This window comes from Ovis canadensis, chromosome 1 (assembly GCF_042477335.2).
Source record: "Ovis canadensis isolate MfBH-ARS-UI-01 breed Bighorn chromosome 1, ARS-UI_OviCan_v2, whole genome shotgun sequence".
In the NCBI taxonomy this organism is placed as follows: Eukaryota; Metazoa; Chordata; class Mammalia; order Artiodactyla; family Bovidae; genus Ovis; species Ovis canadensis.
In genome coordinates this window covers 35760864-35905042 of record NC_091245.1, presented here as the reverse complement: position 1 = coordinate 35905042, position 144179 = coordinate 35760864, and the positions used below count along the sequence as shown (strand labels likewise).

Here is a 144179-nt window from a genome sequence, read left to right as displayed (position 1 = left end):
GGACTCTCAAACTGCTGGTCTTCCTGTCTATGTCTCTGGAAGACAGTATAACATAACTATAAGGAACATAGGCCCAGAGACTGGTTATAAAAGCTACTAATCATAACTGTCACTAACTTGTGTTGTGACCTTGAACAAATCATTTTCCTTTTCTAGGTCACAATTTTCTCATCTGTCAAATGAAGGCACTCAATGAATAATTTGCAAGCACAATTTACAGCTTAATCATTCTTTAATTCCAGAGAAGGCAATGGCAACCCACTCCAGTACTCTTGCCTGGAAAATCCCATGGGCAGAGGAGCCTGGTGGGCTGCAGTTCATGGGGTCGCAAAGAGTCGGATACGACTGAGTGACTTAGCAGCAGCAGCAGCATTCCTTAATTCAAAGCAGAATTTGGGGTCTAGATTTCCCTACTACTTTTAGGCATTTCATTTACTCCAACAAAGATTAGACTTCCTGGACGTTAAGTACATTAGTATATTTGATGTCATGAATGTGGAAAAAGTCATTGTTAACTTTGTTAAAATTTGCGAACTTTTCCAAGTTTACTTTTGGCAACTTTGAGGAATTCTGAAAGAACTTATTTGCATATCCAACCTTAGTGGCCTGAGTGATTTGAAACATGTCTCTGAGGTGGACAAATCAATTCATTCTCATAAATAGGTCAGTCCCTTCTGGTTCTCTTTGGGAATAGCCTTTCTGCTTAAGAATATTTTAAGAAGGAAATGGGAGCTATTCAACACCTTGTGTCTTTCACATTCTGCCTCCTAGGTCCAATGGACCTTTAACAAGTACCCAATCTAAGAGAGAATTAGGGGGTAACTAAGGCATTTGCAAAAGAGTATCCATTTTGACTCAGTAATTAGTAATTCTCAATCTTTTATTATCCTCACTATGGCTGATTGAATGTGAATTCTTCACATATATAGTTACCTATTGGTTTTTCTTTTTTGTTCTACAGACCCTAAGATATAAAACATAGAGCTATATGAAAGGATCCCTCAGGATGTTTAACTATTCCTGTATTGAGGAAAATGCTTTGAAGTTGGCAAAAGACCAAATTCTACAATCCTTTAGAATATTGTTTAAAGGAGAGAACTTACATGATATCAGACACAGCAAACTCTCAGTTCATATCTACAACTCAGTATGTTGTCAATAAATATTTTCTCTTATTAGTAGTAGTATTATATTATTCTCCTAAATAATATCAATACCCCAGAACTGGCATTCTACTTGATGTAACCCTTTTCTCCAGACATTCTCACTAGTACTCTAAAGGTGGAACTGAATATGTATGATGTATTGAATATCATCTGTGTCTCCTCCATATCCACAATTCTGTACCACATGATCCAGGAGACCAGTCCATATGAATAAATGAATGGAATAACCTGCTTTCTAACTTCCACCTGAGTTTGATCAATGGGTAATACTAACAAGAAGTCAGAAGACAAGAGTAAGGAGGCTGTTTATTGCCCTGCTCCCTGCCATTGTGATTGATTAGTTGTCATCAACTAAAGGCTTCATCCCCTATCTGGCAGTTGTCTTCACACAGTTATGTCTGTCCCTAATTAGTAACTGTTGTCCCTCAAGCTAGTGCTTTCTTGTTACAAATCAGAGAACACTGTACCATTCTTTCTGGTATACTGAAACCAACCACATCTTGGTAAATAGTCTCTTTGTCACATTTTCTTCAAATTATCCAGTTAAAGTGGGGCATGCCTTTCCTGGCAGGACTCTACAGTACATACTGTCTGTAGGCTATCAGTTGCATGAGGACAGGGATCTCTGTTTGGGGTTATTCATTGTTGTATAGTCAGAAACTTAGCACAGTGCCTGGCATGTATTATACATTCAGTATAACAATATTTGTTGAATGAATGACTGTTCTCTAAATAAGGCAAAGGCTTTTTGGGTGGACTCCAGCAGTTGGTGATGGACAGGGAGGCCTGGAGTGCTGTGGTTCATGAGGTTGCAAAGAGTCAGACACGACTGAGCGACTGAACTGAACTGAAGGCTTTCACAATTTTGGAGGCTCACTTTAAGAAAAAGAATATATAAATATGCCAGTGTTGCAATGCTTACAAAAATATATGTCCTTATTGCTAAGGCCCCTCAAGACCTTGAATTAGCCCTATGCAAATTAAGGGCCCTGAAACTTATGTTTCTCTAGCTTCTCTAGCTTCAACCTGCCTCTTCTTGAATCTCAACTCAGAGTTGCAATTCATAGAAATGTGAAAGAACAGCATGATGTAATGGAAAGTGCATAGTATTAGGAGTCAGGATATGCAGATGGGAATTCCAACTCCAATGTTTATGTTACCTTCCAAGAGGCTTGGTCTACTCCATCTGTAATAGAGGGATAATATTCTTTCAGAGAACTGTTGCGAGGATTTTCTGATACAACTATGTAAAGGTTCTGGCTTACAAGAAGTGCTTAAAGACTGATCAGCCTTGCCCTGAGCAAGGTATTTTCCCAGCAGCCTCTGTTCAAGCCTTCCCTGGGCCTCAGTTCAGTTGTTCAGTTGTGTCTGACTCTTTGTACCCCATGGACTGCAGCATGCCAGGCTTCCCTGTCCATCCCCAACTCCCAGAGCTTGCTCAAACTCATGTCCATCAAGTTGGTGATGTCATCCAACCATCTCATCCTCTGTTGCCCACTTCTCCTCCTGTCTTCAGTCTTTCCCAGCATCAGGGTTTTTTTCAATGAGTCAGTTCTCTGCATCAGGTGGCCAAAGTATTGTAGCTTCAGCTTCAGCATCAGTCCTTCCAATGACTATTCAAGACTGATTTCCTTTAGAATTGACTGGTTTGATCCCTGGGCCTGCTTCCTGTCTATTATGATATAATTGGATCTTCCTGGTGAGTCCTCTGAGAGTTAATACAAGCAGATGCTTCTTCAGGACCAGACTATGACCCTATTCACACTATGCTCTGGAGTCAATATTTGCACAATGGAAAGTCTAACATCTAGCACAGTTCGCCTGCAGCCAAACACATAGCCCTGTTTGCCAGGGATTCCTTCATGTCACTGGCTATAACTCAGCCAGATCTCTAAGGAGCCATTTAAATGCTCTAAGCAAATTTTTCCATTGCTTTCTCAGAGGGAAAATTCTCCCCATATTTAATTTTCTAAGTGAACCTCGAAGGCATGTCAGCTGCCTTCTACATAAACATTTTATTATAGGTTTCAGCATGCTACATTTTAAAGCCTGGATTATCTTTTTTTTTAATTCTATGTGCTCTGTTACTAATGTTCTCCTCTTTCAGTTACTCAAATATGGATTACACCCAAATCCTTGCTTAAACAATGTAAAATTCATGAAGATAGGGATGGTATCATTTTACTTATCACTGTATTCTCAGAATATAGTGCTTGGCATGTAACAGATACTCCATAAATATGTTTGAATTAATAAATGAATTATTGAGTATGTCATGGGGAACAGAAAGTCAGAGTATGACCTAGGGGATGTGAGTTATAAGGGTAAACCTAAGAAATCAAGTATTAACAATACTCTACATTGTATATCTACAGGATATCTTATGAGACACTGAGTTATTTATTACCAGAGGTGCTAAAGTAGAAACTGGTGATCATTTTTCAAGAATTCTATAAAGAAAAATTTTGCCTTAAATTGAAGGTGGATATCAATTACTTCTATTTTCAGTAGCAACTCAGAACTTATGATTTTCCTAAATTTATACTTCCTAAGTGTGAAGTAGAAGTTTGTGATAATGTAGGGGCCTAATTGACGTTGGAGCTAATTCTAGTTCCAATATAGTAACTTTGGTACCTTGACCAAGTCAACTTCCCTGAGCCTTAGTCTCTGTATCTATAGGGTGAATATCATACTGATATTTCACAGGATTCAGTTCAGTTCAGTCACTCAGTCATGTCTGACTCTTTGCGACCCCATGAATAGCAGCACATCAGGCCTCCCTGTCTATCACCAACTCCAGGAGTTTACCCAAATTCATGTCCATCAAGTTGGTGATGCCATCCAGCCATCACATCCTCTGCCATCCTGTTCTCCTCCTGTCCCTAATCCCTCCCAGCATCAGGGTTGTACCAATGAGTCAACTCTTCTCATGAGGTGGCCAAAGTATTGGAGTTTCAGCTTTAGCATCATTCCTTCCAATGAACACCCAGGACTGATCTCCTTTAGGATGGAATGGTTGGATCTCCTTGCAGTCCAAGGGACTCTCAAGAGTCTTCTCCAACACCACACTTCAAGCATCAATTCTTCAGTGCTCAGCTTTCTTCACAGTCCAACTCTCACATCCATACATGACCACAGGAAAAACCATAGCCTTGACTAGATGGACCTTGTTGACAAAGTAATGTCTCTGCTTTTGAATATGCTGTCTAGGTTGGTCATAACTTTCCTTCCAAGGAGTAAGCATTTTTTAATTTCATGGCTGCAATCACCATCTTCAGTCATTTTGGAGCCCCCCAAAATAAAGTCTGACATTGTTTCCACAGTTTCCCCATCTATTTCCCATGAAGTGATGGGACCAGATGCCCATGTTTTCTGAATGTTGAGCTTAAGCCAACTTTTTCACTCTCCTCTTTCACTTTCATCAAGAGGCTTTTTAATTCCTCTTCACTTTCTGCCATAAGGGTGGTGTTATCTGCATATCTGAGGTGATTGATATTTCTCCCAGCAATCTTGATTCCAGCTTGTGCTTCGTCCAGCCCAGCGTTTCTCATGATGTACTCTGCATATAATTAAATAAGCAGAGTGACAATATACAGCCTTGATGTACTCCTTTTTCTACTCGGAACCAGTCTGTTGTTCCACGTCCAGTTCTAACTGTTGCTTCCTGACCTGCATGTAGGTTTCTCAAGAGGCAGGTCAGGTGGTCTGGTATTCCCATCTCTTTCAGAATTTTCCACAGTTTATTGTGATCCACACAGTCAAAGGCTTTGGCATAGTCAATAAAGCAGATAGATGTTTTTCTGGAATTCTCTTGCTTTATGGATGATCCAGCAGATGTTGGCAATTTGATCTCTGGTTCCTCTGTGTTTTCTAAAACCAGCTTGAACATCTGGAAGTTCATGGTTCACATATTGCTGAAGCCTGTATTGGAGAATTTTGAGCATTACCCTACTAGCGTGTGAGATGAGTGCAATTGTGTGGTAGTTTGAGCATTCTTTGGCATTGCCTTTCTTTGGGATTGGTATGAAAACTGACTTTTTCCAGTCCTGTGGCCACTGCTGAGTTTTCCAAATTTGCTGGCACATGGAGTGCAGCACCTTCACAGCATCATCTTTCAGGATTTGAAATAGCTCAACTGGAATTCCATCACCTCCACTAGCTTTGTTCCTAGTGATGCTTTCTAAGGCCCACATGACTTCACATTCCAGCATGTCTGGCTCTAGGTGAGTGATCACACCATCCTGGTTATCTGGGTCATGAAGATCATTTTTGTACAGTTCTTCTGTGTATTCTTGCCACCTCTTCTTAATAACTTCTGCTTCTGTTGGGTCCATACAATTTCTGTCCTTTATCAAGCCCATCTTTGCATGAAATGTTCCCTTGGTATCTCTAATTTTCTTGAAGAGATCTCTAGTCTTTCCCATTCAGCTGCTTTCCTCTATTTCTTTGCATTGATTGCTGAGGAAGGCTTTCTTATCTCTCCTTGCTATTCTTTGGAACTCTGCATTCAGATGCTTATAGCTTTCCTTTTCTCCTTTGCTTTTGCTTTTCTTTTTTTCAAAGCTATTTGTAAGGCCTCCCCAGATAGCCATTTTGCTTTTTTGCATTTCTGGCGATGGTCTTGATCCTTGTCTCCTGTACAATGTCACAAACCTCCATCCATAGTTCATCAGGCACTCTATCAGATCTAGTCCTTTAAATCTATTTCTCAGTTCCACTGTATAATCATAAGGGATTTGATTTAGGTCATACCTAAATGGTCTAGTGGTTTTCCCTACTTCCTTCAATTTGAGTCTGAATTTGGCAATAAGGAGTTCACGATCTGAGCCATAGTCAGCTCCTGGTCTTGTTTTTGCTGACTGTATAGAGCTTCTCCATCTTTGGCTGCAGAGAATATAATCAATCTGATTTTGGTGTTGACCATCTGGTGATGTCCATGTGTAGAGTCTTCTCTTGTGTTATTGGAAGAGGGTGTTTGCTATGACCAGTGCTTTCTCTTGGCAAAACTCTATTGGCCTTTGCCATGCTTCATTCTGTACTCTACAGCCAAGTTTGCCTGTTACTCCAGGTGTTTCTTGACTTCTTACTTTTGCATTCCAGTCCCCTATAATGAAAAGGTCATCTTTTGGGGGTGTTAGTTCTAAAAGGTCTTGTAGGTCTTCATAAAACCATTCAACTTCAGCTTCTTCAGCGTTACTGGTTGTGGCATAGGCTTGGATTACAGTGATATTGAATGGTTTGCCTTTGAAACGAACAGAGATCATTCACAGGATTACTGTAGACTAAGTGAAATATTAAATTTAACAGTCCTCAAGCACCACTCTAAACATCTAATAACTGCTCATAGGTATTAGATGTCTTTTCAACCCCCAAGTTTATGCTCTTAATAAAACTAAACTAGTTAAAGAATTCCTCAAGAATGCAATGTAAAAAAGAGGCTGGTAGTGCATTTCATAAGACCTGCTCTCTTGGTCTATCAGTGGTCCTAATTACCTCTGTGACTTTCAACAAATCCAGCACCTCTGATGCTTTAGTTATAAAATGAAGGCTCTAGATTAAATTCTGCCTTCAGTTCAGTTCAGTTCAGTCGCTCAGTCATGTCCAACTCTTTGCGACCCCATGAATCGCAGCACGCCAGGCCTCCCTGTCCATCACCAACTCCTGGAGTTAGATTCTCTCAAATCCTGAAGCTATGGTATGTCTTCAGAAAGCTCAGTTTACCTACAGAAATGCTCAGAACAATATTAGATAGAAACAAACATACTTCCTTGTTGATTTTTCTTACCCTGATGGGTAGAATCCAATTTGGTCTCATGGGTATATTATTGTGTACTTTTTGAGCTTTGTGAAATACAGGGAGCCTCATGTAATTTATTAGCCATAATCAACCTATCTTGACAGAGAAGAAGGCATCCTTTCTAGGGCAAACCTCTTCTACAATAAATTCATTTCTTCCTGAAGTGAGACTGAAGAACTAATATGTGGCAGCTATTAGGATAATATTTCAATTTTTCAAAAGGAAATGTTCTTAACACGGTCTGGTATCCCTCCTGCTGTTACACAATAGAGCCCTCCACCACCTTCTATAAGCCCTCACTATAAAGCCCAGAAAACTCATTCTCTGCTAAAAGAATACTTACATAACCCCAGTTAGGAAAAGATCATTTTAGCTTCCTGCCCAGAAACTCTACAGCACACTGGTGTGTTTTCCTAAAATTTGATTAGTTCTTCAGATAAAAAGCCTGATGCCTTTTCATTATATTCTTCTCCCTCTAGGGAATAATTTTGCAATAATAAAAATAATAATAATATGAATAATAAAACATTAAAATGGGGTATGCTATTCAATGGAGATAAATAACAGGGGTCAAGAAAAGACTCTTTTGCCTCTAACAGGGAAATTAAACTGCCCTCTCAATTTTGGTTATAAAGGAAAGAAAAAGATCTCACTCAACTGTGAAGGCAAAAGAATTGATTGATAGAGCTGTTATCCTTGGTTAGCTGCATAATGACTTACTTTAGATGGGTTGATTTTTAAGAAAAATTGATTTCAAAAATATGCCTCTGCCTCCCTGTCTTTATTTAAGTCACAGCCAACCCCCTCGCCACCCCCATAGTATGTATTCATAGCACGTTCATCATTAATGAGCAGTGTTAAGTTCCAGATGATTTCAGGCCTAGATCCACTGATGCACTGAAAGATCCTGGCTGTGTTAAATTTTGAAATGTTCTTATCTAGAGGTTTCAATGAGAACCACATGTTTCTGCCACTTGCTGTAATTCCAGTAACTCACAAGATCTGCTACTCTAAGAATTCTCAGGAACTCTCTACAGACCCAAGTTGCCCTGGCTCAGAGGATGAGTTTGGAGATGACTGGAGCTTAAGTCCAGAGAAGGCAATGGCAACCCACTCCAGTACTCTTGCCTGGAAAATCCCAGGGACAGGGGAGCCTGTAGGCTGCCGTCTATGGGGTCGCACAGAGTTGGACACGACTGAAGCGACTTAGCAGCAGCAGCAGGAGCTTAAGTCCACAAAGCCCAGGAATATTGTGAACTAAAGAAAGAGCAGAGAGAGGGTCACAGTATAGACACCACACTGAAAAAGTTCCCAGGAAAACCACCTCAAGGTGGAAATCAGAACAGCTAGTTTCAAAACAAATGAATACTGACTTAAGCACCCTGTAAAAACTGGGGCTGTTTCATATTATTTCAATATCACATCTATATTTTAAGGGGTTATTATTAACTCTACTTATAATGAGAGCGTTGAAGCTCTGAAAAATTACATGACTATCTTAAGGTCTCAGAATTATGGTGGAGTTGAGATTTGAACTCATATCTCTGGAGTCTGTTACTAACTGCCTCTCAGAATCAAAAGAACAGAATTAAAATCCCTCTTTGACCAAGATTAAAACCACTAATCATTAAAGTGAAAGTATTTTCTAAGTACTATGATCTCATTTTTCTGAGGACCATGGTTGTCCACAGCTTTCAGGATAGAGTTCAATGTTCTTACCATAACCCATAAAACTCATGAGGTTCTCCATCACCTTTCTTCCTAGCTGTTTGCTTCCTCTCTCCTTAATCCCTGGAAGAATATCTTACTCTACAGCACTGCCCTCCACACCTGACAGTAATTGCAATTTCCCAGTACATGTCGCTCCTCCACACAGGGGGACTTCTCCCCCTTATTTATCCAATTAACTCAAATATATCTTTAAAAATCAACTCTACGGTCTCCTCTGATGCTAGTCTTTCCTGATGCTGGGAAAGATTGAAGGCAGGAGGAAAAGGGGATAACAGAGGATGAGATGGCTGGATGGCGTCACCAACTCAACGGACAAGAGTCTGAGCAAACTCTGGGAGATAGTGAAGGACAGGGAAGCCTGGCGTGGTCACAAAGAGTTGGACATGACTTAGCGACTGAACAACAACATGGCCTCCTCTTCTGAAAAGCATATCTTAATCCCAGCTTAATTTAGATGCCTCTCCTCTGTGTCCCCAAACACACCATGGGAACCGCATTTCTAGCAATTCTCCATAATAACTTGCTTTTCTCCTTTATCAGATTCAGAACTCCCTAAGAACCAGACTATGTTGAATTTATCTTGTATCCTCAGCATCTATCACAGCAACTGAGGCATAAAAAGTGACTAATGATTCTGAGTGAGTAAATGATTAAAAACAAGATTGATCAGAAAATGACTAAAAAGATATATGGGAGACAATTTCTGAGAAGCCAAATTCTTTCAACCACAGTATAACTTTACCTATCTATACAATTTTACATATCCCTCCCAGTTAGTCCCTTCCAACTCCCCACATCTTATACTGGAAGAGATGTTTTCCAGTATAAAAATTTTCTTATAAGTATATACTATAATTTCTGTTGACCTAAAACAATTATACTGTCAGTTATTTCCCAGGATCAGCACAGAATTGCTATTTCAGGTCTGAAACCATGATAAGCCATGTGTAAGTTCCCAGCAAAAATACAGAGAACTCCTTTACAGAGGGGAAAGGGAAGTTGAGAGGGCTAGAGTGAACAAAGAGCCCACAGATTTTTCACTGGCTGAATTCTGACAGCACTGGGAGCTCTTGCCAAGAAGAGAAGCGGAAGTCCTTTTCTTACCTATTGGGCTCTGCCTTTGTCACAGGGCATGAGAACCCATTCTGGTCCCCCAACTCTATTTAACTGAAGATTCTGTTTACTCACTTTTTAACCACCCATTCATGATTATCTTTGATATGTCAAAGTTCAGCATTATGCTTTCAACCTTCATTGACATTTGGTATGAAAAATAACCCCCAAAACTCAGTGCTGATTCTTATGGATTTCTATTTTGGGGGATTCTTAGAAAATTTAGCCCTGGAAGAGCTTAGTTCCCCCTTAATGAATTTGGTTTCCTTCTTACAATGTAAGCTATGTAATCAAGTATGATTTTATATTCACTTTAGCTTCTAGGAAACTTAAGAGTCAAATTTCTTATCTAATTATACCAACTATACAGGCCCTCTGATTTGCAAGTTCCTATTTTTATTTTACTTTCTGGTCTCTACTTCAATTCAGCAATATTTTTGAGAGCTTATTGCATGCATGGAAGTGTTCTGGGGGCTTAGTTGCATATCAATTAACAAAACAGAATTAAAATTCTCCCCTCATCCATCAAGCTTACCCAATTTTGAGGTATATTATTTTTTTACGTACATCATACAAATCAAGTCCAAAACTGATCTAAAGTTGATGCTTATATTTATTCAGTACCTGTTTCCTTATTTTATAATATATTTATTATAATTCTATCTCTCAGTTAAATTTTGTAAATGCTGACATTCACAGATTTGAAACCTCTAAGAAAAACATAAAATGCTGCTGGAATTAGAATCAGCTCATTTCAGACTTTCTTAAATAATGGTAATAGAAAGTTTATAGGCAGCTTCAGTAATCCCTAATCAGCACTTTCTAACACATTAGCAGTTGGTGTCTAGAGTCTGACATTTGCTGTGAATGAGGGCCTGACAGTTTTTGTCTAAGTTTGGGCTTCTTTTGCCTAGTAATTTACTCCCTGCTGTCTAAGGGGAGGGAACTTTACTTTCCAAGATGTCCTACAAAGTGTCAGTGTGAATCACCCAACCCACCCTAGAGCTCACCACTTCCCACCAACACCAGTGACCCTGACCTGAAGGTTTCCTAGCTACATGTCAGATATGATTTGTCCTGGGATTAGGAGGGCTTCGCCAGAGATGCACCTGCAGCTTTTCAGAATATCTGGAGAGTTTCTTAGTATGCAAGACCTTACAGAGACAACCAGAGCATCAGCTGAGAGCTGAATCTCCTTCATGGACTAATAACATTCAGTTTGTAATACAGTTAACAAAAAAACACACTTCGCATTGGATTGTACATACGGTGTATGATGGGAACATGATATCTATGTCCTACTCAACTTCCCCAAAGGGTCAGAGAAAACCTTTAAAGTGAAATGGCTAAGCAAATGGGATATACTATATCTGCCACCTGCCCTGTCATTGTTGAAATTCTTCTCCTGGGCTTCATACTGTTTTTGTCCAACATTGGTGTTCTGTCAGAGGATCTGACGAATGGGAGCCTGAGCTGAAAATCTATTCCTCAATGGGAAGAAAACTGAAACTCCATTCACTAAACCTGGTTCCACTCACCCCGTCTTCATCTGACTACTCCACATTCTGAGTAACATTTAGCTACACATACAACCATGCTATATAATCCAGCCTATAACCAATAATTTAACGAATAATGACTAAATATGCAAAATAGACAAGAACGACTATGGCAGGGACTTGGATCTTCTACAAGGTCACTCCTGCTTGTGTGCTTGAAGGATGTTGTCACCTGTTGGCCCAGAATTCACAATTTTTTCTTTGTTTTTCATATATTGAGAAATGTGACCTTTATACTACAGCAAAGCAAATCATAGCCTCCCTACTTTACCACATATGTCTGTGATTCCATTTTCTTTTAATAAATATACCACATTCCCAACAGCTTATAATCGTTTCCTTTGAAGGAAATGATTATTTTACTTTGCAGGAAAATGAGCTCTCAAGCTATGGAAACACAAAACATCATCAACAAATCATAAATGCATTTTACTGGACAAAAGAAGTCCCTCCCCAAAGATGGCATATTGTATAAATCCATGCATACAATATTCCGGAAAATGTGAAACTGTACAAATTGAGAACAAATCAATAGTTTTAAAGGTTGAGAGGTGGGTGCTGGACTTACCTAGAAAGAAAACAACATAAGGGAATTTTGGCATAGAGAGATGAATCGGTGTCATGATTTTAGAAATTACATGACTCTGAGTATTTATCAAAACCTACAGAGTTGTATAGACAGGAATAATTCTACTTTAGATAAAATAAAAAATATCAAAGTGTGTTCAATGAAAAGGACTTCAGTTACGTGTCCAATAAGTATAAATTTGCTACCCTACCTAAGATATATACTTATATCATATTTTAACCTTTAGACTTACAATGTCCAAAACAACACTAGACTTTTTATAAGATAGATCCAAGTATTTAAATATCCTATAATCATAGGTATATGTAAAGAATCTTGCAGGTAAGTTACCATTAAATTAACAGATTAACAAGAAAAACATGTAATAATCTCAGTAGATTCAGAAAACTCCTTCGATGATACTCAACATTCAATACTGACTAGGAAAAAAAGACAAAAACAAACAAACAAAACTCTCTTGGGACTAAAAGCATAGAAGAAAACAACCACAATTTAATGAACCACAGCTACCAAAAATGGTAAAGCAAACATCCTACTTAACAGGAGGGGATTGAATACTTTCCCCGAAGATGAGGAGCAAATGAAAGGACCACTTTAGACCACTTCTTTTTAATATTACTCACTGTTATACCCAGAGGCACAAGGGAAAATTTTTTTCAAGGCTTTTTTTTTTTTACCAAATTACACATTTCAAATACGTGTGGATTTTTCGTATATAAGATATACCACAATAAAATATAAAAAGTTATGTGATTTAAGCATGGTCACCTACCACTAACCAAAGCCTAATCAAGTTCTTGGTCTCTTCATAATCTGACAATATTGGATCTTATAAATAGTCAGGAAGTCACTAGGTAGAGACAGGTTTGATGTTTGGGAGATGGCTAAACATTATCTTCTGAAAAAAATGGAGTAAAATATATGACTTCCAGAAATCTTGTTCACTAGGAGCATACACTGTGAGTTCTAACCTGACTGAGAAATGGAAAAGATAGTATAAAAGACCTAGAGTTTTGGAATCACACAGATTTCAAATCAAATTCTGATTTACCAAAACTTGGTTGTATGACTTTGATATGTTTATTACAATTTATGAGCTTCAGTTCCTGCTCTGTCAAATGAGGACAATAATACTTTTTTTCTTAAAAGATCCTGTGAGGAACAAATAAGTTATTCTATGTTAAGTGACATATATTAGACATTTAATAAAGATCATGTAAGTTCCCTTTCTCTTCTCCAAAATCCTTTATCTTTTCTGCCTTTATCTTTCTTTCCAAAACCTTGCAAATAATTGTCCCATTATTTAAGTATTTCCTCATAAGAATCCCAGTGCGGTGTAGTGAGTTATCCTAGAAGAACCAGGCATGGCATTTATTTAGAAACAACTCATAGTCTATTCAGGAAGACCAATGTATGCCCTGCAATCAAAGTGGGTTCTACAGAGCAGAATAAGTTCCACAACAAGTAGAGTGAATAATTTTGCTCAGATGGCTCAGGTAAAGTTTTTCCAGGGCAAAAAGCATGTTTTGAAATCTGGATGGGAGCTAACTAGGTTCATGTAAATTTGCATGTGAGGAAATGCATTTCAAGCTGAGACAAAACAAGGTATATAGTACCTTGTACATTCATAGGCTTTACTAACAAAGTGCTTGTTGTAGCTTGTACTTCGTGACATAAGTCTGAATCCATACACATTGAGACCAACTTCAAGTGTCACTAAGCAAAAAGCCAATTAACATTTCTCCAGCACAAGCTCACACATCTCTATTTGATCATCCTTTGTTTCTGAAACAAAGTCCATCTCATTCTATTGGCACGAGCCACACCCAGCAGAAAGACCCCTGTTGGGGCCAGACTTGGGAGGGTCAGTAACATAGGGTCCTCAGTAGCAAGTGTTTAGATGCATGGCAATCTGCCCAGAAATTCCACGGCCCACCCATTCTAAATGTCCTTCAAGAACTTGGTCCAGCCCAGGCTTTGGGAAAGTAAACAGAAGAGGCCCAGAGGATCAACAGTCTATAACTTGGAAAAAGATGTTGTGCTTTCAAACTATAAGTTCCTCATCAAGTTTGTCTTTATTACAACATTTGCAACTTTTAAATGTTTCTCCCGCTTAGGCTATAGGAAGTAGAGAAATTGCAGACCCCTTAGGCATATCAGATATAGACATAAATACTGGATGTTGGTTTTCCAAACTAATTGAGGGAATGAAATAAATTATCTGCATCTTAAGAAATTACTGAGTACCTTAGAGAAAAGGCACCAAATAACCATATCACAACCAGCAAATCTAAAACATCTGGAATCAGATCCTTTGTAATACATATCAGAAGTTATATATTGAGTAGATCAAGGGAATATTCTCCTGAGCTAGATGAGTTAATTTGATTCAGAATCACAAACAGTAAACTGTTCTATTTCCCTTGCCATACCATTCGATCTATTCTCATGAAGAGTATTTTAATATGCTGCCTTGATTTGAAGTTGCCCAGGTGAGACACATCATGAAATCCTTCAGGTGCCAAATTCTTGTTTTCAAGATTTGTGATCATTCAATATGCTGCTTCTGGAAGAATAAGTATGCCATTCTCCTCTCCCCTACCATACCTTTTAGAAGGATCTTGAATAAATGAAACTCATTCAGGATTATTCAGTTTTCATTGGAGTTCAGGTATATGATGAGTCCAAGGATAGCCAAGCTTCGAATGTCCTACAAAGAAAGAACAGTAATTCAGTACAGTTCAGTTGCTCAGTTGTGTCTGACTCTTTGCAACCCCATAACCTGCAGCATGCCAGGCCTCCCTGTCATCACCAACTCCCGGAGTCTACCCAAACCCATATCCATCAAGTCGGTGATGCCATCCAACCATCTCATCCTCTGTTGTCCCCTTCTCCTCCTGCCCTCAATCTTTCCCAGCATCAGGGCCTTTTCAAATGAGTCAGCTCTTCGCATCAGGTGGCCAAAGTATTGGAGTTTCAGCTTCAACATCAGTCCTTCCAAAGAACACACAGGACTGATCTCCTTTAGAATGGACTGGTTCCATTTCCTTGCAGTCCAAGGGACTCTCAAGAGTCTTCTCCAACACCACAGTTCAAAAGCAACAATTCTTCAGTGCTCAGCTTTCTTCACAGTCCAACTCTCACATCCATACATGACCACTGGAAAAACTATAGCCTTGATTAGATGGACCTTTGTTGGCAAAGTAATGTCTCTGCTTTTTACTATGCTGTTTAGGCTGGTTATAACTTTCCTTTCAAGGAATAAGCATCTTTTAATTTCATGGCTGCAGTCACCATCTGCAGCAATCTTGGAGCCCAGAAAAGTAAAGTCAGCCACTGTTTCCACTGTTTCCTCATCTATTTCCCATGAAGTGATGGGACCAGATGCCATGATCTTAGTTTTCTGAATGTTGAGTTTTAAGCCAGCTTTTTCACTCTCTACTTTCACTTTCATCAAGAGGCTCTTTAGTTCCTCTTCACCTCCTGCCATAAGGGTGGTGTCATCTGCATATCTGAGGTTATTGATATTTCTCCTGGCAATCTTGATTCCAGCTTATGCTTCCTCCAGCCAACGTTTCTCATGATGTACTCTGCATATAAGTTAAATAAGCAAGGTGACAATATTCAGCCTTGACGTACTCCTTTTCCTATTTAGAACCAGTCTGTTGTTCCATGTCCAGTTCTAACTGTTGCCTCCTGACCTGCATGCAGGTTTCTCAAGAGGCAGGTCAGGTGGTCTGGTATTCCCATCTCTTTCAGAATTTTCCAAGGAGAAGCTAGAAAGAAGTAAAGTTAAAGGAACTACTTATGTGCTTTGAGCTGTGCTAAGGGCCTGATGTTGAAGCTGAAACTCCAATACGTTGGCCACCTGATGCGAAGAGCTGACTCATTTGAAAAGACCCTGATGCTGGGAAAGATTGAGGGCAGGAGGAGAAGGGGACAACAGAGGATGAGATGGCTGGATGGTATCACCGACACAATGGACATGGGTTTGGGTGGCTTCTGAGAGTTGGTGATAGACAGGGAGGCCTGGTGTGCTGCGGTTCATGAGGTCACAGAGTTGGACACAACTGAGCGACTGAGCTGAACTGACTGAAGGACTTAGTCTGGCAACAGATTAAGTGACTCAGTGGCAATGAAACCGCTACTAATGCAGGAGACATAGGTTTGATCCCTGGACCTGGAAGATTCCCTGGAGAAAAAAATGGCAACTCACTTCAGTATTCTTACCTGGGAAATTCCACAGACAGAGGAGCCTAGCATGCTACAGTTCATGGGGTCACAAAAGAGACAGACATGATTTAGTGACTAAACAACAACAAAAACAATAAGAACTTCATCACAGGCTGTGATAGCTATTAACGTATCTATTGTAAAGATAAAGAAACTGAGGCTTAGTGAAGTAGTGAAGGTGGTCACAAAGCCACCAGTTTTTATTCTCATCAAAATAAACCTATTCAAATAGTACTTGGTATTTTTCAGTATGTTGCTTAATTCATTCTTTCATTTGCTCCCATTTTCATATGTATGAAAAATCCATCTGTTCTGATTTCTATTTTATACATGATCAAAATGAGGCACAGAACTTTAAATTCTTTGTCTAATTTACTGCTGGAGAAAACAAACCCACCAACCCAAAGCTTACAATAATAACAATTTATTGTATCTCATGATTCTTCAGATAAGTATCTGAGCAGGGCTTAGCTGTATGACTCTTCTCTTCCATGTAGCATTAAAATCCCTCAGTAGTATTCACCTGGTATATGGGCTTGTTTGGAGGTTTGAAGATGGCTTCACTCTTGGCTAGGGCCTTGGCAGGGATATTTGGTAGAATGGACACAGCTAGGACCTTTTTTTTTTCAATTATATTGAGATATAATTGATTAATATCATTGCTTAGATTAAAAGTATACAATGTGATAAGTTGACATACAAGTACATTGTGGAATTGTTACCAAGATCAAGTGGACTTTTGACCATATGGCCTCCCCAGCATGATGGTCCTAAGTTAGCTCTGGAAGAGGGTGTTTCAGTGAACAAGGCAGAAGCTGTGTGACATTTATAATCTAATTTTGAAAGTCACATAGCCACTTATCTCAGATTTTATTTATCAAAGCAGTCATTAACACACAATTCAAGAAGAAGGAATGTAAACTCCATCTCTACATGGAAGGACATGGCAAAGACCTGTAATGATTATTTAAGACTACCATAAGTGCACAGGTATTATAGGAAAGGCAATTTAAACCCTCAACTTTCATGTGATATTCCATTCCTTTGGTGCTCTGCCTGAAGAACCAACAATAAGTCACAAGCCTACAGGGCTGTCAGGGAAGAGAAAAGGGGCAGTCAGGGCAACCCAGAAGGCACAGAATCAGGGTCAAAAATCCATTGCCAGTTGTATTGATCTATCTGTGGAAATCTAGAAATTTCTAGGTTTTGTGTGAAATCTCCCATTTTTTAATTATTAAGAAATAATTCTGGGCTTCCCTGGTGGTCCAGTGATAAAGAAAGCACCTACCCATGCAGGGGAAATGTGTCCAATCCCTGGTCTGGAAAGATCCCACGTACCACAGAGCAACTAAACCCATGCACCACAAGAACAGCCTGTGTTCTAGAACCACTGAAACCCTCATGCCTAGCGCTCATGTTCAGCAACAAGAGATACCACCACAATGAGAAGCCCAAGTACCACAACAAAGAATAGCCCCTGCTTACCACAACTAGAGAAAGTCCTCACACAGCAATGAAGGCCCAGTGCAGCCAAAATAAATTAAAACAACTTAAAAATTTAATATACTACCCAAATTAATTTTTATCTCTATATCACACAAGTTGAACTTTTCTGTTTTGTTTTCTTGTCTGAAGGGAAATGAGGTAATTATTTGTTTCTTTTGCAAACTCAAAACTGGCACTTGCCATCTACCTCTATAAGGATTAAATCATGAGCCGCTTCAGATGCTGACTGCCAATACCCGCTAAAAGGAGTTTAGGGTAGAGAACAAGAATGCAGTACTCTGTACTCTGAGAAAGTCTTCTGATAGCTCAGGAGATTTTGAGTTCAATTATTGCATCTCATGTCTAGAGAATCACTAAAATTATTAATGGGGAAAAGTGTTCCTCATGACTGGCAGCAAACCGCTGCCAACATGTGTGCTTGACTGTGCATACCCCTGCTTCACTACAATCATCTATAACACTGACCGTCCACCTACCTCTTTGGAGCAGTTTCTCAGAGTTAACTGAAATGCTGTCTCCTGGGCTATAGTCCTTATTTTTGTCCCAAACACTCTTGTGCATTTTTTTCATTCAAAACTTCCAAAGTAAGATGTATAGGTTATAAATACAGGTCAGGAATCAGAAAGCCTCAAGTTCTAATTCCAGCTTTTCCACCGGCTAATTCTGTCCCTTATGCAGTCACCTGTGCTCTCTGAGCCTGTGTCCTCATCTGTAAAATAGGGATAATAATAAGTTATCACATAGGACTGCTCAGAGTAAAAATGAGGCAATGTATGTAGGAAGGCTAGCATAGTTCATGGTACATAGTAGGTGTTCAGTCAGTGGTACTTATCATTCTGGAAGGGAAAACATCCTCCCAACTGTAAAAGGAGAGAGTAAGGAGAACTTTTATCAGGAGTTGAAAGACCTGAGTTTCATTCTTGTTCCACCTTTGACTTTTGAGTTTCTGATTTTATCATTCCAGAATCTCCTGATCTTATCTATAAAATTGGAATATTAATATCAGCCCCACACACCTCAATATGCTAAAAAGATCAATAGTCTATACATGTGGAAGAGCATCATAAATCAGGCATGATCAGAGATACCACCACAGGTCACACTGGACACTCTGATCCTCAGTCAGATGTCAGAATCACAAAAGCAAAGGGCACTGTTCAGAAGTGATTCTAGGCTATGGATCAGTAGTCAGGAGGCAGGAAGGTGGGAGGTCCCTGCAAAGTTGAGGTCTGATTCAGGCCATGAACTGAACAAAGTACATGAAAACAGAGGCCATGGTCTATATAGAAGCTGAAGGACCAGGAGAGCAGCAGAGAGAGCCCTGGCCTTAGAATCAGGCTGTTACTTATATGACCTTAGGGATATCACTAGATTTCTTTGGAGTATGCTTGAATTCCTCATAGGCAAAATGAATAACATAGTCTCTTCTTAAAATAGTTGATGTACAGATCAGCCAAACAAGCTTGTATGAATTATTTGTCAGTGTCTCATAAATAGCCTTAATGAATGTTTACTGAATCTGACTCTGAGCCATTCGGAAGTCAGGCAGTAGACCAAAGATGTTTTCTCTTTAAAACTCAGAACACACAAGAGACACACACACAAGTTCACCTAAAACTATTGAAACCTGAATAAAATAAAGTTCAGTCACTCGGTAGTGTCCAACTCTTTGTGACCTTATGGCCTGCAACATGCCAGGCTTCCTTGTCCATCACCAATTCCTGGAGCTTGCTCAAACTCATGTCCCAGGAGTAGGTGATGCCATCCAACTGTCTTATCCTCTGTCGTCATCTTCTCCTGCCTTCATTCTTTCCCAGCATCAGGGTCTTTTCCAATGAGCCAGTTCTTCACATCAGGTGGCCAAATTATTGGAGTTTCAGCTTCAGCATCAGTCTTTCCAATGAATATTCAGGACTGATTTCCTTTAGGATTGACTCGTTTGATCTCCTTACAGACCAAGGGACTCTCAAGAGTCTTCTCCAATACCACAGTTCAACAGCATCAATTCTTTGGCACTCAGCTTTCTTTAGAGTCTAACTCTCACATCCATACATGACTACTGCAAAAACCATAGCTTTGACTAGACAGACCTTTGTCAGCAAAGTAATGTCTCTGCTTTTTAATCAGCTGTCTAGGTTGGTCATAACTTTTCTTCCAAGCAGCAAGTGTCTTTTAATTTCATGGCTGCAGTCACCATCTGCAGTGAATTTGGAGCCTAAGAAAATAAATCTATTGCTGTTTCCATTATTTCCGCATCTATTTGCCATGAAGTAATGGGACCAAATGCCATGATCTTCCTCTTTTAAATGTTGCATTTTAAGCCAGCTTTTCACTCTCCTCTTTCTATTTCATCAAGAGGCTCTTTAGTTCCTCTTCACTTTCTGCCATAAGGGTGGTGTCATCTGCATATTTGAGGTTATTGATATTTCTCCCAGCAATTTTGATTCCAGTTTGTGCTTCATCCAGCCTGGCATTTCTCATGGTACACTCTGCATATAAGTTAAATAAGCAGGGTGACAAATACACATCCTTGATGTACTCCTTTCCCAATTTGAAACCAGTCTGTTGTTTTATGTCTATTTCTAACTGTTGCTTCTTGACCTGCACACAGATTTCTCAGGAGGCAGGTGAAGTGGTCAGGTATTCCTATCTCTTGAAGAATTTTCCACAGTTTTTTGTGAACTATATAGTCAAAGGCTTTGGTGCAATCAATAAAGCAGAAGTAGATATTTTTCTGGAATTCTCTTGCTTTTTCTATAATCCAACAAATGTTGACAATTTGATCTCTGGTTCCTCTGCCTTTTCTAAAACCAGCTTGAACATCTGGAAGTTAATAGTTCACATCAGTCACCTAGAGTCAGACATCCTTGAGTGTGAACTCAAGCGGGCCTTAGGAAGCATCACTACAAGCAAAGCTAGTGGAGGTGATGGAATTCCAGTTGAGCTATTTCAAATCCTAAAAGATGATGCTGTGAAAGTACTGCACTAAATATGCCAGCAAATTTGGAAAACTCAGCAGTGGCCACAGGACTGGAAAAGGTGAGTTTTCATTCCAATCACAGAGAAAGGCAATGCCAAAGAATGTTCAAACTACTGCACAATTGCATTCATCTCACACATTTAGTAAAGTAATTCTCAAAATTCTCCAAGCCAGGCTTTAACAGTACACGGACCGTGAAACCTGAATACACCCTGTGGATTGTACAGTGTCAATTTCCTGGTTTGAATGTTGTAAGTAATATATTTATGGGAGATGTAACCATTAGGGAAAAGTAATAAAAAGGTATACATGGGATCTCTGCACATTCTGTTTGTTTGTTGTTACCTCCTATGAATCTATAATTGTTTCAAAGTAAAAAGATTTTTTACAAAGTCAGGGGAAACAGTGGAATATAAACCAAAGAGACAGCAAGAGAGAAATTAGGAAGACACTCATGACAGAAAACAAAGCAAAGACCAGGAAGGTGGGGAAGGTGGGAGCAGTGACAGGAAACCTCCAGGTATTGAAAAAGGCTGAATGAAACCTGGTGGGAAACAAACACCTGTGAAACACTGATCCTAAAGCCTCAAATCTGAGGCCATTTTCTCTCACAGCCTAGAAATTTCTTGCCTGGTTATCACTCTATTCAGAAGACTGTCTCAAGACTCAGCCAGATCAATGGCTGCTCATAGAAATCAGTAAATAGGAACACAGGATCAGAACCAGTGGGTGCACTGTGGAATGGAGAAGAAGCAGAGGAAAGAATAGTGGTCACCAGAAAACGTCCCCAAAGTGAATTATTCATCATGCTGCATGTGGTTTTATGTGCGTCCCAGAGCTTGCTCTGAGGCAAATCTTGAACGGTGCATTTGGCTCTCAGGCAGATTGGTGATAGTTTTCTTGTTTATTCAATCCACAGAAAGGTTAATTATGCTAGTGACAGTGGCTGGGAAACAATTCTTAGAAAATGCTTTGGTAACAACAGGTTGGCAGTGTATGAAAACCATCTGCTTCCCACAAATGTTAAGGTAAACTTTCAAAGTTGTGGGGTTAGCAATTACAGATTGTATAGTAGTTTAGCACAGGGAAAATACATGCTGTGTTGATGTAGACTTTCTGGATCTTCTTGACACCCAGCCGAAAAGGAACACCCTGTTATAAGAAGGATGGTCTTTGAGCATATAAAAACTTTGAGTAAGCCATCTTTGTTTGCACTTATTAACGCTAACCGAACAAGAACATCACACAGGGGAATATAGTATTTATACTGAATGTCTCCTAAGTAAATTAAGCCTCTCTGGTTTGCTCTCGCCTTGACCCACTAATGGGAGCAGGATCATAGATGGAAGATTTGTTTCTTATAAAAATATTCAGTTTATTCTACAAAGGAGCATAAAATGTTGCTCCTCTGACCCCATGGCAGGAGCTGCTCTCAAGGGCCGCAGTTGTGGTTGTTTCAGCTGCTTTGTCATGAAGAGGTCCACTCTCCAACTCTTCCAATGGCAGGGTTTCATGGCTCCCCACCTCCACTCTGAAGGAGAGAAATGGAAAGGGCTAATGGGCTCCCAACTTAGCAAATGTTGTCAGGGCTTCTAATCCATCATTCTAAGGGTACTTCTCAAAGAGACATATTCTTGTGAAAATCATTCAGCTGAAGCTGAGAGGGAATATTTTAAGTAGAGTGGAGTTCAAAATTATGAATGGCAGTAGAGACTGGACACAAATCATACTTGCTAATGGAAGTGAAAAATCCAATTGGTCCCTTGTGGTTTCATGTTGAATAGCAACACCTTATAATGCTTTAGGCCCTAGGTGGTTTGTGTCCATTACTTATTGAGGAATGGCCACATAAATATACGAATTAAAGTTTTAGGCACACTTAGATCTATAGATGATTAACACTCTCCCCACAGCATTCTTGTCCTAATTGAACATTTGTGATGTTTCTACTAAGATCTGAAAAGGCAGGGTGAAGAAAATGATGATATCTCCCTCAATCTGTATATGTGAACATCTTATAAAAGAAGGAAACTTCAGTCTTTGTCAGAAGACTGCAGGGCATTAAATAGAGCAAAGAATCTGGAATGAGAAGGTATTCATTTTAATAGACTCTACCACTAAATAACTGACCTGGTGCTAGGTAGTTGAACTCTGTAAATCACATAATTTTCATAATTAAAACTAGATCAATAACAATAATATGCTTCTCATGTATGCATACTAAGTCACATTAGTCGTGTCCAACTCTGCAACACTATGGGCTGCAGCCCACCAGGCTCCTCTGTCCATGGGACTCTCCAGGCAAAAATACTAGAGTGGGTTGCCATGCCCTCCTCTATGGGATCGTCCCAAACTGAGGATCGAATCTATGTCTCTTAAGTCTCCTGCATTGGCAAGCAGGTTCTTTACCACTAGCACCAACTGGGAAGCTCATGCTTCCCATAGGACTGCTATATGAGACACAGCTATTGCTCCAAGTGATCTATTATTTCTTTCTTCTTTGTTAATCAGGTCACAGTTTTGCTTAGGTGTTCACTCTCCCTGCCTCTAGGCTCAGAGAAAGGACCCCTCCCCAGGCCTAAGTGGGGCTTGACTAACCTTAAATCAAACATGGTCATCCTGTTACCCCTAACAAAATCTGGTTTAGGCATAGGCAGGTGACAAAGTTCTTGCCAAAGAGACATGAAGGCAAGGCTTTGGGAGAAGGAGGCCTCTCCCAAATAATAGAAATGGATTATTTACCCTTACACAGAGCCCTATAAAGACAACTTCACTTTCCTATCTGAAGATAGTGTCAGCTACATATACTCATAACCACAGTAGCCATATAAATCATGAGAATAAAGCTAAGAGAATTTTAAACATCTAAGCTAGATCCAGGATACATTTATGAGTTAGCAGAGAGCCATCCTATCTGTGAACTTTTCATTATGTAAAATGCTAAATTTATTCTGTTTAAGCTTTTTGTTTTATTTGCAGCATCCCAGGGAATCCTAGCTTATAGAATTTAAGAATCAAATAAATGTCTATGGAGGGCTATTGAAGAAGGCAATGGCACCCCACTCCAGTACTCTTGCCTGGAAAATCCCATGGATGGAGGAGTCTGGTAGGCTACAGTCCATGGGGTTGCTAAGAGTCGGACATGACTGAGCGACTTCATTTTCACTTTTCACTTTCATTCATTGGAGAAGAAAATGGCAACCCACTCCAGTGTTCTTGCCTAGAGAATCCCAGGGATGGGGGAGCCTGGTGGGCTGCAGTCTATGGGCTTCCCAGGTGGTGCTAGTGGTAAAAAACCCACCTGTCAATGCAGGAGATACAGGTTCGATCCCTGGGTCCAGAAGATCCCCTGGAGGAGGGCATGGCAACCCACTCCAGTATTCTTGCCTTGAGAATCCCATGGACAGACAGGAGCCTGGTGGGCTATAGCCCATGGGGTCACACAGAGTCAGACACGACTGAGCACACACGCATGGAGGGCTACCCTCAAGGTATGGGATGCGTCATCTGTGCTTACTCGCTCAGTCGTGTCAAGCTCTTTGTCAGCCACTGAACTGTAGCCACCAGGCTCCTCCATCCAAGGGGGTCTCCAAGTAAGAATACTGAAGTGGGTAGTCATTCCCTTCTCCAATCCATGGATCGAAACTAAGTCTCCTGCATTGCAGGTGGATTCTTTACCATCTGAGCCATCAGCAAAGCCCAGATATACACAAATCCAGCTTCAATACAGTCTCAGACTGTATTCATGTGATCTGTCCTCTATTGACCACATGGAGAACTCACTCCAGAGGGAAACGACATCACCAAGAGCTTCCACAAATTCCCATAAGCAATGTCTCACATTCAAATTAAACATTCTGAACATATCAACAAGCAACACTAAGAGGAAAAACACAGACAGTAGAAAAAGACTTGATTTGGGAATCCATCAAACATGAGCTTTAAAATAACTGTCAGTAAAATATTTTTAAAATAGATTAGCTGGCACTTACCAAAAAAAAATTTAGAACTAAAAAATATAATCATCTAAATTAAGAATTCAATATGGACATAACAGTGACCCAGGAGTTAAGTTGATGGAAATTATTCAAGCTAACACAAGGAGAGCAAGAAAAGACAAAAATTTTAGAAAGTATCATGAAAGACACATAAGAGAAGATACAAAGTTCTACCCTGTATACAGTGGAATTGTGTAAGAGAAAGGGCCAAGGGAAATATTTGAAAGTCAATAGCTGGAAATTATCAAAAATTGACAGTAGACATTAAGTCACAGATTAAAGCAGGACATATAAAAAGAAAACCACACCTAGATATATCATAGTAAGACTATTAAGAACCAAAACCAAAATCATTTTAAAAGTAACCAGAGGAAAAAACACATTTACCTTCAAAGGAGCAATAGTAAGATTTAATGCCTGACTTTTCAATAGAAACGTTAGAAGCTATAAAACTATAAAAATGCTTTTTAAAGTGCTTAGAGGAAATAACCATTAACTCTTCAGACAGAAACCAATTAAAAATGGTATTATACCCAATAGAAATAAGTGCTTCTGTCCTACAAAGAGAAAACCTGTACAATAGTGTTCATCACAGCCTTATTATTAATAGCCCAAAATGAAAAGCAACCCAAGTGCTCATCGATAAAACAAGACGTAAATGAATTGTGACATAGTCAATGAGATACTACATGACAATTAAAAAACAAAACTACTATTACACATAAATGATGATTCCACAGACCTAACACTGAGTGAAAGAAGCTAGAAACAAAAGTACATATTGTATGATCCCAAAACTAACTCATGGTTGGAGAACATAGAATTGTAATCACTTCTATAGGAAAGGTGATGTTTGTGAGGGAGAAGGGGAGACATTTCTGGAGGGCTCCGTTAATTCAGTGGTACACTTAAAAATTCATCAAGCTGAACACAGAAGTTTTGTGCTTTTATATGTATGTAAATTATTCTTCAATAAAAAATGTTACTTATATAAGGAAAAAAGCAAAGAGTAAATACAAATATTTCTATATAAGCAAACAAAAAACCCTGAGAAAAAAATTTGTCAACAAAATCACACTAAAAAAAACACTAAAAGAGTTATTTAGACAGTAGGAAAATGATTCTAAAACACAAAATCAAAATTCAGGAAAGAATTAAGGGCAATTGGTATAGGTACCTTAAGTACATAAACCTAAATGAATATTGTCTGTGTAAACAATGATAATAATGTGAATTTTAAAATGTATATGTAACTTTGCTTAGTATTAATAACAAAAAAAAAATCAAGAAAAGAATAAATAGAGCATAGATGTTCTAAGTCAGCAATATCCAGAAGTAGTAAAAGATCTAATTTATATTAGACCTAATTAATTAAGGGTACCTGTAATTTCTAGAATCCTCACTAAAAGTACAGTAAAAGAATGTATAGCTAAAAGGTAAACAGAGGAGAAGTAATGAAGGTAGACATGAGAGAAAACAGAACACACAAATACCAGCATACATATATAAATGAACTAAATATATCAAATAAAAACAAAAATTAGCAGATGGAATAAAACAAAACATGTTCCTTGTAGAAAGCATATTTAAATGTATAAACAAACTGTAAGTAAAGATAGCTTCTTAGGCTGGCTTTCCTTGGAAGAATTTGAGTGTAAATAGTTTACTACTATTATGTGACGGCAAGATCATATGTAAAGAAATGATAAACTAACACAGGCAAAGGAAGGATACTGGATGCATTAATGAACAGTTTAATTCTTGTGGCAACTATAACTGAATTTTGTTATGGGCTGCTGCAAAATGGTATAAAACATATATCACAGTTGTCTCAAGTGAGGTGTGAGAAAACTGAGGTGTTTATCTTGAAACTCCCACACTTTATTGGTAAAGAACTCTGCCTGGAAAACTATTAACTGCCCCCTGCTTCCTGCCTGTCACAGGAGTCAATTAAGATAAGAATGTCAGGCAGAGAGTTGAAGGTGCTTTCAGAAGAACTCAGCAGAATGCTTTGGCATTTCCTGGAAGAGTAAGTGCTGAAGGAGATACAAGCAAATCCATAGCTTCAGCCATAAATGGAAAAATATATACCATGAAAACACTAATTTTTTAAAAATTTAGTACAGCTATATCCAACAATGTAGGCAAGACATTTTTAGAAATTAAAAAATCTTTCATAGGATAAAAAGATGATTTAGCACTTAATTAATTAATAGCACATTAATTAATTAATAGCATATTAATTAATATGAACTCAATTGTATAGCTTCACAATATATGTGAAATATATAAACTGGCATAAGAAAAAAGAAAAAAAGATCTATAAACATAGTCAGAAATATTAGTATGTCTGTCAATAACCAATATACTCACTGACAAAAATATTAGTAAAAACAAAACAAGATCCAAATAGCACAAATAATACTCTGGAACTAATTGACAGCTATGTGTACTCAGTTGCTAAGTCATGTCTGACTCTTGTGACTCCATGTTCTGTAGCTCTAGAACACTGCAGCTGAAAGCATTAATAATAGTATACACATTATCTTCAACTGTGTATAGAATATATATCAAATTTGACTACATGCTAGACTATAAAGCAAGTCTAAATGACTTGCAAATAATTTAATTCATACATAATATGTTCTCTGAACACAGTGGTTTATAACTAGAAAACAATAACAAAAATCTAAGCAGAAAATTTCTGAAACTAATGGTTATACAAAATAATTCCAAATGAATCTTGGGTTAAAGAATAAATCACAATGAAAATTAGAAAATATTTTATACTAGATTATTAAAAAACATATCAAGACTTGCAGAATGCTGCTGAAATATAGGCTTAAAGGAAAATGTATAGACTTAAATGCATATACTTCAGAAAAGAAATTTTAAAAACCCCAAACCCAATGTTTAAAGTAGTTAATTGAAAGGTAGAAAGAGAGAAATAAAGAGAAGACATAATAAAAGGGAAAAAATACAATAGAGGAAATAAGCAAAGTGACAATTAGAATAACAAAAGGAACAAATCCTTGACAAAATTAATCAAGAAGAGAGAGACAGAGACAGGAGGAGAGGGGAGGGGAGTGTAGAGAGATTTGATAACCGAGTATGAAAAAGAACATATCACAACATATCTTTCAAAAAAATTTTTTAAAAAGGAAGAAGGATAATGTGAGGATATTATAAATAACTTCGTGCTAGGAAATTTTAAAAGTTAAGCGAAATTGCCAAATTCCTGAAAGAAGAAAACTTGCCTAAGCTGACACAAGAATAGAAAACTTGAATGATCTCTAGCTATTTCAAAAGTTATATTTCCAGTTAAAACATCCCACCAAGTGGAGAAGTCCCTAGACTCAGACAGCCTCATTAGTTAATTCTTCCATATACTTAAGGAGAAAATATCAATCTTGCACCAATTTTCCCACGTAAGAAAAAAGAGTAGCTAACTTTATGAGATCAGCATAACTTTTATTCAACAACCTGGCTAGGATATTGGAAAAAAGGAAAATGTCAGAGAAATCTCTCTCAAGAACATGTAAAAAATTCTACATAAAATATCAACAAGTCCAATTCAACATTATATAAAAATGATAGCACCCAAAGCAACTAGGGTTTACTCCAGGAAAAAATTCCTGGTTGGTTTAGCAAAGTTCAATCCATGTAATTTAGCACATTAAAAGAAAAAGAATAAAAAACATGATAACTTAAATACATGAAAGCATATGGTAAAATCCAATACATTTCCTTCTAAAAATCCCTAGCAAACTTGGAATGGACTGACCTTTCTTAATTGGATAAATGCTATCATTAACATTCAAAACCTCACATCAAATATTCTTTGCAGCCCCATAAACTGTGGCCCACCAGGTTTCTCTGCCCATGGAATTTTTGAAGCAAGAATACTGGAGTGGGGTGCCATGCCCTCCTCCAGGAGATCCTCCAGACCCATGGATAGAACCCACATCTCTTGCATCTCCTACCACTAGCACCATCTGGGAAGCCATATCAAATGTCATACTTAGTGAAATATTGAAAACTTTTTCCATAAAATTGAGAATGTGAAAAGAATACTTGACACTACGATTTCTATTCAACATTGTACTGAGCACTGGGCTAGAACAATAAGAGAAAAAAATTAAAACCATAAGAACTGGTATGGAAGAAATTAAAAATTCCTTATTTACAGATGACATAATTATATGCAATAGACAATTGGAGAGAATATGCAGTTAGAATAAGTGAAAGTAGCAACGTTAATATTAAAGTGTTTACATATAGCCAGAACCAATAGAAAATGTTTCAAAATAATACCATTTATACTAGCAAAGACATGAAATACTTCAAAAATTTTAAAAAACAAATATGTGTAAGACTTCAGATCTCACAACTATGAGACATTACTGAGAAAAAAGGAGACCAAATTAAATGAAGTGATATACCATGCGTACTTATTGGTAAACTCATACTATTGGTTCAATAATATCCCACTCAACATCTGCAGCAGGACTAGCTATTACTGTAAACAAAAATGACCAATCAATTCTAAACTTTATAAAGAATTACAAAAGGCTAAGAATATTTAAGAAAATCTTGAAAAAGGCAATGTTGTAAGATTTACACCAAATATCAAAACTTGTTTAAATGTATATTGATTAAGACACTGTAGCACTGGTGTACAGATAGACAAATATACCAATAGAAAACCAGGGAGTATTAAAAACTAAGCTTATATGTATACAGTCACTTGGTTTGGATAGTCTCAGCACTGTAGTCAGGAAATAATGGACTTTGCAATAAATGCTTCCGAGTTAACTGGAAATTATTACGGAAAAAGTGAACCCTGATTCCTTCTTAGCAACCAACAAAAACTAATTCCCAATGAAATGTAGATCTAAATGTGAAAAATAAAACAGATTCACTGAAGTAATTTGCACAAAAATCTGTGCAACTGCAGCAGTCACGTAACTGCTAAGTACCAAACCCTGTGCTATTCTTCAATCACACCAAGTAGGTATTTTATACCCATTTTATGGGTGAGTATAATGAGGTTTCAAGAGATTAGATACCTATGAAAAGTTACAAAACTAGTAAAGACAGAATCAAGGATATGAATCCCTGTCGATGTGATTTTCAGACTATATTCTCAACTGCCATCCTCTCCTGCTAACCCAGCGGTCAATAGTTATCTATTGTGGAATGGGGGAAGGGGGGAGAAGCCCAGGAGGGAGGGGATATATATAATTATAACTGATTTACATTGTCGTATGGCAGAAACCAACCCAACACTGGAAAGCAATTTTCCTCCAATTAAATAATTTTTAAATAGTTACCTAGATACAGATTTTGAAAGGCTAAGTAAGTAGCAAGGTCTAAAAATCTCCCACATCCCAAACTGTGTTCCTAATTATTTATCTTCCTTTATCTTTGATGAATAGAAAAGATGTTCCTCAGGAAAGGAAAAATGATGACACAGCAACCACTGACATCCTCCAAAGCTCTCTGGAGATGGACCTCTGGACGTGTTTGTGTTTTGCACACCCAGGTGAAGGTAACGGGACTCTCAAACAATGTGACTCAAGTACACTGACTTCATCACTCACTAAAGAAAAGCAGTCCTTTGCTCTGGAAACAAATATGTTCCTTCCATCACTCAGAAAGACCTCCTTGCTCGCAAGCTAACATTGGTCTCAGGCTGATGTGGCAACTGCATGTCAAGGCCACACTGAAAACCCTCAGAATGATGTCATCATTCCCCTGTGCACTTCTTCCATCCTGACAGCACTTTTCCCTTGACTTGTTTTAATACCTTAGCATTCAGTGTCCTACTCTTCTGGAAGTCTAATTAAAGCATGTTTGTGGTTCGCCTAAGTGGAGATCTGATGGGCTCATCACAATTAATCTTTATCACACATCTTTGGAGTAGCTTATTGGATTCCCATTTCAAATTGGAGGAGAGTGAAAGTCAGAAGATAAAAAGGGGTGTGTTCAAGACCACTCAAATATTAAGGGACGTAACTAGGACCTATCAGATACTAGAGACCAGACTTTTTTTTCTACATGCACCTATGCAGTGCCTGCAGTTGGAGACCTGTATGAACAGCAAAATGTCTTAAAAAAGAGGGAGGAGTATGAAAAACAAAAAATCAGACAAACACTAAAACCTTAGTGACCCAGGGCTAAATGAAGGGCCAATCTTGCCTATTTCAGTAGCCTCTAAAACATTCATAATTGAATTGCACTAGAATTATTCACGGAGAAGGCAATGGCAACCCACTCCAGTACTCTTGCCTGGAAAATCCCATGGACGGAGGAGCCTGGTAGGATGCAGTCCAGAGGGTCGCAAAGAGTCAGACACGACTGAGCGACTTCACTTTCATTTTTCACTTTCATGCACTGGAGAAGGAAATGGCAACCCACTCCAGTGTTCTTTCCTGGAGAATCCCAGGGACGGGGGAGCCTGGTGGGCTGCCATCTATGGGGTTGCACGGAGTCGGACATGACTGAAGCGACTTAGCAGCAGCAGCATCAGAATTATTCAGCTTCAATTTACAATTAATCAGGTCCACTTATACATGCATTCATTAGTCAGGCCTTTAGTTAACAGTAGATACCAGGTACTAGGCTAAGAAATGGAACGATGATGATGGTGACAATGAGAGAAAACTACCTACCCTCCCTGACCTTACCATCTAACTAGAAAGTTAATTGCATTAGCAACATGATAAAGTGTGTTGTCTGTTATGACAGTGGAAATTATGACCCAGATCAAGTAAAAAGTGCAATCATGATTAGAGTTTTGTTGTCAAGAAGGCACAAAGGTGTAAATGAATATAAAACCAAATATTATTAAAATAAGTTTGGAGCATTTATAGGTACTTGTGTTAATAATGAGAAAAATGTTAACTTTGGGGGGATAATCAGAATAAATGAGATTTTTCTAATATGACGGATAATCTGCCCTTGTTTTACAGTAAAATCAAAGCTCATTAACATGTCCAGTTCTACCTTCTGTGTCTAGAGCAAGGTCTTTTGGAGGCACAAACACTGAGCATAAATATCAAGTGTGTCATTAATTTTTTTCTGGTCCTTTTTATTTCTATTATAAAAAGTCATTTCATTCATAAGAATATTGGGCCGAGTTATAAGAATCAAGGAAAATAATATAAACAAAACGTGTTACTCAGAAGTTTTTCAGTTGCAAATGCCTAAAGTCTAATTCTACTAGCTTTAAAATTATATTTGTTAAAAACTTTAATCTACACAAAAACCTGCACATAGATGCTTTAGTCATAAATGTCAAAACCTTGGAGCAACCAAGATGTCCTTCAGTAGGTGAATGGTTCAATAAACTGTGGTACATCTAGACAGTGGAGTATTATTATTCAGCTTTAAAAAGAAATGAGCTATCAAAGCTATGAAAAAACATGGCGGAAACTTAAAAATGTATTACCACGTAAGAAGCCAACGTGAAAGGGCTACATACTATATGATTCCATCCATATGACATCTGAAAAAGGCAAACCTATGGAGACAGTGAAAGAATTAGCTGTTGCCAGGGAGGAGGAGAGAGGATGTGAGTAAATAGAGCGCAGAGGACTTTTAGGGCAATGAAACTGCTCTGCATGATACTATTGGGTTGGCCAAAAATCTGTTCCGATTTTTCCATTACAGCTTATGGGAAAAATCTGAACAAACTTATTGGCCAACCCATTACAATGGTGGAAGCATATTATAAATTTGTCCAAATCCAAAGAATGTATGTACACCACCAAGAGTAAACCATAATGCGAATTATGGACTTTGGGTGATTATAATGGGTCAACGTAGGTTCATCAGTTGTCACAAATGTTCAGCCCTGGTGGGGATGATGGGGTCAGGCTAATCACGTGTCAGGGCAGGAGGATATGGGCAATCTCTGTACCTTCCTCTCAACCTTGTGGTGAACCTAAACCTGTTCTTAAAAAAAACAGTCCTATATTTAGTGGTACTTACTGACTCTGAGAAGGCAATGGCACCCCACTCCAGTACTCTTGCCTGGAAAATCCCATGGACGGAGGAGCAGCGGATCTACTGTGGTGGATCTCCCCTCCAGCACTGCTGGGCCTAGGGGCTCACAGGATGCAGCCAGAATGCTTTCCATCTCTTGCCTTTGTTATTCCATTAACTTCATTCTTCCCTATTGTAAGCAGTCTTCTTACCTCTGTTTACCATCCTGGTTGGCAATCCTGTAGGAGAGACAGTCTCTCCTTCCACTCTTACATAAATCTTAGAGATCCTGGCTGGCCAGACTTTTCTCTTGTAGCCATCCCTTAAGTTAGTAAATACAGGGGTCCCCAACCTCCAGGACCTAAAGCCTGATGATCTGAGGTGGAGCTGATGTAATAATCATAATAGAAATAAAGTAAATGATAAATGTAATGTGCTTGAATCATCCCCAAACCACCCCTCATCCCACTCCCATCCATGGTAAAATTGTCTTCCAGGAATCTGGGCCATAGTGCCCAAAACATTGGGGATTGCTGAGTTAATAGGACTAGAGTGAGAGTATTATTGTGACTGGGTAGGCCTGGTCACACTCTAACTCCCTGGTGACACAGAAGGGCACATGGGATTAGCAGTTCTATCAGAATACTGTGCACTTTGTTCTGAAGGAGGGCTGACTCCCCAAGGAAGAGGGGATACAGAAAAGCATGTTGGAGAGTCAGATCTGCACAATCCACTACGCATAATGTACTTAAGATCTGTGGATTTCTACATGGACTTCATGATACTTTAGCTATGTGATCTAGGCCTACATATTTCTCCGCTCTGTACTTCATTTTCCTCATCTAAAAAATAAGGCATTTCCTTTGTAAGCATTAAATGAAATAATAAACCCCAGATGTTTGGGACCTTGCACATAGAATTGCTCTGTAGAAGGCAGCCATTACTAATAAGATTAATTCCCATCTCAAAGACCTGGGAACAAAGGCCCAGAGAGGTTCTAATTTGCCCTTGGCCATGTCCACTGAACACCCCCATGGAGAAACAGAACAACAAGCACCAGAGCCTGGAGCCTTGCAGACGTCCTCTGCACTCTGGGAATTATACAAATGATTTTTCAATGATGACATCTGGTCCTGAGGGAGATAAGGCTCACTTTTAGCTGTGCTTAAGGACAATCGTATGATCCTCGTAATGTCTTGGGCTGCATGGTGCTTTTATTTTTCAAAGTGTTTCCCATCAATTACATCATTTTACTCTTAAATATCCCTATGAGTCAAGGAAGACATTATCACCATTAGTTGTTGTTCTTATTATTGATTTTTTTTAATGCTCTGCTTGTTATAGAGCAAATACAGTCTTCCCCATTTTTAACCTGTTTCTAATATATTGTTTCATGAATTCTGGCACATGGCTTTCTCTGGCTTGTTGTCTCCAAATTGAAAATGGCAAATTTCCTTGACAAATGCGCCGCAAGATGGTTTAGGATGAGACTAAGGAGTAAGGGAGCTGGGAAATGAATTTTTACATACAAACCAATAACAAAAACTGTGTTTTCCAATCCTGAACTTCTGTAGAAGCTGGAGTCAGGAGGACCAAGGAATCTGTGAACTAGCTAACACCACAAGTTAGCAGCTGTTCACATGGGGCCCTGACAATTGCCAAATGAATGCATTTCTCAATGTAAACAGAGCCGATGGAAAGTCTGGGCCTTGTGAAATCTTGAAATCTGTCGGAATACTCCAGCTGCATGAAAATGAGTTCTTACCTTCTTTTCTCATTATACAGAGTAGAAAGTCTGATGTAGAAAAGAGGTTTATCCAGGAAAATGTCAGGAGTCCCAGATCCTAACACTCAACTCTGCCACTGACTGCCTTTTAGGAAAGGGACACAGGAGCCCCATTCACTTCTGAAGAGGGAAAATATCAGGAACTTCTGAGGAAGGTAGGTCTGAATGTAAATCTAGCTTTCCTACATTCTGAGTGCATAACATGCTATAGAATTATCTGAGCTCTAGTTTTATCACACAAACTGCTTCTATTTGAAGATTAAATAGCATCAACATGTACAAGGCCTAATACAGTGTTTGCCACATAGTAGGGATCAATAATTATTAGTTTCTCTTTCCCTAGAGCAAAACAATTAAGTCTATGCATATATATGATAAATAGCTATATATGCATAGGTAGATAGATACTTTAATCATATTTATATATAATTACTGTGATAAAATTAAAACTTTCAGTTATTTTAAATCATTACCAATACAATTAATATGCAATATATACTAAACATTTATACTCTGTATTATTTCAAATTCTCAAATATTCCATCTTCAAAAAGAATATAATTGTGTACAAGCCAGAATTAGGATCACTATTTTCTCTCATATAGTAATTATTTAAGGATCTCCTACGCTCCATGCATATGCATGTATGCGTGATAAGTCAGTTTCGACTCTTTGTGACCCTATGGACTATAGCCTGCCAGGCTACTCTGTCCATGAAATTCTCCAGACAAGAATACTGGAGTGGGTTGCCATGCCCTCCTGTAGGAGATCTTCATGACTCAGGGATCGAACCCACGTCTCTTGTGTCTCCTGCATTTTCAGCCGGGTTCTTTACCACTAGCACCACCTGGGAAGCTCTCCATGCATATAATAACTAGCAAAACAGATGAGTTCTCCACCCTGCATCTAAAAGTTTAGGCAATGAGGACAAAGAATTGTTCCTCCCTGGAGAAAGTACTTCGGAAGGATATCTGGGGAACACATTAAAGGGCCATCAAATTCATCCTCAACAGCATTTAACCAGGTGAAAGCATAAGCAGAGGATTCTGGATAGAGCAAAGGGCACGTTCGCCTTAGCTCTGTGGAGGAAGCCAAGATATGTTAAGGCAGAATCCATGGTAAATTATTGGCCAGAGACAAGGTCCTTATCTGAAAATATAAAATAAGCAGTCAACATATGAAGGTCTACCTTTTCAAGAAATTTTATCTTTTTCTCTAAAACGATGGGTGCACACATCTGCAAAGGCAGAAAGGAGCTGAGCTGCTCAGCTTGCTTTTTGGTATCCAAAAATTCTTGAACAGGTCTCAGCCCATCCAATGCCTTATGGGAAATCTAGTTTCACAGCCTGATTAAATCACTCAGCAGTCACATGTCTTTGGGCAAGTCATTTAACACCAAGGCCTCAGTTTCCCTATTACCCAATGTTGACAGTCCTCAATCAATTCATTCTTCTTTTCAAACACTCACAAGAAACCAGCATTTTAATGAGAAAGTGTATTTTGATGTCACCCCTGCCCTATGATTTTATGCATTTATCATAAAGCCTGATTTTATCATCAGCTTATTAAAAAAATGGAAACATCCCTATATAATAAGACTCTTGTGGGAATGGTAATGGAATTGGAACTCACTTATAAAAATCACGTAGCAAAATGTTTTAGCTGTTGGTTCATTCCAGCCTAGTCTGTGCTTTGCATGAAAAATGAGCTCATCTTTGAATGTAGCAAATTCTGCTTGTTTGGGTAGTGCTTCTGATCGAGACATATATATTTTCCCTCAATCACAGGAAAACAAATTGTCAGTGGCATATTGCTTTGATATTTCAACCATTTGCTGGATTTCCAACCTCCAAAATATCTTAAACAGAAGCATGAAGCATGAACAGGCCAAACTAGAGAACCCAGTATTTATGAGCCTATTCGAACCTTGTAAAGATCTGATCAGCAAATATGCCAATTGATACACCATAATGTTTTACAACTGCAGTTGTCTTGGTCTATAAAACTTATAATTCTAAAGGGATTTCTGCTTTCTTTGCAGACATTTCTGTTTTACTGCCACCTAGTGGTGTGTATTAGATCCAGCAGTATTCCTGCTAGAATTTTAGAAGGCAGGCCATTAAAAAAAAAAAAAAAGACACAAATGATCCTAACAGGCATCTTTCTCTCCTGTCTCACTCATCCCACCTTCTCCATCCAATAATCCCCTCCACTTACATACGTAACCACAATATTCCAGGAAATGTCTGTTAGGCTTTAGTATGGATTATGACCTAGGAGGTAGAAAAAGCCCCAAATCTGTCTTTTCCAAAGAGCCCTGACCTTTCTGATCTTCAATGTCTACCAAACCATAAACAACACTGATATTTTTACTCCCACGTGGCTCCTCTTTCAAATATGTCTGCCAACTTCTGACAACAGACACCAAGAAGGTGGCGGTGTTGAAGGGCCAGAATTGGTTTCTCAGTGGGATACCAGGCTGGCCATCGCAGACTCATTGCTCAGGACTAGAACATCCCCATGAGGATGTCAAGCAGAGTTCTTTTCCAACATTCCTAGGGCACCAGCCAAAGGAAGCAAAAGAATCCAAATCACAATGTATACTAATCATACAGAGAAAAGAAAGGTCCCACATTACAGAAGCTGTAAGGCTTCCCACAGAAATATTGGATCTACACCTGCATAGCAATGTTGAGCCCCATCAGACCAACGGTTTTCAACCCGAGGAAGCAGAACCCCCACAATAAGCATTTGAAGTAGGGTTGGCCCATATTTTGATTGCCAAAATGAATGGAGTGTGTCCCTGGGAACTAGTGCTCATGAGTTGCACAAATGCAGGCTGTTTCTTCAGTCGTATCTGACTCTTTGTGACCCCATGGACTGTAGCCTGCCAGTCTTCTCTGTCCATGGGATTCTCCAGGCAAGAATACTGGAGTGGGTTGCCATGCCCTCCTCCAGGGGATCTTCTCAATCCAGGGATGGAACATTTGTCTCCTGCAGTTCCCGCATTCTCAGGCAGATTCTTTACCACTGAGCCACCTGGGGGGACGGGGGTGGGGGTGGGGGTGGGGTGGTTCTAAATATCCTTCAGTGGTCTAGACAGGCCTGCACAATGAAGAATGTTTTGTCCAGAATGCCAATACTATCTCCCACAGAGAAACAGCATTCACTCAAGGATGGGGTTGATTCTTCACTTGTGTTATTCTTTAAGAAAGACTTTTCTGAGCTCCTTCATGTCAAGGCCTTGGGTTAGAATCTGTGGATCTGATACTAAAGACACAACCTCCCATAAATTTCAAAGGACCCCAGTGAGTATTCCACTCATTCTCACCCACACTGTACTTTTGTTGATTTTCATTTTCTCCCTTGGGGATATGGTAACTAGCCAGGAAGCCACGTGAAGATAGTGCAGCCCTGTGACAGTCACAGATGAGGAAGCTTACCAGGAAGATGCTGATTATGTTTCCAGCACACTCTAAACATCACAGCCCTTAAGAGACTCTAGCAGTGCTGCATTCTGATTCCCACTGAGTTCATACTAAAGTGGAAGGGAATACTCTTCTTTTCTCTCTTGCATTACTCTTTGTCACTTGCTGACCAAACAAGTGCTGCTTCTGTCTCTGTGTCTCAGAGGCTCCCCATGTCATCTCCTTTACCATCTACTTCTAGCTACATATAGACTTGAGTACGTGGATGGAGCACCCAATTTTCAAACAGCATGATGTCCATCCTATTTCAGGCTAATTCCTAGATATCCACATGGAAACACTTTATTATTTTCCTTCAGCAACCTCTGGAAAAAATCCCTCACACAAACCCACCTGAGGCCGTATTCACCAGGTCAGTTAATCAGATACATTAAATCCCAGATTCGACTCAATCTGGAACACCGGCTCCCATCACATAAGAGCTGAATCAATGTGCTTATGTTGATGAGAAAGAGAGAGATGGATAGAGGATAGACAGTATGTGATAAAATACCACGTGTAAAACGCTTGACCCAGACTAGGCTCTTAATTAAATGTAGCTGTTATCTTTAAAACATTGTTGCACAATTCAGCTATTATCAATGCCATTTTAAAGATGAGAAACTGAGGCTCAAAGAACAATTCGTTCATAAAGTCAGGATTCTGGCTTATTGCTCTCTGACTCAGGCACTTTTGACAAAACCATATTAGCTCTACATTCCATTCTACATAAGAGAAAGATATTTTAAAAGCATGTACCATGTTAATATCACATTCAGGCAACTGCATATATACACATTATGTTAGCGTTCTTCTTCCCTTAAATGTTTCTTTCTCATCACATTCTGATGAGGAGACATCCTTTGGAAGCTGTGATCTATACTGGTTACATTGAAACTTGCAGCTGAAACCAACTTATGTCCCACACAATGTACACCAATTTATGCTGCTCCAGAGAAGGAAAGGGCAACCCCCTCCAGTGTTCTTGCCTGGAGAATCCCAGGGATGGGGGAGCCTGGTGAGCTGCCGTTCATGGGGTCGCACAGAGTCAAACACGACTGAAGCAACTCGGCAGCAGCAGCAGCATCAGAGATAATAAGGGTTATGGAAATAAGTAGGTATCTTTCTTTCATTATGTGTGGTGTGTGGATAAACCATAAACAACATTTCCTTCATTCGAAAGTGATAAATGCAACAGATGGGGGGATTTCTGTTAATAGTATATTAGAAACCTGACATGTCTCTGTTTTGTTTGTAAATACAATCTTGCTCTGAATCACAGTGATCTTCTGCAAGTGTGGGTGTGGTAGACATTACTTGGGCTCCTCAGTATCCATGTCCTTCTCATTTCCAGACACACAGTGACCATACTTCCCAGGCCTTGTTTGCATTAGGAAGAGCCATGGTACTCATCTGGCCAATGGGTTGTAAGCAGAAGCAGTGAACATGTGGTTTCCAGAACAGAGTACCTGAGCTCCAGGTGGGTAACCTTTCAGAACTTTCTTCTTGCAACAGCCATCTCAGAAACGTGTTGAAATGGAGGTGCCATAGTGTTCACAGAGACCAGATTACTGAGCCAACAAACACACAGGATAATTTTCCTGGAGAGTTGCCCAAGTCCACAGCAGAATTTAGATAAATAAAAATAAACTTTTGACTTTTGTTTTCTTAAGCCTCTGAGACTTAAGTGTTGTCCCTTAACAACATAAGAGACATGACTTAGACTTGCTTGACTAACCCTGTGGGTGAGGTCAATTTCATACCATAAAATAGCATACACATCCTTCTGGCCTAAACCAGAAAAATAGACGTATTTTAATCTTATAATCAAGGTCTTCTACAAACTGGCCCAAACCTACCTTCCAAAATTATCTTCTACCACCTCCAAATGAAACCAGACACCATTTTTTTTCTTTTAACCACATCTCACAATTTCTTACAGCTTCCCAGGTGATGCTAGTGATAAAGAACCTGCCTGGCAATACAGGAGACCTAAGAGATACAGCTTCAGTTCCTGGGTTGGTAAGATCCCCTTGAGGATGGCAACCCACTCCAGTATTCTTTCCTGGACAATCTCATGAACAGAGGAGGCTGGCGGGCTATAGTTCATAGGGTCACAAGAGTCAGACACCACTGAAGTGACTTGGCACACAAACGCACACAATTTCTTGCTCTTTTAAAAAATCTGTTATTCCCTTGCATAGCATATTCTCTTTCTTTCACATTAACAACTATCTTTAAAAGGGCCCAACTCATATGCCAACTCTTTCAATGAAATCTCCCCTAATCCTACTATTCTGAAGTAATATCTCTTTCCTTTAGATTTTCATATTTCTTGTTGCTCCTTCTAACTTCATATATTGTATTATGATTATTTTACATATAACTATGTTAGTTTAAGGTATATAACATAAAGATTTGAAATATGTATAGTGGAATGATTACCCCAGTTTACTCAATATCCATCACCACACACAGTGAAATTTTTCTCCTGTGATGAGAACTTTTAAGATCTACTCTCTTAGCAACTTTCAAATATATAACACAGTATTATTAACTACAGTCACGATTCTGTATATAATATCCCCATGACTTAATTTATGACTGGAAGTGTGTACCCTTTGACCATCTACACCAATTTTACCACCCCCTACCCCCCCAACCTCTGGCAACCTCCAACCTGTTTTCCATATCTATGAGTTCAGGGTTTGGGTTTTTTTAATTTTTATTTGTATTTTTAGATTCCACAAATAAGTGAGATCATACAGCACTTGTCTTTCTTTGCACTTAACATCCTCAAGGTCCAACCATGCTACAGTGAATGATAAGATTTTCTTCCTTTTTATGGCTGAGTAATATTAATATATATGTCAAAACTTTTGCCTATTTTTAATTGAATTAATTATATTTTTATTGTTGAGTTATATACCATAAAGTTTTAATTTGTCTTGCCAGAACTTTTTTCTATTACTAGAGTATGTTATTTTTACTGTATGTTTTTAAGTGAGATCTGTGACATACAATTTTGTAACTTGATTTTTAAATTTAATATATTGTGATTATCTTTCCACGTGTATATCTAATTACACCACTTCTAATGGTGTAGAAGTGGTTTGTGGTTCGTTAGATGAATCTTCTATAATCTGAAATCTAATACTTTAAATACAGGATTTATTTAAAAGAAAAAAATCACCATACTGCATCTACATCTTTGAACACTTGTACAATCATTTTTTAATTGGGGTATAATTGACACATAACATTAGTTTCAAGTGTACAATATAATGATTTGATGTTTGTATGCATTGATAAATGATCATCGCAAGTCTAGTTAATATCTATCACCACACATAGTACAATTTTTTTTTCCCTTGGTATGAGAACTTTTAAAATACGTTCTGAGTAACTTTCAAATATGCAATATGGTGTTATAAACTATAGTCACCATACCATATATATCCATGACTTGTTTATAACTGTAAGTTTATAACTTTTGACCCCCTTAACTTATTTTACCCGCTACATACCCCCTACCTCTGGCAGCCACTAATCTGTTCTCTCTACTTATGAATTCAGTTTGTTTTTGCTTTTTGTTTGTTTGCTTATTTCTTGTTTAGATTCCACATATGATATAATACACTATTTTTCTCTATCTGACTTTTTCCACTTAGCATAATGCCTCATCCATTTTGTCACAAATGACCAGATATCCTTTTATATGATTGAATAATATTCCTATATCAATAGAGAGATACATTACTTACATTTTCTTTATCCATCCATCAATGGATACTTCTTTTGTTTCCATGTCTTGGCTATTGCAATAATGTTGCAATGAACATGGGGTTCAGATATCTTTTCAAGTTAGAGTTTCCATTTTTTTCAGATAAATATCCAGAAGTGGAATTGCTGGGAACATACATGAGTTCTGTTTTTAAGTTTTTGAAGAATCTCCATACTATTTTCCCTAGTGACTGCACCAACCCCTTACCAATATACAATTTTCAAATATTTCCTCTCACTTAATAGGTGTCCTTTTCATTTTTGTATGTTTTCTTTGCTCTTCAGAGCTTTTTAGTTCAATGTAGTTCCAGTTGTTTATTTTTGCTTTTGTTGCCTTTACTTTCAGCATCAAGTTCAAAAAATTATCACAACACCATTTACTGAAGAATCTGTTTTTCCTCATTGTATATTTTGGCTCCTCTGTTATAAATCAATTGACCATCTATGCATGATTTTGTATCTGGGTTCTGTATACTATTTCATTGATCTAGACATTGATTGTTCAAAACAGCTGAGACCATACTGGTTTTATTACTACAGCTTTGTAACACAGTTTTAAATCAGGAAACATGAAGCTTTCAGCTTTGTTCTTAAGATTGCTTTGGTTACTCAGATTTTTGCTCTGGTTGTTCTATACAGATTTTAGAATCATTTGTTCTATTTTTGTGAAAGATGCCATTGGGTTTTGATAGGGTTTTCATTGGATCTGTATATTGCTTTATGCTGTATGGACCTCTTAACAACATTAATTTTTCTAGTCTTGTATTATCATTATTTATGCTCAATATTTAAAAGATACAGATATCAGTGATACTAATACAGTAAGTTTTATCATAAATTCAACTTGCTCTATCAAGAAGTATTCTTTCTCTCAATCACTTTCTTCCTTCCCACCAAAAAGAGGGAGTCTTATCCCATTCAAGCCACTCCAGTAGTGGCAGGGGAGGGTGGGATGTTGGGCACTGAAAAGTCCTGCGTGGGTACACGGTCCCTCTTCTAGACCATGAAGCAGGATTAGGAAGTGGAACAGGCTTCCCTCTTTTCTCATAGCATTCATAAATGAGGAGTTTAAGGCTATTTGGCTTCATGGCTACTAGGAAGAAGACTGGAAGTGGGAGGAGACTCATGGCAGCAGCACTAATATTTACTAAGAATTAGGGTGTGCCAGGACCTGTGATAACTGCTTTACGTATACTTTATCACTTGCTCTTCCCAAGGCAGCTGGTAAACAATCCGCCTGCAATGTGGGAGACCTGGGTTCGATCCCTGGGTTGGGAAGATCCCCTGGAGAAGAGAACAGCTACCCACTCTAGTATTCTGGCCTGGAGAATTCCATGGACAGTCTATAGGATCACAAAGAGTTGGACATGACTGAACGACTTTCACATACACAAGACCAAGGAAGCGTAGAACATGGTGGATGGTGTATAAATTCTAAAGTCAGACTGCAAGTGTTTGAATCCCAGCCCTATCACTATGTAATTATATAATCTAGGACAGGTATTGAATTTTCCTCTGCCCCAGTTTCCTTAATTGAAAACAATGCTCCCTACCTCACAGAATTATTAATAGACTAAGTGAAAGTGAAGTCGCTCAGTTATGTCCGACTCTTTGCGACCCCATGGACTGTAGCTTACAAGGCTCCTCTGTCCATGGGGTTTTCCAGGCAATAGTACTGGAGTGGATTGCCATTTCCTTCTCCAGCGGATCTTCCTGACCCAGGGATGGAACCCAGGTTTCCCACATTGTAGACAGATGCTTTACCATTTGAGCCACCAGGGAAGTCAATAGTCTAAATGTGTTGGTAAATAGAAAAAAAACTTAGAAGAGGGCCTGCACATAAATGCAAAACAAATATTGTTTTGAAAAAAAGTAATGTTATTACAATTCTTTTACCGATTAAGAAACCAAGGCATAAATGCTAAGCCCATTGCCCAGGAACAAGCAACAGTGGTGTTGGAGTTGATATTTGAACTCAATCTTCCAGTCTCAGAGACAATGTTCTCAGTTCTACCATGTAGCTTCTTTGAGGCCTTCAGAATAATTGGGCAAGAATGTAGCAAAGAATATCCAAGCATGGGTGGAGGGATAATTACATGAGACAACATCTGAGACCACCTTTCAACCTTGAGATTATGTGATTTACGGTTGTAAAAACTTGAAAATCAGGTAAGCTCCTAATAATCCAGGGCAGAGGTGACCAGAATGGTCTTTCTGTGATTTAGAATTCCTAGTCAGAAGTCATTCTACAGATAGATGTGAATCTGAATCACTGTTCTTCCACTAATTTGTTGCAAGACCTTGGGGAAATTATTCAACCTCCTATCAGACTAATGTCTACCAGGTTCCTGAACTTTGTAACTTTCTGGATACTGTTTGTTCCTCACAGCTAAGGATTCCTCCAACAATTTCGTTCATGTTTCTGCTATTATTTTTCCCAAGAGAAATAATTCATTGGTTCAGATGAATTGACATAATTCAAATTAGTAAATAGAAGTAGGAAATTCTAAGTATATCTATCTCTTAAATGGAATTAATATAAGCTCATGAATTTTGTGGTGGGTGACTTTTTTCCAGAAGGCATGATTTTTCCCAGAAGGCAAAGGTTTGACGATATTTATACGAATCATGAAGTGGAAGGTCTGAGGCATGGGGAGCAGGGAAAGGTTACTGGAATAAGGTGCAGTTCTGGTCATTCTGCACAGGTGTTAGGTCATTTTGCCAGTTCAGAAGGTCAGGAGTGGACGCTCACGTATGCCCACTTGAAAGGCCAGTGGTCCAATCTAGTCTTGACTGGCTCGGCTCAAACTAGACATAGCTGACTCCAAGTTTCTAGAAAATAACTCAGGCAAACTTATTATTTAGCTGCCCGAAGGACAAGCAAGTCTTAAAATGACCTTGATTAGTGAAATCAAGTGAATGGGATTTAACCCCCATGGGTTCATTAATACTATTAGTTTACTGAAGATAGCAGGCCTACCTGCCTAAAGACATTAAGAATAGATAGCTTCACAGAATTGGTAACATTTGATCTTACCTTGAAAGCTAGAAACAGGGTCATGAAGAAAACATCTCAAGCAAAAACAACTTCCACAAAGGCATGAGGGATAAAACTCCATGGGAGGTTTTTAAGGAACTGTGCACAGTTTGGTGCAGCTTCAGTTAGGTGGGGTGAAGAAGAGGGAGATGAGATTGGAGGAGTGAGTAACAGCCAAATCTGAGAATGCATAATAAAGTATGTGTATATCATCCTGAGAAGGAAGGCTAATGACAAACCCTCACCATACACCAAACACCATCCTAAGCATTTGTTAATTCCTTTCAGCCTTACATGATGGTAGGCATTGGTACTATCCACAAGGAAATTAAAGTTTTTTTAAAAAGCACAAAGTAGCTTGTCTAAAGTAACACTATACTGAATATAGAGTCAAAGTTTGGATCCAAGCAGTTAGGACTTCTTATGGATTGAATTATGGCTAAGTTAGGTGAAGTTACAATAACAAAAATACCATAGTTTGAGTAGTTTAAACAATAACCATTTATTTCTCAAAGTTTTGAAGACAGAGAAATCCAAAATCAAGGTATCAGCCAACTCAGTTTCCAGAAAGAACCCTCATTCTGGTTTGCAGAGGTACACTCTCTTGCTGTATCCTCACAGGATGGAGAGAAAGAGCTGTAGTCCTTCTTTCCTTATAAGAGTGCCAATCCCACGACCTCATCTAAGCCTAATTACTTCCCAAAGGCCTCAACTCAAATATCATCCTATGAGGGTTAAAGATTCAACATAGAATGGGAGAGGAACACAGACATTCAGCCAACAGCAAATTTTAAGTCGCACAAATTCACATGCTGAAATCCTAACCCCCAGTATCTCGGAATATGACCTTATACGGAAATAGAATGACTGCAGAGGTAATTAGTTAAGATGAGGTTATACTGAAGTAGACTGGGCACAAATGTGCACACAGTGAAATATCATGTGAACATGAAATCAGACATTACAAGCCAAGGGAACACCAAATATTGTCCATAAACCAGCAGAAGTAAGGACCCAGGCATGGAAGAGATTTTGCCTCATCACCCTCAGAAGCCACCAACTCTGCTGACACACCTTCTTGGACTTCTGGCCTCTAGAATTGTGAAACAATAAATTTCTGTTTTTAATTCACCCACTGTGTAGTACTTGTTATGGCAACCTAAGTAAACCAATATAGGGCCCAGAGTCAACCCATCTAAGCAGTACGATACATGACCTTATTTTTCCGGAGCATGAGAGCATTTTAAAGAGAAAAGAAACTTGGCCATATTTGCATTGTGTTCTAAAATCAGCCTGCCCTCACTCATCTTTTTACCTGACATCCCCTATTAGTCATAAAAGATCATTGGCTTGGGTCCTGTGTGTTTCTTTGGCCAAAAAATAAGTATTATATAATGCCCATATTCTTTGCAACACAGCTCGGTTTACATCAGTATTCGTCCCATCTCTTTATGGACAGGAACTTCGATGCAAAATGCCTCAGTTTTATAAATCTTTGGTTAAACTGTTCAAAAGAACAGTGCTTTTTTGCTTCCTGTTTATTAATTCATTCTATTTTGACTTCTATGGGCAAAAACAAAACATTGGAGACAATTTTTTCCTCATCCTTACTCTGTTTGATGGTAAACATAAAATCACAAAGTTTTGGGGGGGTGCATTTTTTGGTCCACTTATTACACCTATTCATCTCTTTTGGTTGGAGTGGGGAGCTGACTCTCTTGGATGGAGATGCTTCTCTGGAATCTTTCTCTGGTGACTCATAATCTAAAGCTGCTGAATTCAAGAAAGGCAGTTTCAACTGAAGTATTTAATCTTATGGAGACATTTATTGCCCAGTTTTTTGTTTTGTCTTGTTTAATATAAACCACTAGAGAGATGTTTCCTGGTTATGTCATTTCATAAAGCAGGGTGTAAAGTAAAAATTTCCCAGATAAGAAAAGGCCATTGCTTTTTAAAGATTCTGTCATAGAATCTGCTTCTCTAAGGGACTTAGAGTCTTAAAGCAATGCCAATAAGGATATTAGCATTAATGGTAATGATAACATGGCTAACTAACATCCACAGAGGACATATAGACTTGTGGATATAAAGGCTACTTCTAGAGTCAGATAACCTAGATTTTCACTGCAGCTCTGACTCTTCCTAGCTATGTTCCCTAAGTTTTTTAATCTTCTTTTTTCTTCTTCAGGTTCCTCATCTCTAAAATGGGGATAATAATGTCCTTATTTCATAAAGTTTGGGAAAGATTGAATGGATATTGAATGAAAAGCTCTTACCACAATGACTAGCATATAATAAATATTCATTAAATGTTAGCCACTATTGTTATAAACAAGAATACAATTTATTGGAAGCTTACTGCATATTAAAAGATATGTCTGCCTGGCAGGCTATAGTCCATGGGGTTGCAAAGAGCTGTACACGACTGAACAACTAAACAACAGCAACAAATTGCATATTCAGTCTCTTAGGATGTTATCTCTAATTCTGATAGCAATCTTCAGGTTAAATATTGTTTGTCTCTACTTTAAAGATAAAAGAGTTAAGTTGCTTGTTCCAGGTCACTTGGCTAGGAAATGGCAAATCAAAGGTTTCCTGGGACCTGAAAAAAAAACATCAAATTTTATCTTAATACTTCCAAAATGATAAAAGAGCTGCATTATGGAAAGCCTCTATCCAGGGTTATATGTTTCTAGTTAGCATATATAAAACCTCTAAGCCAAGATAAGGCCAAAGGATACTCTTTAGCAGAATATTTGATCAATATCAATTTATTCCATCAAGCTTTATCACAGAATTTAGAGTGAAACTTTAAATACCATTCAATATTTTAACTGCACACCACATACAAATCTTAGCAATATAAAGTTTAAGCCTTTACATTAGTCAGAACTCTCTGGATAAAGATTAATGAGGTCCATCTCAAAAAGTCCTAAGTAAAAGGGAAATTTATCACTCCTCTGTTTGGGAAGTCTAGACTCTAGCTTCAGGTATAGCTGGATCTAGGCTCTTTGTCTTGTCACCTTTCAGACACTGACTCCATTTTAAGTCCTGATCCAGTTTCTTCCTCTTCTGCTGAAAAAACAATGTATTGATATAGATCTCTGCCAGCAGCCACAACACCCTACCCTCAGCTAAGTTCAGTCGCTCAGTCATGTCCGAATCTTTGTGACCCCATGGACTGCAGCGTGCTAGGCCTCCCTGTCCATCACCAATCCCTGGATTTTACTCAAACTCATGTCCATTGGGTTGATGATGCCATCCAACCATCTCATCCTCTGTCATCCCCTTCTCCTCCTGCCCTCAATCTTTCCCAGCATCAGGGACTTTTAAAATGAGTCAGCTCTTCACATCAGGTGGCCAAAGTATTGGAGTTTCAGCTTCAACATCAGTCCTTCCAATGAACACCAAGGACTGATCTCCTTTAGGAAGGACTGGTTGTATCTCCTTGCAGTCCAAGGCACTCTCAAGAGTCTTCTTCAACACCACAGTTCAAAAGCATCAATTCTTCGGCACTCAGCTCTCTTCACTGTCCAACTCTTACAACCATACATAACCTCTGGAAAAACCATAGCCTTGACTAGATGGATCTTTGTTGACAAAGTAATGTCTCTTCTTTTTAATATGCTATCTAGGTTGCTCATAACTTTCCTTCCAAGGAGTAAGTGTCTTTTAACTTCATGGTTGCAATAATCATCTGCAGTGATTTTGGAGCCCCCCAAAATAAAGTCTGACACTGTTTCCACTGTTTCTCCATATATTCACCATGAAGTGATGGGACCAGATGCAGTGATCTTTGTTTTCTGAATGTTGAGCTTTAAGCCAACTTTTTCACTCTCCTCTTTCACTTTCAACAAGAGGCTTTTTAGTTCTTCTTCACTTTCTGCCATAAGGGTGGTGCATCTGCATATCTGAGGTTATTGATATTTCTCCCAGCAATGTTGATTCCAGCTTTGCTTCATCCAGCCCAGCATTTCTCATGATGCACTCTGCATATAAGATAAATAAGTAGAGTGACAATATACAGACTTGATGTACTCTTTTTCCTATTTGGAATGAGTCTGTTGTTCCATGTCCAGTTTGAACTGTTGCTTCCTGACCTGCATGTAGGTTTCTTAAGAGGCAGGTCAGGTGGTCTAGCATTCCCATCTCTTTCAGAACTTTCCACAGTTTCTTGTGATCCACATAGTCAAAGGCTTTGGCATAGTCAATAAAGCAGAAATAGGTATTTTTCTGGAACTCTCTTCCTTTTTCCATGATCCAGCGGATGTTGGTAATTTGATCTCTGGCTCCTCTGCCTTTTCTAAAACCAGCTTGAACATCTGGAAGTTCACGGTTCATGTATTGCCGAGGCCTGGCTTAAAGAATTTTGAGCATTATTTGCTAGTATGTGAGATGAGTGAAATTGTGTGGTAGTCTGAGCATTCTTTGGCATTGCCTTTCTTTGGGATCGGAAAGAAAACTGACCTTTCCAGTCCTGTGGCCACTGTGGAGTTTTCCAAATTTGCTGGCATATTGAGTGCAGCACTTTCACAGCATCATCTTTCAGGATTTGAAATAGCTCAACTGGTATTCCATCACCTCCACTAGCTTTGTTCATAGTGGTACTTCCTAAGGCCCTCAGATCATGAACTCCTTATTGCCAAATTCAGACTTAAATTGAAAGAAGTAGGGAAAACCACTAGACCATTCAGGTATGACCTAAATCAAATCCCTAATGATTATGCAGTAGAAGTGACAAATGGATTTGAGGGACTAGATCTGATAGAGTGCCTGATGAACTATGGACAGGGGTTCGTGACATTGTACAGGAGACAGGGATCAAGACCATCCCCAAGAAAAAGAAATGCAAAAAAAGCAAAATGGCTGTCTAAAGAGGTGGCCTTACAAATAGCTGTGAAAAGAAGAGAAGCCAAAGCAAAGGAGAAAAGGAAAGATATACCCATCTGAATGCAGAGTTCCAGAGAATAGCAAGGAGAGATAAGGAAGCCTTCCTCAGTGATCAGTGCAAAGAAATAGAGGAAAACAATAGAATGGGAAAGACTAGAGTTCTCTTCAAGAAAATTAGAGATACCAAGGGAACATTTCATGCACAGATGGGCTCAATAAGGAACAGAAATGGTATAGACCTAACAGAACCAGAAGATATTATGAAGAGGTAGCAAGAATACACAGAAGAACTGTACAAAAAAGATTACAACCCAGATAATCATGATGGTGTGATCACTCACCTAGAGCCAGACATCTTGGAATGTGAAGTCAAGTGGGCCTTAGGAAGCATCCCTAGGAAACTTATCCTCATGGTTACTAAACTGCGAGCAGATAGAAGACTTTTTTTATCCTCTGATATCTGTGTACCAGTCATTGATAAGAACTGTTCAGCCTACTTAAGCCACAGAGTGTGATCAGATCTATAAAGGCACAGAGTTGTGCCTTGCGAGGACTGATGTGGCATTGCATTAATTTCTTATGGCTGTTATAATGCATTATCACAAACTTGATGGTTTATAGCAGCACAAATTGTAGCCCAGATACCCAAAAGCATTGTTACCAGTCTAAAGTCAAAGGATCAGGAGGGTATGGTTCCTTCTGGAGTCCCTAAGTGAGTGAAGTCACTCAGTCATGTCCGACTCTTTGAGACCCCATGGACTGTAGCCTACCAGGCTCCCCCATCCATGGGATTTTCCAGGCAAGAGTACTGGAGAGGGTTGCCATTTCCTCTCCAGGGGATCTTCCTGACCCAGGGAGACTGAACCTGGGTCTCCTGCATTGCAGGCAGACGCTTTGCTGACTGAGCCACCAGGGCAGTCCTCTTTCAGGAGCCCCTAAGGGAGAATCCAGTTCCTTACCTATCCTAGCTTCTAGAGGCCACCTGCATTCTGTGGCTCAGGACATCTTCTTCAGATGATTCTAATCTCTTGCTTTCATGGTCATATCTCATAATTCCTCTTCTACAGTAAAAATCTCCCACTGCCTCCCTCTTTAAAGGACATTTGTGATTATATTTGAACCCACTTGGCTAATCCAGGATAATCTCTCCATCTCAAGATTCTTAACTTAATCACATCTGCAAAGTCCCTTTTGCCAGAGAAGGCAACACTAATAGGTTCCAGAGATTAGAATGTGAACATCTGGGGGGCCATTATTCAGCCTACCACCAGCATAGACCAGGAAGGTATGATAACTATGCAAACAGGCAAAGAAAGACACATTTTATAAAAGAGAAATCAAATTATTCAGAGAACAGAGAAATCCTTTTCAGCTTCTGGGATTTGGTTAGGCTTCTTGACAGATAATTATAATAATGATGCAAGCCAACATTTATATTGCTCCTTATGTGTCAGGCATTGTTCTAAATGCCTTATTTATACTGCTCGATTAATCTTTATAAAACATTGTACTCATTTTATAGAAGATGAAACCAAAGTACAGAGACATTAAATGACTCACCCCAGATCACACTGAACTATCAGAGCCAGAATTTGAACCCAAGGTATCTGATTCCAGGTGCATACTTTTGACAATTTGAGATGTAAGAATGGAGAGCAGGCTGACACAATGAGAAAACATGAGTACTGTAGACAGCTCAGATCATGAACTCCTTATTGCAAAATTCAGACTTAAATTGAAGAAAGTAGGGAAAACCACTAGACCATTCAGGTATGACCTATCAAATCCCTTATGCAGCAAAAGAGACAAACAGATTCAAGGGATTAGATGAGACAGACAAGTGCCTGAAGAACTATGGTTGGAGGTTCATGACATTGTACAAGAGGCAGTACAAGACCAGCATCAAGGGAAAAAAATTCAAAAGGCAAAATGGTTGTCTGAGGAGGCCTTACAAATAGCTGAGAAAAGAAGAGAAGCTAAAGCAAAAGAGAAAAGGAAAGATATACCCATTTGAAAGCAGAGTTCCCAAGAATAGCAAGGGAGAGATAAGAAAGCCTTCTTCAGTGACCAATGCAAAGAAAAGAGGAAAACAATAGAATAGGAAAGGCCAGAGATCTCTTTAAGAAAATTAGAGATACCAAGGGAGCATTTCATGCAAAGATGGGCTCAATAAAGGACCGAAATGGTATGGACCTGACAGAAGCAGAAGATATTAAGAAGAGGTGGCAAGAATACACAGAAGAACTGTACAAAAAAGATCTTCATGACCCAGATAATCACGATGGTGTGATCACTCACCTAGAACCTGACACCCTGGAATGCAAAGTCAAATGGGCCTTAGGAAGCATCATTATGAACAAAGCTAGTGGAGGTGCTGAAATTCCAGTTGAGCTATTTCAAATCCTCAAAGATGATGCTGTGAAAGTGCTGCATTCAATATGCCAGCACATTTGGAAAACTCAGCAGTGGCCACAGGACTGGAAAAGGTCAGTTTTCTTTCCAATCCCAAAGAAAGGCAATGCCAAAGAATGTTTAAACTACCGCACAATTGCACTCATCTCGCACACTAGCAAAGTCAAGTCTTCAAGCCGCGCTTTCACAGTATGTGGAATGATAACTTCCAGATGTTCAAGCTGGATTTAGAAAAAGCAGAGGAACCAGATATCAAATGTCCAACATCTGTTGGATCACAGAAAAAGCAAGAGAGTTCCAGAAAAACATCTATTTCTGCTTTACTGATTATGTCAAAGCCTTTGGCTATATGGGTCACAAAAACTGTGGAAAATTCTTAAAGAGACAGGAATACCAGACCACCTTACCTGCCTCTTGAGAAATCTGTATGCAGGTCAAGTAGTAACAGTTAGAACTGGACATGGAAAATTGGACTGGTTCCAAATTGGGGAAAGAGTACCTGAAGATTGTATATTGTCACCCTGCTTATTTAACTCATATGCAGAGTACATCATACAAAATGCTGGATTGGCTGAAGCACAATCTGGAATCAAGATTGCTGGGAGAAATATCAATAACCTCAGATATGCAGGTGATATCACCCTTAAATGGCAGAAATGGAAGAGGAACTAAGGAGCCTCTTGAAGAAAGTGAAAGAGGAGACTAAAAAAGGTGGCTTAAAATTCAACATTCAAAAAACAAAGATCATAGCACCTTTCCCAAAGCATAGTTCCCATTACTTCATGGCAAATAGATGGGGAAACAATGGAAACAGTGACAGACATTCTTTTCTTGGGGTCCAAAATCACTGCAGATGGTGACTGAAGCCAAGAAATTAAAAGATGATCCTTGGAAGAAAATCTACGACCAACCTAGACAGCATAATAAAAATCAGAGACATTACTTTGCTGACAAAGGTCTGTCTAGTCAAAGCTATGGTTTTTCCATTAGTCATGTATGGCTGTGAGAGTTAGACCACAGAGAAAGCTAAGCACCAAAGAACTGATGCTTTTTAACCTGCCGGCAGGCTGTGGCCTGTGTCCAGGGAAGTAGCTAGGTTCCTAGCGTGCTCGGGCGGGTTCTGATGTGTTGTAGGGAGACCGGAGATCCGGAAGGTGAAGACAGCATTTGCTTAAGCTTAGCTGCTGCTAAGTCGCTTCAGTCATGTCCGACTCTGTGCGACCTCATAGATGGCAGCCCAACAGGCTCCCCCGACCCTGGGATTCTCCAGGCAAGAACACTGGAGTGGGTTGCCATTTCCTTCTCCAATGCATGAAAGTGAAAAGTGAAAATGAAGTCACTCAGTCATGTCCGACTCCCAGCCACCCCATGGACTGCAGCCCACCAGGCTCCTATGCTTAGCAGGACTTTAGAAAGGTGAGTTTCCTAAAATGAATTAGCCTTTCGGTCATGTTATTTATTTTGATGACATCTGGTTTCCCCGACTGTGAAAAACTTGAGGACTGATCCTCTGAAATCAATTCCTTTTAAGTGCTGAAACTTCATGTTGCTTGAAAGGACATCTAAGCCTGGACAGGGAATTGGGATTCTAATTCTGTGGTTTCTTTTAAGAAATAATGCTCTTAGCTCAGACGGTAAAGCATCTGCCTACAATGCTGAAGACCCAGGTTTGATCCCTGGCTCAGGAAGATCCCCTGCAGAAGGAAATGGCAACCCACTCCAGTGTTCTTGCCTGGAACATCCCATGGATTGAGGAGCCTGGTAGGCTACAGTCGATGGGGTCTCAAACAGTTGGACACGACTGAGTGACTTCACCATAACTGTGATGTTGGAGAAGACTCTTGAGAGTACCTTGGACTGCAAGGAGATCCAATCAGTCAATCCTAAAGGAAATTAGTCCTGAATATTCATTGGAAGGACTATGCTGAAGCTGAAGCTCCAACACTTTGGTCCTGGTGCAAAGAACCGGCTCATTGAAAAAGACCCTGATGCTGGGAAAGATTGAAGACAGGAGCAGGGGATGACAGAGGATGAGATGGTTGGATGGCATCATTAACTTGATGGACATGAGTTTAAGCAAGCTCCAGGAGTTGGTGATGGATAGGGAGGCCTGGTGTCCTGCAGTCCGTGGGTTGCAAAGAGTTGGATACAACTGAGCAACTGAACTGAGCTGAACTGACCTGAGACAGAGGGAAGAGAATGAACAAACATGCAGAGGCAGAGAAGTGAAAGGCAGATTCAGGCCAGTGAGTACACAAGGTCGGATGGAGGTTAGAGAATCTGAGAGAAGTAGCGGGACAGCAAGCTACAGCTAGAAGACTTCCAGGGCTTAGAAGACTTTGAAACCATGGGCCATCTCCATGGCTGATGGGAGCCCTTTGAGACACTGGATTAGAATTGTGCCTTGGGAAGACTGATTTGGTGACCATGTGAAGGCTCGATTGGAGAAGTGGGAAGGGAGCTTCCCCTTCTCCTCTACTCCCCTGGCACTTTGTACATAATAGAACATGCCTATATGTTTTGCCCAATAGAGTGAGCCCTAAAAGGGAGACCAGTGTATCATCCATCTCTGGCAGCATGTGTCAATAGCTGATACAGTCAAGCACAAAACACAATACAGCTAGAGGAGAGGGGGCAGGGGGTGTGCATGCTGGGGCTGCTGCTGCTTCTGATGAAAATAACATCATTCTGTAGTCAATTTGAAGAGCCTTTATCCACATTTGTTGAAGGCTTTTAACGTAATTTAAAATGCCTAGAAATCTAGGAATATGTAGGTTTATATTCAAATCTTGCTTCCATCAGTTGCCTTTGTAGGGTCTTGGGTAATTTCTGGATATCCCAAGTCTTAATCTTTAAAACAGAAAAAGAAAAAAAAACTTTATTGGTAATTGCTAATTTATAATGTTACTAAAAGGAACTAAAGAACCTCTTGATGAGGGTGAAGGAGGAGAGTGAAAAAGCTAGCTTGAAACTAATAACCCAAAAAGAAAAAAAAAAAAACTAATATCATAGCATCTGGTCCCATCACTTCATGGCATGTAGAAGGGGAAAAGGTAGAAGCAGTAAGAGATTTCCTCTTCTTGGGCTTTAAAATCACTGCGGATGATAACTGCAGCCATGAAATTAGAAGACAGTCGTTTCTTGGCAGGAAAGCTATGACAAACCAAGACAGTGTGTTAAAACACAAAGACTTCACTTTGCCAACAAAGATCCATATAGTCAAGGCTATTGGGCTTCCCAGGTGGCTCAGATGGTAAAGAATCCACCTGTAATGCAGGAGACCTGGGTTCTATCCTTGGGTTGGGAAGATCCCCTGGGGGAGGGCATGGCAACCCACTCCAGTATTCTTGTCTGGAGAATCCCATGGACAGAGGAGCCTGGTGGGCTACAGTCCATGGGGTCGCAAAGAGGCAGACACGACTGAGCAACTAAGCACAGCACTTGGTCTTTCCAGTGGTCATGTACTGTTGTGAGAGCTGGACCTCAAAGAAGGCAGAGCACCAGAAGATTTGGCACTTTTAAAATGTGATGCTGGAGAAGATTCTTGAGAGTCCGTTGGACAGCAAGGAGATCAAATCAGTCAGTCTTAAAGAAAATCAACCCTGACTACTCATTAAAAGTATTGATGCTGAAGCTGAAGCTGAAGCTCCAAGAATTTGGTCACTTGATGTGAACAGCTGACTCACTGGAAAAGACCCTGATTCAAGGCAGAAGAGGGCAACAGAAGATGAGATGGCAGGGCAGCATCACTGACTCAATGAACATGAACTTGGGCAGAATCTGGGAGATGATGAGGGACACAGAGGTCTGGTGTACTGCAGTCCATGGGGTCTTGAAGAGTCAGACACGACGAGGCAGCTGAACAAAAAACGTATAAGGTAATAGTCATCTGTCTCAAATGAACAATGTGGCAAATTCTGACTACAAATTAGTTTTTAAAAATATACCTGTGGTGGATTCATGTTGATGTATGGCAAAACCGATAAAATATTGTAAAGTAATTAACCTCCAATTAAAATAAATAAATTTATATTTTAAAAAAGAAAGAAAAAAATCGAATCACCTAAAAAAAATTCTTATTCAATTGAATCAGCAACTTACCTTTATGTCCCTTTTAGTACTTTCCCCCCATTTTGCAGTTGTTTGACACTGAACCTCAGGGAAAAGAAGGGATTTAGCCAGACAATGAAAGAGCTTGGATTTAAAGAGACAAGAGGAATCTCCACACTGTTCTCCATAGTGGCTGTACTAGTTTGCATTCCCACCAACAGTATAAGAGGGTTTCCTTTTCTCCACACCCTCTCCAGCATTTATTGCTTGTAGACTTTTGGATAGCAGCCATTCTGACTGGCGTGAAATGGTACCTCATTGTGATTTTGATTTGCATTTCTCTGATAATGAGTGATGTTGAGCATCTTTTCATGTGTTTGTTAGCCATCTGTATGTCTTCTTTGGAGAAAAGTCTGTTTAGTTCTTTGGCCCATTTTTTGATTGGGTCATTTATTTTTCTGGAATTGAGCTGCAGGAGTTGCTTGTCAGCAATCCCACTGCTGGGCATACACACTGAGGAAACCAGAATTGAAAGAGATACATGTACCCCAATGTTCATTGCAGCACTGTTTACAATAGCTAGGACATGGAAGCAACCTAGATGTCCATCAGCAGATGAATGGATAAGAAAGCTGTGGTATATATACACAATGGAGTGTTACTCAGCCATTAAAAAGAATATATTTGAATCAGTTCTAATGAGGTGGATGAAACTGGAGCCTATTATACAGAGTGAAGTAAGCCAGAAAGAAAAACACCAATACGGTATACTAACACATATATATGGAATTTAGAAAGATGGTAACGATAACCCTGTATGCGAGACAGCAAAAGAGGTACAGATGTATAGAACAGTATTTTAGACTCTGCGGGAGAGGGCGAGGGTGGGATTATTTGGTGGGATGGCACTGAACCATGTATAATATCATATAAGAAACGAATCACCAGTCCAGATTTGATACAGGATGCTTGGGGCTGGCGCACTGGTATGACCCAGAGAGATGGTACAAGGAGGGAGGTTGTGGGGGCAGGGGGAGGGGGGGGCGATTCAGGATGGGGAACACGTGCAACCATGGCGGACTCATGTTGATGTGTGGCAGAACCAATACAATATTGTAAAGTAATTAGCCTCCAATTAAGATAAATGAATTTAAATTTAAAAATAAAAATAAAGAGACAAGAAGGGGAGTTTTGGCTGTATGCACACCTCATAAAGGGAAATGAAGCTTAAGGGAAAGAGCAGGATAGACGCGACCGCACAGGTGAAAGACCTGGACTTCAAGAAGGAAGCTCAGATTTGGAAAGAATATCCAGACTATTCACCGGTCAGCCACACCCTGGGCACACGCAGCCTCAGGCGGGTAGGAGCTCTGGTCCCCGCCCAGCAACAGCCCTCTGCGTCCTTAACTACCGGGGGCGGGAGCCGCCTCCGCCCAGGAGCGGGGCCCTGTGATTGGCCCGACTCCTGAGCCTGCTCCCCGCCCCACCTTGGTCCCCACAGGCCTCCGCAGATCTTAATCCTGGGGAGAAGCACTGAAGGCGCACCCCTGAGCCTCCGGAGCGGTAAGAGCCGGCTCTGAGCGCCGCAGGGAAAGGACTCAGGAGTGACACGCAGCTCCTGGATAGAGGGGACTCCACAATCACAAATTCTGGTCCTTGAAGCTTCCAGATACCTCGCAGAGCAGATCCAATTGCTGACAACACACTAAGTGAAACTGGGGTCTTGGGAAGAACCCTGCTCTATTTATCAGACCAAAGTACTGGAACCAGGCCTGCTGTCAATCACTGTGTGCCCTTGGTCAATTAACACCGTCTCTGGGCCTTGGTTTCCCAATCTGTAAAGAGAGCCTTTGGAGACTATTCAGTGTTATGTGGCAGCCTGGATGGGAGGGGAATTGGGGGGAGAATGGATACATGTGTATATATGGTTGAGTACCTCAGCTGTTCACCTGAAACTGTCACATTGTTGATTATCTATACCCCAATACAAAATTCAATCTTTAAAAACCTTCATTTAAAAAAAAAGAAATGATTTCTAAAGACCTTTCAATTTCTAAGAGGCTCTAACAGGGAATGGTTAGTCTGGGACCAGATTTTTAGAACTTCTCAGTTTCCCCTGGCAGCAGACCTGATTAAACACCCAGTGAATATTAATGGAGGGTCTCAATTTTAGATTCACTGCATTGTAGAAAAATCAGATCAGCAAAAAATCCCTCTTTTCTATGCACATTGCTCCTTCAGATGCATGATGTCATTGGACTGTTACTAAATCCAGAGGGCAGCAATGGAATTATTCTGATTTCATAAATGGAGATACTGAGTGTCAGAACTGAATTTGAGTTCTTCACATGTCCTTCTAAAGCCCTACTTTCCTCTCTGACCTCATTATAATCCCATCTGGTGACTTGTAGAATGGGAAGACAATCACGAATGTCTCAGTCAACCAGTTTTGCAAACCTCTTAGATGGGATTTCCAATTCTGCTAATTACTGTTATGTGATATTGGAAAAGTTACTTAGCTACATTAAGGCTGTTCCCTCAACTGTGAGACAAAAATGATAATAGTAATTAGGAATATCTTTCTCATGCTTTTTTGGAACTATTAAGTGAGATTATAATATAGGTAATACAGTTGACCTCGCTATTATTTTTGTTATTATTGACGAGGATGTTACAGTTGCCTAGTGGAAAACCCAGAGGAATAGTTTTATTTATTTTCCACCCACAAGGACTTGAAGAGGCTTGGAGAATTATGTCTGCAGTTTGGAAGACTCCCTGTGGATCAAATGCGATGCCTGAGATGATGGTGAAAATCATTGGAAGTAAACACTTTCGATACCTTGTGGAGAAGCCAAAAATGTAAGTTTACTCTTTGAAAAATATGTTTTGCTTGGGTGCTAATGAAGTTTAGGCTTTTTTTAATCTAGAAATTTACATTTTAAAAATGCTCTCCATGGAAAATTAAGTCATTAAGATGCAACCGTAAAAGTAAAATAGTGTTGATAACTTCTATGCAGTGTTTTCCTGAATTTTTCATCTTACAAAGATGCTCTTTCCCCATGCTCTATAATTACTTGAGCTGATTTTCCAGATAGATGGGAAATATAAGCTTTGAGCCATTAATAAATATTAATGGAGCATTGCTGCTTCTCCTTATCAGGTTTGTAATCTACCACATGTAGTAATTTTCTGGTGGGGGGAGAGAGAGGGAGGAAGGTTGTTAGTCAATTTGTTATGAATTAAAGGAGTGGGATTAGTAATGAATCATAAAAGTTTCACTTAACTTTTGCTTGTATTCTATACTCCTCTAAGCAGGGGCTTCTAAGAACATAACTAAGAGGGCTTTCTTCCTCCAAACTCATCACAGTCACATTTGAAGGGGGAAACTCACATCTCTAAAATTCACTCGTTTTTTGACCAATTCTTCCTTGTAGAGTTTTGATAGTTAACGTAAGAAAAAGACGATACTAGACCTACCTTTCTTCTAGTAGGCATTTCATAAACAGTAGTCAGTCAGTCAGTGCCTTTCCCTCCTAAAATCATTTTGTTAGCTCTTTCTTCTCTTTCAGAAACCCACAGATCAAATAGACAAACTAAAAGTTCTAGCCTCACTGAAGATAGGTTCAGAAAGCAGTGGACACCAAACCTGGCTACCATCAGGTGGAGAATCCTTATCATCACCTGGAGAATCCTCAAAAATAAAGATGTGGGGTTCAAGACATATTGAGTCAGAATCCCTGAAGATGAGACCATTAGCACGACTGTTATGGAGTATGAGCTTTAAAGGGGAAATGGGTTTTACCTCCCTACCATCAGTACTAAGAGACTGTAAAGTGAGTGCCCCAAGAGATTCCAAAGTCAGTACTGCAGTCAACTAGTAATGTCTCCCATGGCGCAGGAAGTGAGCTTTGCAGCAGGAGTCATGTATTTGGAATCCTTACAGACCTGAAGAGATGTGAGTTTGAATCCTTTCTGGCCTTTTGACATTGAAAAAGTGAATTAACATCTCAAGCCTCAGATTCTACAGCTATCAAGTGAAGATAAAGCCCATCTACCTAGTAGGGTTGTTATGAGAAAAAAAAATGAGAAAAGTATGCAAAGCATCTTTCCAGTGCCTAGAAGTATATATAGTGTGTGTGTCAGTTGCTCAGTCATGTCTGCCTATTTGTGACCCCATGGACTGCCCATCTGGCTCCTCTGTCCATGGAATTCTCCAGGCAAGAATACTGGAGTGGATTGCCATTCCCTTCTCCAGAGGATCTTCCCAACCCAGGGATAGAACCCAGGTCTGCATCACAGGCAGATCTTTCACTGTTTGAGCTACAGGGAAGTCATATTCCACATGCTTAATAAATGGATCTGCTGTTATTATTGAAGTAAATCTTTCCATAGATATGACATTAAGTAAAAAATCAAAAATTTTTCTGTGAAACACTTGCCATCCCTTTTATATTCTATGCCAGTTTATCTCTGTTTTGTAGATGAGGAAACTGAGACACTGATGAGTAAGTGATTATTTCAAGATCTTGACAAATTCCAGTCATTATCCGGAAAAGTAAATAAGATCACTAGGAATGCTTTGCTCAATTCTCCTTCTACCTGGAAGACATTGCTAATCTATTAATTCCATTTCCCTTTCAGGTTGTTTGTTTAACCCCAACATCCCCAACTCCATCCTTTTTCCAATGGTATCAGAGTCTACTATGTTCCTAACAGGGAAGGGGAGGACAGTGGGGATAGAGGAAGTGTCCTTTTCCTTTTAAATTAGAGAAAAATTCCATCTTTATTATAAGAAGGTACCTTTATTTCTCTTTATTCTTTAAATTTTAGATTCTGGAAATAAGAGTACACTACATTAGTTACATTAATTGGGAAATAAAAGACACAGTTCTGTTTTTTCTATGACAGACAATAAGATAATTGTTATTTTTTAATATTAAGATAAATTTTGTTGTTTGTTTCTATGGACTTGATGTTACTGTTGCTGGAATAACATAGGACAGTTAGCAAGCTTTCCTAAAATATTGTTGTATGGTTCAAAAGTAAATAACCCTCAAGAGGCTTCTCGTTGCTGAGGTGAGGACAGACCCACCGCAAGCATGCTTTGCATGTTCCAGAGTCTGTCTCTAAAAAAACATTTAAATCATGCTGCATCTACACCCTTCAGCCAGGGTCTCAAGATGGTGTTTTCTTTGAGTTGAATCAACTGACCCTATTAGTAAAAAAATCTACATAGAAAAATAAATAAAAGCCAAAAGAGAAGTCTCTAAAAGAAAAGTCTGGATTAAAAAGAAAAATTACAAATTAATATTGGATGGAAAAACAGAAATCTTCCTGTGTAACGACATTTATTTATTTATTTGAATTAATTTTATTGGAGTATAGTTGCTTTACAAATGTGTAACCACATTTAGTTCAGATGTCTTACAGGTTCGTGGAAAGATGGCTAGTGGGTCAGACATAAATATGATCTTCAAAGTACAAACCAAAATCAGTCTGCTGGTTTTCTAGGACTGCTCTATGACCATACCAAAACTGGGTGGCTTAGGCCAACAGAAATGTATTGCCTCTCAGTTCTGGAGGCTAGACAGCTGAAGCCAAGGTGTCTGCAGAGCCTTGCTCATTCTGACGTGCCCAGGAAGAATCCTTCTGTCCCAAGTCTCTCTCCTTATTGGAGAAATAATATGTGTCTGTGTACAGGTTTCCTCCTTTCATAAGGACACCAGTCAATCGGCTGACAACTCTACTATTCTAGTATGGCCTCATCTAAACTAATTACTTCTGCCGTTACCCTATTTCCAAATAAGATCACATTCTGAGATATTGGAAATTAGGATTTAAAAATATGAACTGGGATAAGGGGATAGAACTTAAACCATAACAACCAGTCTCCCATTTTACAGATGAGGTGAGACAACTGAGGTCTCAGTGAACTTAAAGTGAGGCTACTTATTAAGAACTAAGCCTGGAATTTACTCCTTCTCTCATTTTTTAATTTAGCCTGTACAGTGATTAACAAGAGATGAACAGAAAATGATCAATGCCTACTTAGAACACATTTTTCATCAAGGAGATCAATATACAGGTTTAAGTGTCCCTCAGTCTGTGGCATCATTGTTTTCCTCATAGACCCCTACACTGGCCTTTCAATCCTGACCCCTGCCTTTCATCTAATTCTCTGATTCATTCTCTGGATCCATGCTCTTCAAAGTGTAGTCTATGGACCATCAGCATCAACCTCACCTGAGAGCTTGTTAGAAATGCAGACTCTCAGGCCCCTTTCCAGACATATTGAGTCAGAATCTGCATTGTTGTCAATTCCCAAGTGAGGCCTATGCAGCATTACAGATTGAATTACAGATTGAGAAGATCAGTTCTTAAGTATGGCTAGCAACCGCATAGAGTCCCTTGGATTGAAAGGAGATCAAAACAACCAGTCCTAAAGGAAATGAATCCTGAATATTCATCAGAAGGACTGATGCTGAAGCTGAAGCACCAAAACTTTAGCTACCTGATAGGAAGAGCCAACTCACTGGAAAAGATCCTGATGCTGCAAAAGACTGAGGGCAGAAGGAGAAGGGGGTGACAGAGGATGAGATGGTTGGATAGCATCACCGACTCAGTGGACATGAGTTTGAGCAAATTCTGGGAGATAGTGAAGGACCAGGAAGTCTGGCATGCTGTAGTCCATGGAGCTCCAAAGAGTTGGACATGATTTAGCAACTGAACAACCATCTTTTTAAAATGCAAATCTAATCAGGTGTCACCATCACCAGCCCTGGATTTGCCTGCTTCCCTTTCTCGTGATCCCCATAGCATCCTTAGGGATTGTCGTGCTCAATGGCAATTTTCTATGCATTTCAGTGTCCATTTAACTGTAAATTCTGTATTCACAACCTTGCCCTCAGTACTGAGTGTAAAGTCTTATACATATTGAAAGCCTAATAAATGAGTTAGAATACAATGGCAGTTTAGTCGCTAAGTAGTGACCTACTCTTGAGACCTCATGTACTGTAGCCTGCCAGGCTCCTCTGTCCATGGGATTCTCCAGGCAAGAATACTTGAGTGGATTGCTATTTCCTACTACAGGGTATCTTCCCAACCCAGGGATCTAACCCGACTCTCATGTAGCTCCTGCAATGCAGGAGGATTCTTTACCACTAGCACCAACTGGGGAGCCCAGAAAGACAATACTAAGTGCTTTAAATCCATGTCTAAAGGTGCATGTTGCTAAAATAGCATGAAGTTGTTACTATGGAACCCTGATGATTAATGGGATAACTGATCCAGGAGAAAATATGCCAGATGATAGGAGACAAATATTCTCATTTTATTAAAAGAGATAAAATGTTGGTAGTGAAATCATGGAACTTGAAGCTTATAGAGAATCTCTGGCAAAAACACAGGCCAAAGAATTAAATATATTAGATGTGAGTACAAAACACAAAGGCCTTCACCACTGAGGGTTAGGCCATTTTGACCAAGAACAGAGCATGCCAAACTGGCCCCATTCTCTTCATTGGTGAAGTTACTGTGGTGCAAATGAAGGGAGTCATAAAGCATAGTCTTTGTTGATTTCAGTGAGTTACTAGGAACACTTTTCTCACGAAGTTTTGAAATAGGTAGAGACTTCTAGGTTGAATAGTATTAAGATGGATGACAAACCAACCTGGTAGTGACTGAACAATGGATTTAAGCACAATGTGCTGGAGGTGGAGAGGTTGGGAGGATTTGTGTGTGACTCAGTTCTTAGTCAACATTTTTTAATCCTCAACTAAAGGAAGACAGACAAATCACTTCAGTAAGCAGGTGAATAGTAGACTGCTTGGAAGATATGGCAGGAAAATGAGCTAAAACCAACAAGGTGAAATCTACAGAAACATACGCAAAGTCTCTTTAGATGAGGGCACACATACATGATTATATACAATAAATGCTTGGAATTTACTTGCTATGAAGTAATAGAATATATGCTGGTCTCTGGGAATTCCCTGGTGGCCCAGTTGTCAGGACTCCATTCTTTCAATGCCAAGGGCCTGGGTTCAACCTATGGTTGGGGAACTAAGATGCTGCAAGCCTTGTGGCATGGCCAAAAATAATAATGATAATTTTCTTAAAGAAAGAATACATACTGATCTCTGATCCCACCCAGTTCCTGGCATGGAAGCTCCTAAAACTCTCTCAATTTTCTGAGAGATAAGAACACTAGGAGTATCATTTGTTTTACTATTTGGTCTTTGATTCTGGTTCCTGACACAAAACTTGTAAAGTCCTTAGAATTTCCTGAGTGACGAGTTGTCTTTTGTTCTAATGAGGATACTCTCGGTGGGCTCCTGAATGGCTTCAGGGTGTAGGTTGTGGCCAGAAAGACCACACACTGACTAAAAGCTTGGAAACTTTCAGCCCAAACATACTCCCTATCCTCCCAGAGGGAAGAGAAGCTGGATACTGAGTGAAAGATTTATCCTAACTACATGTTGAAACTTCCTAAAAATCCCAAATGTATGGGGTTCAGAGAGCTTCTGGGCTGCTAAACACACCTATGTGCTGGACCGGGGGGTGTTATGTCTGCAGAAGCCAGGGGAGTTCCATTCTCTTCCCCACATACTTTGCTCTCTCCATCTCTTCCATCTGGCTGTCACTTAGTTGTATTCTTTAACAGTAAGCTAGTGACTCCAGCCACATAATTAAAAGATGCATACTCCTTGGAAGAAAAGCTGTAACAAAGCTAGACAGTGTATTCAAAAGCAGAGACATAACTTTGCCAACAGAGGTCCATATAGTCAAACGTATGGTTTATCCAGTAGTCATATGTGAATGTGAGAATTGGACCATAAAGAAGACTGAGAGCTGAAGAATTGATAGTTTCAAATTGTGGAACTGGAGAAGACTCTTGAGAATCCCTTGGATAGCAAGGAGATCAAACCAATCAGTCCTAAAGGAAATCAACCCTAAATATTCATTGGAGGAACTGATGCTGAAGCTGAAGCTCTAATACTTTGGCCACCGGATGCAAAGAGCAAACTTACTGGGGGGCAGGGGGGGGAAGCAATGCTGGGAAAGATTGAGAACAGGAGGAGAAGGGGACAACAGAGGATGGCATCACTGACTCAATGGACATGAGTTTGAGCAAACTATCCAGGAAATAGTGACAGACAGGGAAGGCTGGCTGTTGCAGTCCCTGAAATCGCAAAGAGCTGGACACAACTTAGCAGCTGAACAACAACATCATCTAATGAGTAAACGGTTTGCCTAAGTTCTGTGAGACACTCTTATAAATTAATCAAGCCTGAGAAGGCAATTTTGGGAACTCTGATTTATAGCTAGCCTGTCAGAGATACAGGTAACAGCCTGGACTTGCGCCTGACACCTGAAGGAAGTAGGGCAGTCTTGTGTGACTGAGACCTTAACCTGTGGGGTCTTTTCAACTCCAGGTAGATAGTGTCAGAATGGAATTGGAATGTAGGACACTCAAGTAATGTCAAAGAATTGCTTTGTTTGGGGAAAACCCACATATATTTGATGACCAGAAGTAGAGTGGAAGATAAAATGGAAGGTTCCCCCAGTACACCATGAACCAAAGGTGTCCAGAGAGACGAATGAGGGGGTGGGGGGGTGGGCATCATACTCATAACTAGACCTGTCACCAGGGAGTACTGTGCTTCGTCCTGGCACATGAAAGGTGCAGGCACTAAAAGCATGGCATTATGGAATCTCCAGGGTGTGAGGTTTGGCCTAGGGGAACATTTATAGAATTTGGGAATTGAGCTGTTAAATAAAAGAGGAATTGGGTTCCTTTCAAGAAACTCCTGTGAGTAGAGATGATTCCAGTTAATACAGTTGGCCTCTATAGTTCCTTCCACTGCCAAGAATCAGTGACCCAGAGAATTTTATCCCATAGTTACACTACTGTTGGTATAGAATTGTTAAGCACAGGGGAAGCTGACTCCTTTATGGGTGGTTTAGTCACTAAGTCATATTTGACTCTTGAGACCCCATAAACTGTAGCCCGCCAGGCTCCTCTGTCCATGGGATTCTCCAGGCAAGAATACTAGAGTGGGTTGCCATTTCCTTCTCCATGGGATCTTCCTGACCCAGGAATTGAACCTGGGTCTCCTGCATTGCAGACAGATTCTTTACTGACTGAGCTCTGAGGGAAGCAACAAATACTTGTAACTGCATATGACATATATTGATATTTAGAGTCAATAAATACAAAATTCTGATGTTTTTCCACATGACTTTCCTGGAGACCATATTCTGTTGTTTTTTAATCCCTCAAAGTCCTTCACATTAATACAATATTTTGAGTTTCTTATTTTAATTATTTATTTATTTTGGGCTGCTCTTTGCTGCGTGCGTGAGCTTTCTAGTTGAGGTGAGCAGGAGCCATTCCCTAGCTGTGATGCATGGCTTTCTCACTGCGGTGACTTCTTTTGTTGAAGAGCACATGATCTAGGGTGTGCGGCCTTCGGTAGTTGTGGCACCTGGGTTCAGTTGCCCCAGGTCATATGGAATCTTCCAGGACCAGGAATCTAACCTGTGACCCCTAAATTGGCAGATAGATTCCTAACCACTGGATCACCAGGAAAGGCCAATATTTTTTAATTTCTTGAAATTTTTTAAAGTGTTATTAGTTTTAGAAATTAATGCATGCATGGAATCAGCACCTTTCCAATTAACAAATATTAATTGACTGCCTGCTAAGTGCCAAGCCCTGGGGACCCAGCAGAATACCTAAAGTTCTAGTGACAGAAGACACACAACAAACATATAACAGTAAACATTCAAATGAAGATAGTGCAATGAGGAAAAATACAGTAGGCCCAGAGGGTATATGAAGTCACAAAGGGTGCTCTCAGAAGGCCTCTCTAAGCAAGTGACACTTAGCTGAGACTATGTAAAGATGAGTTGGAATTATCCAATGAGCTTTATCCATGGTTAGCTAGCAGTGAGCTGGCTAAGACTAGCACAGCTTTGTCCCAGTGCATGAGGCTTTCCGTATTTCAATCTTCCATAAAACTCATAGTTTCTTCCTCCTTCTCCTGCCCTAGAAGAAGAGGCTGCAGCTTCCCATGGGCCCCAGGTTCTCCAGATATTTCGCTTTCCCAACAACTGCTACAAATAGCACCTAAGATGAGCACCTGGAGCCCAAGTAGATCTTTTTTGGTACATGACCGCCTTTTGCCTGCCTCCTAAAAAAGTACCACATCACTTTCCAGGAACGCAGATCTGAGAGATCAGGGCAATCATATAGCTGCTGATTTTTCACCCATGAGATCCAGTCTGTACCCAGCAACACCACAGGTGTTCATCATTACCTGCTAGCATCCACAGTTCTACACAGAGAGTGAACTATGCAAATAGCTGAAGAAACCATTCTGGACAGCAGGGACAGGCAATAGAAAGCCTTTTGGCATGCTTAAGGAGGAGCAAGGAAGTCAGTGTGGGTGGAGTTAGTGAACAAGGGGAGGAAATGAGGTCAGGGAGGCCTACAAGACTCACATCATGGGCCATGTGGTCCGTGTTAGAGATGTTGGATTTGTTCTATGTACAATGGGAAGACATGGAAAATTGAGAGCAGTGGAGGACACAATCAAATTTACACTTTCTAAATAACGGTTCTGGCTGCTATGTGGAGGATAAACTAGAAGAGACAGGAATATTAAAATGAGAGAGGCCACTTAGGGAGTCATTATGGTAATCCAGGCAGGAAATGGTAGTGTCAGGCAAGTCTATTCTCATCACAACAAAGATTTAAAGTGGTGGACATTAAAGCCCTCGGCACATCACAGCTCTTGGGTCTTGGACAAACTGTGTTATAGCTCTTAGACAGATCAGTGTTACAGCTCCATGTTACAGCTCTATTTTATTTAGAAAATAGCAGGAAAATCCATCCTCGAGGTGTGAGGGCATGCCAACCCAAAGATGCAAAGAGAAGAGAGTAGGGGAGCGTGCGAGCACGTAGGAGAGAGAAACTTGGCCCTTTGGCTCCTCTTTTTATATGTTTTTTCCTCCCCCCAGGCCTGCCCTGTGTAAACTGGGATAGCCAGGCGTGCTGTTTGTTCCACCTGAGGTCCTCACTCTGGTCCTTGGCCTTGCCTCTGTTCTATTTTCGCAGGCTTTTCCCTTCCTTTTCTTTTAGCCAGCACCATTTTGGACTCCTGTTTCCTATTCTAACTACCTAACAGTAGCAATAATCAATTATGTTCCCTATGTAAAACCTGGGTAAACTTTGCAATTTAAAAATTCAGATACCTACTCATCCTTTTCTTAAAAAGTAATAACTAATTGTAATATCTTATCTTTGTTTATTGCATTTCATTCTATATAATCTACATATTACCTTACTCTCCATGAACTCAGTCTCTCCCTAAAACGGAACAATATCAGAGAACAAACTATTGTCTTTATTTTCACAAGTTCAAAGAAATAAAATAATATGCTAAAATCATACTTCTCCTATGAGCTTTCCACAGTTTTTTTTTTTAATTAATCTCCTACAGTAGGTTTTAAGTTATTATCATTATTCTAGCACTGTAAGAAGTATAAAGAAGCATGAGATATTGTTTTGGACATATGCCTCCAGCCCAAAACATAGGCATAAATCTTTAAATAAGAGTATATGGCTTTGTGTGAGTGAATGTCATATCAATGTTATAAAAAATAGGTGGCCATTGGTCTTAAATCTTGAAACTGTGCAGTAAAGGTTGTCACTTTACCATTTGAAATTCTACATTTCCAAAAATATGATAAGTAGTAAAAGGCAAAAACAAAATACTATTTAAAATGTATATGACAGGAAAAAATTATTCCTCTTATGTATAAAGAGCTCTTACAAATCAATGGGAAAAATATAAGCTGCCCAGTTTTAAAAATTGGCTAAAGGTCTAGACAGGCAAGTCACAAAAGAAGAAAAAAAAAGAACGTTAGATATATATATGGCTGAGGGACTGGGGTGGGGAATTAACCTGAGTGGTAATAAAAGAAATTTAAATAACAATGAAATATTATTTTCTACCAATCAAACTGAAAATCTTTTTATAACAGAAATATCCAGGGTTGACAAGGGCTTAGGAAAAAGAATACTCATATGCTACTCCGTTTTTAAGTATGCTTATCAAAAGCTTTAAAAGTGTATTTCTTTGGCATAAAATCTTCCTCTAAGAATCAATTCTGTGGAAACAATTATTGTTGGATGTAATGGTTTGATTTCAAAAGTTTACACAAGACTATACTAGTCTGGGTACAGTAGGAAACAGATTATGTAAATTAAGATAATTCAAGGAGGATTTGGTTACAAGAGTAAGAAAGTTGCAAGACACAGTACAGGAATCATGGGCTAGCAGCTGCAAGTTTGTTACAACCATGGGTCTGCAGAGACGCGAAGCAAGTGTGCTCAGTTATGTCAGACTTCTGCAGCCCTATGGACTGTAGCCCACCAGGCTCCTCTGTCCATGGAATTTTCCAGGCAAGAATACTGGGGTAGGCTGCCATTTCCTCCTCAGGGGATCTTCCTGACCCAAGGATGGAACCCACATCTCCTGCACTGGCAGGCAGATTCTTTGCCACTGAGCCACCGGGAAGCCAAGATGGAAAGAGGGGGATGTTAATGAGGAGGGAAAAACATTCTTGAGCTAGAGAAAAACAGTGACCTTCGGGCAAGAGACACAAGTAGTTTGAAGCACTCTTACAGGGAGAGCCATCTTCCTGGAGAGCCAGGGCAAAACCAACCAGAATCAGAGGACATGAGAGCTGACCAGCTAATCAGTCCACAGCGGTCAGCTTCTCAGAGTGGAAGAGGAGGCAAGGAAGTAGGAGCAGAGGGAAACATCCAGCAGAGAAGCAATATTTAAACTAGTAAAACCCAGGAAAAGTAAACATCTCAAATAATATAGGACGAGTTAAATAAAGTCGTGTATATCCATACAACTAGATACTTTAAATGTTCTTGTGGAGATATAAACATTGATGGATAAGGTATCCATATGATACTGTCAACTGGAGCAGATTTTAAAAGATCACAACGTTGTATAACCACAGTTTGGTTTAAGAGTAAAACAAAACTTAAGCTCTTGTATGTGCGTGTGTATCTTACCACATATAGGGTAACCACTTATAATTTTGAGAAAGCACAAATTTATGTTAATGTAGTACGTCTTTTTGAACTTTATTTTCCAGAGCAGTTTAAAATTCATGGCAAAATTGAAAGGAAGATGCAGAGATATCCCATATGCCTCCTGCCCTCACACACATGTATCTTTCCCCATTATCAACATCCCTTACCAGAGTGGTGCATTTGTTACAATTCACGAACCTACAGAAGGCGATGGCACCCACTCCAGTACGCTTGCCTGGCAAACCCCATGGACGGAGGAGCCTGGTGGGCTGCAGTCCATGGGGTCGCTAGGAGTCGGACACTACTGAGCAACTTCACTTTCACTTTTCACTTTCATGCATTGGAGAAGCAAATGGCAACCTACTCCAGTGTTCTTGCCTGGAAAATCCCAGGGACAGGGGAGCCTTGTGGGCTGCCGTCTATGGGTTCGCACAGAGTCGGACACGACTGAAGTGACTTAGCAGTACCACACTACCACATCTTAATCACAAAATTCTGTGGCTTACCTTAAATTTCACTTTTGGTGTTTTATATTCTATGGGTTTGCACAAATGTATAATGACATGTGTTCATCATTAGAGTGTCATACAGAGCACTATTGCCCTAAAAATCTGATGCTCTGCCTATTCATCTTCCCCTCCTTTCCTAAAGTGCAGTTTTCAAATACATGGTCTTTTTACATACCCCTGATTTAGTTCAACATAATTAAACAAAATCACATATTAATCATTATTGCTCCTCGTTCCCATAGACCGTGTAGATGTCTCCAGAGGTATTTGCAGAGATAGGAGAATGGTTTGCGCTACATCCTCTGAGTGTGGATAGAAGCCTTGCCTCAGAACTGTGCCTTAAAGCGCAGAGATAATTGATATAGAGGCCAGGCAGTTTCACAGTCATCTTGATTAGAAATGTAAGAATACAAGTGCAAAAGACTTTAAATTTCAAGCCTATAGGCAACATGTTAAAAAGCAAAGACATCACTTTGCCAACAAAGATCTGTATAATTAAAGCTATGGTTTTTCCAGTAGTCATGTATGGATATAAGAACAGGACCATAGAGAAAGCTGAGCACTGAAGAATTGATGCCTTCCAATTGTGGTGAGGATGCTTGAGAGTCCCTTGGATAGCAAGGAAATCAAACCAGTCAATCCTAAAGGAAATCAACCCTGAATGTTCATTGGAAGGACTAATACTGACGCTCCAACACTTTGGCCACCTGATGCAAAGAACCAACTCATTGGAGAAAACCCTGATTCTGGAAAAGATTGAAGACAAAAGGAGAAGAGGGTGGCAGAGGATGAGATGGTTAAATAGCACCTCCAACTCAGTGGACATGAATCTGAGAAACTGGGAGATAGTAAAGGACAGGGAAGCCTGACATGCTACAGTCCATGGCATCACAAAGAGTCAGGCATGACTTAGCAACTGAACAACAAACAATTGAAACTGTCAACACAAAGATTTTAAAAAACACAGTTTGCACAGCTCCTAGGAATAAGTCACCTGAGGACATTTTGATACAAGAATGTTGTAGGTGTTGGGGGTTTTTTTGTTTGTTTGTTTTTGTAAAATTAAGGAAAATGATTCCAAAGAATTGTGCTTTATCAGAGATTTTAAATACAAATTAATCTGCTTTTTTTAAAGGTAGGTGACTCCTATAACTTGTATTTACAATTATTAGTAAATAAACAAGGCAGCTGGAGAGATTACATTAACTCTCTCTTTTTGTCCATTTAAGTAGTATTCCTCAGTTCCTGTGAACTATGAAATGTTGATCCTTTGAACTTTAGTTTTACCTATCAACAAAGAAAGTTTGGGGATCCAAAGGAAAGTTCATCCCTTCTGTACCTGGAATGAGAAAGGTGTTGATAAAGGAGACAGCACTTTGATTTAGGACTAAAACTTACCATTTGTCTTGGGCTAACTGGGAACCAGGCTCAGTGCTAAATATTCAATACATCTTATCTTAATAAGTATTATTTTCCTAATCTCACAGATGAGAAACTGAAAATCAGAGACGTGAAATAACTTACCAGAAGTCACACAAGTTATGTTTGGGGCTAGGACTCAAAACCAGGTCTCTTGGACATATAGCTCACATCCTTAACTGAAATTATGTGTATATTTTGCACAACTGTGGAAAAGACTATCATTTTTTCTTTTCTATGCCATCATTTATCAAATTTTAGTGTACATAAGAATCATCAGTGATGTTGGATAAGAATTTTTTTGTCCAGCTTTCAGAAATTATGATTTAGTAAGTTCAGAGTGACCCAAGTTTCTGTCTTATTATCCAGCACCCTGCAGGTGGTCTGAAGTTCAATCACTGTCTTTTTCTCTAAGAACAAGCCCTTCTTTCAGCTTCTGTCATAGAAATAACTTCCTTCATGAATTCATTTCTATTCCTCTTGAGCAGATTCGGTTTGACAGCCCTCTGTGATTATCTCTTTTACATACTCTATATTTTCAATTATCATTTTATATCATAATTTTCTGTTTAAATGTCTGCTTTCTCCACCTAACTATGAGATCTTTGAAGACAACACAGTCTACAGACAGTGAGTGGGTTAGATTCTCACTGCAATCCCAAGAATGTAGTAATGTAGAGCTAAAAAACAAAACAGAAGAAAACCTCTATGGCATAAGTGTGTCTAATGCTGTAGAATTGGATTAAGTGTAAAAAGAAGGTTCCAGAAGAGTATGTATATTGGGATATTATCTCTATGAGTTAATTTATCCAAAGGAAAGGAAAACACCGTTTGAAAAGATATGCGTATTCCAATGTTTGTAGTAGCACTGTTTACATTAACTGAGAAATGAAAGCAACTTAAGTGTCCATCAGCAGATGAATGGATAAAGAAGATGTGGTATACGGCAATGGAATATTACTCAGCTGTAGGAAAGAATGAAATTTTACCATTTTTGACAGCATGGATAGAACTGGAGGATATTATGCTTAGTGAAATAAGTCAGACGGGGAAAAACAAATACTATATGTTTTCACTTATGTGTGGAATCTAAAGAATAAAACAAATGAACAAATATAGCAAGACAGAAGGAACTCAGAGGTACAGAGAACACACTAGTGGTTGCCAGAGGGCAGAAGGGTTGGAGGAGGAGCAAATAGGTAAAGGGCACTAAGAGGTACAAACTGATAGGTATAAAATACGTATAAAATGTACAGCACAGGAAATATAGACAACATTTTATAATAGTTTTAAATGGGGTAAGTTTTATAATGATAATAAATTACTACAGTGGTAAAAAGTCCGTCTGCCAGTGTAGGAGATGCAAGAGACATTGGCTTGATCCCTGGGTCAGGAAGATGCCCTGGAGGAGGAAATGGCAACCACTCCAGTATTCTTGCCTGGAAAATTCCATGGACAGAGGAGCCTGGTGGCTATCATCCATGGAGTCACAAAGAGTCAGACACAACTGATCAACTGAGCATGCACAATGTCAGAAACTAATATCACACTGTAAGTCAATTATACTTCAATTTAAAAAAGAAAATAAAAAGAGGTAAAAGAAAATAAATAAATCATACCAAAGAATAATTGGTGATTGAACTGGTTACTAATTTTGCAGCCAAAATGACCCCAATTTGAGACACTATTTTTATTCCGTAAAGCAGTATAGAGTAAATGCCATGAAAAATACAGTTCAGTTATTTCCACTGATGTCAGAATGTGGCTCAGTGCTATGATGAGAGAAATGGGATACTTTAGAAATAACTTTGGGAGTGATGAACCCCTTGTCCCTGCTGCTGCTGCTAAGTCACTTCAGTAGTGTCTAATTCTGTGCAACCCCATAGACAGCAGCCCACCAGGCTCCCCTGTCCCTGGGATTCTCCAGGCAAGAACACTGGATTGGGTTGCCATTGCCTTCTCCAATGCATGAAAGTGAAGTCGCTCAGTCGTGTCCGACTCATAGCGACCCCATGGACTGTAGCCCACCAGGCTCCTCCGTCCATGGGATTTTCCAGGCAAGAGTACTGGAGTGGAGTGCCATTGCCTTCTCCCTGGAAAGGTACAAATCAAAGCTGAAAGATGGCTACTTAGGTGTTCTGAAAGGGACTCGATGCTTAAGTTGGAAGATGAACTAGGTACTTTTACATGTGTTGGTTTTTATTAACATTTTTTTTAATTTTAATTTTTACTTTTACTTTATAATACTGTATTGGTTTTGCCATACATTGACATGAATCCACCACGGGTGTACATGAGTTCCCAATCCTGAACCCCCCTCCCACCTTCCACCCCATATCATCTCTCTGGATCATCCCCATGCACCAGCCCCAAGCATCCTGTATCCTGTATCGAACATAGACTTGCAATTTGTTTCTTACATGATAGTATACATGTTTCAGTGCCATTCTCCCAAATCATCCCACCCTCTCCCTCTCCGTCAGAGTCCAAAAGTCCATTCTATACATCTGTGTCTCTTTTGCTGTCTTGCATATAGGGTTATCATTACCATCTTTCTAAATTCCATATATATATGTTAGTATACTGTATTGGTGTTTTTCTTTCTGGCTTACTTCACTCTGTATAATCAGCTCCAGTTTCATCCACCTCATTAGAACTGATTCAAATGTATTCTTTTTAATGGCTGAGTAATACTCCATTGTGTATATGTACCACAGCTTTCTTATCCATTCATCTGCTGATGGACGTCTAGGTTGTTTCCATGTCCTGGCTATTATAAACAGTGCTGTGATGAACATAGGAGCACCGCAATATGTAAGACAAATGCTAACAAGTATGAAAGAGGAAATTAACAGTAACACAATAATAGTGGGAGACCTTAATACCCCACTCACACCTATGGACAGATCAACTAAACAGAAAATTAACAAAGAAACACAAACTTTAAATGATACAATAGACCAGTCAGATCTAATTGATATCTATAGGACATTTCACCCCAAAACAATGAATTTCACCTTTTTCTCAAGTGCTCATGGAACCTTCTCCAGGATAGATCACATCCTGGGCCATAAATCTAACCTTGATAAATTCAAAAAAATCGAAATCATTCCAAGCATCTTTTCTGACCATAATGCACTAAGATTAGATCTCAATTACAGGAGAAAAACTATTAAAAATTCCAACATATGGAGGCTGAACAACACACTTCTGAATAACCAACAAATCACAGAAGAAATAAAAAAAGAAATCAAAATATGCATAGGAACAAATGAAAATGAAAACACAACAACCCAAAACCTGTGGGACACAATAAAAGCAGTGCTAAGAGGAAAGTTCATAGCAATACAGGCATACCTCAAGAAACAAGAAAAAAGTCAAATAAATAACCTAACTCTACACCTAAAGCAACTAGAAAAGGAAGAAATGGAGAACCCCAGAGTTAGTAGAAGGAAAGAAATCTTAAAAATTAGGGCAGAAATAAATGCAAAAGAAACAAAAGAGACCATAGCAAAACCCAACAAAGCCAAAAGCTGGTTCTTTGAAAGGATAAATAAAATTGACAAACCATTAGCCAGACTCATCAGGAAACAAAGAGAGAAAAATCAAATCAATAAAATTAGAAATGAAAATGGAGAGATCACAACAGACAACACAGAAATACAAAGGACCATAAGAGACTACTATCAGCAATTATATGTCAATAAAATGGACAACGTGGAAGAAATGGACAAATTTTTATTAACATTTTAAAAGAGAATCAACATTCTGTTGTTTAGCAGTAGCCAGTTTATTTATTATGGGTGTGAAATTGAGGCGAGATGTGAAGGAAGGAGTACACACTTTGGAGGCATGCAGACCTGGGTCTGATTCTAGATCTCTACCTATTATCCATTTATCAATGAGCAATTTACTTAACTTCTCTGGTGATTCGTTTTCACATCTGTACAATGATGACCATAACACCTACCTTTCAGGATTATTAGTAAAACATGAAAAATGTATGTGAATTTATACACAGTGGCTGACACATAGAAATAAGAATTTAGGGCATGTTAGCTAGCATAATTAAAAGATGAAGAAAGGATTTGGGCATTGGTCAGGAATTAATGTACTTTAAAAATCTTTCTGAAGACTAAACATCAATGATGATTACATATGGATGGCTCCATGGCATTAAAGAGTCAAAAAAACCCTCACACTCCATTACAACAACATCTTCTAAGTCAGCACTAGCTTTACATTTCAGCTTCCCCATGAAGTTTAGTGAGATTTTCAGCTGCACTCCCCTCCCCAGTCGCATTTTATTTTTTATTTTGTTGTTGTCTTTTTAAAAGAGAAAAGTCTGGTTGTGACGATTATCTGTTATTACTTCCAAATAAGAACATGCTTTCATTTACTGAAATTAGATCCCCATTCACTATGTTGGCACACTCTGGGCTGTCTCCTCCAGAGGGCTGGAGGCCTGTTAGATGGTACTCAGTTGGAAACTGGCAGTACTGAGTCTCTGCCAAGGCTGGCAGACCTTTAACGTGGCATCTGGTGACCTTTTTGCTGAGCCCCCTGGGTCCTCCATTTGCGATTTGATGTTCTCAGCAGGGGTGTAATCCAAATCAAATGTGAGATCTGGTGAGATGGAGTTGCAGGGGAGGTGGGGTCAGTGTGGGATCTGTACATTGCTTTGGGCAGAGGATGCTGCTAGACACCCTTGCCATGTTTCTTTCTAATCCTGAGAGTCTGAGCTCTAAGAGAGGGTAGCACTAAAGTCTAATTCTGAGACTCTGAGCTCTAATAAAAGACTGGTTTGCAGGAAAAGCCCAACGTGAAAGGGAACAATTGGACAATTTTCTCCTCATTTATTTATCATCCAGCCATACTGTCATTCTCCCTAATTGCTGTAGTTCCCAGATGACACTAAACTCTTCACAGCGCCCCTGAGAGCACCAGCTGAGGTTAGAAGTACATATGAGGAAGTTAGCAGTGTCTTGTTTCCAAGATAGTATTGATAGCATTTTTTTTTCCTTTTTCTGAAATGGGAAATTTCTATTTTCAACAGTGCAGGTAGATAGCACACAAGCCTAGAAGAAAGAACCGTGAGTTTGTGAACAACATAACAACCAACGCGTGTTGACAAATTGTGCTAACAGCAGACACATGCCATTTCTCAGCTGGGGAGTCTTTTTCATGATAAATTGAAAGTGTTATGCATGTTGTTGTTTTTTTTTAAAGCAGCTTTTACTTTAAACAGATTTAACAGATTATTTTTAATTTTACATACACTATGGCTGTTTTAACAGACAGGCAGTTACATTTCATAGTTCTCAGGCAATTTTATCCTAAGACTGCCCACAAAAGGATTTTAAAGGTCATGAAAGCAAAAATGATTCAACCCTCCTTGCCTTCATCCAGAAGAGTTAACTGTTTGCCCCATTACCATTTTTGCTTTTAAATCCTGTGCTTCCTGCTTGGTGCCTTCTCTAATTTCTGTTTCTCATATACTCCCTAACTTCCACAGACTCTTTTCCTGACTCTACTGGCACCTGGAACAATCAAGGTGCAACCAGGAAGATTTAGATTTAAATCCTGGCTGTAACTTTGCAAAGCCAGGTAGAATTAGACAATGATATAAACCCTCTGAACCTAAATTGTTAATCCTAAAATGAGAATAATATGAGCACCTACCTATAGGGTTGATCTAAAGATTAAATAAATGAATGTTTATAAATGGCTATAATGTGGCTGTCATATACTTACACAGTAATACTGTTATTTTTGAAACCCCTGAAAAGTATAATTACTTATTTTTCTTAAGAACTTCAAATAGCACTGATTATTTGTAACATTCTATTGACATTTATTTATATACCAATTAGGTATATTTCTTGTGGTCTTCCCTTATGGCTCAGCTGGTAAAGAATCCGCCTGCAATGTGGGAGACCTGGGTTCGATCCCTGGGTTGGGAAGATCCCCTGGAGAAGGGAAAGGCTACCCACTCCAGGATTCTAGCCTAGAGAATTCCATGGACTGTATGGTCCATGAAGTCACAAAGAGGTGGGCACAACTGAGTGACTTTCACTTTAGTTCACTTAGGTATCTTTCATATTATTTATGTAAATCTTATGCCAATTTCCTTTAACACTTTGTAGAAATATACCTATATAATACATAAAGTACACATCATAAGTATACCACTCACTCACTGAATTTTCACAAACATGAAATAGCCTTGCAACAGACATCCAGATCAAGAAACGAATTGGTACCACATTCCTAGAAACACCTCTGATGTTCCCTTCTGAACTTCATACCTCCCTGCAAAGATAACCACTATCCTGACTTCTAGAAACACATTAATATCAGTTGTTAACTTTATTATTCCTATATTTTTGGATAGCCAAATGAAATTAAATTTCTTAAGATCAGAGACTGTATATTATATGTCTTCTCTCACTGAAGAACTATGATTAAATATACACTCCCCCAACATTCCCATTTTGCTCTGTTGTCGTCCAACTACACCCATCTGACAATCTCCAGCCCTGGATGAAGCTCACTGTCTGCCTTCCTTGCATCTCCACGAGGACTGCGGAGCATGCATCCTCTCCAGCTGGTGCTGCAAAATCCATGGCCTCCAGCCTTTGAGTGACCACTCGATTGTGTCCAGCCAACCCTCCTTCCTTGTCTGATCAGCTATCTTTATAGCACCTATTTCAAGCCATATGCCCTTAAATTCAGACCTCCTACCCCAACGTTTCCTTTCTTGAGACCCAACAGGTAGTCAGTCATACCTTGTTTGTCAGAGAGAAAATTTAAGCAGTCAGCAATTTGGTCAGCCTCCTGTCACCAAATGTTAAAATTTGCCTACATCCTCACCCATCTTCCTGCCACCTGACCCTGAGGTTTCATTTCTATCTCTGTCTTCTCAGTGACATTCCATCTCATTTTCCCAGGGTTCATCTTACGTCATCAATGATATCCTCTCCTTTTCTTTGGTCAGTTGGCTCTTCATTTAAATGCGTTAAAGACCCTACTGTCTTTAGTTTCGTTTATTTAATTTTATTTTTTATTGGAGTATAATTGACTTGTAATGTTGCACCAATCTCTGCTGTCTAGAGAAATGACTCAGCTATATAATATAGACATGTTTTTAATGTATTTTCCATTATTTTCTGTTCTTTTCCATAATGGTTTATCACAGGATGTTAAATACAGTTCTCTGTGCTATATTGTAGGATCTTGTTGCTTATTCTTTCTATATATAATAGTTTACATCTGCTAATCCCAAACTCCCAGTCCTTCCCTCCTTTACCCTCCTCCCCACTAGTAGCCATAAGTCTGACCTCTATGTCTATTTCTGTTTTGTAGATAAGCTCGTTTGTACCATATTTTAGATTCCTCGTATAAGTGATATCATATGGTATTTGTTCTCTCTGCCTGACTTACTCCACTTATGATAATTTCTACTTGTATCCACGTGTCGCAAATGGCATTATTTTACTCTTTCTTAAGTCTGAGTCGGATTCCATAGTATATGTATATATACCACATCTTTATCCGTTCCTCTGTCAATGGACATCTGGTTTGTTTCCATGTTTTGGCTATTATGAATACTGCTGCTATAAACTAGCGGTGCACGTATATTCTTAAATTACAGTTCTCTCCAGGTACATGCCTGGGAGTAGAATTGCTCTGTCATATGGTAACTCTATGTTTAGTTTTTTAAGAAGCCTCCACAATGTTTTCCATAGGGACTGTATCAGTTTGCATCCCCACAAGCAGTGTAAGAGGTTTCCCTTTTCTACACACCCTCTCCAGCATTTGTTATTTGAGATTATTTTTTAATGATGACCATTCTCATAGGTGTGAGGTGGTATCTCATTGTACTTTTGGTTTGCATTTCTCTAAGAAAGAGCAAGGTTGAGCATCTTTTCATGTGCCTATTTGACTATCATATGTCTTCTTTGGAGGAATATCTATTAAGGTCCTCTACCCATTTTTTGATTGGCTTATTTATTTTTGTTGTTGTCGAGTTGTATGAGCTATTTGTATATTTTGGAGACAAACATGACAATAACAAGCCCTATCTGAAACCAGCATTGTACTCCAGTCCCCCCATTTCTCTCCTCTCCTGAAGCCACAGTTCTTCACTTCCTGCGTTTAGTTTCTGATCCCTCCTCTTTCGTCAGCCCACTTCAGTCTAGCATCCGCCTCTATTGCCTCAGGAAATTCCTCCTATCAGGTGTCCTGATGACGTCCTTAGGGCTTAACTCAGTGGACACTTTTTAGAACTCACTTTTCTCAACAGCCTGTGAGGTGCTGATTATGCCAGCTCTCTGGAAACATTCTCTTCACTTTGTTGCTAAGACCGCACTCTTCTAGTTTTTCTTCTGCCTTACTTAGAATTTCTTCCAAGTCTCCTTTCAGGTCTCTTCACTCTGTAAACGTAGGTGTTCTGCTCAGCTCTTTCCTAAGCCTCCTTTGCGTCTCATGCTGCCATGACTGAGAGAGGTAATGTAAAAAATGTACATATGCCAATCTTGGCCTTAGTCAAATCAACAAGTGTTGTAGCAATTGTTTTACGCTCAGATTACATAACATGCTTTAAAATGGGTCCTTTCCACTGCATCAATAATAACAGCTAAAATTTATACAACCTTCTAGGCATAATGCATAGCTATTTTTAAATTTATTTTTCTTGATAATAAAATAGTATTTCCTCATGTCAGAAATTTAGAATAATAGTTTTATTCTATAGTATAATATGGTGTATAGTATAGTATATAATATAGTGTAATGTGGGCTTCCCAAGAAGTTCAGTGGTAAAGAATCCACCTGCCAATGCAGGAGATGCTGGTTCAATCCCTGGGTCAAGAAAATCCCCTGGAGAAGGGAATGGCTACCTATTCCAGTGTTCTTGCCTGGAGACCTCCATGGACAGAGGAGCCTGGTGGACTACGGTCCGGGGTCACAAAGAGTTGAACATGACTGAATGACTGACAACAGCGTACTACACATAGTATCATGTGATATCCTGACTGCTGTTAGGAGGCACTTACTGTTTACTTCTGACATTTTTCCTTCTACGTATATTATGCACTCTCACAAAGAGACACATGTGTTTATACATGAGTTTATATAGTTGAGATAATTATATTTTTCATTTATTTGTATAATAAGACATTTTTTCATTAAAATTATTTGTAACTATTTTAATAGCACCATACATTATCTCATAGAAACATAGAGTGAAACACTCAACACATCCATCTATTAACAAATAGTTTAAAATTTCTCTTTTTCTACATTTTTTACTAAAATAAATTATTAAAAATTTATTTACTAGGTCAAAAATTTTAGCTTCTTGACTCTTCAATATGTTTAGTCTGGTCACTCATTATAAGAATTCTATTTACTTATGAGACCATGAGCATTTGTATTCGTTATTTCCAAAGAAGTTTTCTATATTTAAAACAATACCACGTAATTGTTGTGACTTATGTCTTTTAGTCGGAGAAGGCAATGGCACCCCACTCCAGTACTCTTGCCTGGAAAATTCCATGGCCAGAGGAGCCTGGTGGGCTGCAGTCCATGGGGTCGCCAAGCATCGGACATGACTGAGTGATTTCACTTTGACTTTTCACTTTCATGCATTGGAGAAGGAAATGGCAACCCACTCCATTGCTCTTGCCTGGAGAATCCCAGGGACGAGGGAGCCTGGTGGGCTGCTGTCCATGGGGTCGCACAGAGTCAGATACAACTAAGGTGACTTAGCAGCAGCAGAAGCAGCATATCTTTTAGTTATTAAGCAAAGTTGCATAATTTGTAGATTTGTTGTTTTATATAAATTTCTTTGAGTCATTCCTACAATTTTTCCCCTCTATTTAATATTAAAATTAAATGGAGGACTACTGAGAGAAAAAGAAGGCTTACAGCAAGACAATTAAGGAGAGACACAGAGCAGACCTGGAGCTGGAAAAATGCCTTGACTTCCTTCTTTTTCTAGTTGTAAACACTGAAAATACCTGTTAGACATTTAAGGAAGAAAGATAAGTAATAAACTTTAGGGTTCATCTTTGAAACTGCCATTTCTTGCAGTAAGGCTGTTAGAGCAGATGGATAGATTGTAAGGAAGCTGTAAAACCTGAGAAAATAACATGGTTTCTCTGCGGCAAATGATCCCTAGACAAATAACTAACATTTACTTCTTCATTCAGTCATGCTAAGTTACCAGTATTCCCACCACCAGACTAACACCTGCCTTTTGTTATGCCAGCTTAGTGCAGGTGGAGTGTGCCCTGAGTAACAAAGTACAAAACTTGTTTCTTTGCAGCAAGGAGAACCAAAACTTGAAGGCAGAAACTCAAACAGTGCTCCAGAAATCAGTGACCGGTGATGCAAAGCAGATCGGTGGAGACCCACCAGCTCCGACTGATCCCACAGATCATCAAATCAATCATGACCCAGATGATGTGAAAGAGAACAAGCACCAAGAGAACAACCAGAAACGAGAGGACAATGGGAAACTCCTAACAGGAACGTTCAGTTGTAGACTTCTGGATGGCAAAGTGAGTAACAAATGCCTCAACTTTTCTTGGTAATTGGCTAGGAAATTCAGTTGGGTTGGAAACAGACTCACATCAACACATGCTTGTCCTAATGGTAATTAATACATTTTGTGTCAAATAGAATCAAAATCATTTTTTAAAACTGAAAATGAATTTTGAGGTCATTCTGTATATTGCATCTTCACTGACCGCTAACTGAATTGGTCAACCTACTCTGTCACTAAATGATAGTTATCCAGTGATACATCATCACTTGTGCAAATTTGGGGTGTGTTAGAGGAGGAGGGTATGTCTGCTTTAACGTTATAGGAAAAGATGATTTATTTTCAAAATCCAATGAAACCATGTCTAGATATCAAAAAATTATCAGCCCTAAACTATCTTGACAGAAATGTTGATAATTATCACTGTCCTCTGCTAAGAATCAACCAAACAATCCACAACAGATTAACTTGAAAATGATGACTCTAAATGATTATTAATTTGTAATTAAAAAGCAAGAGTAGCAGCAATAGAAAACTGGACTCAATTAAGACCAACTAATGATTCATTGGTAACAAAGTACCATTTCAAAAAATTGCTGAAATTACAATTAAACAAATACATAGAGGAGGAGTTTTGCAGCACCGCCAAGAATGAAGTGACAATCGGATGTTTTAGTAGAATATTGAATTAAAGTCTGCAGTAAACTCTAACATAACTATCTTTAGTTTATGATTTTAATAGCCCTTTCTAAATCACTCAGATGCTCACTAGTTTTCAGTCATGAGAATATAAAAGCCTGTGGATTTGTGATCTTTTATTCATTAGAACTCTGCAAAAATTACAATATGGAGTGGCTACCAGTTAACCAATGGACCTCAGACCATGATCTGCAAGGTCTCAAACACTGGGGACTTCACATTTTTCTCCTAAAATTTTTATTGATCCTTCTAACTATAACATATTATATACTCATATAGAAATTTTGGAAAATGGAAGGAGAATATAAATAAGAAAAATAAAATGCAAAGAAAAATAATAGTTTATTTCTCATCTTTTTTCATACATAGATACTGAATATGAATCATCACATTTATGTTCTTTGTCATCCTGGTCTATTCACTTCATATCAAGAATTCTCCCCCAGCTTCAAAAAATTCATCCTAAGCATTATGTTTAATGTCCCTGTAAGAGTCATACTCAGAAATAACACTTAGATAGAATTTGCTATGTGCCAGGCACTATTCTAGCTTCCCTGGTGACTCAAACAGTAAGGAGTCTGCCCTCAGTGCAGAAGATCCAAGTTCAATTCCTGGGTCAGGAAGATCCCCTGGAGAAGGGAATGGCAACCCACTCCAGTATTCTTGCTTGGAGAATTCCATGGACAGAGGAATGGGCTACAGTCCATGGGGTCACAAAGAGTCAGACACGACTGAGTGACTAACACATACCCAGAGGCACTATTCTAAGCTCTTTACATATATTAACTAAGTTACTACTCCAAGCACTCAGTGAGGTAGGAACTTTTATTATCTTCAGATCATAGACGAAGGAACTGAAAAACAAAGAAATCAAGTCTTTGCCCAGGTCATAAAGCTGAGAAGTGGCAGAGCCACAGCTGAGGTCCAGATTCTAGGGCCCTAATCCCCAAACTATATTCATTCATTTCTATGGATATAACATGTCTCATGTAATCCCAATTGATGGGCATATAAGTCATTTCTAGTTTTTCTCATATAAAGGAAAGTTTGTTTGACCCTCTTTCTACCCATTTGGGATACAATGTCTGCGTTAGCCACCGTAACAGACAGTGTTCACTGGGTAAGCTGTTCTTGGACCTCCATGGTCTGGCTCTGCAGTGCGAGAAGGAGACAATTTGTCCCTCCCCTCCCAGGATTCAAGAGGTTTCTTACGGGAGGCACAGCAGGGCTAACACCCACCGAGCAAACACAGCAAGACCTCATGGGAAGTGTGGGGCCTGACTAATTGGTTCTGTGTGCCGAGTGTAGGATTCCGGCTGACCAGGTGGCAGCCACGGCTGCCTGGTATAGAGACGCTCATTACCACTTTGACTAAGTGGTAAGTGGGATCCTGCCACAGTGAAAGAAGTAAGCCAATCAGAGCTCCTTCTAGATTCTTATTCTTTACATTTAGACAAAAAAATAAGCTTTCCTATCTGGGATGTAGCGGGCAGTCTGCACTGGCTGAATTTGCTCTAAAACAAAAGTAAACATAGGTTAAGGACAGGCAAGTGTGAAACTCTGTTCTAAATTACAGGTAAACTCAAAGATAACATTAGGAGGAGGTAAGTAAAGCTGAAAATGTTAAGAGAAGCAATAGTAAGATATCTTATAAATCAGCAAATACAAACTCTCATTTCACAAATGAATAATAAGAGGCCCAGAGAACTTAAATGATGTTTCAAGATCTCACAGACAGAGCCTGGCTCTTCTCATTGCCAGCCCTAAGATCTTTTGTCTCTTAAATTCTCTCCTTATACATTTTTGAAAATACATATATGCTGTTTACACCGTTTCTCAGAAGTATCAGCTCTGCTTTCTCTCAGAAAATAAAACAGAATCTGTGACTAGTGGCAAACTCAGTAGCACAGTTTCAAAAATAAAATTAAAGTGTGCTTTTTGCATCTGGCAGCATGAGAGTGAAAGTGTTAGTGCTTTAATTTTAATAATTACCACGGTTGATGGGTAGTACTTTCCTTTCAAAGCCATTTTGCTTGTTTTGTCTTGCTTTTCCTCCACAACTGCCTGTTCTAGAACTCTGCCACTCCTGCTCACTCAGCCCACTCTAGAGAGCCTTTTGATTTTTCTTTAAAATGTTTAATGACTATAAACCCTTCAGGTTGCTATTTATACTGATAGGTTATTCAATATAAACTATCAAATGAGTATGGACACTCAGTTTTCAGTGAATCCCTCTCATAATGTCTCCTTTCAATGACCTGATATTAAATATTGCCAAGTGGTTAAATTTGTACCCAGGATTTCCTTTTAATCAGGTATGGTGAGGTGACAGATGAAGAGACAACTGCCTTTGAAAGAACTTGTGACTTACATTTCCCAGGGAAAGCGGGTATGCCACACTGTGCAGGGCCCCATGTGGAAGCACCGAGGTCAATCAGGAGGCAGAAGAGTAAGGGAAAAGCACAGGCCACAGCCTTTACTGGGGTTTCCATGGGAAAGGTAATGAGGGCAGGGTAAACAGATTAGAACTGGCTGGTTTGAGCAACTGCAGTGAGTGGGCTTTGGGTCGAGGGGCTATCCCCAGTCTGATATGTGGACCTAGGTTCATTTGGGACAGGGGAAATATTGAGTTGGCATGTGAGTTAGATAAGGGAGATGGTTAGAGACATGGATTTAGGGTTGATTGGTTTGCATATGAAAGACGTGTTTGCAGGCTTTTTCTTTGTCACAGACACCTTTTATCATGCACAAATGAAAATGTGTCTAACTACCCATTTATTTATCAAACTTGTGTTAACTGCATAATGCTGAAATTAATGTTGAGATAAGCTTTCTTCTTGGAGGATTAAATGACTCAATGACCACGGGGCTTGAAGTCTTTTGAATGGGAATATGTTTTAAGAATTAGTTGGCTCACTCATATTTTCCATTTTTTTTCTCTTTCTCTTCCCCATCCCTTCTGATCCTTACTACCATTTATCTTTGCTTCTTTAAGGTTTCCAACCAGGCAAATGTCTACTGTATCACTCAGCCAACTGGAGACCAGTCCCTGTCCTATATCCATGGCCTCCCCAGGAGAAACTTTAGAGACTGGTCCTTAGAACAGATGGCAAGGAGCAGCTCTGACCAACCCAAGGTGTGTATCGTAGGAGTTGTTGAGCTGTTTTCTGTTGTAGATGAAGGGGTATTATTTGTCGACTGTGTATTTAGATGTGGAACAATAATAAGATGGTCTAAGATAGACTGGTGGGTACCACACCTGATATGTCTCATCAGCTTCCCTGGGAGCCCACAGGCAAACCTCAAATGTTCCGCCTGACCATTGCATCTTCCTTCCCTCTTCCTCCTCCCAGATCCCAGTCTTTAAGGTTTATCATTCTAAATTCTCATATAATAAAAAAGTATTTTGTAAAAGACAAATGATATACCTCAAGGAACCTTCTACCAGATTATGTACTCTGAAATGATTTGCTTCTTTTCTTCACCTGAAGGAAAAGATCTTGAGACATTATAAGCTAATGAATACATCCAGATTGAATGCTTACTTTCAAGTATAAGTATTCTTCCTATTCGGGACAAGGCCTGAGTGTGGAGGCTCTAATACCAACTCAAGTACTCTTCTGCTTCCTTGCACTGGTCTTCAGTCACTTTGGTTTAGAGCCCTGTTAATTTGTTGCCACTCTTGCCATTGTTTGTTGTCATTTCAGGATATTGGCCGGAGACCAAGTGAAACGACAAGAGAAGACACTTTCATTCTTGCCCTGGTCAGAAGAGAACTCAAGTCTCTTCCTTTGAGTTCTGGCTTATTAGACAAACTTCAGAAAGAGCTGAAGATATTGGATCCTGTCTCTTCAGGATTTCTTCTCCACTCTCAGCTGAGCCACCTCTTCTTAAGGCTTGAAGTCCCTCTGCAGTTGCCAACAGTCAAGATCCTTTGCCAGAGATTTTCTAGGGGGACCTCTCCTGAAATGGTAGGACCATCTTGCTACTTTCAGTATGAGTTCCCTTTGTTTATTTGACCCGTACCCACCAGAGTAATAGAATCAAAAGGTAAGTTTCTTTCTTGAAAATAACCTTTGCCATTGACCCCTAAGATACAAAGCCTATTTATAGTCACATGTAGAAATCTCTAGTCAGATAAGACCCAAATAGAAGATAGATTTAGCTGCTTTGTTGTTGTTGTTGTTGTTGCTCAGTTGCCCAGTCATGTCCGACTCTTTGTGATCCCATGGACCGCAGCACACCAGGCCTCCCTGTCCCCCACCATCTCCCGGAGTTGGCCCAAGTTCATGTTCATTGCATCAGTAATGCAGTCCAGCCATCTCATCCGCTTCTCCTTCTGCCCTCAATCTTGTCCAGCATCAGGGACTTTTCCAATGAGTCATCTGTTCACATCAGATGATCCTGATACTGGAGCTTCAGCTTCAACATCAGTCCTTCCAGTGAAAATTCAGGGTTGAACTCCCTTAAGATTGACTGGTTTGATCACCTTGCTGTCCAAGGGACTTTCAGGAACTCAACACCACAGTTCAAAGGCATCAATTCTTTGGCATTCTGCCTTCTTTATGGTCCAGCTCTCACAACTGCACATGACCACTGGGAAGCCCATAGCCTGGAGTATATGGACCTTTGTCAGCAGAGTAGCATCTCTGCTTTCAGCACACTGTCTAGGTGTGTCATCACTGTCCTGTCAGAAAGCAATCGTATTCTGATTTCATGGCTTCAGTCACTGTCTGCAGTGATTTTGGAGCCCAAAAAGAGAAAATCTGTCACAACTTCCACTTTTTCCCCTTCTATTTCCCATGCAATAATGGGGCTGGATGCCATGATCTTAGTTTGTTTGTTTGTTTGTTTCCCTAATATTTAGTCTTAAGCTAGCTCTTTCACTCTTCTCCTTCACCCTCATCCAGAGGCTCTTTAGTTCCTCTTTGCTTCCTGCCATGAGAGTGGTATTATCTGCATATCTGAGATTGTTGATGTTTCTCCTGCCTATCTTGATTCCATCTTGTAACTCATCCAGTCTGGCATTTCTCATGATGTGCTCAGCATATAGGTTAAACAAACAGGGTGGCAGCAGACAGCCCTGTCATACTCCTTTCTTGATCTTGAAACAGTTGTTCCACACAGGGTTCTAACTTCTTGACCCGCATACAGGTTTCTCAGGAGACAGGTAAGATAGTCTGGTATTCCCATCTCTCTAAGAGCTCTCTCTCCACAGTTTGTCATGATCCACAGAGTCAAAGGCTTTAGCGTAGTCAATGAAACAGAGATAGATGTTTTTTCTGAAATTTCCTTGCTTTCTCTATAATCCAGTGAATTTTGGCAATTTGATCTCTAGTTCCTCTTCCTTTTCTAAACCCAGCTTGGATATCTGGAAGTTCTTGCTTCACAAAATGCTAAAGCCTAGCATGCAAGACCATACCACCATGTACCACCAGGGGGGTTAGCCCTGTTTAATTTCTCTTTAAAAGGTTTCCTGTCCCAGCTTTCATTGTCTGCTCTTAACACCATTGGAATAGTTACAGGCAACAGGTCTGTTTACAAGCTGCTCAGTCTATAAGCTTTGAGGTTAGAATGGAGAAATTAATAAAGATGTATCATGACAGTTCCTAGAGATTTAGAGATGGGAGGCATCTTTGAAATATGGCTTATTACCATCATTTTACTAATTAGGAAACTGAAACCCAGAAGATCAAGAACTTGCTCAGGAAACTGAGAGAATTAATGGCAGACCCAGGGCAGAGATAAAGGTTCCCCAAAGATAAGGCCAGGGTTCTTTTTCTGAGCATTGCACTTCCTAAGTTCACACTGTAAGTGAATACACAGCATCGTCCAAGTGTAACAGAATTCTGGGAGTGAGAAGACAATATCCTAAAATAGGAAGAAACAATAGCAATGGAAAAATCATAAATGAGCATGTGTTGATGGAAAATCAGGCCAAAACCAATCTCATAGGGCTAATGTGAAGATTTAGTAATATAATAAATGCAAATTACCTGGCCTCATGTTTAATGTTTAGTAGGTTCTATCTCCTGCCCACTCCTAACCTGCAAAAATAGAATTAGTTGTATATTTATGAAAAGTATTTAGCAATACAATGTCAACCTATTAGTGCAACCTTTATGAATCTTCAGTTCAAGTCAATTCTCCAGCCTGAGTCCCAGTTTCTATCAGGACCTTATCTGGTTTCCCTTCCCCACTGCTACCCACCCCCACTACCCTGGAGTTGTCTGCCCATCAGAGTCCCTAGAATAATCATCCAGTCAACCAATGGAAATGGATGACATCCTTTTAGTCTTTTCCTATGTAAAAAAAAAAGAAAGTCTTAAGTTTTTCACTTAGGTAAATAAAGCCTTGCCCCCAAGTAATCTGACTTTATCTTTTGAATATATCTAAATATAAGTATATAGTATATATAATAAATATATGAGACTTGTGAGACAGAGAGAGAAGGTAGAGGCTAGGTCATGCTGTTGTAACAAAGAGCCCCAAAGTCTCAGTGGCTTAAAAAAACGAAAGCTTATTTTTCATAATGAGTCCTGCCTAGGCTCTTCTCAGTAACATCATCATCTTAGCTCCAAATCCAGGCTGATGAAGCAACCACTCTGGAGTATTAGTGGATGTGATGGCAGAGGGGATAAAGAGATATCTGGGCCGGGGGGCGGGGGAACATTCATGTTAGCAGTTTAATCCTCAGCCCAGAAGTAATGCAAGTCACTTCTGCTCTCAACTCACTGGCCAGAACTGATCATCACCCTACTCAACCACAAAACAACCAGGAAGTATCATTTTACCATATGTCCAGAAGGGAAAATAAAAGGAATTGTTGGTCAAAAAAAAAAAAAAGCACTAGTAATTACTATATTTTAAAATCTGTTCTTAAATTTTTGAATGCTAAAAATTTTTCCAAATACATTTTATCTCAACAAAGGTCCATCTAGTCAAGGCTATGGTTTTTCCAGAGGTCATATATGGATGTGGGAGTTGGACTGTGAAGAAAGCTGAGTGCTGAAGAATTGATGCTTTTGAAGTGTGGTGTTGGAGAAGACTCTTGAGAGTCCCTTGGACTGCAAGGAGATCCAACCAGTCCATCCTAAAGGAGATCAGTCGTGGGTGTTCATTGGAAGGAATGATACTAAAGCTGAAACTCCAATACTTTGGCCACCTGATGTGAAGAGTTGACTCATTGGAAAAGACCCTGATGCTGGGAGGGATTGGGGGCAGGAGGAGAAGGGGACGACAGAGGATGAGATGGCTGGATGGCATCACCGACTCAATGCACATGAGTTTGGGTGAACTCCGGGAGTTGGTGATGGACAGGGAGGCCTGGCGTGCTGCAATTCATGGGGTTGCAAAGAGTCGGACACTACTGACTGAGCGACTGAACTGAACTGAACTGACATTTTATCTCAGCAGGTATCTTCTTTCCCCTAAGTGTAAATTAAATGAGGATGTTCTCTTTGATATTTAATTTTCAGGTGAATTATGAAAAGCTACTCTGGTTTTTAAAAGTTGCAGCTTCAGAGGATACAGAGCAAAACAAAGGAGTTGAGGACAGCAACGTAAAGGAAACTCAAAGTAATAGCCATCAAAGGTACTTTTCTCCCTATTTATGGGCATAGTGTGTATAGACTTCAAGAGCTGGCAGGGATCTTGGAAGTAATACATTTGAAAACTTCACCCAGTGCAAAATCACTTTATGCTTTACCAATGCTTTGCCTTTTGCTTAGTTTTCTTTTTTCCCTCCTGTGCAAGCATGCATACATAGTTATTTGCAACAATGCATCTTTTTTTTATGAGATTGCCATGTGAAAATGAAAAACCTCGTTATGAAATAATAAATGAGTGTGTACCAGGCAGAGTTCCTGTCCACATGGTGTGATTCCAGAAATATGTTCAGACAGTGAACTCCTGGGTTATAGGCACTAGCAGAAAAAGGTTTGAGGTACAGAAATCAGTAATTCCTTCATATAATCTCAAAGGAAAGAAATAACCCAACATAAATATAGGATGTGAGGAATAGCATTAGAGATGAGACACAGTAAAGCATGATAGTCTGTATTCTCCACGAAAAATGACAAAATGCAGTGGTTAGGAGCATAACTTCTATTGACAGAAACCTAGACTCAATTTCTGTTTCTGCCCATTAGTGTGGAGAAGGCAATGGCACCCCACTCCAGTACTTTTGCCTGGAAAATCCCATGGACAGAGGAGCCTGGTAGGCTGCAGTCCATGGGGTCGCTAGAGTCGGACACAACTGAGTGACTTCCCTTTCACTTTTCACTTTCATGCACTGGAGAAGGAAATGGCAACCCACTCCAGTGTTCTTGCCTGGAGAATCCCAGGGATGGGGAAGCCTGGTGGGCTGCCATCTTTGGGGTCGGACACAACTGAAGTGACGCAGCAGCAGCAGCAGCAGCCCATTAGTGACTCTGTAAACTTGGGCTGGTCACTTACCCTCTCTGTGCTTCCATCCTCCAGCTGTTAAATGGAAACAATGATAGATTTCCCTTCACTTTATAGATTTGTAAGAGGAACTGAGTTAGTCAATGCACAGTTCTTAAAAATGGTACATGATAGGGTTTGTTACTATTTTGAAACTATCCCTGGAGGTTCAGATGGTAAAGAACCTGCCTACAATGCTGGAGACCTAGGTTAGATCCCTGGGTCAGGAAGATCCCCTGGAGAAGGGAAAGGCTACTCACTCCAGTATTCTTGCCGGGAGAATTCCATGGACAGAGGAGCCTAGCAGGCTATAGCCCATGGGGTTGCAAAGAGTCAAATACAACTGAGCAACTAATACTACTATTACTATTACCAGAAGACATCCTTTCTAGTTCCAAATAATGTGACATAGTGGTTAAGAGCCATGGCATTGAAGTATGTCACTTCACTCTAGGAAAAAGGCAGGGTTTCCTATAAAATTGTTCTTGGACCAAGTGATAGACTTGATGCCTTTCTACAATGTGCACTGTGCCCTTTTTGATTGCATTACTTCATTCTACATGTATCCATTGAATGCCAGCTGTTTGCCAGGCACACTTTGCTGAGCACAGTGAATTCAGAGATTGGCAAGGCTCAATGTCTCCCTCAAGGGCTCACAGTCCAAAGAAAGTGATGCTGCCATATGGGTACACCAGTCAACTATCACTTGGAGCAACCTCCCTGCTGAGAACCATAAATCCCTAGCAATATTTAATAATCAGCAGCCATACTTCATATAGTACAGATAGTGAGATTTGCAACCTGAGAAGTAGGAGATGATGCATCAGAATAAATGGCCACTTACTGGCAGATATGGGTCTCATGAATCCTAGACAGGAAGGCTTTCCTGAGCCCTAGACTAGGTTATATCTCTTTGCTGTATAACCTCATAGCCCTTTCTTTTTATAGTAGTCATTGTGCTTATAATTACTTCTTTGACATTTGAGGTGAGGAATAGTGTCTTTCCTGGCCAACTCAGTGTCCAGCATAGTTCTAGCATAGTTCCTGGCACATGGGAAATGCTCAATAAATATCTGTGGAATGTCATTGGCACCTCCAATTATCCAAAGAGCTTGCATCATTTCACTTGCAGAACATTTGGATAGCTACTATATTAAAAAGGTCCATAAAGATATCATTTTGAATTCATCACATAAGGTGCTGCTCTATATAAACCAGACAGTGTGTTTGCGGAAGTGCAAGACTGATGGCCTGTAATTAATCCAGGCTCTTTATTAATTAATGTACAGCTCAGAAAAAGTCCCTCCCATGTTCTGTCAGGTAGAGCTTTATGTGGGACAGCTCTATGATGTTTAAAAAGCCCCCAGCATCACCAGTGGTAACAGCTTTCATCACCTAAGTTGGACCAGATGAAGTAAACTCCTGCAGAAGGTTTTTCTATGAAATCCACCAGCTGCAGTAAATGGGCTCCATATAAAACCTCCCACTCAGTACTCCGTGTACTGAGCCGAGGGCCAAAGTCTTTCTTATGAATTCCTTCCTACAGAAACTGGTGTTACAAGAAAAGGAAAGAGGAAGGAAACCTTCTGATTCAAATCTGGAACAGATACACCAGACTGGCAAAGCCAATCTGTACAAGATCCACAGATATAGGTGCAAAACAGACTCAGCTCACATCTTATGGTACTGTGTGCCAGGGAGGTCAGACAGAAAACAAGAGCTAAAAGAATCAGGAATCAATCGCAGCTTGAGGGAAACTTTTTACAGGAAAAGAACAAAGAAATTTGAAAGAGTTTCTCAAGCAGGGGGTTCAGGAGCACTAGGGAGGCTGACTATGAACCTCAGTTCCCAGTGCCCCACTCAGGGACATCATATTGGCAACTGGAAACTGACTACGGAGGGAGTTTTGCACCATGAAAAGTAGTAAGGCTACAGATTACGGCTTTATCTTAGAGAGCTGGTCATTAATGATTTACCAGCATACCACTGAAAGGAAACTGATTTACATGAATGGAGTTTGGGGGATGTCATAGAATGTCTGTCTAGAGAAGTGGAACTTAAGTTGAAACAGAGGAAACAGGAAAAGCTTCACTCTGAAGGAGATAGCTCAGCTTGGATCTGGAAGAACACATGCACTGAAATGTTAAGTGAGTAAACACCTCAAAGTAGTTTCATAAAATAAATGACTATAACACTTTATCACCTTGTTGTTTTTCACCAATCATTTAAAGAAACAACAAACAGATACACTAGCTTAGTAACTCCATACATTTGGATGCCAGAGAGTAAGAAAATAATTGTTCCCAAAAATGTTCTGGGTTTTCCAGATTCAAAGAGCAGAGTCAAGGATAATGAAGGAAGTTTACCTGGTTCAAGATTTCCTTCTAGATAGCTTCCCTGGCTACAGGGATCTGGTAGGTTCTGCTTTGCTTGTGGCAATGGATAGTTTGGGAATTTGCTATCAAATTGCTATTGATATTTGCTGTCAATAGTTATCAGGACTTAAGAAAAGTATTAATAAGATCAAATAGGTAAGTAAACTGCTAAGGTCAATTCTAAGCTTTCCTCATCTGGAAAAAAATTAGTGGATTACAAATTTTTTTTTTTTTTTAGTTTTTTTATTTTTTAAATTTTAAAATCTTTAATTCTTACATGCATTCCCAAACATGAACCCCCCCTCCCACCTCCCTCCCCATAACATCTTTCTGGGTCATCCAATCTATGATCTAGTTGAATGGATTGGTACCTCTGAGAGAAGAGACTGTGGGACTCAGTAGAATAGAACAAACTTTAGTTGACCTGTGCAATCTCCACTTGCAGTCCCATGATGAGGTTACCCAGATTTAGAAGGCCTTGCTGGGTGGGTTCTCTGGTTCCACAGTGTATAGCAGGGGTAAGAAATGTGGTATGAAAACCCACAGCAGCTTTGAGTAAATCGTCTTTTCACAGCCTTTCTCCTGCTTCTCCAAGCAGTATCGCCCCTCAAGACTACAACTCAAGGTCAGAAGTGAACGAGAGTCTGTTGGAAGTCCTGAAGATGGCACTGAGGGCAACCAAGGCCAAACCCAACATAGAGAAACTCAACCTGAGTTTTCGAAAAGAAGATCGCTCATTCTCTGGCTGCCTGCCCCCACCCAAGGTAACCCAAGTTAGATTTCAGATTCATTCATGTCCAGAAGGCTATCGTGGGGCACTGGGTCTATAGTAAGAAGGCACAGTTCACTAGGAATAAATATACTGAGATCCAAAACTGGCTAGCTTTGAAAGTAAGAGTGCATATATACTAATTATATAGGTCCTAGGAAATTTTTAACTAAGTTCAGGGTTTATTATGTAAGTCTAATAATCATTTCCCAAATTTTAATCAACTAAGAGGAAAATAAGGAGCTAAAGAAAATAGAATGTTTACAGTAAAGATTTTCTTATCCTGTTTTTACCTCTAATTTCTTATGTAATAAATTGGCCATCTCTTTGGAAATCAAGCCATTTCTTGTTTAATAGAAACTTTAAAATGAGGGCTTCCCTGGTGACTCAGTGGTAAAGAATCCACCTTCCACCAATGCAGAAGACGTGAGTTTGATCCCTGGTCCAGGAGGACCCCACATCCCCAAGCCCGCGGACCACAACTACTGAGCCTGTGCTTTAGAGCCCAAGGGCTGCAACTGCTGAGCCAAGGCCCAGCAACTGCTGAAGCCTCAGGCCCTGGAGCCCGTGCCCTGCAACAGGAGGAGCCACCGCAATGGGAAGCCAGCACAGTGAAGGGTGGCCCGGCCTCAGCACAGCTAGAGGAAGCCCACACGGAAGCGGTGGAGACCAAGCACAGCCAAAAGTAGATAAATAAAATTATATTTTAAAATACATTTTAAAGTGATTAAAGACACTGAAATAAAAATTCAGATTTTAAAAAAAAGCCCAGTTTTGATCTGTGTTCTGCCTGTGGATTACATCTCACAATTAACTTATTTTCTGCACCCAAGCGGAAAAAAAAAAAACAAGAGTAAAGAATCATGAAATATGCTGAATTGGCCCAGGAATTACTTACACTGGGCTATGTTTTATGCTAACAATAGACAATGTGACAATATCCAAATAATATTTCACAGTGGAAAACAAATATTTTTTCCAAAGCTAAGTGTTCATGTATCACACCCTCTACCAGCTTCCGGTGAGGTCAGCAGGTGGTACTCTGTTCTTTAAGGACACCAGATTGTAGGAACTGATGTGGTTTATTGCTGACAGAGATTAGCAATGCTGTTTTGGAGCATTAATTAACTGGATAGATATGTTTCATAAAAGAGGATCCAGAACCATATCAACTCATGTGTTGTATTCAGCCAAACAAACTCCAGTCATGAGATTACCTTGGATACAGGTAAGATAATAGTGACCACATTGAGTGCAGTTCCATTCACAGCAACTTGCACCACCAGGCTTTGCTGAGTTCTTCCTAAACTGCCAAGCACTGCACTAAATGCTTTACTTATATTTACTCATTTAACATTTACAGGTAAGTGGAAGATCTAGGTAGATGTTATAATACCCATTTAATAAATGAAATAATTGATTCTCAGAGAAGACAACTGAATCTCTCAAGGACCACAGCTAGCAAGAGGCAGAGCCAGGATTCAAATACACAAGAATACTGGACACTGAGAAATAGAATTGGAACTCCAGTAGGCAAATGATGGCTGGAAGATTTTACTGAGTCTAGGATACAGGAATTAAAAATCCAGAGGAGCAAAAAGGATTGTAATTTATAGAGGAAAAAAAGGTCCTGAAACAAAGATTGGAAAATGCCTTTCATCCAGGTAAACAGGGGTTAAGAACTGAGAGTCAGAGAATTCAAAAGAGCAAGTGATGTTTACTAAGAAGCCAAGGACATAATATGTTGAAAGTGGATTCTTATTCTATGACAGAAGTAGCTTTCTGTGCACTTTTTCATTTATACAGTCAGCTAACCATGCAAAGGCAAAGTCACATGATAGGGTGCATGTGCGCTGTATACATGAATATTAATCATGCAAGCATGTGTCACTGGAAGAGAGAACATTACAGGAGATTCCACACATCATAAATGGCCTTTATTATGTTTTTGAGAAGATCAGCAGAAATTGACTAAGCAGGAACCACTTTTTGTCAGATTAGAAAATACAGAACAGTATCAGTGAAGCTTGAATGTTCTCAGATGGCACTCAGAGAATGGAATATGAATGACTTGAAAATCGAAATAAATTTGCATAAGCTCTTTGAGTCTCTGATTTTCCATCTGGAAAAAAGTGGGCTCCAAATATCTACCTCCTGTGTCTATTGTGAGGATTAAGTAAAATAAGTATGTGAAAGCACTTAGTATACTGTCTGATATGTGAGGCACTCAGGAAATAGGTTTCCTTTCTATATATATATATATATATATATATTTCTGTTTTTAATCAGTGTTTGGTGAAATTATCACTGCAAAATAGTCTAAGGAAGGAGGCTGTTTCCCAGGGTCAACTGATGGCCACATGGAGTGCTGGCTGTCAGAGCAGGCTCTGAATGTCTTCCCCCCACAGCTGGCCCTGAAAGCTTAAATTTGTGGTTCATATTGAAGAAAATGGGGCACATTTTCCTTGAAGCTGGTCTGCCTCTCATGAGCCATCTGGCATCTCTTAAGACATCTGGAACTCACTCAAAGTATATTACAGTTCTGGGAGGCATGGCAAACAGAAATGTGTTTCCCCAGAATGTGAGATAAATTGAGGCCCAGTGGACACTGGGTATGACACGCAGCAGCAGCTGCACTCCAACATCCTTGTTGCTGGACGCAGGACATCAGAGGTGACTGGGAAAGGCCATCTGAATTCTCTTTCTGATCAACAGTTCTAAAGGGCACAAGGGAGAGGACCTCAGACCTCCTTAAGTTTCTCCTGAAACCTATGCATGCTGTATTCAGAGAGGGAGAAGAGCACATCCTCACAGCCAGTATTTCAGAGGGTTCACAGATCACCTGTACCTCCTCAGATAACTTAAAGCTGTTCTGAAGGCTGATCGATGGGTCCTATCACTCAAATCAATGGCACTGTCACCAACCTCAAAGAAGAATATAAAAACATACCTGATATCTGTCATCCTCGTTCTGTGGACTCACTCATTCTGTCCCTCTGTCACATCCCTCATTCAATGGTGGCTCAGGAAGGACTCCTGAGGGCAATGTGCATCCACATAGATTTATTTATTAACTTCCCTGACCATTGTTCTTATCAGGTATGATGGTAAAGAATCCGCCAGCAATGCAGGAGACCCAGGTTTGATCCTTGGGTCAGGAAGATTCCCTGGAGCAGGGAATGGCTACCCTCTCCAGTATTCTTGCCTGGAGAATTCCATGGACAGAGGAGCCTGGCACATACAGTCCATAGGGTCATGAAAGAGTTGGATGATCAACATTTGCACTTTCTCGTCCATGGATTCAATAGGCTGTGGAACCTAAGAAGTTTCCAAGCATAGAGGTTCAGTTTAACAGTTTCATACAGAATCCATATTCTTTACCTTCTGAACTCCTTTTTGCTCTATAATGCAAAGCCCTTCCAAACTACTCCCAGACCTTCCTGCCAGGAGGAACTGGTAGAACACAGGTTACTCTACCTCTAATTACTCTTTGCCTGATGTTCGTGCAACCTCCCCACTATCATCAGGAGGGAATCCCATTCCTGAGTGAACAGGGGCTTGTGAATGTGAAATTTGTTCCCTTGGCAAGACTACAGCTACGACACTAGTTTACCAGGTGACCAAACCTGTAAGACATTCTTCTGCAGTTGGCCAGGCTCATTTTTTGTATTTAGTTGTTTCTCCATCAGTACACTCTGCCCTAAAATATAAATGATTTATACTAGTTTCAAATCATTCCCTACTTCCAAACCAGTCGCCATCTTTCTGATCAATGTGGCCTGTTTATCCTTGCATTCAACATACTAATCACACAGTGTGCTCTGGGCAGTGTGATTAGGCACTGAGGACAACACACGATTATGATTTCAGTTCCAGAGTTCTCCAGGAGTTCAGGGAGAAGGTAGTATTTTAAACATGTTATAATTTTGTATGACAAACACATTGGTGGCAGTAACTTTGAACACAGAGAAGGAATAACAACCTAGCCTCACCCAAAAACTCCAGAGGAAGTAAAGCAAATACTGAATCTTAGAGGACATGTGAATTTAGCAAAGAATTGTGGTGGGGCAGAAGAAAGGACAGGAAAGGTTTTCTAGGTAAAAGGTACAATGTGAAATGTTACTGAGATGGAAGAGAGCATGGCTAGTTCAGGGAATGCTAAACTACTCATATAGGCAGAATGCAGTGAGTGCATGGTGACTGGGGATGGTGGGAGATGCTGCTCAAGTTGATGTTAGAATGGTTGGAGGAACCAGTTTTTGAAGGGTCTTTCTAAGGAATGTGACTTTATCCTGAGGCTCCAGTGGAATCATTGAAGAATAATAAACAAGTGAATGATATGATCAAATTTTAAATTTGAAAAGAGCACTCTAATAGATATGGAGAATTAGAGACAGAAGGAAACTTTAAAAGGCTGTTCCAGTAATTCGAGCAAGAAATTATGAGAATTTAAACCAGCAAAGTAGCAGGAGGGATGGAGATATTAAGCAGGTAGAAAAGTAGGTCTTGGTGACTTAACTGAACATAGATCCTGAATTAGGAGGAATGAAAAATGACTCCCAAGGTTCTGACTTTGACTAGATGGTGGCACCATTCTCTAAGACAGGAAACAGAAAAGGGGTTTGGGGAGGCAAAGGAAAGAATGATGAGTTCACTTTTGAGCATGTTGATGTAGCTTGAGAGGGTAAAGCTAAATAATGGCATAAGGGTCTTCAACATGAAGTTGAAACTTTGGGAGTGATTAGGATTACTCAAGGACACAATAGAAGGTAAGAAGGGAAGGTTGAGGAGGACACCTGTTGTTAAGGAGCAGGTAGATGAAGACAAGCCAAGAAAGGAGACCAAAAATAATCCAGAGAGACGTGGGAGTGATCAAGAAAAGCCAAGAGAAGAGGCTTACGCAAGGATGGGAAGCTCAGCCATGTCACAGGCTGCAAAGAGACCATCTGCAATCGGGATTGAAAAGTAGTCATTAAATGTAAAACTTCAGAGGTTACTAACGACTTGGTAAACACAATTTAAGTAGAGCGATGGGATAAAATGCAAATGAAGCCATAAATGGGAAGGAAGTAGAGAGAGCATCTGTGCATCAGTCTCTCCAGGAGCATTTTGAGGAAATGAATATTTATTTTACTTGTCATTTTCTAAATAACATAGGTATTTTATTTACATTTGATTTTTTAAATGTCTTTTTTGAACTGAAGAAACTATATACAACCAAACATTTTCTTATTGAATAAGGACATCATAATGAATATTCATGGATTTTAAAAATAATCCTAGATAACACTAAATTGCCAGGATTTTCTGGTAGATGTTGCTACTGCTCTTCCACAACTGTCAGCAGTCAGTTTGTAGCAGCTATCAATCAATCTACTTCCAGGAACCCTGACGTACTATTTCTAATCTGCTGTTCATTTAGCCTAGAGCAAAACGCAGTGTTGCCAGAAGTAAATAAACTGTTTTTAGAATAACCTGTTAATACTGATGTTTAAAAATACATTAATATGCTTTAATCATGAGGATAAGTTTATTTAGTGAGTAAAATGGCATAACATAACTAATTTCTACCACTCTATTTTTGCCAACCTATGCCTTTACCTTCAGTACTTTTAACTAATTCATTCATTCCTAATTCATCTATATATTCATTTATTCAGTAAGTAATTTTCAACACTGTGCTTGGCAATGGTGATAGGAAAATGAAGGAAACACAATCCAACCCTCAATAAGCCAGTCTTTTAGAGACGCTCTAATGAACAGATATTTACTGCCCAGTGAAAAGGGGTATAAAACTATAGTAGAGTGAATTATGCCAAAATACGTGTAGTTTCTAAAAAGCACAATGCTCTTTCTCACCCATTATTTACACATGCATTTCTTCTGCCTGGAATTATCCCCAACTCCTTATTTTTCTGGCACACTATTATTCCTTTTTTTCATGCTTTATATCTGTCTTTTTCCTTCCCTGAAATACTCCTCTACAGCTAGTAAGTAACATGTTTCTAACCCAGATTGGTGTTTCCTTCCAAAAAGACAAATGAAGATTAGGCTTTTGTCACTGTATTAAAATATATGTTATATTATCCAAGTGTGGTCAGACCAACAGATGAGAAGGTGATTGCCATTGGAAAGACAGTTTGTTACTCACAGTTCCCAAGAGGAGGGGCACAGACACCACATGGGCCACATGGTGAAACACCAGAGTTGGTCAGGAGGCAGAGGGGATGAGGGGAAAGTGTGGGCAAGAGCATTTATTGTGGGTAGAAGAAGCAGGATAAGAAGGCTTAGGACTGGCTAGTTTGAATAATTTCAGTGGGCTCTGGGGCACAGGAGCCATTCCTAGTTGCCTAGTACTTGGCCCTGGAGTAATCAGGACCTGGAAATAGTGGCCCAAGTGTGAAAACCTCAGTAAAAGAGGTAGTTGGTTTGCAGATGAAAGACATACTTTCAGGTAAGTCCTTTACTATCTCTAGTAATTGGCTAGGCCTGGAAGAAGCGGTTTCTCCAGGGTCAGCAGGGCCCCATGATCGCCAAGCATCGGATTTAAAAGACACGCGTAATACACTCACTATGTGGAACTTCCTCTCAAAATAACAACAGTAGCTACAATTAGTCTAAACACTAAATGAAACATTTCCTTTCTTTTCTTCTTTCTTTGCCTCTTCCTTCCTTCTCTCGTTTCTCTCTCTTCCGCTCTCTTTCTTGTACTTTTGCACCCCCTCTCCTCTTTTCTTCCCTCTCCCCTCTTCTCTCTCTCCTCTATCTCCCTTTTTCTTCCCTTTCCCTTCTTTCCTTCTTTTCTTCATCTCAACACACGTTAGTCAAATGCCTCCTAAAATCCAGGCATTATTCTAACTGCTTACTTTCTTCTGAGAAGTAGAAAATACTAATCTTATTTAGTGGGTGAAGTAATTGGGCATAAAAAGATTTAGGAATTTCCTGAGGTCACCCAAATCACAGACAGCATTTCCAGTGTTCAAAATAAATCATGCCTTATTCTTAAGACTCTGTGTTTAAACAGTACGCTGAACACACAAGAAAGACTATCAGAACCTAAAAGTTTGATGTGTTTGAATCTAAGTATCGCACACCTACAACTTGAGAGCTGAACTGGTTTATTGGCTAGACTCAGAAAATGTGAAGTACTCAGAAGTTGCAGTGACCCTTCATTCATTCATCCAACAAATATTAATTGAATATCTGGTTTCTAGATTAAGTTCCATCATTTATTAACCATGTGACATAGAGAAAGTCAATCTAAGTCTTGGTTCCCTCATATATAAAATAAAACAAGATTCTTTTGTAAATCAAAGTCAATATTAAAAAACACTTTGTAATTCACCTATATAATAAGTATGTATAATTTCTGGGCCTTGACCACTCATTCCATAGCTGTCAAAAATGTAAGATCAGCATTTCAAAGTACAGTGGCTTCTGAGTAATGAACTATGCCTCTGTGTCAAGCATAAAAAGTTTGCTGTTGATGAGCAGTCCAATGAACATTCTTGTCCTAAATATTATTCTGGTGCTATACTCCACTACTAGTTATTCATTCTTTGTCCAAATTATGTAAGTTCTAATAATGGGAAGGAAATTCAAATCAATTTAATTGTACTGAAATTTCAAATCTTTTTCTTATTTGCAGGTCAGAGCTATATGTGAGAAACATGGATTATATCTGACTTTGAGTCTTTTGGAAACATTGCTTAACCATCAAGATTTGGGTTACCAAGATGAAATAAAGTAAGTTGATTTTTTTATTTACATAGTCCTTTATTAAAATACCAAATACATAAGTCTGTCTCTAGGCTAAAGTGAAGAAGGCTGAGCACCGAAGAATTGATTCTTTTGAACTGTGGTGTTGGCGAAGACTCTTGAGAGTCCCTTGGACTGCAAGGAGATCCAACCAGTCCATCCTAAAGGAGATCAGCCCTGGGATTTCTTTCGAAGGAATGATGCTAAAGCTGAAACTCCAGTACTTTGGCCACCTCATGCGAAGAGTTGACTCATTTGAAAAGACTCTGATGCTGGGAGGGATTGGGGGCAAGAGAAGGGGACAACAGAGGATGAGATGGCTGGATGGCATCACAGACTTAATGGACGTGAGTCTGAGTGAACTCTGGGAGTTGGTGATGGACAGGGAGGCCTGGCGTGCTGTGATTCATGGGGTCGCAATGAGTCGGACACGACTGAGCGACTGAACTGAACTGAACTGAGGCTAAAGTTTTATATGTGAAACAATCGGTTTATTACCTAAAGACAGAGTTAATAGATGTGTGTTTATCTTAAGATCACAGGATCTTTTGGGCCATAGAAAAATTAAAGCAGTAAATGTCCACTTCCAGTTTGCTGGTAAATGGCAAGTCAGATTTACCATTTCATTCTAAACAAATAAAATCTAGGACAAAATATATGAAGTGATACTTTCTGGATGACTTTAGACATCAGGAAGCACAGAACAGTGATTCCTGAGAGAAGGAAATGAGGTAAGCTCAGTTTACTGAACAAGAAAAGGGGACTCCAAACTCAGCCCAGCATTCTCCTTGAGCTAAAGGAATAGAGTATGAAGTTCACGAAGGCCGAGAAGTCTAGAATACTTGGTACAACGTAGCAATGAGGAGAGATACCCTGAGAGTCCTTTCTGGAGACTTCCAAAGAGTTACCCTGAAGTCTTCACATGAAAACTTGGCTAATGTAGGCATTTGAGGAAACTACCCAAGGCCAGCAAAAGAAACAAGAGAAAAAAGTGGAGAAATTTTTAGAACTCACACAGAGTTGGGAATAGTTCAGATTTCCACCAGCTAGAGAGGAACACATGTGGGATGGACTAGAGTCCTCAAAATGGTAGATAGTGAAGCCTAATGCATGAGAACTGGAGTCTCAGAGATAAGACAAACAGACAGAAAGAAAAGAATATTGAAAAAATAATGGCTGTAATTTTCCAAAATTGAAAAAAAAAACTATAAAGACATGGACCTAAGAAGTTTAATGAACTTCAAATATAAGGAATTTGAAGTAAACCATACCAAGGCTCCTTAGAATCAGATTGCTTAAACCAGCAGTAAATTAAAAACCTTAAATGTAGAAGGGAAAATGACAAATTACATAAAGAGCAACAAAGATAAGAATTATGACAGATTTATCACTAGAAACAAAAACAGTAAGACTAGAATAACATCCTTAAAGGATATGTGATCATCCTGAAATCCTACATCCAGCAAAACCATCTTTCAGAAACTAATGGGAAGTAAGATGTTTTCTACACATACAAGGACTTCCCAGGTGGTGCTAATGGTAAAGAGTCCGCCTCCAATGCAGGAGACTACACATACAAAAATGAGAGAATTCGTAACCATCAGAGCAGTACTGCAAGAAATAGTAAAAAAAAAAAAAAAAAGGCCTTGGGCAGAAGGAAAATAATCATTTTTAATCTGCACAAAGAAATGAAAAGTATTGGACATAATATGTCAATGAATAAAAATACAGTTTCCTTATTTTTTTAAAAATCTGTTAAAATTATAATCAATTGTTTAAGATAACAATAATAACAATGTACTGTGGAGTTTGTAACATAATAGAGGGCAGCATTTGACAACAGCATAAAATACTGGGAGGGGAAATAAAAGTGTACTGTAAAAATACCTGTATACTGTCAGCTAGGTAGTATAATTTTGGTTGAAGGAAGAGTATTCAGTTAAAAATATGAATTGTTGCTGTTTAGTCACTAAGTCACGTTCAACTCTTTTGTGACCCTGTGGATTGCAGCCCACCAGGCTCCTCTGTCCAAGGGATTTTCCAGGCAAGAATACTGAAGGGGGTTGCCATTTCCTTCTGCAGGGGCTCTTCCTGACCCAGGGATCGAACCCAGGTCTCCTGCATTGCAGGCAGTCTCCTGCATTGGGAAGTGGGTTCTTTACTACTTAGCCACCTGGCAGGCCCAAAAATACGAACAGAGATTGAATAATCACATATAAATACTAAGAATAAACCAAAAAAGAGAAGGAAAAGAAAACAAGAAACAAATAAGACAAGTAGAAAATAAATGCAAACAATGATGATAGATTTAAGTCCAATCATATCAATAATTACAGTAAGTATTAATGGGTCAAATGTACCAATTAACAGGTAGCAATTTCCAGATTTCGTTTAAAAAGCTAAACCCAACTAAATGCTGTCTGAAATGAACCCTTCTATAATATAAAGGCAGACCTAGTAAAAGTAAAAGGATGGAAAGTGATGTACCGTACTAATTGGTATGAATGAGAAATAAGCTGGGATGCTTACACTAAAGTCAGACAAAGTGAAAGTGAAGTCGCTCAGTCGTGTCCGCCTCTTTGCAACCCTGTGGACTGTAGCCCACCAGGCTCCTCTGTCCATGGGATTCTCTAGGCAAGAATACTGGAGTGGGTTGCCATTTCCTTCTCCAAAAGTCAGACAAAGTAGATTCTAAATCAATGCGTATTGCCTGAAATTCACTTCATCAAAAGGACATACAGACCTAAATGTTCATGCCCTCAATAACATAGTTTCAAGTTAATAAATTAAAAACATGAAGCTGGAAGGTGGAATAGACAAATTCACAATTTTATTTAGACAATTGAACATATTTCTGTCAGTAACTGGCAAAATCAAATAGACAGAAAATCAGTAAGACTATAGAAAACTTGTTTTTTCCAGTGCTCATGTATGGATGTGAGAGTTGGACTGTAAAGAGGGCTGAGTGCAGAAAAATTGATGCTTTTGAACTGTGGTGTTGGAGAAGACTCTGGGAGTCCCTTGGACTGCAAGGAGATCCAACCAGTACATCCTAAAGGAGATCAGTCCTGGGTGTTCGTGGGAAGGACTGATGTTAAAGCTGAAACTCCAGTATTTTGGCCGCCTGATGCAAAGAGCTGATTCATTTGAAAAGACTCTGATGCTGGAAGGGACTGAGGGCAAGAGGATAGGAGGACAACAGAGGATGAGATGTCTGGATGGCATCACTGACTCAATGGAGATGAGTTTGGGTAGACTCCAGGAGTTGGTGATGGACAAGGAGGCCTGGCGTGCTGCAGTTCATGGGGTCACAAAGAGTCAGACACGACTGAGCGACTGAACTGAATTGATAGAAAACTTGGACTATATTATCAACTAACTTGATGTAAGTGGCAATTATACCCCACACAACAGCAGAATACAGATTCTTTTTAAGTGTCCATGGAATATTTAAAAGATAAACCTTATCCTGAGCCACAAAACAACTCAGTAAATTTAAAAGGAATAAATTATATAAAATATGCTTCCTGACCACAAAAGAAATAAATTAGAAATCAAAAAGCAAAAATAAAACAAAACCAAAAATAAAGCAAAATAAAATCCCAGGATTCTCCCAACATTATGAAACTAAACAATACACTTTACAAACAACCAAAGGTCAGAGAAGAAATCGCAAGGGAAAGTGACAACATTTTAAACTGCATTCAGATGAAGACACAACATGCCAGGAACCTTTGTCTCTTTTTCCTTTTCCTTGCATTTTATATCCAATCCATCAGTAATTCATGAATAAATCAACCCTATCTTGAGAGTATGTCAAGATCCTGCTCCTTTCTCACCACCTCTGTTAGTACTTAACTACACCCCATCCAAGCTACCATTACGTTTCTCCTAGATTACTATAATGGCCTCCTAACTGAATTCTGCTTTTCCCTTGTTCCTAGTTTATCCTCAGTACAGAAGCTACAGTGGTCTATTGAAGGCTAAAACAGTTAATGTCACTGCTCTGCTTATCACACTGCAAGAGGATGTTATTTCACTCAAAGGAAATTGAAGTCTTAATAAAGGGCTCTACGTAATCTGCCCTCTTCAACTTCTCTGGCTCCATCTATAATTTCATTTGCTCATTCTGTTGCAGTCACACTGTTCTCCTCTTCTTCCTCAAAGACACCAGGCACACATCCACCTTAGTACCTATCTTTTGAATGATTCCTCAACCTAGAATATTCTTTCCCCAAATATCTTCATGCTAACTCCTTCACCTTCTATAAGTTTTTGCCCAATGTTACCTTGTTTATAGGCTTACTGGGAGGGATTGGGGGCAGGAGGAGAAGGGGACGACTGAGGATGAGATGGCTGGATGGCACCACGGACTCGATGGACGTGAGTCTGAGTGAACTCCGGGAGATGCTGATGAACAGGGAGGCCTGGCGTGCTGCGATTCATGGGGTCGCAAGGAGTCGGACACGACTGAGCGACTGAACTGAACTGAAACACTATTTAAAGTTATAGTCTCCGCATCCTTTCTTCTCCTTAACCTGCATTCCTTTTGCTTTCTTCTATACACTTACAACAGAGAAGGCAATGGCACCCCACTCCAGTACTCGTGCCTGGAAAATTCCATGGATAGAGGAGCCTGATAGACTGCAGTCCATGGGGTCGCTAGGAGTCAGACATGAATGAGCGACTCCACTTTCACTTTTCACTTTCATGCATTGGAGAAGGAAAGGGCAACCCACTCGTGTTCTTGCCTGGAGAATCCCAGGGACAGGGGAGCCTGGTGGGCTGCCGTCAATGGGGTTGCACAGAGTCGGACACAACTGAAGTGACTTAGCAGCAGCATACACTTACAAATGATTAATGTATTAGGTAACATTAATGTATGATGTTTATTGTTGTTATAAATTAATCTCTGATAGACTATAGACTGTCGTACCATAGGGCAGGCAGAAACTTTATTTATTGATGTATCCCAAGTATATAGAGCAGTGCCTGGCACCTAGTAGGTATTTGACAAATATTTATGGAATTGAACTGAACTAGGGGAAGAATAAAGTTTCAAAATGCTGAGGAATGCAGATACATAAATTTTCCCTAATCCTTAGCTCATGGTCAGATTGAAGCAGCTTTCCCTAACTATCTCATCAAAATAATGTTCTTTGTGCTATACTCTCTCTTAGCATTCAGTAATATTCTTTCCTATCACTTATTACTATTTGTAACTATGTATTTATTTGTGTGACTTGTTAATTTAATGACTAGATAGTGATCTCCTTCTTGGCAAGGATCATGACACATTATATTCCATCATCTTGTAGGCCAGTATTTGGTACATGATAGACACAGTACCAAATTAATATTTGATTAATCCATTTATTCATTCATTTAACAAATATTTATGGAGTGCCTCAGTTCAGTTCAGTTCAATCACTCAGTCGTGTCCGACTCTTTGCGACCCCATGAATTGCAGCACTCCAGGCCTCCCTGTCCATCACCAACTCCTGGAGTTCACTCAAACTCATGTCCATTGAGTCAGTGATGCCATACAGCCATCTTATCCTCTGTCGTCCCCTTTTCCTCCTTTCCCCAATCCCTCCCAGCATCAGAGTCTTTTCCAATGAGTCAACTCTTCACATGAGGTGGCCAAAGTACTGGATTTATGGAGTGCCTGCTGCTGCTGCTAAGTTGCTTCAGTCATGTCCGAGTCTGTGCAACCCCACTGATGGCAGCCCACCAGGCTCCCCCATCCCCGGGATTCTCCAGGCAAGAACACTGGAGTGGGTTGCCATTTTCTTCTCCAATGCGTGAAAGTGAAGTCGCTCAGTAAGTGTCCGACTCTTCGTGACCCCATGGACTGCAGCCTACGAGGCTCCTCCGCCCATGGGATTTTCCAGGCAAGAGTACTGGAGTGGGTTGCTATTGCCTTCTCCGTATGGAGTGCCTACTGTATACCAATTACTGTTCTAATCACTGGGAATATAGATATGAATAAAACAAAGTCCCTTCCCTTATGAAGCTTCTATTCTAAGGGGGAAGAGAAACTATAAATAAACTAGTCTGTGTGACATATCACATGGTGATAAAGGTTATGAGAACATCAAGTGGTAAATAGCATGTTGAGCTTGGCCAATGAATTTCCACTAGACCGGTTTTGGACGTGGGAGTTTTCCTTCTGTAAAATGTTCAGGTAGTTGGGTGAAGGTAAGGGAGGTGGTTAAGCAGGAAAAGCAAAAAGTGGACTAAGAGCTGAGTAGAAAATCAGTAAGCTAAAACTGAGACTCCCACAGGCCCTGGTATAAAAGGCGAAAATGCAAGTTTCAAAGTTCATGTTATACTTGGTATACTTGATAGAAGTTCGGGTCCAGAACCAAGATTCCAGGAAATAGAAGTATGAGAATAAGAGTGAAAGAGAACAATGAGGTTAGGCTACTTATAATTATATGAAAATTCTCAGCTTCCTACCATTTTATGGGTATTATCAGAGAAGCACATTGATTTTTTATTCACCTATCTTTTGACCTTTGAATGTTCAAGGACATCAAAACTATGAAGCCAATGAAGAATTGCATTTATAAGTGATAAACCTGTTTCATCCTTAAACAGTCATTGGCTAAAGCTCTTCTGTTAAATTAAATCCATTCCGTTAAGGGCTTTGTATGCAAACCTATATCCTTAAGAGATTACAGATGCAATTTAGACATACATTTTAGAAGCTGAATGCATGAATCATTATTTTAGTACATATTGTCCATTAATCTGCCGTTCTATTGGGAACCCATTTGGAATGTGGCTGCTTACTAATTAGCAGGATTCTAGTGCTGAGCTGCTTCCTGATTAAATGTCCTTTAAAATCAATAAAACATCAGGAGGGATTATGGTGATGTGGGATTAGCCCCATCTAACCAAATAAAATGAGTTGTGTTCTTTTCTTAAACTGTCACATTGCAAGAGCTGATGAGAGGAACAATTTCGAGCATGCTGCAGCAAAGTTGTTGTTGTGTATCTCTGTTTGATTGTGTGTGTTTTAACATTGAGATTTTGTTTTTTGCCATTTGCCTACCAATTAGCAAAGACATTAGTGAATGACTGCCAGAGTAAGGCGATTTTGAGTAAGACTTGATTACGATTTCAAATCTCTACTCTGAATCACCCTTATGTAAAATGAATTCAGGTTGTGTTGGATGAAAATTATTATCCCAGTTCTTGGCCAGGAATGTGTAAGTCAGAATTAGCATTTAATGTTTCTGTGTGACTTTGCAATAAATGGTAATTAAGGAGAGCAGAGAGAGAACAGGAGGCAAACTAATACTCTAAAATTGTATTGGCAAAATTAAATGCTTCAAACCCAGTTTAAAACATAGGCACTCAAGCCAAATTGTGTCGGGGGAGGGGATAAGTAATGAAGCTGCTATGGGTGGCTTCATAAATAGAGTGGCACAATTGACACAGCCCCAAGTAGACCTTATCGTACACATCTGGCCCATTATTGGGAGTGCAATTAGGTTGAGGACTGGTCTGATAATCCCAGGAACAACCAGAGGATTCTAAGAGATAAAGGAAACATGAGGTGTCCAATTCAGCAATTACTTTTTAATGGGAATAGGAAGATTGTAAGGGAATAGGAAAATTGTGAGCTATTAGAGGTATGGTATGAATCCACCCATTGGTTGGTCTTGGAAACCAGATCTGGCTTTTAAGAGTTCATTAATTACAATCTTCTCTTCCAGAGCCTGTTCCTATGGGGTAAGAATTCTAATAGTAATATTGCTAATTAAGTTAGTAGTAGTAGCCAACATTTATATAGTGCTTACTATATTCTCAGGCAATGTTCTGAATGCTTTATAAATATTAATTCTTTTAATCCTTGCACCTACCTCATGAGATAGGTACTATTACTTTTCAAATGAGGAAGCTGGGGCACTGAGAAGCTAAAACTAGTATGTAACTGATAAATGAATTCATCAATAAGACTAAGTCAATACAGGCTCTCTAGCTTCAGGTTCTCGGCTTTTAATGCACTGTAACAACTCTCCTACAACTCCTATGAAATGTAAAGGCCTATAGGATAGTGCCCAGGCACAGGGGCTTTAGGCAATTTGCCTGCATTTCACAGTCAGCTCTAACCTTGGGCTTGGTGCTGAACACGGGTTTGGATTTTGAGGAACTCAGTATCTTCCTGCCCTAGGACCCAGGGGAGGTGTAGGTTATGAATACAAAAGTGAAGAGGCTTTAGTTCCAGCATCAGGTATGATCCAAGGAACCCCAGGGCTTGTAGGTAGCATCTCCTCACTGGTAGAGCACCTCCACTGCCCCTTCAGCCCCCATCTATGCAGAAAGGCAACGTGAGCAGGCCTAGATGGAAATTCCAACAGTCATATGCCCTGGCTTTGAGAACATGGACAAGTCATTGATTTCTCTGAACATTACATTTCCACCTGTTAAATGAAAAAAGACAAATCTTTTTGCCTAGATTTGAGAGTTTATTGCTTGTCTACCAAGTAAAGACCGTGCTTTTCACGGGTAAATGGAAAGTGAGAAGAATACAATTTAGGCTACATGATTAGGGAGATGAAAGCTGAGAAAGATGCAGTTGGATGAGCGTTTCCAGCAGCTGAGTTAAATAAGAACCAAGATAACCCCCTGACTCAGAAGGATTGATTTATCTCCACCTACTATGTTCACAAATAGGGCTACATGCTCTACATGGCTTATCTCATTTTATATTTCCAACAGTCCTATGAATTAATGTTTTTATACCCACCTCACAGATTAATAAAATGAGGTTCAAAGTCTAGGGAAAGGCTACCCACTCCAGTATTCTGGCCTGGAGAATTCCATGGGCTGTATAGTCCATGAGGTCACAAAGAGTCAGACACGATTGAGCAACTTTCACTTTCAGAGTCCTTAAGTAAGTTGTCCCCAAAGTTGGGACTCTTTAAACCTTTCTTCCTATTGTGGGTTGAATTGTATCCCCCTAAATTCATATGTTGAATCCCTAACTCCCAGCCTTTAGACCATGTATTTAAAGATAAGATCTTTAAAGAGATGACTAAGATAAGGTCATTAGAGTAAGCCTCCAGCCAATCTGACTGGTGTCTTTATAAGGAGGAAATTTAGACACATAGAGAGACTCCAAGGATGTGCTCTTACAAAGAAAAGACCCTGCATTCAGTTCAGTTCAGTTCAGCTGCTCAGTCGTGTCTGACTCTTTGCGACTCCATGGACTGCAACCCGCCAAGCTCCTCTGTCCATGGAAATTCTTTAGGCAAGAATACTGGAGTGGGTTGCCATACCCTCCTCCAGGGGATCTTTCCAACTCAGGGATCGAACCCAGGTCTCTTACATTGCAGGCAGATTCTTTACCAAATAAGCCACCAGGGAAGCCCCTCACTTTTTTTTTTTTTCTAATGGCAACCCAAGCAGACTATACAGCCCCCTGCAGGCTAAGAGTCACCTCCACGGTCTTCTTTCTACTCACCTCCTTTTCCTAGAATATTTTGTGCCCCTCAGTTGGAATAGTAGATTGCAGGGTTCTCAAGGGAATGGCTTCAATGATTTAACTTTTCAAATCATGGGACTAACCTATAATTCTAGCAGTCTGAACAGAGCTGGCTCTTCAGTACTACTAAACACTCAGCGGAGCTTGGTGGGACTTGTAGAAACCAATCAGATGAGAGATGGAATGGAGTATCTCAGAGATAGAAGGAGCAGTATGTGCCAAGATAAAAAAGCAAGCAAGAACATGACAAGTTTGGAGAACCACAGACTGTCCATTTTGGCCAGAGTATACATTTCACAAGGTAAAGAAAGGTGATGAGTTTCAGAAGGAAGTACCACACACGTTTGAGTGAATCCTGTATGAAACTCACAGAGAAACATGTCACCTGTAAATAACATCATCAAGATTATGAGGGTGTTTCTATAAAATAGCCCCCATTTTGAGTTTTTGCTATGGTTAGACTTTTGGTTTTTGTGTTAATATATAGGACTTTTGTGTAAAATGTCATCTCCTTCAGAGATGACATTTTAATTTTATTAAAATCCCAATGAACAAATGAAGTGGCAAGAAAACAAAAATACCAGAAGCAAAATCTAATAGGCACTCTAATGTCAGAATCCAGAAAGAATCTCCACTGGCTACGAACAGTGGAATCTGGGAAAATCTTGGTGCCCCAAGCTCTCCTGCCTATTTATGGAAAGTGCCAAAAACAGAAGATATTTTTGTCCCTTCACCACAGTTTTCTCCTTGATTTGGAGGCCCCAAGTCTTAGGTAACGAGAAAATTACATGGGTACTACTTTCTGTATCTGCTTGAGTACAGCTGCTTCCTCTCCTTCTCTCATCCAAGTATACACACCAGTGCACTTACCCTCATACTGCTTTTCTGTGTCTATGCAGAGATCACAACTCCTAGGAAGGACAGAGCATAAAGTTGGTGTGAGGAAGGCAGGAATGGCTAAACTCGGCTGTGGTGTTTGCATCCGGTGAAATGTAATCCTGGAAATGTAACGTCACGTAGGTTGGAGCAGAAACAGGCGCTCCCTGGTAGTTGTGTATGTTGCTGCTGCTGCTGCTGCTAAGTCGCTTCAGTCGTGTCCTACTTTTTGTGACCCCATAGATGGCAGCCCACCAGGCTCCCCCGTCCCTGGGATTCTCCAGGCAAGAACACTGGAGTGGGTTGCCATTTCCTTCTCCAATGCATGAAAGCGAAAAGTGAAAGTGAAGTCGCTCAGTCGTGTCCGACTCTTAGCAACCCCATGGACTGCAGTCTACCTGGCTCCTCCGTCCATGGGATTTGCCAGGCAAGAGTACTGGAGTGGGGTGCCATTGCCTTCTCCGTATGTTGGGAAGCGTGTAAGAAATGAACACGCAGAAATGTCAGAGTTGAGAGACCAGAAGGGGGCGCTCTCATGCCCCACGATACTAGAACTCAGCAGCAAGGAAGATTTCTTTCTTGGTCAGAACTCAGCCAGTGAGAAGCCATGGACACTTTGTTTTCTATAGCGCTCCCAACCCAACTTTCCTTTCTATAAAAAGTGTGTTCTCTTTCCTTGCTGTCTGGGGCACTTGAGCATGGCTCACCATGATTGGAGACCACAAATTACAAATCTCTACTGATCCTGAATAAACCTATCTTTGCTGGAGAAATATCTGGCAGTCTGTTTCAGGTCAACAAGTGTACCCATTATGACTACACCAACATAGTGTCTGATATCCAACAGTTGTGATGGGAAGATCCCACCTCTGAAGTGGTCCCACCTGAGAGGCACCAGGAAAACGTCTAAGGAGCACCAGTTGGTAGGAGCAGTCACTCGCCCCTTGACTGAGGGCTGAATGAGCAGTGAGTAGGGCCAGAGGAAACCTATTAAATTCATCTACTGTGTTGTATTGAATGTGAACAGTTTCTCATTTGACACTAAATAAAGAGAAAACCCCAACGTATGAGGCCTAATTTTTAAAAATACTGTAGAACAAGGAAAGTAACCATGCTCCTGCAGACTCCAAATAACAGCAAACTTCTGAAAATGATTGACTCTAGAAACTAGAAAACATTTAGAAAGCCACTGGTGTTCTCTCTAGGATATAAAGAGCCATGTCTCTGTTGAAATGAATTGGAAAGTCATAAGCATAATGAGATTAAAAGGCTATTAAAATGAAATGCAAAAAGCACTAAAGTGAAAAAAAGAAATTAAAATGAACTTGGTGAAATGTGGCTAGTTTCAAGGAAACTGAAACTTCTACAGCATAATGAAGAGGTAACTGGGATTATAACTATGGTGATGGATGTTAACTAGACTTATTGTGATCATTTTGCAATCCACACATATATCAAATCATTATGTTGTACACTCGAAGCTAATATTTTATATGTCGATTATATCTCAATTTTAAAAGTATAACACAATCAAGGAAAGCTGAATATTGCTAGATATTCTGTGATATTAAGACACTTATTTAAATGTTTAGGTCAACAAACCTTTTTTATAAAGGGTCACATAGTAAAGTTTATAGGCTTTGTGGGTGTATAGTCTGTTGTAACTATTCGACTATGTCATTGTAGCCTGAAAGCTGCCAAAAACAATACGTAACAAATAGCCAGGACTGTGTTTTAATAAAATATTACTTACAAAAGAAAGTGTGATAACCAGAAATTAATGATTAGCAAAATTAACACTAGAATAAATCTAATTCAGAACATCAGAATTGAGAAGTTTACACAAAATCTGGAGAAAAAAATAAAAAAGAACAGTAGAGATAAAAGAATAAGAGTAGAGACTGAACCTAAGATGCTTTGATATTGTGGAATAAGAAACTAGAAGAACTGGACAAGACATGAAACAGAAGGTCACAGCTAAAGAAACTTTGCAGAAGTAAGGAGAAAGAAACACCCTGTGTACAGACAATGAATTCATTAAGATCTAAACTAAATTAAGAGAAAAAAAAAAAAAAAGCATCCATGTTTCTCCTGACAAAACTTTTGTGCTACTGAGACAACGTGAATTATTTAACAATGTAGCCAAAACAAAATTAAACTAAATCAAAGCAAATAAATTTAAAAATAATTATAAATATATCCAAATAAGACTGACCTCATACTTCTGCAAAGTGGACCAGTGGAAAGGAGGAACCTCTAATCTGGAGGACTAACTATAAATTATACATGAATTTTTGACTGGGCAGAGAGTTAGCACCCCTAACACACCCCACCCCTCATCACACTGTTCAAGGCTCAACTGTAGTTTGCTTCTTTCAATCTGGCATTTAAACACCATAATAAAGTTTAAAGTTAAAAAAAAAAAAACCTACAATAATAAACATCAGAAGACCCTGGAACCATGTTCATGGAATTCTAAAGGGGGGGCAGAAATATAACTGAAACCAAATTATATTACATTTCATGTGTAAGGCCATAGAGTACAGCGGTTAAGGGTGCAGGATTTGGAGTCAGAGTTTAAATCCTGGCTGCCCCATTAATCGGCATGTCCACGGGCAAGTTATTTACATGTCTCATGTCTCTCAATTAAATGAGAGAATGCACAAAAGAGACTTAGAATGCTCATGAAAGGCCATTTTAAAAATTTGGATAACATTAGAATTTGAACTCGATCTGCCTGAATCTAGAATCAGGTTCACAGACCTTGTCCTTCAATCCTGACCTCTCTGACTCAACATGGGGAATCTGGCACCTGCTACTGTGATTAGAATTATATTGCCTTTTGTGGCAGCAAAAACCCATTGCTATGTTTAAGATGTCAAGGGCTCTTTGGAGGTCCTAGGGTAATTTAAAGAGTATGGAATAAAGAAGATATGTTATTAAAGGACCTTAAGGATTTCATTGGTCACATACCACCTAAATCAGGCAATGTCCAAGTTCAGTACGTAGAAAAAATGTCCTGCAATTTCCTTCCTCTTCTATCAGCAAATATTCAAGAAGGGGCATGAGAGTGTCTGGTGCCATTTTGTCCAGAAACCTTGCCAAATATTTGCTAACTTCTAACAGCTCTAAAAAATAAATGTTATACAATGTGGAAATATCAATGGATCTGGGTTTTTGTTGTGTTGTTGTTCAGCAGGTCAGAAGATGCTGTAGCCTTAAGCCTGGTCCTCCTAAGAGGAAGGAATTTCAATAAGTGTAGCAGACAGGAGACACTTCTCCTTAGGTTTATTTCCAGATCTGTGCTAATATCAGATCTTTGTATGTTAATTAAAATTCCTAGAGAGTGCTACTTTTCCAACCATCTTTTCCATGCCTAGCCCTTGTAGCAGCTGATACAATCATCAGCTTATCTAGCTGGTGGTTCTGCTTACCTATGCCTTGTCTATTCTTGTGCCCAAAGTGACATGAAGCTCTGGAGGTTATATTTTCTACACTGACAAAGAACTTTTCTAATTTGTGATGCCAGGTATAGAAAAGTTCTATTAAGTATAAGCAAAACAAACTAGTTACATATCTAATGAATTTATGGAGGTTCCTTAAAAAATATTAAAAAGCTACCATACAACCCAGCAATCTTCCTCCTGGGCATGTATCTGGAGAAAATCAGAGTTTGAAAAGATCCATGCACCCCAATGTTCACTGCAGCACTATTTACAACAGCCATGAAGTGGCAGCAACCTAAATGTCCATCAATAGATGAATGGATAAGGAAGATGTTACAAAGTAATATTATTCAGCTATAAAAAGAATGAAATAATGTCATTTGTAACAACATGGATGAACCCAGAGATCATCATACTAAATGAACCATGCCAAAAAGAGAAAAAGAAATAGAATACGATATCGCTTATGTGTGGAATCTGAGGGGGGAAAAAAGATACAAGTGAACTTATACAAAACAGAAGTTGATCCATAGACACAGAAAATAAATTTATGATTACCAAAGGGGAAAGGAATGGAGGAATAAATTAGGAATTTGGGATTAATATATACACACTGCTATATATGAAGCAAAGAAGAACTAAAAAGCCTCTTGATGAAGGTGAAAAAGAAGAGTGAAAAAGCTGGCTTACAACTCAACATTCAAAAAACTAAGATTATGGCATCTGGTCCCATCACTTTATGACAAATAGATGGGGAAACAATGGAAACAGTAACAGACTTTAAATTCTTGAGCTCCAAAATCACTGCAGATGGTGACTGCCGCCATGAAATTAAAAGACACTTGCTCCTTGGAAGAAAAGCTATGACCAACCTAGAAAGCATATTAGAAAGCAGAGACGTAACTTTGCCAACAAAGGTCCGTATAGTCGAAGCTATGGTTTTTCCAGTAGTCATGTGTGGATGTGAGAGTTGGACCATAAGGAAAGCTGAGTGCTGAAGAATGGATGCTTTTGAACGTGATGTTGGAGAAGACTCTTGAGATTCCTTTGGAGTGCAAGAAGATCAAACCAGTCAATCCTAAAGGAAATCAGTCCTGAATATTCATTGGAAGGACTGAGGCTGAAGCTGAAGCGCCAATACTTTGGCCACCTGATGCAAAGAGCCGACTCAAGAAAAGACCCTGATGCTGGGAAAGATTGAAAGCGGGATGAGAAGGGGACAACAGAGGATGGGATGGTTGAATGGCATCACTGAGTAGATGAGCATGAGCTTGAGCAAGTTCCGGGAGATGGTGAAGGACAGGGAAACCTGGCGTGCTGACGTCCACAGGGTGGCAAAGAGTCAGACATGACTGAGCAACTGAACAACAGTATATGACATAGATAACCAACAAGGACTACTATATAGCACAGGGAACTATACTATACTATACAGGAATTATATAGTAATAACCTATAAGGGAAAAAATTCTGAAAAAGTGTGTTTGTACATGTACATCCATGCATGCATGCTAAATTGCTTCAGTTGTGTCCAGTTCTGTGTGACGCTGTGGACTGTAACCCACCAGGCTCCTCTGCCCATGGGGATTCCCCAAACAAGAATACTAGAGTGGGTTGCCATGTCCTCCTCCAGAGGTCTCCTCGACTGAGGGATCAAGCCCACGTCTCCTCTGTCTCTTGTACTGGTATGTGAGTTCCTTACCACTACCACCACCTGGGAGGCCTAAATATATATACATATGTGTGTGTGTGTATTTATAAATCAACTATACTCCAATTAAAAATAAAGAGAATAAAATCACATGACATTAAAACTCTTCTAGACAGCCTAGGAGGAGAAGGCAATGGCACCCCACTCCAGTACTCTTGCCTGGAAAATCCCATGGATGGAGGAGCCTGGTAGGCTGCAGTCCATGGGGTCGCTAAGAGTCAGACATGACTGAGCAACTTCCCTTTCACTTTTCACTTTCATGCATTGGAGAAGGAAATGGCAACCCACTCCAGTGTTCTTGCCTGGAGAATCCCAGGGACTTGGGAGCCTGGTAGGCTGCCGTCGATGGGGTCACACAGAGTTGGACACGACTGAAGCGACTTAGCAGCAGTAGACAGCCTAGGACACATTCTCACAACTGGCTGTTTATGTTTGCTTGGCTTCTGATGGGCAAAGAGGTGCTAAAAATTCTTTTCATTAAAAGTTTGGTTACTACCAACATAACTGTCTTACTAGCATAAACAAAAAGAAATACTTCAAAAAGATACAAAGTTACACACAAAATTAGGGAAGAATGAAACCTTGGGAAGCATTGAAACCAAAAAATAATTAGAAACACAGAGACAGAGAGTGGGAGAGAGGAAAGAAGGGAGAGAAGGATGGGAAAAGTGATAGATTGAGATTAATTAGACAGGGTAGATCCCAACTTTGGCTAGAGAAGGGTATAGGACATTGATTGCAGCCCAATATCCTAGAGAAGCATATTTTTATATAAATGGAGAATGGATGCTCGGCAAGCAAATGTAAGTCATTTTTCCTACCATGGTGTTCCTAAATTACTTGTAAGTTTTAAATGACTCCCTGATTATCACATGCCCACACATTACTCAATGCAATTTCTGCTTGGGGATTTCACTAAATATTGTCTATTTGCACTTAGCACCCATTTCTATCCCCTTCTTTGTTCTTTCCTGTGTTGTAATACTTCCCATACTTGAGAAGCCTGTAAAGAACATTTACAAAGCTTCCTTGACATTAGTGTTAGTTGCTCAGTCATGCCCGACTCTTCGCGACCCCTTGGACTGCAGCCTACCAGGTTCCTGGTCCATGAGATTTTCCAGGCAAGGATACTGGAGTGGGTTGCCATTTCCTTCTCCAGGGGATCTTCCCAATTCAGGGATCAAACCTGGGTCTCCTGCTGCAGGCAGATTCTTTACCAACTGAGCTACAAGGGAAGCCCCTTGACACTGAGGTTTTGGAATTGATACAAGTTCCATCACGGGGATGCCACTGCACGAGATTTGAAAGGCAGAAAGAGTGGCAAGAGGGGCAGGGACATTTTAAGTATATATTACTTTCCTGCAGTAATAGCAACTCCAGACCCTCAGTTTTTGCAGTGGCCAGAATGCCATCTATACTGTCTAGTCACCAAACTCATGGTCAAGGGCAACTGAGACATCAGCCAGAGTTTCCTGCAGTTCCCTGGACTCTGGACTACATCTACTGAGATCTAACCCTTAGCCTATCAGCAGACACCAACCTCTGTTCTACTAGCCCCTGCAATCATTTCATGGGCACTTAATTTCCATTTCTAGTAGAAACACATAAGAAGAAAAGAAAGAAAATGAAGTCTCCCAGTTGTCTAGGTCTTTTTGACCCCATGGATTGTAGCCCTCCCAGGCTCCTCTGTCGATAGAATTTTCCAAGCAAGAATACTGGAGTGGGTTGCCATTTCTTTCTCCAGTGGATCTTCCTGACCCAGGGATCAAACTTGGGTCTCCTGCATTGCAGGCAGACTCTTTACCATCTGAGCCACCAGGGAATCCCTGAAACACATAAAGTAGCTTCCATTTCCTTCACTGCACCCCTAATGATAGAGGCATCAAAAAATTCCTATGATATCACAGTCTATATAACTTTTAAGCTTTTTTGTACATTCTTTCAGAGCTTCCTACTTTGATCACAGATACTATGTTTCCTTTTCTTGCATAGATGGGAGAATTTTGTTGAGTGGTTGGGCAGAGCTTCCTCTGATTTGTCATCTGATGTTCCTCCAGGTGAGTCTGGTTATTTTGTTCCTTAAGAGACCTCCAGTTCCCAGAGATCTTGTTGATGCTGTGACTTAGCTCCAATGGCCTGTTCATTGCATTTCACCTCATTGCTCCCAGAAATGTAAATGGCTTACCAGTGAAGAAAAATTAAGAGTGAAGTTTGCATTAATGGCTATTTTTTAAGGTCAGTTAGATCATAAAAGGCATAATTCCCAGGGTTTTTTTTTTAATTAAAGAGTTTATTTTTAATTGATAAAATTAAATTGCTTTACAATATTGTGTTGGTTTCTACCAAACATCAACATGAATCAGCCATAGGTTTACCCATGTCCCCTCCCACTTGAACATCCCTCCCACCTCCCTCCCCATCCCACCTCTCTAGGTTGTTACTGGGCCCTGGTTTGGTTCCCTGAGTCATACAGCAAATTCCCATTGGCTCTCTATTTCACACATGAATGATAAAATAGCTGTTTTTATGTTTCCATGTTACTCTCTCCATACGTCCCACTCTCTCCTTCCTCCCCAACCCCAGCTGTGTCCATGTCTGTTCTCAATGCCTGTGTCTCCACTGCCGCTCTGCAAATAGGTTCACCAGTACCATCTTTCTAAATTCCATATATATGCATTAGTATACGATACTTGTCTTTCTCTTTCTGACTTACTTCACTCTGTATGATAGGCTCTAGGTTCATCCACCTCATTAGGACTGAGGAACATAGTGAAAGTGAAAAAGTGAAGTCGCTCAGTCGTGTCCGACTCTGTGCGACCCATGGACTGTAGCCCACCAGGCTCCTCTGTCCATGGGATTCTCCAGGCAAGAATACTGGAGTGGGGTGCCATTTCCTTCTCCAGGGGATCTTCCTGACCCAGGGATCGAACCCAGGTCTCCCACATTGCAGGCAGACGCTTTAACCTCTGCCGCACCAGGGAAGCCAAAAATGTGTTCCTTTTATGACTGAGTAATATTCCATCACATACGTGTACCACAGCTTCTTTATCCATTCATTCATGTAGTATATCATGAAGCATTATCTAGAAATAGCCCTTTAATATGGATGTAGTTCATTTATAAAAGTTGATATTACTTATTAGAATTTCAGTTGCATAGTCCCTTAGATCTGGGAATCCTGTAGCTAGGTACTTTCCCTACTAACATCTCACCAAAAAGCTCTCCAAGATTTAAATACAGCAGTATAATTTTTGTGTGTGCTGTGTGCTTAGTCACTCAGTCATGTCCAACTCTTTGCAACCCCATGGACTATAACCTGCCAGGCTCCTCTGTCCATGGGGATTCTCCAGGCCAGAATACTAGAGCAGGGAGCCATTCCCTTCTCCAGGAAATCTTCCCAATCCAGAGATCAAACCCAGGTCTCCCACATTGAAGGAGGATTCTTTACCATCTGAGCCACCAAGGAAGCCAAGATCCTTCAAGGACCATTTTATTAAATTACAGTATATCCAATTAATATAACTATGCAGCTAAAAAATCACATGGCTGATCTAATACAGGAAGATTTCCAAGATATATTATTAAGTGAAATGATGAAGATGAATTGGGCAAAATATTTAGCAATTAACAAGTGTTAAATATGACAGGTGAAAAAATATGCATTGATACTAATCTGTTGTTGCAATTCTCTATTTAGTACATCCATCAACCATTTACTGGTTACCCTTTGGATCAAAATACAAGGTACTGAGAGTTTGGTGGGCAGTGTAGTATATCAGTTTGCATTCCAGTGAAAAACAGAAACCTCACTAGGTATTTCAAACAAAGGGAATTTATAGCCCGTGGTTGAGGGATTGGTTATTATCCATAATTAGAAGACTGAAAGCACAAAATGAGAATAGTGAGTGCACTCATTTCCCTAGGACATTTGTCATAAGGAAGTCGGAAACTGAGCAGCCTGAAATAACAGAAATTTCTTCTCTCATGGTTCCGGACACTATAAGTCAGAAATCAAGGTGTCAGGAGGACCATGCTCCCTCTCAAGGCTCTAGGACAGAGTGTCTCCTTGCCTCTCCCAGCTTCTGGTGGCCCCAGGCTGTTCTTGGCTTATGGTTACATAACTACAATCTCTGCCTCTGTCTTCCTGTGGCCTTCTTCCCTCTCTGCTTCTCTTTTGTACCTGTGTCTAAATCCTCCCTCTCTTTCTTTGTACAAAGACACTACTGTTCATTCAAGTGTGGGCCCACCCAAATGCATAATGATGTCATCTTAACTTGATTACATCTTAAGTTGTTTTCAAACAGGCCTTATTAACAGGTTTCAGTGGTACCTGAAACCAAGGACCATGAGATAACTCAGATATTAGTAACTATAGAAAGCAGCTGTCATCCTTAGGGCTGAAGGAACATAAAGAAAGGTTACTATTAGCAGAACTTAGAATCTCATAGGGTGATTGTAAGTCTAACAAACAAAAAATGTTAGGCAGTGTTACACTCTACAGAGCAACAGGAGTGTAGTGGTGCTGTTGTTGCATTGTTGCGACAGCCTGTGGCTTACTGACAAACTTAAAGTCTTGATCTCTTCCCATTCCTGTATCGCTGGAGCTATGATTATTAAATGCTGTTTGGCACTGAGTGGGCCATTTTGTTTGCTGGTTCTTTAGCCCAACAGGTAAGTGTCATAAAAGGAAAGAAGGGATATTATAAGAAACTAAAGATAGCTTTGCATTTGGAGTGTGTAGAACTGTGAATTTTCTCATTCTCATTTTCATTAGAAGATTCTATGATAACCTGATTAAAATGATTCATTTTCATATATACTGCCTCATATTATAAACTTGATCACATTTGGAATCACAAAAATTCTATGAACTTGCTTTTAATGTGCATATGATATTTGCATATCACATAAATACTTAATGTCTGTAACTTAAGACTAAGGACTAGAATCTTGGCAAGATCAACCAGAAGACAAGATAAAATACAAAAAATATTTCCTTGAAGGCTATTATTTGGAATTCAAATTGAACAACCAGATAGAAAAGAGGAAAATTCCCTCTGTATAAGAAGTTAACATCTCATAAAATCTCTAAAATTATCCATTCAAAATGTTTCCAGCATTCAATTAGAAACCATCAGCAATGGTATAAGAGAGGATATGGATTTTCAAATAACTGTAATTAATATGTTTGAGAAAAATAATAAGATGGAGAATTTTCAGCAAATAATTTGAATCTATAAAAAATATGTAGAACAACAAATTTTTTTTAATAACTAAATTTTAAAACTCAATAGGTGGGTTTAACAAAAGACTGGGCATATCTGAAGAGAGAATTAGTGAACTAGAATATGATTCAGTAGGAAATAGTCACATTGAAGTATGAATGAGAAAAGATGAAATACACAAAAAGAGTATACAAAAGATATATAGGAAATGGTGACAATATCCAACATACATGTAATGAGGAAGAGAGTCAAGCTGAAGCAATATTGAAGAAAATTATGACTGAAAATTGCCAACAGTGGTAAAATATCTCAAGCCATAGATCCAAGAAATGCTGAAAACTCCCATAAAGACAAATACAAAAGAGCTTAGACCCCTCCAGATACAGATGTTCTAAGATCTAAAGTAGTATTTTATAAAAATGAGGTACGACCCAACTTTGAATCTCTTCACAGTGGAGCCGGTGAAGTGAGGGAGAAGAAGAGGGGAAGCAGAAAGCAAGGAACAGGGCTATCACATGGCTGCAGATGGGGGAAAATTAGAAGGGAATGATGGTCGACTCGGAGGCTCATTGATCCCCCCAAACATTTATTGATGGTCCATCACTCAAGATAACGTAGAAAAATGGCTGAGTTTAACCTCCCTTTTATTAAGGGTAAAAAAATAATCCATAGTAATTCCTAGTTAGAACTACTTATATTGAAAGAAGAGAAAAGCCAGATTTTTGGTTTATGTAACTGAAAACTCTGGCAGCAGCAAGAGCTAAAATGGTTTTATCTAGCCATTGGGCTTCCCTTGTGGTTCAGCTGGTAAGGAATCTGCCTGCAATGTGGGAGACCTGGGTTCAATCCCTGGGCTGGGAAAGGGAAAATCTACCCACTCCAGTATTCTGGCCTGCAGAATTCCGAAGACTAAGTCCATGGTGTTGCAAAGAGTCAGACACTACTGAGTGACTTTCACTTCATGTGTCAAGTCAAGAATCTGCTCTCTGGCTCTCTGCTTCCTTAATCTGGGGTTGGCATCATCTTCAGGCTCTAAATGTTGGTGTCCAACTGCACTGGGCACTCCTGTAATAGCAAAATAGCTCTGGGAGCTAGGCTTATCATCCCTCTACAGCACCCTCTTTTGGGAGGTCCTGCCAAGGAGGAGAGAACTTTTCTACCTAAGAAACTATAGCAGATTTTTTTTCAGTTGCTTAGTTGTGTCTGACTTTTTGCGACCCCCAAGGACTGCAGAACACAAGGCTTCTCTGTCCTTCCCTATCTCCCTGAGTTTGTTGAAATTCATGTCCATTGAGTTAGTGATGCTATCCAACCATCTCATCTTCTGTCGCCCTCTTCTCCTTTTACCTTCAGCCTTTCCCAGGATCCAATGAGTCAGCTCTTCACATCAGATGGCCAAAGTATTGGAGCTTCAGCATCAGTCCTTCTAATGAATATTCAGGGTTGATTTCCTTTAGGATTCACTAGTTTGATGTTCTTGCAGTCCAAGGGACTCTCAAGAGTCTTCTCCAGCACCACAATTTAAAAGCATCAATTCTTTGACACTCAACCTTCTTTATGGCCAACTCTCATATCCATGCATGACTACTGGAAAAACCATAGCTTTGACTGGACAGACCTTTGTCAGCAAAGTGATGCCTTTGCTTTTGAATACACTGTCTAGGTTTGCCATAGCTGTCCTTACAAGGAGCAAACATCTTTTAGTTTCATACACACACACACACACACACACACACACACACACACACACACACACACACACACACATGGGACTTCCATAGTAGCTCAGTGGTAAAGAATCCACCTGCAATGCAGGAGACATGGGTTTGATCCCTGGGTTGGGAAGATCCTCTCGAGAAAGAAATGGCAACCCACTCCAGTATTCTTGCCTGGGAAATCCCATGGAGAGAGGAGCCTGGCGGGCTACAGTCCATGGAGTCACAAAGAGTCAGACACATCTTACCAACTAAACCACCACTACAGCCTTTCAGATTCCTTTACACTCTAAGTTGTTACAAGGTATTCAATATAGTTCCCTGTGCTACAGAGCAGGTCCTACCAATCTCAAATAACCAATTTATTCCTCCCCACCCTTTCCCCATTGATAACCTTAAATTTATTTTCTATGTCTGTGAGTTTTTATAAGTTTTATAAGTTCTGTTTTATAAAAGTTCGTTTGTATCATTTTCTGTTTTATAAATGCATTTGTATCACTTTTTTTAGATTCCACATATATTTGTCTTTCTCTTTTTTACTTACTTCACTTAGTATGATAATCTCCGGGTCCGTTCACATTGCTGCAAATGATATTATCTAATTTTTTAAATTAGTTCTTATCTATGACTTTATTTTAGGTTTACCTGGGAATTTTCTAGAAGTCCCAAACTGGGTTCTCACCCCCTAGAAATTCTGATATAATTGGTCTTGTGTGACACCTAGGCACTGGTAATTTTTAAAGCTCTCCAAGTGGGAGGATTTTAGCACCATTGCTGAATACCACTGATTTCAAGTTATTAGTGGGGGATGTGGGGAGAGATGGTAGGGCTGGCTGTGTAACTTTCAGAATCCACTGGAAGCCCTGTAAAACCTGGCCCTTGCAACACCTGGAGATCTCTAGAAGCCAGCTTGGCCTATTTCCTCTAATGCAAATCTTCAAGGCAGACTAGACAGATGGTTATTATTTGTCCTTCCTGCTGTGTTAGAAAGAAAAAAAAAATCATCCCTACCTCGGATTTCTCAATTTCCACATGTGAAAACCATTACCTTTTAAAATATGCTTATAGGCATTAGGAAGGAGAAAGGAAAGCTTAAAAGAAACTAAGAAGGCGAGCCTGCATTTTCTCCTTAAGGGACTTTTATAAATGCCAACAATAGAGAAACTGGACTGGGATAAACTCTAGGTTCTAGATCTTATATTAAAAAGAATAATGCATGTGAAAAATTCCTGGCACATAATGTAAAGTTCTCTTTTCTGGAGAAACTGGATTGCTTAAGATCACATAATAGTAACACAATGATAAACAATACCACATTGCGTTGGGCATCTTCCCTGTGTTAAGCATTTTTATGTAGGTAATTTTTAATTACCTACACAAATTATAATTTCAAAATGCAAGTATCATTCCCTTTTCACAACTAACAAGACTAGGATCTGAAAGCTTGCAGCTGGTAAAGGGAAACATCTGGATTATATTAATAGCATTCATACCTGACACCAAAGTTCATCTATAGCATCTGGGTTAGATATGGAAGAATAGAAAAAAATCCTTCCTCCTATAGGGCCTGAAAAGGAATGGGAGACACAGAAATATACAATCAGTGGCTTTATTTTCCAAACTTCAAATTAAGAGCACATGGTCATCCATTTTACATGCATTGAGTACTTATTCTAATGCTGGGTTCTGGGCCTTCAGAGATTATGAAAGCACATTGCCCTCTCCATCAAGAAACTATGGGAGAAGATTCATAATGATTTGTAAGGGCAATGCTAAGAGTCTAACAAAAGGCTTTTAAATCCAATATGTTTATTTTATAAGCATCCTTACATAGATAGCTCCTGGTTAACGTTTACTGAGTACTTGCTAAGCTCCAAGTATTTGCTTTACATTTTCTAGTCCATTTAATCTTCACAGTAACCTATAGATGGCATTATCCACATTTTACAGAAGTGGAAACAGACACAAAGAGGACAAATTCCTTGCCTTAGATCATGCAGCTAATAAAGAAAAGAGTCAAGCAGGACTCGAACCCAAGGGATCTGGCTTCAGAGCCTCTATTCCTGCACCATTATGTTATACTGTCAACTTCTACCTTTTTAAAAAATTCATTGATTGAATCGTTTTATTGAAAATAGCAACAGCCAACTCAGAAACAATATGTATTTATTAATGGCATGTTTGGGGCTTCCCTGGTGGCTCAGCAGTAAAGAATCCACCTGCAATGCAGGAGCCACAGGAGACGTGGGTTTGATCCCTTGGGATTGGGAAGATTGAGGCAACCAACTCCAGTATTCGTGCCTGGAGAACCCCATGGAGAGAGAAGCCTGGTGAACTATAGTCCATAGGGTTGTAACGAGTCGGGTAAAACTGAAGTGACTATGCACACAATGGCATATTTGAATTATGCATTAAATATTGAAGTGGAAGTTCCCAGAAATCTGCGCTGTGTAGCTGTCATAGGAATTTGTACAGTAAAGAAGTTGCCAAGTCTGATGACAGATGTTGAGTGATAAATGAGTGAGGTCCACAATAAGCCTTAATGGACATAAACTGAAGGTCTTTATGTCATTTTCCTGCTTCCTAAGGAAGTTTCTTCCATTCATGAAGGCAGCAGCCACAGCAAGTAGTATGTGGGCCTTAATCCCCTGGGGTAGGGATGCCATACTCTTCCCAGGTAGGACCTCTGACCATAGAAAGGAACAAGAAAGGGGAAGACAAAGGTTTTACCGGATTCATCAAGTGCAAACTTGAATGAAAAGGGAGGTGGAAGTGCTTCATTCTCTAAGAGGCAAGACCACCCAAAAAGTCTCCTTGCCACTCCCCAAACTAGAAAAGCCCTCTTCATTCAGGGAAGTTCAACAAGCTGATATCTCTGTTTATCTGGAACTCTGCTCTATGCACATGCCCACCATGTGTTTGTTTTGTTTTGTTTTGTTTTTTTTAATTAATATATTTTAATTGGAGGCTAACTGCTTTACAATATTGTGGTGGGTTTTGCCATACATTGACATGAATCAGCCATGGGAGTATATGTGTCCCCCCATCCCAAACCCCTCTCCCTCCTCCCTCCCCACCCCATCCATCTGGGTTGTCCCAGTCCACCAGCTTTGAGTGCCTTGTTTCATGCATTGAACTTGGTCTAGTCATCTATTTCACATATGGTAATATACATGTTTCAATGCTATTCTCTCAAATCATCCCACGCTCGCCTGATCCCACAAAGTCCAAAAGTCTGTTCTTTACATCTGTGTTTCTTTTGCTGTCTTGCATGTAGGGTCATTGTTACCATCTTTCTAAATTCCATATAAATGCGTTAATACACTGTATTGGTGTTTTTCTTTCTGACTTACTTCACTCTGTATAATAGGCTCCAGTTTCATCTGCCTCACTAGATCTGACTCAAATGTGTTCTTTTTAATATTCCATTGTGTATATGTGCCACAGCTTTCTTATCCATTTGTCTGCCCATGGACATCTAGGTTGCTTCTACATCCAAGCTATTGTAAACAGGGCTGCAAAGAACATTGGGGGTACACGTGTCTCTTTCAATTCTGGTTTCCTTGGTGTGTATGCCCATCAGTGGGATTGCTGGATCATATGGCAGTTCTATTTCCAGCTTTTTAAAGAATCTCCACACTATTCTCCATAGAGGCTGTACTAGTTTGCATTCCCACCAACAGTATAAGAGCGTTCCCTTTTCTCCACACCCTCCCCAGCATTTATTGTTCGTTGACATTTTGATGGCAGCCATTCTGACCAGCATGAGATGGTACCTCATTGTGGTTTTGATTTGCATTTCTCACATAACGCATTTGCAAATGCATTTGCATTTCTGAAATTGCATTTCTCTGATAATGACTAATGTTGGGCATCTTTTCATGTGTTTGTTAGCCATCTGTATGTCTTCTTTGGAGAAATGTCTGTTTAGTTCTTTGGCCCATTTTTTGATTGGGTCATTTATTTTTCTGGTATTGAGCTGCATGAGCTGCTTGTAAATTTTGGAGATTAATTCTTCATCAGTTGTTTTGTTTGCTATTATTTTCTCCTATTCTGAAGGCTGTATTTTCACCTTGCTTATAATTTCCTTCATTGTGCAAAAGGTTTTGAGTTTAATTAGGTTCCATTTGTTTATTTTGCTTTTATTTCCATTACTCTGGGAGGTGAGTCATAGAGGATCTTGCTGTGATTTATATCAGAGAGTGTTCTGCCTATGTTTTCCTCTAGGATTTTTATAGTTTCTGGTCTTACATTTAGATCTTTAATCCATTTTTAGTTTGTTTTTGTGTATGGTGTTAGAAAGTGTTCTAGTTTCATTCTTGTACAGGTGGTTGACCAGTTTTCCCAGCATCACTTGTTAAACAGATTGTCTTTTTTCCATTGTGTATTTTTGCCTCCTTTGTCAAAGATAAGGTGTCCATAGGTCTGTGGATTTATCTCTGGGCTTTCCATTTTGTCCCACTGATCTGTATTTCTGTCTTTGTGCCAGTACCATACTGTCTGGATGACTGTAGCTTTGTAGTATAGTCTGAAATCAGGCAGGTTGATTCCTCCAGTTCCATTCTTATTTCCCAAGATTGCTTTGGCTATTTGAGGGTTTTTGTGTCTCCATAAAAATTGTGAAATTATTTGTTCTAGTACTGTGAAAAATACCACTGACAGCTTAATAGGGATTGCATTGAATCTATAAATTGTTTGGGGTAGTATACTCATTTTCACTATATTGATTCTTCCAATCCATGAACATGGTATATTTCTCCATCTATTTGTGTCATCTTTGATTTCTTTCATCAGTGTTTTATAGTTTTCTATATATAGGTCTTTTGTTTCTTTAGGTAAACTTATTCCTAAGCACTTTATTCTTTTTGTTACAAGGCCACCATCACTTTTGCCTGAAAACTCCTATTCACCCTCAGGTCCCCAGTTTAAGTGTCACTTCCTCCAAGAAGCCTGTTCTGATCCTCCACCACTCCTACTCCTAGCCCAAAAGAAATTTATTTTCACATTTTCCTTTGTTGTGTTTATGGTAGTTTGTAATTAAATAATAATCTTGAGTGATTATTTAGCACTTTCCTCCCTTTTGTGAGCTTCATCAGGGCAGGAATTAGATCCTTCTTATCCACCAGTGTATCCACATCACCCCATACAAGGCCAACCACATAGCAGAGTCTCAACATTTTCTTTGCCTGGCTGTATATGTGTATATGTTAAAATGAAGAGACCAAGTTAAAACCATTTTTTCTTTCTTGTCCAGGAAAGAAAGGAAAGGAAATTTCTGCTACTCCAGGGCATCCTGAAGTTCCTGAGATATCTCAAGGAAAAACTGAACAAATGGTATGCAGCCTAGTATAGAACTTGGGGATAGGGTTCACCAATCCTTTCCCTTCTATTCTCTGATGCTGGGTTAGGCCTTCCCTTCTGAATTTTTGATTTCCACCCGGTACCTTAATATCATCTCTGACTTTGAGACTCTACTCAAGCAGAGAAGGGAAACAGAAGAACTCCAAGAATGTGATTGATTTCTGCCTGAGCTTGTACACTTGCAGAAACTTCACATCACCCCTCAGTGACCAATTTGTCGTTGGCCCCCAAACATTGAACCTATAGCATGTGAATGGGTGTCCTTCCAAAGCCTGTGATCAGTCACCAACTGCCATCAAAATAAAGGGTGGTTGTGAGGCCTATTTTAACATCTTAAATCGAGCTTCCAGAAGCAGGGTGACCTTTTCCCCAGACATCACATTTTAAAATGTAATGGGCTCTTTGATTTAAAAAAAGAAAATCTGGCAAGCAGTTAAAATTCTTTTTAATATTCTCAGCACTTAGCCAGAAGATGCAGACAAAATTGAAAAACAGCCTGAGTTTTTCTGTTGTTGTTTTTTTAAATGCCTGGATTAGAACATAATTCATCTTCAAATGACGGGAGGCCTCTTCATACACTTCACACTTTGAAATATTTTAGAAAATAGTATCCATTTTGGCATGCCTCTGCCATGCAAGAAACAACAGCAAATGCTTTTCTCCTTGCGTGTTAAGTCTGTTGTGTGTAAGATTATCAAAAATACATAGTTTGCTCTTTTTCTTGCCTCGTTTGAAGATTTTACTGCATCTCTACAATAATCAGTTCTTCTCACATTCCTATATAAGCAGCATTTGTTGTCTCACTTTTTAGAAAGGGAAATGGAAGCAGAGGTTTGCTAAAGCAGCTTTCTGATTATCCCAGAGAAAGTTTTTATTTATGCATTCACATATTCATTCAGTAAACATATCCTGTGAACCTACTGTGTGACAGTCACTAACCAAAACTTGTAGATAAATAAACGACTATCTCACAGGCACAGCCTCCAGATCTCTGGGGGAGGAAAGAGATACTCTAACAGACACTATCCCATAATAAGTGCTATGATGGATAAAAGAGCTACAAAGAATTTCCCCTCTCCTACCCTGAGGCTGTCAAGGAAGACCTCCCACAAGGAGGGAAATATGAGTTGGGCCTTGAAGGAGGAGTAGGAGCCCAGCGCATCGAGGCATAGAAAGGCAAGAGGGACTTTTACAGCAGAGGAAACAGCATGTAAAAGGCATAAGAGCATCAGGCAGCTTTATTTTTTCCCAGTTTTATGTGGCTGGAGAAAAAGATGCATACATCAAAAGAGAAGCAAGAATAAGAACTTAAATGATTTCAAGGACCAAGAAAGGAATTTGGACTTCATTCTGACACAGTGGGACCAAAACAGTATAGGGCATGTTAGTCAGTTACTTACTTACCTACTAGGTTGATCCTGTAATTTCAGGCCCATACAAATCCCCCCCATTCCCTGTCTTTAGTAGTCAAAGAGAGTGTGGAAATATCTGAAGAAATATGTAAGTATTTAAAGTCAGCTCCTCAACTCTAAGGACCTCTTTGAACTTTCTAAAATCATACAAATCCTATGCAAATGTGCATTTATCTGAGTAGATTATCTGAGGCTTTCATTGGATTTCTAAAGTAGTCCAAAGCTCTAAAATGTATAAGAATCCCTATGGTATTTACTTTATAAAAACTTTCAGCTTCTCTCAAAACTGATTTTATAAAAGTAGAACTCTTATACATTAATCTCTTAAGGTGTCCTGGTCACTGGTCATCCGTATGGATACAATTTTGTATAGCATTATATTATTTCAAACAAGATGATTCTTCATATACGCCAGCATGGATCTACATGGATCTACTGAATTCATGTTTATTGTTAACTTGGCCTTTTATTGAAATTACTATTCTTTAGAGCAGTGGGATCTCCACAGCTTATATGTGAGAAGTTTGAGACAAGGATGGAGAAATTCAGGTATTTGAAAGTTGGGAGAAGCAAAGATGGTATACAAAGTGGGAGGCCTAACTCTGTGACAAATTAGTTAAGAACATTTGGATTGCAACTAACATAACCAACTCAACCACCTTAATTTATTAGATGGATAGAGGAGCATATTTTACATCTATAATTATTTACAAAACAAATTGTATATATATAATAATTTATAATTATTTAACATATAAACAATCATATATAATAATATATATATATAACTATTTCCAACAATAGAAACATAAATTAAAATCAGAGACTTGAACTTTGAACATCATCACGACTTCTCATATCCTCTCTCTTCTCTGATGTCAGTTTCATATCCCTTCTCTCTCTCTTTCTTCTCACCTCTCACCCAAAATAATCTCTGTTTTCCCTATATCTGCCTTTAACTCTCACAAGTGGTTCCAAAATCACTGGATATTGTATTTATTGGCCATTTTCCATTAGATGTCCAGTCCTGAACTATGTGCTTAGACACATGATGTTTCTCTCTCTAACCATATGGATCAACAGAAGGGGTAATTCCTGGAAAAGTGGGGTTGGGCAGGTCAAATAATAAATGCCCACTCTCTTTACATGGCAGGTGACAGAATATCTTTCATGGATCTACTGGAACTCATTTGTCTATTTATTCTAAAAACATCTCTACTCTGTACTGGTCATGAGTTTAGGATACAAAGATGAGCCTGACATAATCTCTATACCCTTGATCTAGTTTTCTGTCAACCATTAACCGTACAATCTCAGTAAGTCTATTCCCCACACTGGGCCTCAGCTTCCTTTGTTAAAAGAACAGGACAGGCAAAACTAGAGGCACCTTAATTCATTCCAGTGAGCCCATACATCCAAGGTAACATCACATTATTGCTTAAATCATTTTTTTCAAGAATCTCACACTCAAGGATTCAGAAGTTTTCCCACCAAGAAATTATAAGCATTGTCTATGCATCTCAATAGTATAAAACAGAGTAGAACATCATGAAAAATCTTAGCTAGTTACAAAACCTCTATGTAAACTAGAAATGCAAGCTGAATAAAAGTCACAATTTCACCCTTCCTTTAAAGAAAAGAGAAAATACTCAGCATAGTTGTCTGTGTCCAGTAAGACTTGGCAGATATGGTCCTATAGCACTGAGGACTTGAACTCCATCCTCCAGATTTACAAGACAGACCTACAATAAATATTGCTAGTTGTGTAGCCTTGTCATTGGCCAAGAAACTGGGGGAGCCCTGGGTGGTGAATGCATTACCAGTGAGATGTTTGTGTTGTTTTGCTAGAAAACTCCAGAAAAAGATTTGAAACCAGAAAACCCACCTCCTGAGACTTCAGCCCCCAAAGATATCCTGAATGCCTTGAAGATCAGGCCAATCTCACAGCCTTCTGTCAGTCCTGTGGTGAAAAACACAGCTGAAGAATGTGAGACATGGATCAACAGGTTCAGGAAGCTAGAAAATGCCCTCTATCTGTGTGATCTGAGTAATACAGGTAAAGTGTGAGGCTTACAGCCCATACACCTTTTTTTTTTTTTTTTTCATTTTACACTGGGATCCACAAATTTTATTTTTTATTAATTTTTGTTGGAGTATAGTTGCTTTACAACATTATATTAGTTTTTGCTGTACAGCAAAGTAAATCAGTTATACATATATCCATTCTTTTTTAGATTCCTTTCCCATTTAGATCACTACAGAACACTGAATACAGTTTCCTGTGTTATACAGCAGATTTTCATTAGTTACCTATTTTATATATACTTGTATATTTATGTTAAGGGTTTCCCTGGTGGCTCAGACTGTAAAGAATCTACCTGCAGTGTAGAAAACCTGGGTTCGATCCCTGGGTCAGGAAGATATCCTGGAGAACAGAATGGCTACCCACTCCAGTATTCTTGCCTGGAGAATTCCACTGAAAGACAGCCTACAGTTCATGGGGTCACAAAGAGTTGGATACAACTGAGCAACTAACACTTCCACACTTTCATATACGTTAATCCCAATCTCTCAATTTATCCCACCCCCTCTTCTCCCCTTGGTAGTCATAAATTTGTTTTCTGTATCTGCGACTCTACTTTCGCTTTGTAAATAAGTTCATCTGTATTATTTTTCTAGATTCCACATATAAGCAATATTACACAGTATTTGTCTCTCGCTTTCTGACTTCCTTCTGGCTGTATAGCAATCTCTAGGTTGATCCATATCACTGCAAATGGCATTATTTCATTTCTTTCTATGGTTGAATAATATTCCATTGTATATATGTACCACCTCTTCTTTATCCATTCAAGACAGCCCTCAGAATGGGAGAAAATGTTTGCAAACAAAGCAACTAACGAGGGATTAATCTCCAGAATATACAAATAGCAAATGCAACCCAATATGAAATAAAACAACCCAATCAAAAAATGACTGGAAGATCTAAATAGACATTTCTCCAAAGAAGACATACATGTTGACAAAAAAACACATGGAAAGATTCTCAACATCACTAATTATTAGAGATATGTAAGCCAAAACTACAATGGATGGCCGTCATTGTCAAAAAAATCTACAAATAATAAATGCTGGATAGGGTATGGATAAAGGGACCTTCCAACACAGCTGATGGAAATGTAAACTGGCCACTATGGAGAACAGTATGGAGGTTCCTTAAAAAACTAAAAATAGAGCTACCATATGCTCCTACAATCCCACTCCTGTTGTACACCAAAGAAAACCATAATTTGAAAGGATGCATACACCCCAGTATTCGTTGCAACACTATTTACAATAGCCAGGACACAATCATATACCTTTCTATTTGTGTTGCAGTCTGTAAGTGGACTCCTCCCTTTCTTTCACTTCTTAATAAATATAATTTGTACATAAACCATGTGCCTAGCACTGTGCTGAGCACAATCAGGAAAAAAACATAAATCAGACATGAATCCCTTACCAGGTTGCTGACAGTTTCTCTGAGTCTAACCCACAATCCAATCATGTAACTCCCCTGATTGAAATCTTCAGCAGGCCTGCTAACAGATTGACCCCTAAACTCTTTAACAGGAGTTTGTATTCCCCATTATAATGATTAATTTGCCTTCCTCAAACATGCCTTGCTTTCTCCTGTGGCTATGCCTTTTCTAAACCTATGTCCTCCACATGAGCTATCTGCCTCTCTAACTACCCCACACCCTGCCAGCTCCTTACCTTGTCCACCTGGCTAATTAGTGTCTAAATATCTCTTAGGTTGGAACTCAAGCTCTACTCCTCTGAGACTTTCAGGATTTCCCCAGACAGATCTAGGCCAACCTTTATTGGCCTCTCAGAGTTCTTTAACACCCATTATCATATTTCTATTGTATCTTTCTATTTGGGACTTCCTACTATCCACCCAGTAGACTACATTCCTTTTTTATCCTGGTACATTGCACAGTTCTGTTCGACCTTTTTTAGAGTGAACAAATAAATGAGTGAATGTTCATAAATAACTAAACCCAAAATAGAAGGTAATAAATGCCATTAGAGGGTGGTGCTATGCGGGCATTTGGAGAAAGGAGAATTCCTTCATAGTGAGGTGATCAGAAAAGGTTATATTAGTTTGAAATTGCTCATTAAAGATAAAGTACTGTTTATATACAAAGAAATGAAATAGAGGGCCCTTTCTGGCAAAGGTGCAAGTTAGCCAAGCAAAACATTATGTATGAAGCTCAATGCAAGGAATTTGGTTTGAATAGAATATAAGTGTCATTAAGAAGCCTATTAAATGAAGTGAAACTATAGGATAGGATCAGATCTAGGAAGGTGTTAGATAACAGACCAAGGAATTTGGATTTAATTCAAAGATAGTGAGTAGCATGTTGAGTTTCTAAACAGGGATTGATATGGTGAAGTTGTATTTCATAAAGGTCCTCAATGGCTATGTGCAGAATGAAGAACAAATTTAAAGCATAAAAAGAGTAAAGGATGTTATTGCAATGTCTAAGTGAGAGAGAATGAAATTCAGAACTAGGTCAGAGACCCATGGAATGGAAAAGAGGGAACAGATACAAAAACATATGCACTGAAATTGTTGTACTTAATTACATACTGTGTTCACGAAGAGTTAGCATTATACATGGAGTCTAAAAATATGGAACATGTAGTTCCATACCACCAATGGTGGTTGGCAGGAAAAACAGAAATGTTGGTCAAAGGGTACAAACTTTCAGCTAGAAGGTAAATTTCAAGGATTTAACATACATCATGGTGACTCTCATTAACAATATTGTGTTGTGTACTTGAAAGCTACTGTTAGAGTAGAGCTTTAATGGACTCACCATAACAACAACAACAGAATGGTAATTATGAGAGGTAAAGGATTTGTTAACCAACCTTATTTTAATAAACATTTTATAATATATATGTGTGTCAATCATCACATTGTACACCTTAAACTTATACAATGTTATATATTAATGTCAATTACCTCTCAAAAAAGAGTTAATATGCACATTAGTACTTTCTAGAAGTGATCATATAACAATACTAATACTTTTTCATTCTCTGTAATGTTTTTGTTTCATCTTGCTTTGAATTCTAGACCACATAAAACATAAATATCATACAATATGCAAGGACTTCTAATAACTATACCAAAGAGAGGGGGAAATGAAAATTTTAGATGAAAAATTCACCTAGCTGAATTAGAAACTCATTTATTAAACTTCTGTTATAAGCCTGGCACTGTGCTAGAGGCTAGACCAAGAGGAAAACCAGAAAGGATGAGACATGGTCTCATCAAGGAACTTTTAGGTAAAGGCTTACCTAAAGGCTGGCAATAGTTCAATGCCAGTAAAACAAAAACTTTAAAGACAGATTATAGTAAAGCATTATAATTGAAGACACAAACTAGAGTTAAAGAATTCAAAGAAAAAAGATTTTTTTTTTTTTAAGCACACTGTGTAATGTGGGCAGGTACTCAGAGAGGGCTCACTAGAACTTGAGCTGCACTTGGAAGGAGAGGTACAAAAGACTTTGAAACCATCTTCTGCAAAGGTTAGAAGGCGAGAATGAGTATGATGGGGGAGAGAGTAAGAAAGATAGGACTGACGGTCATGTTGAACCAGATGGTGAAGCTGATACCATGCTGTGAATCCTGTGGGCTGGGATGAGCTTAATTCTCTACCCAGTGTTCACCAAGTTTCAACTAGAGAACGCTGCGAAAGCTGAAATGGATCATTTAGGGAAGATACTGGAGACAAGGAGATCAAACGGTTACTGAAATATTCATCAGTCTAGGCATACATATCTAAACTGCAAGGGTGGTAATGGGATTACAAACAAAACCAAAACTCAAGCAGAGAGAAAAGATGTTTCTAAAGAAACAAATGCTGAGTTTTGATGATGGATGACAGATCATAAACTTAGTTGCTAAGAGACTCCCCAAAGACTGGGACCTTTCTCATACTTCTGAACTGTTCTGGGGAAAAACTCAGTTTTGTTGACTTTGGGGCAGATTCTGGCAGATTTAAAATGACTTTCTCATGGCCTTTTCACTATTTATGCCTGTTTTCTCTGTTTCTATGAAATTCATTAGTTCTTCAATAGCCAAGGAATGTGTCAGCCAGAACTGGAAACATCTATAACTATCTATAATGAGGAAAGAGGATTAACTGAGGTCATCTTCTTGGTTTATTAGCCGCAGTATTTAGCAGACCACCACAGCCTTCCTCTAGACACTGAGTAGATGATCCCTACTCTGCCCAGTGATGAATCAGTGATCTTTATTATGTGCAAGGAAATATGTAGGGCAGGGTGTTCTTTATCCAGGGTGAAGGCAGAACATCCATCATTAAATTAGCATTTCTGGGAACCTACTCTGTGCTGCTTCTTTAATGGGGGTTGTCAAGAAAATTTCAAGAAAATATTCTTGAGGGGAAAGATTAAGGAATGACTATGAATAGCTGGTCATGCTTTCTAAAGAAAGATGGGTGGTTGGGATAAATTGACTGGCAGATTTGGAATTTTCCCAATGAACTAAAGGCTAAATAGAAAATATTTTAGAGTTCAAAGAGGCAGAGTGCAAAGAGAGCCCTCAAAGATATTCTCTGCATGGGTCTGGACTTTGTATACATGGCATCACTAATTCCTCACATCAACCACTTGCTGAAAGGATTAATGTTCTTATTTAGAGAGAAGAAAGCCAAACTCAAAGTGATAAAATATCAGCCAGTGAAAAGTTGAGGCAAAATTCTAACCCCAGTTCTACTGAACTTCCCACTATACCAGACTCCCATGACATACTGGAAAGAGCACGAGGTTTGGCTTGTTGCTTTGTTAGTTTGTTTCTTTGTGTGTTGTTAACCAGATTCAAGTTCAGACTTCACATATAGCTGTCACTTTTATTCACCAAGTCTGTTTCCGCATCTGTAAAATAGTAAAACTAATAAAAATAAAACATACCTCCCAGATTTGAGAAAGGATCCAGGGAGATTTTAAAGTTCTTTACAAAGTGTAAAATGAAGTGGATAGTAAAGAGGTTCTTACTGCTTTCATTTTGGTTCTGGTAGGATAGGGACAGGCTTTAACAACACTAAGATGGATTGAAAAGTTTATTTTATGCAGTTGTTTTGGGCATTTCCTAATGACAGAAAATCAGACAAATAAATTTCAGCCAATGGACTTTTGTCTAATGCTACAAATCCTCTACTAATAGTAAAGCTTAGAAGATAGAAGAAAAGGCCCCCCAATTTAACTTATATGCAGAGTACATCATGAGAAACACTGGACTGGAAGAAACACAAGCTGGAATCAAGATTGCTGGGAGAAATATCAATAACCTCAGATATGCAGATGACACCACCCTTATGGCAGAAAGTGAAGAGGAGCTAAAAAGCCTCTTGATGAAAGTGAAAGAGGAGAGTGAAAAAGTTGGCTTAAAGCTCAACATTCAGAAAATGAAGATCATGGCATCCGGTCCCATCACTCCATGGGAAATAGATGGGGAAACAGTGGAAAGAGTGTCAGACTTTATTTTGGGGGGCTCCAAAATCACTGCAGATGATGACTGCAGCCATGAAATTAAAAGATGGTTACTCCTTGGAAGAAAAGTTATGACCACCCTAGATAGTATATTCAAAAGCAGAGACATTCCTTGGCCAACTAAGGTCCAGCTAGTCAAGGCTATGGTTTTTCCTGTGGTCATGTATGGATGTGAGAGTTGGACTGTGAAGAAGGCTAAGCACCGAAGAATTGATGCTTTTGAACTGTGGTGTTGGAGAAGACTCTTGAGAGTCCCTTGGACTGCAAGGAGATCCAACCAGTCCATTCTGAAGGAGATCAACCCTGGGATTTCTTTGGAAGGAATGATGCTAAAGCTGAAACTCCAGTACTTTGGCCACCTCATGCGAAGAGTTGACTCATTGGAAAAGACTCTTGATGCTGGGAGGGATTGGGGGCAGGAGGAGAAGGGGACGACAGAGGATGAGATGGCTGGATGGCATCATGGACTCAATGGATGTGAGTCTGAGTGAACTCCAGGAGATGGTGATGAACAGGGAGGCCTGGCGTGCTAAGATTCATGGGGTCGCAAAGAGTTGGACACAGCTGAGCGACTGAACTGAACTGAGCTGAACACCACCATTGGTGATTCTTATATGTATTTCTTAACATTAATTCTAATTTTCAATTAAAATATAAATTATACACAAATATTTTTTTCTAGTTAAAGTATATTCCCATGTGTTTTAAGTAATGTTGATGATATAACTATTATAACCATCCTATCATTGTGTCTACATTAATGAGTGCTTTATAGTCCTAACACTGTGGTAAGCACTTATTATTTTATTCATTTTCATCCAATTTAATTATTCCTATTTTAGAGTCAAGGAAACTGAGGCTCAAAAATTTAAAGCATCTTTCTCAGTCAGGCATACTCCAAAGCTCAGTACTTATATTTCCAGAGGTAGAGTATGAGGAAAAGTCTTGAGGGGTCCAAGCTAGACTAGGTCAAGAGCAGCTGCCCCATCCAGAAAATTACAAAGATGCAACTGACCAACTCAAAGAAAGATATTTCTGCAAAGGAAAGGACCAACATTATAATAGGAGAAAGAGACCACAAATAAACCTGAAAAGAAACAGGAAACTGGACAGAATGGGATGGAGTGAGATGGCATAGGATGATATGGAGTAGGATAGGATGGGATGGGAAGGGACAAGACGGGACCGAATAAAACTGGATGGAATAAATCACACTAGGAACCCAGCTGTCTATAGTCCACTGTTAGAAACACTCATTAGAGAGTAATTCAGAGGAGAACATGACAACTATCGTTGCATGTTTGCACAAAACCAGAGCTTACACAGAGATGACAGGTGTCACGAGAGCCCAACACTAATTGACTGGCCCTGGCTTTCTACAGAATGACCAGGGGACCACTCCCTCTGGATTCTTTGAGAAAAAATTTCACAATCATTATGATAACTTATGCAAATACAGGAGACTAGAAGAACAACATGCAAGGGATATATCCTTTACCCCTATAACAGGTATTTAAAAAGCTTGATACCTGTAGCATAGATGTTCACAATTCATGGAAAATATTTAGAAAATTATCTGAGCCCTGCTTGAAACAATCTCTTTCCCTTCATTCTATAATACAATGTGATGATTAAATGCAAGGACTAAGCACAACCTTGGGCAAGAGAATTCTCATCTCCATGCCTCAGTTTCCCTCTCTTTGCAAAATGAGTTGTTGTGAGGATTAAGTGAGTCAATATTGGTTAAGTTGTTTGGAGGGATGCCTGCAACATGGTGAATGCTGTATATGAGTATCAATCAATATTGTTGCCATTGCACTCTAGTTAATTTTCTGCATCTGTTATCATCCTGACTGGTTGGAGATCTTCCTAAGGTAACAAACACCTTCTCAATATCCTCTCTATTCCCAGGCACAGTATCTGGCATTTATAAACTCACAAATCGAGGCTTATCAGTGAGTTATTGATTTTTGCTGTTATTGTGTTCTACACTTACACTCCTCTCTGCAGCTATCAAAATCTGCTTACCCTTAGCATGAACAGCGCATCAGCATTGCTTCACATAACATGTGGGTACTAGAGTGTATCCTGTGATGATAAGTACCATCTCTATTCCACAGATTTAGACTCTAAGCCTCAAGAAGTTAGATGATTTACCTGTAATCACACGGCAAGCTGGAGGGAGTCACAGTAAACACATCTCCAGAAATGCATAAAAGTGAGCTATTTAAATCCTGCATGTTTAGGGATGTGTTTGGATATTTCAATAAGATAAACATAAAACCAGAGCAATTATGAATTGTTTTTAGCAGGCACCCCACCATTTTCAAAAATTGGTCTCTTAAAGTTTTATGGCTACAAAGAACAAGCTAAAATTGTTTTAGAGTCTACCTATGGATTTTATTGGACCCCATCCCCTCTCCCCCAGATCACTGTCAAATTCCTCTCAGCATCTATGACACATGGTCAGGACTGTAAGTATCTTTTCAGGATGTCATATTTTTTTTTAAAGCTTAAAGTTTCAAAATATTAGCATTTAATTTTTGCTCAGAAGTCATTCAAACTAATGCATTTTCCTCTTTTGTGTTTTCTCCATTCTTTTTTAAAAACCTCTCACTCACCCGACCTAATGATAGGAGTCCTAGAGAAGGAATGAGCCAGATGCCTCATTCACAACTACAATCTCATTTACAACCTGTCCCTGAGCCCTCGGAAAATTGACCAAGCCTTGCGGAGTTTCTGTGCTGGAGAAAATATGCTCTTGGAGCCAGCGCTTCGGTACTTAAAGGAGCTATGATAACAAGCCCATATTGTGAGAACAGATGTTCCCTTTATCTCCCTTTTTACCCAGACACGTGTTTCTCCCCGGCCCAAGTGCAGTGGTGGAGGCACTGTCAGAATTGAGGCCGGCGCAGCTATTGTAGACACTTTGAACTTGGACTTGGTTTCTGGCTAGGATGCTTGCTCATAAGCAGCTCCAAGTGATCTGAGAAAACCAGGTTTTTCTCTTCTGAGGTGGCAAAAGCCCAATTTCTTAAAATCCTCTTCTAATCTTATAAAGCTGATGATGAATATTCAAAGATTTTTTTGCTATATTGCTGATCAAACAGTATTTTTGCAAACTCTGCAGTTCCATATAGTAAAAAAACACACTGCTGCTGCTAAGTTGCTTCAGTCATGTCCGACTCTGTACAACCCCACAGACAGCAGCCAAAAAGGCTCCCCCATCCCTGGGATTCTGCAGGCAAGAACACTGGAATGGGTTGCCATTTCCTTCTCCAATGCATGAAAGTGAAAAGTGAAAGTGAAGTCCTGTCTGACTCCTAGCAACCCCATGGACTGCAGCCCACCAAGATCCTCCATCCATGCGAATTTCCAGGCAAGAGTACTGGAGTGGGTTGCCATTGCCTTCTCTGAAAAAAAAAAAAAAATGCTAGATGTTGTCAACTTCCAAAAATGCTTGTCAATAATAAGTCAATCTTTCCTCTAGTCACTATTCTAGGATTTCCACACTATAAGAAAAATAAAAGTATTAACAATGAATTGTCTTAATACTAAGCAGCAGAAGCAGAATTTCAAGTGAGGTTTTCCGAACAAGTCTAATATTTTTTCTAATACAAAACTAGACAGCGTTACACTGTCCCCAGGGATGTTTCCATAGAGTAGTGGATACAAGTTTTTAGGAGGGACTTCTGGGACAAAGGATTCTGTAAACAGGTAACTTCTTCTTCGTTTCCTCTGGCAGCTGGCAGCAAAATCAAGCTAAGCTTTCCACCCGTTCCCATAGTTCTCCCCCTCCCCCAGTTTGCACCCCCTGCATAATACACATTTACATTCACATCACACACACAGGTGGCCTGAGTTAATTGAAGGAAATCTAGGACTTCGGAGAAAGAAGTATTCCTAGTACTGTAATTAATGCTGAGGGACCTGGATCCTGATTTTCAAATCTCTGTGTGTGGGAGACAGGATGGAGTTAGGTCAAGGGAAAAAATAAATCGAAGACCTTTGTTGTTGTTTCGTCACTAAGTCCTGTCTGACTCTGTGACCCCATGGACTGTAGCCCACCAGGCCCGCCTGTCCATGGGATTTTCCAGGAAAGAAGACTAGAGTGGGTTGCCACTTCCTTCCCCAAGGGATCTCCCCAACCAAGGGATCAAACCCATGTCTCATGCATCTGCAGGCAGATTCTTTACCACTTAGCCACCAGGGAAGCCCCTGAAAGTCTCTGAGTATCCCCTTTAATACACTGTATATTATGGGGTATCTCATAAAGTCTTATGAATTAAACCTTAAGAACCAAATAATTGGATCCACTAACATAAATGATATCTGAGGGCCTTCTATCTGACATGCTCTAGTTTTTATAATCTTTGAGTTGCCCAGAGAAATGCCTCTTGACACAGATCAACTACTCCTCTAACATTTGAGAACCCTCAGGCTTGCAGGCTGCCTTTTAGGGCAAGTTCAGTTCAGTTCAGTCGCTCAGTCACATTCAACTCTTTGTGCCTCCATGGACTGCAGCACGCCAGCCTTCCCTGTCCATCACCAACTCCTGGAGCCTACCAATGTCCATCGCATCGGTGATGCCATCCAAACATCTCATTCTCTCTCGTCCCTTTCTCCTCCCACCTTCA

General features: G+C 39.5%; 1 protein-coding gene across 1 annotated transcript; it reads left to right on the top strand.

The window, feature by feature from the left end:
* Positions 1–58500: 58500 nt before the first annotated feature.
* C1H1orf87 (chromosome 1 C1orf87 homolog) lies at positions 58501–142973 on the top strand. The gene is made up of 11 exons (XM_069592969.1): positions 58501–58945; positions 82464–82698; positions 86377–86517; positions 87089–87352; positions 90860–90975; positions 94800–94965; positions 102619–102716; positions 120253–120317; positions 130455–130534; positions 133822–134029; positions 142179–142973. The coding sequence occupies exons 1-11, from the start codon at positions 58755–58757 to the stop codon at positions 142196–142198; spliced, it is 1584 nt and encodes a 527-aa protein (XP_069449070.1). The 5' UTR covers positions 58501–58754; the 3' UTR covers positions 142199–142973.
* Positions 142974–144179: the final 1206 nt, after the last annotated feature.

Coding starts and splice junctions, on each gene's coding strand:
- C1H1orf87 (XM_069592969.1), top strand. CDS start 58,755: ATGTTACAGTTGCCTAGTGGAAAACCCAGAGGAATAGTTTTATTTATT. Junction 90,976..94,799: donor CAAAGTAATAGCCATCAAAG/GTACTTTTCTCC, acceptor TTCTCCAAGCAG/TATCGCCCCTCAAGACTACA. Junction 94,966..102,618: donor GCTGCCTGCCCCCACCCAAG/GTAACCCAAGTT, acceptor TCTTATTTGCAG/GTCAGAGCTATATGTGAGAA.